We start from the raw sequence: 143,587 nt of genomic DNA, 5'->3' as shown, positions 1-143,587 counted from the left end.
TATCACAGCTTCCAAGGCTCAGAGTCCATTGCGGAAGAGGTGGCAGAAAGAATGTAAGAGCCAAAGGAAGGGTAGGACTTCTTACAATGTGCTCCTCCAGACACAAAATGGCCTGGATATCCATGACCTCACAGTGCCTGACACTACCTGCACAAGACCATCATAATAGGAGGAAAAGATGATGACATCAAAATAAAAGAGAGACTGATTGAGAGGGGGAGGGGATATGATGGAGAGTGGAGTTTCAAAGGGGAAAGTGGGGGGAGGGAGGGAATTACCATGGGATATTGTTTACAAATATAGAAATTGTCAATAAAAATATTTTAAAACACAGCTTTAAAAACCTATCCAGAACAAGTGAAAAATGTGAACATAAATGTCATATGACACACATCGCGGACCTGCCCAGTCTCTGCGGTGTTAACAGCACTGTGGTAAGCAGGAGGACGCCCAGTTAGGAGCTGCTTGCTGCAACTGACTTTCAAAGGGTTTGGCAAAAAGGATGCAGCTACAGTGGGCACACCTATACTTTTACACCCGTGTGCATATATACATAAAACCACATGTATATACAAGCACATCTCTATATATAGATCTACACATGTACATGTGCATGCCTATCCACACACGTCTGCATAAATATACATATACATAACATATATATAATATATACACCCACACAAACACACATGCATATACATTCCTATATACACAGATACGTATACATCTGTCCACAGCTACATGTATGTACATACACATAGATACATCCATATGTATGCAAATGCCTACATGCACATATCCATACAAACACACATAATCTACCCTTCTATATATATAAGCATATGAACACATCTGCATTCACACCTACAGACATACAAGACTATATACGTATAAACACACACCGGGGTGGCTAATTTTGGTTGCCAGCTTGATGGAATTGAGAGACGTCTCGGAGGTTGGGAAAGCACACTCTTGGGAGTACTTTCAGACACAGAGCTGAGGGGAAGATCCCCATGCATGTGGGTAACTCCTCCCGTAGGCTGGGAGGTGGGATGGAACACACGTGGGAGGAATCCTGAAGGGCAGTCTCTCCCTCTCTCTCTCTCTCTCTCTCTCTCTGGTTTTTCAAAGCAGGATCTTGCTTTATCCCAGGCTGACCTGGAATCAGTCTCAGGCTGTCCTCGAACTCACAGCGATCCTCCTACCTCTTAAGTTCTGGGATTAAAGGTGTGCACCACCATACCTAACTCTCTTTCTCTTTCTCTCCCTCTCTCTCTCTCTCTCAGGTCCTACCCCTGTCTGTTCTGTAATGGGATCCACTGCACACCAGAGCCTATTTCTGGACCAAGACTACCATCCTTGGGTTGGTGGAGTTCCCACCAGGGCCATGGAAAGGGGGTGCTGGGGAAGACAAATGACCCAATTTACTTGAGACAGAAAGGGTCTTAAATCAATACTGGGGGAGCAAGGTCAGAGTGGAATGTGGGAAAGATAGGGGAGGCCAGAGCCCCTGGACTAGGACAGGAAACATTTAAAACAAAGCTCTACTTTTTACACCTAAAAGGATAAAGCTGTCAATTTTCATTAAGGATGAAGCAAATGAAATCTGGATGGTGCCAAATAATTAATGACTTTTAATAACCCTAATAAATTTGGATTTCAACAAAACCACGTTACCTATCGTCAGACGGCTAGCATGGTGGGGGAATGGGGAGGGGGTAGACACCTGTGTAAAACTGGATGCAGCTGACATCTTTCCCAGGTACATCAGTCATCATTAAAGGGCAATAAGAATGCCAGAATGGACTGCTTTAGCACTCTGATGCAGAGGCCTTGCATTTAAGATTAAACCCATTAATTGTAACTACTGTACTTTCGTGATCCCACAGGTAGCGCACACAAACTAATCATGACTTTGGCAATCACAGGTCTTTGTTCATTAAAGACCCTGATTTATTTCATGTGGAGAAGCAGCATGGTGTGCCCAAAGTCCCACTGGTAAAGGGTCATTTGATCATCTTGCCCTAAACAGAAGTGTGTAGAAATGTACCTCTCTGGTGGGGGCAGATGGAGACAGGCCACAGGGCTGGGTGCCTCTGGCCACCCAGCCTCAGGATCCCAAGGGGCCTGGCCTCTCCTGATTGCATGGTGAAATTGACTTTAAAATAAAAGATTTTTAAATTGCATTTCACATTTTTATGACTATTCCAGGTAGCAGCCATTTGAACTTATCAGCTTTGACACAGGCCTCGGCACAAGCAGGAGAGACAAAGGCAGTAGCTGTCTCACGGTTTCTGGGTGCTGGCCCTCAGAGAGATCAGGAAGACATATTGTGGGGAAGCAGGGCTCCCTGACTGGCCAGCCTGTCTCTGCCCTCCTTTGAGAACCAGATGTCAAGGGACCTTCAAGGGGTGGCAGGCAGGGCTCTGGACCTCATGCTGAAAACAGTTTTCTGGGAACAATATGGGCCTCAGGACTAAGCCAGAGGTGGGGAGCCCACCTGGACGCTGCTGATCACGGGAAGGGAACAGAAGCAAGGATGGAGAAGGGCAGAGGAGAGCTGCTATCCCAGAGAGGGGCTGAGAGCCACACCCTGAGCTCAGAGGGCAGTCTAGATAGTAAGAGGCTGTCCGAAGGCAAAACGCTATGGTGTTGGGTCTGCACTGTGGTGCGATGTCAGAGCTCCAGGCATGGGGCAGTGTGACTCTCCCAGGGGAGAACACAGGCAGTTTGCAGGGGCCGGTAGAGTGTGTGTACGAGGGTAGGATCTGTGTAAGCGTGTGCTGAATCCCAAGAGGGTCGAGGAGGAGAGCGTCCCAAGGGAAAGAAGGCTGTGAGCAGACCTGCCTCACGGGCGGTCCTGTCTCGTTTGGCCCCTAAAGGTGCTCCGTAAGTGCCCGTTTCACGGGGGAGGAGAAGTCAGCAAGAAGTAAGCACTTGCTATTGTCACAACAGTCAATGCAGGGCAGCAGAGATGGCGTGCAGTTAACGTGCTTGTCTGCGAAACCTAAGGACCCAGGTTCTATTCCCCAGAACCCATGTAGGCCACATGCACAAGGTAGCACATGCGTCTGGAGTTCATTTGCAGCTGCTAGAGGCCCTGGCGTGCCCATTTTCTCTCTTTCTCTCTCTCTCCCTCTCAAATAAATGATTTTTTTTTTTAAAGCCAATACAAGGCTGGAGAGATGTTAGCAGTTACAGGCATTTGCCTGTGAAGTCTAAGGACCCAAGTTCAATTCTCATGACCCATGTAAGCCAGATGCACAAAATGGCACATGCATCTGGAGTTCATATGTAGTGGCTAAAGGTCCTTCTGTGCCCATTCTCATTCTCTCCCTTCCCCTTTTCCTGCTCTGTCTAATAAATTAAAAAAAAAAAAAAACTTTACAAAAGCCAACACACTGGGCATGGTGGCGCACACCTTTAATCCCAGCACTTGGGAGGCAGAGGTGGGAGGATTGCCGTGCATTCGAGACCACCCTGAGACTACATAGTGAATTCCAAGTCAGCGTGGCCAAGAGTGGGACCCGACCTTGAAAAACCAAAAAAAGAAGAAAAAAAAAAAGCCAACGCAATGTGGTACAGGGAGAGAGAGAGAATAAAAGAAGAAACCCTTCATTCGCCACACTTCCCAGAGAAACTGGCAAGTACCCTTTGTGTATTTCCAGACCTATCCTGTGTATTTACCCTCTGTATCAGTTACTTTTTGTTTGTTTGTTTTTTTTAAGGTAGGGTCTTGCTCTAGCCCAGGAGACCTGGAATCTACTATGTAGTCTCAGGGTGGCCTTGAACTCACAGCAATCCACCTACCTCTGCCTCCCAAGTGCTGGGATTAAAGGTGTGCAACACCATACCTGGCTTCAGTTACCTTTGTCATTGCTGTGACCAAATATCTGAGAAAAAGCAACTCAAGGGAGGAAGTTCAGCTCACAGTTCCAAGACGTGGTCTGCCACGGCAGCGGAGGCGTGGCGGTGGATGCAAGCAACAGCTCATCGCCTTGCATCCGGTCAGGAGGCAGAGTGGGGAGTGTTGGCACTCTGTTCACTTTCTCCTTCTTACTGAGTCTGGGACCCTATTCCATGGAATGGTGCTGTCACATTCAGGATGGGTCTTCCCTCTTTAGTTCAACCTCTCTGGATATACTCTTACAGACAAAGTACTCAGTGGTGAGTGCATGTGTGTGCATGTGTGCATGTGTGTGTGCATCATTTCTACATGGTGTGTATGCATATGTGTCTCCATACCTTTAAATCAGTTCTCTAATGGCAGGTAGCTAGGCTGCTCCTAGGTTTTTATTTTATTTATTTATTTGAGAGACAGAAAGAGACAGATAGAGAGAATGGGTGCACCAAGGTCTCTAGCCACCGCAAATGAACTACAGATGCATGTACCCCCTTGTGCATCTGGCTTTACGTGGGTCCTGGGGAATTGAACCTGGGTCCTTTGGCCTTGCGAGCAAGTGCCTTAACCACTGAGCTATCTCTCCCGCCCTGTTCCTGGTGTTTGACTCCCAGGAGAGGCTGTGAGTGTCCTGCCATGTGTCCCTGGGCACTGCATGGAACCCAGCCCAATGCTTACCCTTCCATGTGCCAGGCCCTGTCCCTCCTCCCTGGGTGCTGACTGCCCCTGTGTGGCTGTTCCCACGCTCCCAGCTCTGCCCTTTCTGTTCTGACCTCTTGGGCGGGGCAGGAGCCATTTTGCCACGCTCCATGCTCTGTTCCCGAAAACGCTCCTGGTGTGTTTCTTCTGGACAGGGCCTGGGCCGCAGCACACAGTGAGCGCTCAGAACTTCGCTGCTCAGTGCATTGAACTGAACGGCTGGGCTCTTGCTCTCAAGCTCCTGTGGAATTTGTTGACATTTCTGAGACAATTTGCAGGTCGATGGAACTAACTCTTCATCGTCCTTCCTAGGTTGCTGTTCCCAACATTGTGCTGTCCTTAAATGGTGCCACCACTGGTCACTCTGCTCAGGTAATACTCAGTGGTACCTTCTGGCTTCCCCCAAACTTGTCCCCTCTTCCATTTGACAATCTCTCAAATGTTTTATATCAAACATAACACTTGTATAACATATTCTAATCTCTAGAACCCGTGACTATCATCTTCCATGGTGAAAGAGACTCAGCACAGTCTAGGTATTTTTAATTTTTTTAAAAATATCTTATTTTATTTCTTTATTTGCAAGTATGCTTTTCAGAGAGAGAGAGAGAGAGGATAGCTGGGCATGGTGGCGCACGCCTTTAATCCCAGCACTTGGGAGGCAGAGGTAGGAGGATTGCTGTGAGTTCGAGGCCACCCTGAGACTACATAGTGAATTCCAGGTCAGCCTGAGCTAGAATGAGACCCTACCTCAAAAGAGAGAGAGAGAGAAACAGAGAGAGAGAGAGAGAGAGAGAGGGAGAGGGAGAGAGGGAGGGAGAGGGAGGGAGAATGGGTGTGCCAGGGACTCCAGCCACTGTAAACAAATTCTAAACACTTGTGCCCCCTTGTGCATCTGGTTTATGTGGGGCCTGGGAAATCAAACCTGGGTCCTTAGGCTTTGTAGGCAAATGCCTTGACTGCTAAGCCATCACCCCATCCCTATCTTTGTTTTTGTGTTTTTTCCGAGGTAGGGTCTCACTCTAGCCCAGGCTGACCTGGAACTCACTATGTAGTCTCTGGATGGCCTCAGATTCACAGCGATCCTCCTATTTCTGCCTCCTGAGTGCTGCGATTAAAGGTGTGTGCCACCATGCACTGCTGAAAGTTTATTTTAATTCTGAAAATTGTTCAACCACTGCTTAAGGCTGGTGTTCCCCAAAAGATTTGAGGGTCTCCCCCACTCTGCTTGGGCCCTGTCAGGTACAGCAGATAACCTGCTGTGGTCCAGGCCTCTGACACAGGACTCATTCGATGGGAAACCAAAGGCCACACCAGTGTCAGCATTGGGCTGAGTCTGAACAATTGCCTGCAGCTTCAGTCAGGCTCAAGAGGCAGGTGCTCCACGTGTGCAAGGATGCGCATGGCCCAGACGCCACAGGAGCCAGGTGGCGAGACGGACACCCGCGCAGGCTGCTCTCCGCTTGGAGAGCTTCTTCTCTGGGCGCAGGCACCCTGCCCTGTAGTGGCCTGCACCCGCTGGGCTCAGAGCTGAGCTGCAGATTGAACGTGGCCTGATTTCGTCTCATCTCATCTCCTCTCATGGGCAGTGTTTTATGGGTCTTTGTGAAAGGAGTGATTTATATGTCAAGACTCCTGCAAAAGCTCGTGCTTTTAAAAATAATTTCTGAAAATGAATTTCTTTTTAGGGTCAGTGACATTATCTCAAGCTCAGGAGGACTTAAGCCCCGCCAATGACCATCTTAGGGTTTTTTTTTTTTCAAAATTCATTTGTTCTTTACAATCTTTAATAGATATATATCTTTTAAGTATTTTTTAAAATTTATTTATTTGAGAGAGAAAGAAAGAAAGAGAAAGAGAGAGAGACAAGACACCCTGCAGGTGCAGGCGCCCCTGTGTGTGGGCTTTACGCGGGTCCTGGGGAACCGCACCTGAGCCCTTCAGCTTTGCACCCCAGCTTAGTGCCTTACCCACTAAGTTCCTCTCCAGCCCACTACATATTCTATTGATGTAAAAGTATGTGCCTCAGGCTGGAAAGGTTGCTTAGTGATTAGGGTGCTTGCTCTAATGCCTAACAACCCTGGTGTGATTCCCCAGGACCCACATCAAGCCAGATGTTATATGAATCTGGAGTTTTCTTGCAGTGTTCATTTTTATTTATTATTTGAGAGTGACAGAGAGAGAGAAGGTGGCAGATAAAGAGAGAGAGAGAGAATGGGTGCGCCAGGGCTTCCAGCCACTGCAAATGAACTCCAGATGCGTGCGCCCCCTTGTGCATCTAGCTAACCTGGGTCCTGGGGAAATGAGCCTTGAACTGGGGTCCTTAGGCTTCACAGGCAAGCACTTAACTGCTAAGCCATCTCTCCAGCCCAAAATAAAATACTTTTTAAAAGTCATCCAATCAAAAGCCGGGCAGGTGGCTCACACCTTTAATCCCAGCACTCAGAAGCAGAGGTAGGAGGATCGTCATGAGTTTGAGGCCACCCTGCATAGTGAATTCCAGATCAGCCTGGCCTAGAGTGAGACCCTACCTTGAAACCAAAAAACAAAAAAAGTCATCCACTCAATAAATTAGCTCATGAACTAATAGATAGTTTTCAAAAGAAGAACTAGAGTTGGGATGATTGCTCAGTGGTTAAAGGTGCTTGCTTGAAAAGCCTTCAATTCCCTGGGTCCCACATAAAGCCAGACTTGCAAAGTGGTGTATTTGTCTGGAGTTTGTTTGCAGCCCTGGCATGCCTAATATTCTCTCTCTTCTCTCTCTCTGTAAATAAATAAAATATTTTTAATATTTAATGTATATATTTGAATAAGGACTCAGGTTTGAGTCCCCAGTACCCATAAAAACTAGATGCACAAAGTGGCACCATGCATGTGGAGTTTATTTGCAGCGGCTAGAGGCCCTGGCTCATCCACCCTCTCCCACCATTTACTGTGGGTGGGAGTGTGAACTGGTGCAGCCACTATGAACATCAGTGTGGAAGTTCCTCAATAAACTAAAAAGTCACACTCCCATAGCCATGGTCTACTGCCCCCCCCAACCAACTTCAGCAGCTAAGGCTAGGGGTCTGGAGATCCAGGCAGGTGCCCTTGACAGAGGAGACCCAGGCAGTTCCCAGGACTCAGGGCTGTAGCAGAGGGTCCTGCAAAGGAGGTGAGAGTCCTGTCAGTGGAGTATGGGGTGACAAAGGCAGGATGCTGGGTGAATTTCCAATCTGGGAACAGTCAGGGGAAAGGCTATCTGAGACACAAGGAGGTGATTTTAGGAGCATAAACCAGGCATCAGGCGATTAACGTGAGAGGGAGGCCTGACAATGGCAGCCACTTGGATAATTTTCTCTGCTTCTCAGAGATCCAATGTTCTCATCTGTAAAGTGAGGGCTGGATAAGACCTGTAGCCATCAATCTTTGTTCCACTCAACACCGATCTATTTAATATCTGTGTGTCAGTCTTTGTACCTGAAAAATACACAAAGCAGTTTAAAGTAATCACATTTCATTGGGAAAAATATAATCACAAACCTACTGACCAAAGATAATTGGAAGGACGAGCCACAGATGGGGGAGGAGGCGGCTTACTTCTGATGAGCTATGTGACAACTGGGCAGATGCTATGAATCTGCATTTGGTTTATTGCACTGTTTTCTATGTAGATGTGACTGTACAGCCCAGTTTCCTGACTATAACTGGATTGAAACAGGGTGTGGTGGCATGTGCCTGTCATCCTGGGTAGGTGGAGGCAAGATCAGGAGCTGAAGGTCATTCTTGGTTACAAAGAAAGTTCAAGGCCAACCTGGGCTACATGAGAGCCTGTCATAAAAATATTTTAAATAATATATGCATTTTACATGAATTTACTTTGACAATATTTTCTTATCAAGTCAGGACTTCTTAGACAGAGTGTAGAGCTATCAATCAGTCTCCAGGTTCAAGAGGAAATATCCACACGAGGAAGCTACTGTAGTTTGGCTTTGGGCAGTTCCATGCATAAAGCCCAAGATTCCAGGGTGGTGCCATTGTGAGGTGATGGAGCCATGGGAGATGGGAGACTAGCGAAAAGAAAGGAGGTCATGGGGTGTGCCCATAAAGTGGATTGTCTGACCCTAGCCCCCACCCCCTCTTTTCTCTCTCTCTCTGTCTCTTTGCTTCCTGGCTTGAGAGAAAAGGATTTCCTCTGACACATCTTCCCACCATTGCCACCCATGGCTCTCATCATAGGTCTGCTTTTGAGCTCTGAGCCTCCAAACTGAAAGCTAAACACTTTTCTTTTTAAAAATTTTTATTTATTTATTTATTTGAGAGAGAGAGAGAATGGGCGTACCAGCGCTTCCGGCCACTGCAAAGGAACTCCAGATGCATGCACCCCCTTGTGCATCTGGCTAATATGGGTCCTGGGGAATCCAGCCTCAAACGAGGGTCCTTAGGCTTTACAGGCAAGCGCTTAACTGCTAAGCCATTTCTCCAGCCCTAAACACTTTTTCTTTAAAAAAAAAAAAACTATTTTATGTATTTTATTTTATTTACAGGCAGAGAGAGACAGAAAGAAGAGATACAGAGAGTGTGGGGGGTGGGGAGAGAATGGCTCTCTAGTCACTGTAAATGCCACTTTGTGCATCTGGCTTTATGTGGTTACTGGGGAATTGAACCCAGGTCATTAGGCTTTATAGGCAAGCGCCTTAACAGCTGAGCCATCTCTCCAGTCCCACTTTTTCTTTATAGTTAATTAATTGCCTAAGATATTTTGTTGTACCAATGGGAAGCTGACTAGTATGGGAACTTGTATTGTTCTCTACTGAGCCACTGTTCTTACAATGTTCTTATTATTTTAAAAACACTTTACTTTTATTTATTTGAGAGAGAGAGAATGGGCATGCCATGGTCTCTAGCTACTGCAAATGAACTCCAGATGCATGTGCTCCTTGTGTCTCTGGCTTTACATGGGTACTGGGGAATTGAACCTGGGTCCTTAGGTTTTGCAGGCAAACATCTTAACCACTAAGCCACATCTCTCTGGCCCCTTATTATTTTAAAATATTTTATTTATTTGTTTGAGAGAGAGCGAGAGAATGGGAGTGCCAGGGCCTTCATCCTCTGCAAATAAACTCCAGACACATGTGTCACCTTGTGCATCTGGCTTACGTGGGTACTGGAGAACAGAACCTGGGTCCTTAGGCTTCACAGGCAAGGGCCTTAACCACTAAACCATCTCTCCAACCCTTATATATATATATTTATTTATTTAATTTACTTATTTGAGAGTGACAGAGAGAGAGGGAGAGAGAGACAGAATGGGCGCGCCAGGGCTTCCAGCCACTGCAAAAGAACTCCAGACACATGCGCCCCCTGGTGCATCTGGCTAACGTGGGTCCTGGGGAATCGAGCCTTGAACCGGGGTTCTTAGCTTTCACAGGCAAGCGCTTAACCGCTAAGCCATCTCTCCAGCCCTAACCCTTATATTTTGATTGAGACATGGGCTCACATACCCCAGGCTGGCCTTGAACCTGTCATGTAGCTAAGGATGAGCTTGATTTTTAGTTTGGTGTTTATATACGAAGCATGTGTGTGGTGAGCACATGTGTGTGAAGATGTATTCTGTGTATACAAACATGCAGAGGCCATAGGAGAACATCGGTGTCCTCCTCAACCGCCGTTCTGCCTTATTTCCTTGAGATGGAGTTTCTCAGTGAACCTAGTGCTTATGTTCTTTGGTTAGACTGGCTGGTCAGGGAGCCCAGCAATTCTCATATTTCTTTTAAAAAAATATATTTTATTTATTTATTTATTTGAGAGCAAAAGAGAGAGGGAGAGAGAATGGGTCCACCAGGGCCTCCTGCTACTACAAATGAACTCCAGATGCATGCGACCAAGGTGCACCCGGCTTACATGGGTGGTGGAGAATCAAACTGGGATCCTTTGGTTTTGCAGGCAAGTTACCTATTCATTAAGGCATCTCTCCAGCTCCTTTTTTTTTTTTTTTTAAAAAAATACGTTTTAATTATTTGAGAGAAAGAACTCTCATACTTCTGAACCCACCTCAGGCCGGGGGTTGCAGGCCTGTGTAGCCATCCCAGACTTTTCCTCGGGTGTTGGTAATCATTCCCAGGTCCTCATGTTTGCACAACAAACATGCTTACCTCTGAGTCACCTCCCCAGTGACCCCAAAGATGACCTTGAGCCCTTGATTCTCCTACTTCCACTTCCCAACTGCTGAGATTATAGGTGTGTGCCACCATGACTGGCATCTTTTTTAAAATTATTGTCATTAGTTTTTGGTTGTGGTTATTCTTTTAAAAATTTTCAGCCAGGCGTGGTGGCACACTCCTGTAATCCCAGCACTCAGGAGGCAGAGGTAGGAGGATCGCCATGGGTTTGAGGCCACCCTGAGACTACACAGTAAAGTCCAGGTCAGACTGGGCTACAGTGAGACACTACATTGAAAAAACAAATGGGGGGGGGCAGGCTAGGGGGAGACCTAAACAAGACCACAAGGTGACAGTTATTTCTTTTTGCTAACAACATGACCTTAACTATATAAAAACCACCAAAGCCTCCACTAAAATATTGTTAGAATTGTGGGGCATGGTGGCTTATGCCTTTAATCCAAGCACTCAGGAGGCAGAGGTAGGAGGACTGCCATGAGTTCGAGGCCACCCTGAGACTACATAGTAAACTCCAGGTCAGCATGGGCCAGAGTGAGACCCTACCACTAAAAACCAAAATAACAGCAACAAAAAAAATTCACTCTTGGGCTGGAGAGATGGCTTAGCGGTTAAGGCTTGCCTGTGAAGCCTAAGGACCCCGGTTCGAGGCTCAACTTCCCAGGACCCACGTAAGCCAGATGTACAAGGGGGCGCACACGTCTGGAGTTCGTTTGCAGTGGCTGGAGGCCCTGGCGCACCCATTCTCTATCTATTTGCCTCTTTCTCTCTCTGTCTATTGCTCTCAAACAAATACATAAAAATAAAACGAAAATGTATTTAAAAAATTCACTCTTGGAGCAAGTGAATCTGGCAGGAATATGAGGCTGGCTGGCTGGATTACCAGGTTCCCATCACTGAGCCATGCAAGGGGAGGGGATCCCAGCACAAGAGTACATCTCAACTCAGCCGCTCACACTCTGCGTTGTGGTGTCATATCACTTTAAATACTCCAACAACGTTTTGTGCTCTCAGGTTTAGATTTTATACGATTTATTTCTGGGTATCATGCTCTTAAAACCATTTTGCTCAGGCTGAGTCTTCTGTATTATGGCCTTCTGTTAGCAAGAAACAGAATAAGCTACTGAACTATGAATTACCTACCTTCCTTTGGGGGCCATAAATGCCGAGAAAGAAACAAAGGCAACAGTAATTCCAAGAGGCATGTGGGCATGAGCGCCCCAACAGCACAGCCTTGGCCAGGTCTGACATTCTTGTCTCTGGTCCCCTGTGGGGTCAATCGAGCCCTAAATTAAGAGTCTCTGAGTGAGACCCTGGAGAAGAGCAGGGGTGATTGAGGACCATTGAAAAGAGACCTGTCTTGGGCTGGAGAGATGGCTTAGCACTTAAGGGACTTGCCAGTACAGCCTAAGGACCCAGGTTCAATTCCCCAGGACCTACATAAGCCAGATGCACATGGTGTTCCAAGTGTCTGGAGTTCATTTGCAGTGGCTAGAAGCCCTGGTGTTCTCTCTCTCTCTCATAAGTAAATTAATTAATTAAAATAAAATAATTTTAAAAAGAAAGAGATCTGTCTTAAGTTTGGATGTGTCACCTTACCATCTAGGACAGCCAGAATGCCATTCAGTCTCTGTAGGCCATGGATGATGGACCCACTCAGCCTTGCCATCCTTGAGGATCCTGTGAGCCTCTTACAGATGCATCCACGAGGAAGAGTCACAGTCATCCTATGTGGAAAGTCATGGGGCCTCATTCCACTTCTCTGGGCTTCATTTTTATTTTCCCAGGATACATCCAGTTCTCTAGGCTGTTCATGGAGGAACTGGTGCATTAGCCACTTCCAGTTTCACAGGAAACATTGTACTTAAGGCTGGAGGGATGGCTTAGCAGTTGAGGTGTTTGCCTGCAAAGCCAAAGGACCCAGGTTCTATTCCCCAGGACCCACGTTAGCCAGATGCACAAGGTGGCACATGTGTCTGGAATTCGTTTGCAGTGGCTGGAGGCCCTGGAGCACCCATTCTCTCTGCCTCTCTTTCTCTCTGTCAAATAAATAAATAAAATAAAATAAAGAAAAAGCACTTAGCCATTCAAAAATTAAGGGGAAGGGCTGGAGAGATGACTTAGCAGTTAAGGTGCTGGCCTGCAAAGCCAAAGGACCCGGGTTTGATTCTCCCGGACCCATGTAAGCCACATGCACAAGGGGCTGCATGCATCTGTTCATCTGCAGCAGCTGAAGGGCCTAGTTCGCCCATTCTCTCTCTCTCTCTCTCTCTCTCCCTCCCTCTTTCTGTCTTGCACATGTAAATAAATAAAACAAATTAATTAATTCAGGGGAAGCCTGAAGTGGAAGATAAAGCAGTGATCGAGGCTGAGCCTGAAAGCTGCCTGCTGGTAGGTGGCATGGTACTGTCACCTCGGGTTAGCCAAATGAGCACATTAATAGTATTAATCTGACTTGTAATGGTTTGGTAATTTTTGGGTTATTTTCAATATGTAAATTACTTTACTTTTATGGTTGAAAGATAGCTTTAAGAGTTTATAAGACGTCTTATATTTATGTAAAACTGCACTTAAAGTAACAAATCCATAGTGAGAGTTCACGAGGAATTTTTCCTTTCAATGTGATCTCTCATCCCTCCTTCATTGAAAAGAGGGAGATGGGAGGGAACCAAGCCCATCACCTTTGCAAGGATCGCCTAGTTTCAGTTGTATTTTTTTGGCTTTTCCAGCCAGGGTCTCACTCTAGCCCTGCTGACCTGGAATTCACTATGTAGTCTCAGGCTGGCCTTGACCTCACTGCTATCATTCTACCTCTGGTTCCGGAGTGCTGGGATTAAAGGTGTGGGCCACCACACCCAGCTTTTTGTTTGTTTGTTTTGTTTGTTTGTTTGAGATAAAGTCTTGCTCTAGCCCAGGCTGAACTGGAATTCACTATGTAGTCTCAGGCTGGCCTCAAACTCATGGTGATCATTGTACATCTGCCTCCTCAGTTCCAGGATTAAAGGCAGGTGCACAACACCCAGAGAATCCCCTAGTTGCTTTCTTTCTTTCTTTCTCTTTAAAATTTTTTATTTATTTTATTTAATTTTTTGAAGTAGGGTCTCACTCTAGCCCAGGCTGATTTGGAAATCACTAGGTAGTCTCAGGGTGGCCTCGAACTCACGGTGATCCTCCTACCTCTGCCTCCTGAGTGCTGAGATCAAAGGTGTGTGCCACCACACCCAGCAAAAAATTTTTATTTATTTTATTTGAGAGAGAGAGAGGGAGAGAGAGAATGGCACTCCAGGGCCTCCAGCCACTGCAAACAAACTCCAGACGCATGTGCCACCTTGTGCATCTGGCTTACATGGGTTCTAGGGAATTGAACCTGGATCTTTTCGCTTTGCAGGCAAGCACCTTATCCACTAAGCCATCTCTCCAGTCCCACCCCCTTCCCCGCCCTAGTTTCTTATGATTGGTTAAGCCCTAGCCAATCAGAATGTGGCACTTTCCTAATTAATGGGATAGTTTGCCATGGGCACATGTCCTCTTGAGAGAACAGAGGAGTGTGTGACTGTGTCTCCTTTCCTGTAGAGTTTGCTAAGGACAGCCCGACAACTTAGTGGCATAAAGTAAGAAGCACAAAGTGTTTGTTTTTGACCCAGAATCTACCATCTGGGCAGGGTGACTGGACTGGGTGGTCTCTACCTCGTCAGCGTCCTCCAGCTGGGCCCCTCAGAGCCATGTGCAGGACTCAGCAGCAAGGCCATCCCCACATGCTGTGCAGTTGCTGTGAGTAACTGGGATTTCTCACACCTGGATTGGGTTCCCAGGAGACAGCCGCAGAGGAAGCCAGGTGGTAGTCTGATGGCTGTCTACCACCTGACCTGGAGATGTCCTTGGAAGTGCCCCCTCCCACTTCCCCTGAGTCCTGTCCACAGAGGGTCAAGTGGTGAACTTAAGAGTGCCATCCACTTTTCAGTGGGAGCAAGGAGGTATGGAAATTGATAACTATCTTAGGTAGGATCACAGAATCTGTTAGGAGGAAAAATAAAAGCACCATTTGAGGATAAAACACATAGTCCACCACATGGGCCAAAGGTTGGAAAGATGCGTGGTGGAGTAGTGAGGGTGGGAAAACCTTGTTATGCAGCGTGGCCCCTTTGTCTCTGCGTGAGCACTTCACAGATCACTGTAGGGATCAAATGAGAAGCCAGGAGGGAAAGCATTTTGGAGACTGTAAAGCTGTGTAGAAATGTGGATGGTTGTTCTAATTCAGGATACGAAAGTCTGAAACCAAATTGGGACTGCTTTCTTTTTTTTTTTTTTTTTTTTTTAGTTTTTTTGAGGTAGGGTCTCACTCTAGCTCAGGCTGACCTGGAATTCATGATGTAGTCTCAGGGTGGCTTCGAACTCACAGTGATACTCCCACCTTTGCCTCCCAAGTGGTGGAATTAAAGGCGTGCACCACCACGCCCTGCTGTTTCCAAGTTGGGACTGCTAATGCTCCAAATCCAGTTGGCTTCACTGCCTCTGCAGGGGAGAGGCTGATGCGTGCAGGAAAGGCCATGTCTTATTTTCAAATTGGATAATGGGTACATTGGAACTTGATATTTTATCTTTTTAATCATTTTGTATGTCTGAAATATTTCATCATAAATTTGAAAAAAATCAATCCCTTTCCTGGCTTTCCAATTAGTTTATAATAGCATTTGGCAGCAAGAGCTCTGGTAGAATCCTTCCCATTAGCTGAGAAGTTTCTAGAGCATTTGCTTGGTAGGTAGGTTGATCTTCCCTGGCCCATCAGCCAGTGAGCATATGCAAAGCCTGTCTGAGTCGCATAAGAAAAGATGACCCTATTTCCTATCTCCTGGCATGTGGGTGACTTTAGGCACTGTGTGACAAGCTTTGGCCATGGGGCCACCAGCAGAAGCAGTTTTCTGTTTGTAGCTAAGTCATCTGGCAGCAGCCCAGAGACCTCAGTTGGTGTCCTTATCCCTGTGGGAACATGGTAGACCTCAGAGTTAGGCAGCTGGAATCACAATGCATGTCGTATTGCTGGCCCAGAGAGTCAACCAGACACAGGGTAGGCTCTGTGAGTGAACCACCTGAGGAGCTGAGGCTTGCAGGTTGCCGACATCACAACCTGACTTACTGGGCCTGACGGTTTTCTGTCTTGCACTTCCTGTCAGGGGCCACCTACGTCCTCGTCAGGAGGCATTGCTTTTCTCTAGGGCAAGGGACCTAGCAAAGAAGCAGACAGATCCTGTGACATGTATGACCTTGTGATGGGGACTGTCACATCCACAGTTCTGTAGAAATAGGCCCCTAAGCAGGGTGTAGTGGTATATGCCTTTAGTCCTAGAACTGGAGAAGGGAAGGCAGGAGGATTACTGTGAATTTGAGGCCAGCCTGGGGATGTAGAATGAGACCCACCTTGAAAAAAAAAAACCCAAACTCATACCAACAATAAGGCATTGAGGGATGGCTTAATGGTTTAGGTGTTTGTCTGAGAAGCCTAAGGACCCAGGTTTGATTCCCCAGTATCCACACAGATGCACAAGGGGGCACATGCACCTGGAGTTTGTTTGCAGTGGCTGGAGGCTCTGGTGTGTCCATTCTTTCTATCTGCTTTTCTCTATCTCTCAAAATGAATAATTAAGTAAAAACTAAAAACCACAACAGAAACAAAAATAAACATCCTTGGTGGTGTAGAACACCCTATTGTATGGACATATTGAGTTGACTGCCAGATTCACATAATAGCTTGGCTGTGAAATGCCAGTCACTAAGCTGGATTTCTGAGCAAATGAAGAGCAGGTATTATCATCTTGGGTTATGTCCTTTGGAGCTGCATTAACCACATTCTTTCTTTTCTAGATCTGTGGCTGGAGTGGGGAGGGGAGAGGGGCTATGATGGCCCAGCCGCTCCCATGCTTAGCCATTTCCAGACTGACCTGCTCCCCACAGCCCGATGCAAGCCCACCAGGCCAGATCCCTCTGAGGGTTTTCAACTTTGAGGCTACTCACTATCGACCTGCTCAGCCTTAGGGCAGCCCGAGTCCCCAGTGCCTTGATGTGTTGAAACTGGCCAGCACCACCTGCTCACTGTGCCTCACATTTCTTCCCAAGAAACCACAGTGAGAAACTGTGAAGCCAGCTGGGCCTGGTGGCGCATGCCTGTAATCCTAGCACTTGGGGGCAGAGGTAGGAGGATTTTTGTGAGTTCAAGGCCAGCCTAGGACTATAGAGTGAGTTCCAGGTCAGCCTGGGCTAGAGTGAGACTCTGCTTAAAAAGAAAGAAAGAAAGAAAGAAAGAAAGAAAGAAAGAAAGAAAGAAAGAAAGAAAGAGAGAGAGAAAGAAAGAGAGAGAGAAAGAGAGAGAGAAAGAAGGAAAGAAAAGGGGACTTTGAAGTCCTCCCTCTGCCTACTGACACACTTCCTCACATGGTCTTGAGAACAGTGAGCAAAACCTTCCTCACTGGTAGTGGCCACTTGATCCCTGATTCCCTGGTCATCTTGCGCTTGAGCCACAAGTCCTGTATGAAGCAGCCCAATTCTGTCTGCCTCTCACATCCACTGCCAGGGCCTGTGAGGCTGGAGTCACTGCGATCTCGTTCACTTACCACTGACCCACCTTGCGGCCTGTCCAGACACAAAGTGTCCCAGCTGAGGTTTTGGATGTTCTCGGCTTCTGTCGCTGGTGACTATTTTAGCCCCGCTGCTGCTTCTAGCCTTGGCTCTCAAATGAACTCCTTGTATCCGAAGAGATTTACTGCCCTAACGGTTCTGTATCTCAATTTAATGAAAATGTTAAGGATACTTTGATGGTCTTGCGCCAGTGTAATTTTAAATCAAATGTCCTCATTCTCTGGCAGACGCTGCCGCCCGATGTTTAACTATCAGAAAGTACTTAAATAGAGTGCTCTTTGCAATATTGTCTTTACATCAGCATGTTTTACCATTTTTTCCAGAGTAAACGAAACAAAACAACAACAACAAAAGCTTTATGAGAATCTCTGAGGCAAAGTCTCCCTGATGCTAAAAGTTAGACCTGAGCTGCCTGCAGATTTTGCAGAGCTGGCTTTGAGTCCTAGCTACTTCCATTCTCCAGCTGGGAAACTCCTCGATAATGCTTCCTGAGCTCTGGTGCCGTGTTTGGAAAATGTGGACAGTTATGTCTATGTCCCAGGGCTGCTGGAGTGAGAGACGATATGTTGATTGTAGAACCTTTGGTGGGATGCAAGGACCAGTCCCCATGGCTGTTTACATAACCCAACAGCCAGTTACTTTTAGATGATTGAGAAAAAGTGTGTTTGTCATCTCAAAAGCCCAGCCTGTGCTGATGTTTTAAAGCTGGGGCCAAGCCTTTTGAGGAAGGGTGCTCCTTGCTGGTCCTGCAGCCTGAAGTGGGCCAGGCCATGTGGCATACTTGCAACCTGGAAGTCTGTTGCCATGCATGAAATGACTCCAAGCACTCTGAGTTGCCTGTACAACCTCATTAAATGATTAAAATGATGGTGATGATGATACTGCACAAAACTAGTGTAGGATGTTAACAATGAACCATCAATGCCTGGGCACATGAATGCTTATCAATTATTTTTGGTCTAAGAACTTAGCAACAGCGCTTTTGAGTACAGATGTTTGGTGTTAATAGCTATAGCCAACCAGCCGGGCTTCCTCAAATGCTTGCATCTCCGAGCTGAAGCTCCTTAGAGCACACCCAGGCCAGACTTCTGTCTTCAGCTGAGAAGGGTGGGCTCATGTCTCATGTGGCAGATCTGCCTGCTGAAGACAGAGACTTCCACTCAATGTCACATAGATGGAAGGGGCAGAAAAGGGTTGGGACCTACCCTTCTCCCTGCTTCTGAACAGTATTTTACTCTGAGAAAGCATCTTAAATATGATTTTTCCTTTGAAAATAGAAGTATGCATAGATATGTGAATATTGCTTAATGTTTAATGCTAGCATGAATAAAGTTTTACTAAAGAATAAGTCTTATTCACTGCAAGCCTTATAATTAGCCAGCCAGCCCAAATGAGCCAACGGGTGCAATAGTGGCACGTCTGTCATGGTGGAAACCAACTGCCCTCCAATTGGACTGGAGGCCTGCTCCATGGGGGAAACACATCCCTGATACTGAAAACTTAAAACAGGAGTAGTCATGAGCCCTCGGTGTGTAACATCTGCTGATGTCTGGAAAAATGTATATACTATGCTTATCAAACTGCTCAGTAAGCACTTCTCTTAATATTTATACCCTTATACTAATGCTATTCTCACTTTGGGTAGAGAATCTTCTCTTTTCAGATGGCAGTGACTTTGGGATGACTCAGAAGGTATCATGGTGCTGGAAAGAAGTGACTGGAGTACTGAGAAACATCTCAATCACACCATCCAAAGCTCAGGGTCTAATGCAGAAGAGGTGGAGGAAAGAATGTAAGAGCCAAAGGAAGGGTAGGACTCCTTACAATGTGCTCCCTCCAGACATAAAATGGCCTGGATATCCATAACCTCACAGTGCCTGACACTACCTACACAAGACCATCATAAGAGGAGGAAACGACCATGGCATCAAAATAAAAGAGACTGATTGAGATGGGGAGGGGATATGATGGAGAATGGAATTTCAAAGGGGAAAGTAGGAAGGGGAGAGAGGGTATTACCATGGAATATTTTTTATAATCATGGAAAATGTTAATAAAAATTGAGAAAAAAATAAAAAAATAAAAAAGAATAAGTTTTATATATGCCATAAAAGGATGCATTTAAAATTTTTATTTTTAGCCAGACATGGTGGCACATGCCTTTAATCCCAGCACTTTGGGAGGCAGAGGTAGGAGGATCACCATGAGTTCGAGGCCACCCTAAGACTACATAGTAAATTCCAGGTCAGCCTGGGCTAGAGTGAGAACCTACCTCAAAACAAAACAAAACGAACAAATAAAATTTTTACTTTTAATTTCATTTTTAAAACAATGTCTTACTCTGTAGCTCAGCCTAGCCCAGAAGTTACTATATAGCCCAGGCTGGCCTGGAACATGAGGCGATCCTCCTACCTCAGCCTCCCAATTGCTGGAACAAAAGGCATTCACTACTACACCTGTCTCCAAAATTATGGAATTATGATAGTGCAGGCCATTTTATGTCAGACATAGTTCAACTTTTAGCAAAACACTCTCTGTGGGGATTTGATTCAGGTGTCCCCCATAAACTCAGGTGTTCTGAATGGTAGGTTGCCAGATTTAGGAATTAACGCCTCCTGGAGGCAGTGTACTGTTGGAGATGAGCATATGGGTGTTATAGCCAATTTCCCCTTGCCAGTGTTTGGCACACTCTCCTGTTGCTATGGTCCACCTTATGTTGGCCAGGGGGTGATGTCCATCCTCTGCTCATGCCATCGTTTTCCCCTGCCATCAGGGAGCTTCCCCTCATGCCTGTAAGCCAAAATAACCCCTTTTTTCCCCCACAAGCTGCCCTTGGTCAGGTGATTTCTACCAGCAGTGCAAATCTGACTGCAACATTCTCTGGGCCTTACCGAGATGCAGGAGGAAAAGAAGGGGGTGCACAGATCAAATGACTGCCTGGTGTCTGGGGCAGGGGGCAGACCCCTGTCACAGCCGTGGCGTCTTCTCTCAGTGGGAAGCCAGGCTGCCGTACCTTTCCACCTCACTGTCCCTGTGGGCACTGCTCAACCAGAATTCCTCTGTGCTCGAGTCCACTTCTCGCTCTCCACACTTAGGTCACAAATTCTCTTCAGAAACAGGAGCCTGACACCCAGACCTGTGGGAGCAATCTTACTCCTAGGCAACGTGCCACAGCCAGCAGCCCTGGCCCCTGGCTTCGGGTTCCAGAGCTCTGAGCGGGCACAGGCTCCACCGGGGACCTCGAATGGAAGCCCGGACCGCTTCTGCGTAGTCAATTCAAGGTCGGACACAGTAGCTGAGAAGGCAGAACCTGGGATTCTCCTTGCAGTACCTACCAGAGACTGGTCCTGTAAGGAACCACCACTCCACGTCCCCATGGGTGTCTGCTGAATGCGACGTGGGGTGAGAGATAAGGGTTTCTATAACACATCCTCGGGCCTCTGCGGTGCCACAGGAAATGGCCAGGACAACGTGGGGAGAGAATTGGTGATAGGGCCTCAGCCACAATTGAACAACAGACGCTTCTGCCACCTCGTGAGCATGTGTGACCTTGCTCTTGCCTCACCTTTGTGCTTCTGGCTTACATGGGATCTGGAGATTTCTTCCAACATGGGTCCCTAGGCTTCACAGGTAAGTGCCTTAACTGCTAAGCCAGCTCTCCAGCCCTAATTAACTTTTTTTGAAGCAGGGCCTCACTCTAGCCTGGGCTGACCTGGAACTCAGTGTAACTCCAGGCTGGCCTCGAATTCACAGCAATCCTTCTACCTCAACCTCCTGAATGTCCAGTTCCCCTTTTCTTTTCTCTTGGACACACTAGCTACTGAGGAGTATGTGAGTTATTATTATTATTATTATTTTATTATTTTTATTTTTTGGTTTTTCAAGGTAGGGTCTCACTCTGGCCCAGGCTGACCTAGAATTCAATATGTAGTTTCAGGGAGGCTTCGAACTCATGGTGATCCTCCTACCTCTGCCTCCCAAGTGCTAGGATTAGAGGGGTGTGCCACCACGTTGGCAAGTATGATTTAATTCCCACATATGTGTACTTCTTGACATCATTCTCTATTCATCCCATGGTGACTGGAGACGTGTTTTGCCTTACTTTCAGACTGTCTTTGTTACAACCATGTCTGTCCCATGCCCTCTGGTTCCGGGTTATGCTAATGTCTAGGTTAGAACATTTTTATCTTTGTGGATCATCGTCTACCTAATGTGGGGTGTTTAAGTCCACAATTACTGCTAACTTGTCCAGCTCCTCTTCATTTCTGAATATTTTTGCATATCTCCATTTTTTAAGATTTTAATGCTTTGTGACTTTAATTTTGAAAATGATTTAGGTTTTTTTTTTTTTCTTTTTTGGCATGGGTATGTGTGTGTAGGGTGTGTGAGTGTGTGTTCAGATGTGTGTGGGCACGTGTGTTCTCAGGTGCTGATGTACATTTGTGCCTGTTGAGGCCAGAGGTTCATCTCAGTTGTCTTCTTCAGTTGCTCTCCACCTTACTTATTTATTTATTTATTTTGGTTTTCCAGGTAGGGTCTCACTCTAGCCCCGCCTGGCCTGCAATTCACTATGTAGTCTCTGGGCAGCCATGAACGAACTCATAGTAGTCCTTTTACCTCTGCCTTCTGAGTGCTGGGATTCAAGGCATACACCACCACACCTGGCTTCCACCTTGTGGCAGTCTGGTTCGCATTGCTGGTAGAAAACACCTGACCAAGAGCAGTTTGTGGGTGGAAAAAGAAGATTTATTTTGGCTTATAGATTCAAGGGAAGCTCCATGATGGCAAGGGAAAATGACGGCATGAGCAGTGGGTGGACATCACCTCCTGGCCAATAATGGATAGACAAAAACAGCAGGAGAGTGTGCCAAACACTGGCAGGAGGAAACTGGCTATAACACCCATAAGCCCACCCCCAACATTACTGCCTCCAGGGGGCTTCAGTTTCCAAATTGCCATCAGCTGGGGACCTAGCATTCAAAATGCCTGTTTATGGAGTACACCTGAATCAAACCACCACACACCATATTTTCTTAAAAATATTTTTATAGGGCTGGAGAGATGGCTTAGCGGTTAAGCGCTTGCCTGTGAAGCCTAAGGACCCCAGTTCGAGGCTCATTTCCCAGGTCCCATGTTAGCCAGATGCACAAGGGGGTGCATGCATCTGGAGTTTGTTTGCAGTGGCTGGAAGCCCTGGCGTGCCCATTCTCTCTCTCTCCCTCTGTCTATCTTTCTCTCTGTGTCTGTCGCTCTCAAAATAAATAAATTAAAAAAATTTTTTTGTAGCTAGGCATGGTGGCGCACACCTTTAATCCCAGCACTTGGGAGGCAGAGGTAGGAGGATTGCCATGAGTTCGAGGCCCCCCTAAGACTCCATAGTGAATTCCAGGTCAGCTTGAGCTAGAGTGAGAGACCCTACCTCGAAAAAACCAAAACCAAGTAAATATATTTTTATTTATTTGATAGAGGAAGAAAGAGGGAGAGAAAGAATGGGCATGCCAGGGCCTCTAGCCACTGCAAATGAACTCCAGATGCATGCGCCACCTTTTGCATCTGGCTTACGTGGATACTGGGGAACTGAGCCTTGGTTCTTAGGCTTCAAAGGCAAGTAAGTGCCTTAACCACTAAGCTGTCTCTCCAGTCCCCACCTTATTTTTTGGTACAGGGTCTCTCAATAGACCTAGAGCTCAGTAACTATTGCAATTACCTTCATGTCGCTGGTACAAACACCCCACCAGAAGCAGCTGATGGGAGGAAAGGATTTTTTTTTATTTTATTTATTTATCTGAGAGCGACAGACACAGAGAGAAAGACAGATAGAGGGAGAGAGAGAGAATGGGCGCACCAGGGCTTCCAGCCTCTGCAAACAAACTCCAGACGCATGCGCCCCCTTGTGCATCTTTGCCTCACACTCTTGAGGGAAGTTCCATGGTGGCAGGAGACAACACGGCATAAGCAGAGGCTGGACATCACCTCTGCCACAGCAGATGGAAAACTGCAGCCTAAGAGTGAGCCAAACTCTGGCTCTAAGACCCCTAAGCCTACATCCAATAACACACCTCCTCCAGCAAGGTTCCACTTCTCAAAGTGCCACCAGCTGGGAACCAAGCGTCTAAAATACATGACTTGGGCTGGAGAGATGGCTTAGTGGTTAAGGTGTTTGCCTGCAAAGCCAAAGGATCCCAGTTCGATTCTCCAGGACCCACGTAAGCCAGAATGCACAAGTGGGCGCAAACATCTGGAGTTCATTTGCAGTGGCTAGATGCCCTGGCATGCCCATTCTCTCCCTGTTTCTCTTTCTCTGCCTCTTTCTCTTTCTGAAATTAATTAATTAATTAAAAAAACACATGAGTTTATAGGGGACACCTCATACAAACCACCACAGCGACTTTGCAAATCCACACTGTGTCCAGCCACCTTGTTCACTGATGCTCATGAGTTATACCTTGTGGTTAGCAATCACAGGAGGGTCTCCAACAATAAAATGAAAATGAAATACTCTTGTGTGTTTGCGTCTTCCAGGTTAAAGCTCCTGAGGGGGAGCCAAGATTCACAAGACTCAGGAAGGTCCCAAAACCTGAATGCCCAGAAGCTGTACACATGGTAAACACTTGCTGGCAGAGATGAAACCCTTCTGGGGAGATGCCTGCAAGTGATGCAGCTTTTGTGAGTTGTCACCTACACTAGCATGCACTCTTGGTGAGGAGCTGCCTTTGAGTCACCCATGTTCCTGCATGTTTGTAACCCTAATAAACACACTGGTTCAATGCCAAACTTAGGTGGATTCATTTCTTTGGTCTATTGTAGGTGTTCTTTCTGGGCTCTGTGTGTGCTCATATCGCCATTGAAAAAGTCAGATAACACATTTCAATAAGTAAAGCCACTGAGATAGAAATGTGGCAAAGCAGTCAGAGATCCCGCAGAGTGGGATCCGAGGCAGGGCCAAAGTCATTTCTAAAAGTGTGTGCTCCTGGGCTGGAGAGATGGCTTAGTGGTTAAGCGCTTGCCTGTGAAGCCTAAGGACCCCGGTTCGAGGCTCGGTTCCCCAGGTCCCACGTTAGCCAGATGCACAAGGGGGCGCACGCGTCTGGAGTTCATTTGCAGAGGTTGGAAGCCCTGGCGCGCTCATTCTCTCTCCCCCTCTACCTGTCTTTCTCTCTGTGTCTGTCGCTCTCAAATAAATAAATTAATTAATTAAAAAAAAAAGTGTGCGTTCCCGCGGAGCCTAGTGGTGCTCACTTTTAGTCCCAGCACTTGGGAGGCTGAGGTAGGAGGATAACCATGAGTTCAAGGCCAGCCTGGGGCTAGAGTGAGTTCCAGGTTAGCCTGGGCTAGACTGAGACCCTGTCTTGAAAAAGCAAACAAACAAAAAAGTCAAAATGTTCATTTCTGAAGATTTTTGCTTCAATATTACTTTTTTTGTTTTGTTTTTCAAGGTAGGGTCTAAGTTTTGTGCAGGCTGACCTGGAATTCTATATCCTTTAGGCTGGCCTTGAACTTACAGCCATCTTCCTACCGCTGCCTCCCGAGGGCTGGGATTAAAGGCGTGCACTACCACACCTACCCCAGTCTTACTTTTAAGTTGCAGATAATGTTTAATATACTTTATGTGCAGTAAGTTTAATGATAATAAATTTATTTCTTTTTTTTTTTCGGGGGGGGTGTCTCAAGGCAGGGTCTCGCTCTAGCCCAGGCTGACCTGGAATTCAATATATAATCTCAGGCTGGCCTCAAACTCACAGCAATCCACCTACCTCTGCCTCCTGAGTGCTGGGATTAAAGGCATGCACCACCATGCCCAGCTTTAGAAAAATAAACTTTATTAATAAGACGCCAGCACTAAGATGCTCTAAGTTTGAATATGTAGCCCTTATTCATTATCATGTCCCAGGGACTGAAATACAAAAACAAAAAAACAATAACAAAAAACCTTAAATCATGGAGCTGGGGAGGTGGCTCAGTAGGTAGTGTTTCCCACCCAAGCATGAGGACCTGAGCTCAGATGCCCAGCACCTGATGCAGCCCTGACGGCACAGTGAACAGAGCTGCCTTCCAGATCCTCGGCGCCCACGTAAAATGCCAGGTGCCATGGCGTGCATCCATAATCCCAGAGCTGTGAAGACAGAAACACAAGGATCCCTGGGACTCACCAGCTAGCTAGTCCAGTTGAATCAAGAAATCCCAGGTTCACTGAGACACCCTTGTCTCAAGAAAGTAGGGTGGAGGGCAACTGAGGAAGAAACCCATGTCGACCTCTGGTCTTCACGTGCACACGCACACACGTAAAACACATGAATCCTTAACATAAAAGCACAACCACTGGCTGTGAAATGTTTGACTTGAGGGAACTAAGTAAGGGGAGTCAACGGAGTGAGGTCACGCGTAGGGCCTTTTTCTCACTCTGGGAAACTTGCAGGTGTGGCTGCATCTGTGCCAGGCCAAGTTTTTCCAGAGAACACAATCAGTGAATGTCAAATGTTCACATACAGATAGAGATTTATTTAGAGGGACTGGATAGTGTGGCTCTGGAGAGTGGAAGGTTTCTCCTCTGCTGTTTGAAACCTGGAGACCCAGGGGAGCAGGTGGTGTAATCCAGCTGGGGCAGAGGCTGGAGAACAGGGTTAGGGGCTGATGCTGCCCCCGGGAGCCGCAAGAACCCGCAGCATCAGAGTGTGCGGCAGAAGGAAGGGTGGCCTAGCTTCAGAGAAGACAGGATTTGCCCTCCTTTGCCCTTTCTTTCTTTGCAGGCCCTAGTGGGTTGGAGGATTCCCGCCCACAACAGTGAGCTGGTCTTCTCTAATCAGTCTGATTCAAATGTTAATCTCGTCTGGAACCGCCCTCGCAGACACACTCAGAAATAATGTTTAATCGGCCATCTGGACATGCCTTAGCCACTTGACACATAAAATTAGCCATCACAATGGCCTGTTTTCCCCCACACCCTTGCTATTCAGGACCTTTAACATTACTTTAGACTACACTTAAAATTTGTTGAGATAGTTACAGGTGCGCAGCAAGTTGCCAGCGTAGTCACCTGGACCTGCTGTGAAAGCATATCCTCGTATGATGGTCCTTTTCTAAAGCAGTTTTATTGAGGAGCAATTGATGTGCAAAGGAGTGCGGAATTGCACGTGTAGTGGTCCCTGCTTTCACAAGGGTGAGGTTACATCCTCAGCAACTCTGGGGAACTCTGGAGGTGTGAACAGCACTCCACCTTGACTTCCCCTTGACAGAAGCACGGGCAGCTTCTCTGGCACATGTGAATTGCCAGCATCCCTGCTCTTGTCCTACTAGCAACTAAAACGAGGGCCTTGAGGGCACACGAGCACCCAGACAGACAGCTGGCCTGGTCACCACAGTGGTTACTGACTACTGGGAGGGCAGTACTTATGGTGTGGGACACACTAGAAGAAGGAATCATTTGGGTCCTAAAAGAAACAGTGATAGTTCATCCTATTACTTAAAGTAGTGCATATTTTAAAACTTATGAGTTGTTTCTGGAATTTTCCACGTAATGTTTTTTTTGGACCATGATTGACTGTAGGTAACTGCAATGATGAAGGGATGACTACTGTGTTTCATGTGTTCAACTTGATTAGTCTGAACACCAATACCATCACAGTCAAGGTGGCAACACTCCCACTGCTTCCCAGAGGAGTTGTACCACCCTGTGTGACCCTGGCACAGACGTACTTTTGTGCATCCACCATGATCAGGAGGCTCTCTCCCTGCAGCCTCACTGGAGTCCTGCTCCAACCTGCCCCTCACTTCACAGCTCTCTTCTCCACCCATACAATTTTGTCAGACAAGTGGAACTTCAGCAGTCACGTGACTTTGGGGGACTGGTGTTCTTGGGCCAGTCATCCCCACTCTCTTCAGTGCTGAGGAGGAGCTACAGCATTGGTGGACTAACTTGCTAATGGTATTCTGGCTGCTTACAGATTTCAGTGAAGAAGGATGGCGAGGATGCTTGCACATTGCTGCCATATAAACAAGAGCAACAAGTGCGCCCATCACTCCAGGGCAAGCACACAGAACAGCAATGGCTGAACACTGCTTAACTTTTTATCAAAGATTGACTGACATACCATTTTCCAGACTGGCTGTATCATTTGTTCTGCCTTCTCATGAGTCACTTGAGATGTGGTTTTGCAGCCTCCTTGCCAGCATGTGGTGGTGGTGGTGGTGTCTATATTCTTTACTTTAGCTGCTAATACATACATGGTAGCTATAGGATTTTCTTTTCTTTTTCTGAGGTAGGGCCTCACTCTAGCCCAGGCTGACCCAGAACTCACTCTGTAGTCCCAGGCTGGCCTCAAACTCTGCTTCCCTAGTGCTGAGATTAAGTGTGCACTACATGCCCAGTTTAAGGAAGTATTTTTTAAATCCCAGCTGCCGTGGAATAAATACTGTCATTTAAAAAGAAGACAGTTGCAGTGTGGTGACACATCTCTGTAATCCCAGAACTCTGGCAGCAGAGAATCTGTAAGTGTTCAAGGTGAGTCTGGGCTACTTCCTGAGTTCCAGACTAGCCTGGGCTACATGTGACCCTGTCTCAAGAAATCAAAAACAAAGCAAGACAAAAAAATCCCTTTAAAAATGTATCCTCGCCGGGTGTGGTGGCGCAGGCCTTTGATCCTAGCTCTTGGAAGGCAAAGGTAGTGGGATCCCTTTGAGTTCAAGGCCACCTGAGACTACATAGTCAATTCCAGGTCACCTCTGGGCTACAGCGAGACCCTACCTCGAAAAACCAACATACATACATGTATGTATGCATATATTCACAGTCTTATTCATATTATATTTACATATTTTTATTTATTTGAGAGAGAGGAGAGGCAGATAGAGGGAGAGAATGGGCGCACCAGGGCCTCTAGCCACAGCAAATGAACTTCAGATCCATGGGCCACCATGGGCCACCTTGTGCATCTGGCTTACTTGGTACTGGGGAATCGAACCTGGGTCTTCCGACTTCGCAAACAAGTCCCTTAGCCGCCAAGCCACCTCTCCAGCCCCACGATCCAGATTGTTTGGGGTGTGTTTATACCACGTGCCCATGCACGGAGCGCGGCTCGTCTCTACGCGCTCGTTGCGGAGGGGTGCTGTGCACGTGCACCTAGCCACCACGCGACGCGCGCTCGTGACGCCCGCCGCGTGCGCACGCCTCGCTCCCCCGGGAGGTGGCGCCCGGGACACTGAGGCTGTGGGGAACAGCTACTCCACCCCCAGTAGCCTCTCGGCACTGCGAACACCTCCGGGGAGCCCGTCTCGCATCAGGACCAGGAGGGCGGGCGGGAGCAGGGGGAGACGGCGCACCTCGCGGGGCCGCGCACGCAGGCGGGCGCGGGGGCTGCCGGGAGGAAGGCTGCGCCCTCGATGATTGGCGCGTTCGCTCGCGCTCGCGGGGACTGCCGGGAGGAGCGCCGCGCCGTCCTCGGCGGACGCGCGCACGCTCGCGGGGCCGCGCACGTAGCGCGGCTGGCCGCCATCTTCCGTGCGGGCGGCGGCCGCGGTGCAGGCGCGGGGTCGGCGGCGGCGGCGGCGCGCCGCGGATGAGGCAGCGTCGCCGCGCTCGCGCCCGCGGGCAGGGCGGGGAGCGCTAGCCGCAGGCCGAGGGGCGGCGCGGGAGACCTGGGCGGCGACCCTGGCGGGCCGCGCAGATGGGATAGGCGGCGAAGATGTTCAGCTTCGAAGGGGATTTCAAGACGCGGCCCAAGGTGTCCCTCGGCGGCGCGAGCCGGAAGGTAAGCGCGGCGCCTTTGGAAGTTTAACCGAATCCACTCGGCGACTTCCCGAACGTTCTGTGGAACGCTGCTCGCCCTTGCCGCCGCCGTGCGAGCGGGCCGCGCCGAGCGGCGCACCTGGGCGGGAGCCGGGACGCGGGCGCCCCGCGGAGCGGCTGCAGGTCGCTGCGAGCCCGGGGCTGAGCACGTCCGCGCGGCCGGGCCGGGGCCCCAGGGGCCCGCGGCAGTGACAGCTCCGGCAGACCCGAGCGCTCTGCACCCGGAGGCTCCGGCTGTCCGGCTGGTCGGTCTCGTAGCGCGAGGGCGGAGCACGGGAGACCCGGCACATTTGCCCGGGGCCGGGCCTGCCTCGCAGTCCCCTCCGTTCGGCGGCTGGGTTTTCACCGAGAGATACACGTAAGGCTGGGGAGGTGGCTCAGTGGATCGAGCGCATGCCGTGCGAGCACGAATACCGAGTTCACGTCCCCGGGCCCGCGCGTAAAACCTGGAAGCTGTCGGAGCCCACCTAGTGGAGAAGGGAGGCAGAGACAGGCGAATCTCCGGGAAGCAGTCCAGCCACTCACCCTGCTCAAGGCAGCTGTGAACTAAAGACACTGGGAGGCGAGGACAGACACTCGGAATCGACCTCTGACCTCTACACACGTGTCATGGCACACATGTTGGCCTTCACATACATCATACACACACCGCCCCCACCCACCCGCCGGGCGTGGTGGCGCACGCCTTTAATCCCAGCACTTGGGAGGCAGAGGTAAGGAGGATCACTGTGAGTTCGAGGCCATCCTGAGAATACATAGTGAATTCCAGGTCAGCCTGAGCTAGAGTGAAACCCTACCTTGAAAAAACAAACAAAAACTCAAGCACATACCTACAGGGACGAAGTAGTGACCTCTTGATCAGAATCTCGGGGTGGGGAACATATTTTGCTCTTTTAACTGCAAAAGAGCTCCTCTCCCGTTGTAAATAAGAAAAATTCTAATGGGGTATAAGCTTAACATACATGCAAGTTCATGGACTCTTCTGCCAGGTCCTGTCCACTCAAAATGTCCTGGAGAAGTCCCTTGTGCCTGTGAATGAAGGGTGGGGCCATGTAGGGCTGGGTCTTCCCAGCCATGATCCAGCTCTAGCCAGTTCCACCAAGAGTATTCCAGAATTGTGTCTTCTTGGGGAATGGGGACCGTAAGAACCCTTGAGTGAAGTTGGCCACAGCCCCCCCTGAGGGCAGCTGGGATGATACCCTACCCTGGGTCAGGAATCCAGGCTGGAGCCTAGGGTGTTCGCTTAAGCATTTATCCATGGGCCCACCCACATGTAAGTGATGGCCCCGCAGGTCAGTAAGAACGTTCCTACCTCATGCTGACGGCTCTTCTGACCTCTGTTAGCAGCAGTGAACTTAGTGGAGTTCCTGTGCCCCCTGTCCCTTTGTGCCTGGCGTCCACAGCTAGGCACTGTTTCTGGGGTTTGGTTTTGTTTGTTTCTAGGTAGGGTCTCGCTCTAATAGGCATTGTTTCTGACATAGATCCACCCCCCCACTGCCTCATCCATCCTGGTCTTCACGGATGCATGCTGCCACCTGTGGCTCATGCCGAACACAGGTTGCACGTGGACAGCACTCGCTGCTGCCTTGCCGTTGTGCTCACCACCCTGCAGCCAGCAGCCGTGTCTGAGGTTAGCAGTAACCTGCATCCTCGCCAACACTTAGTATTGTGAGCCCTTTTAGCTTTTGTCATTCTGGTGTGTGGAGTTTCCTTGTTTTACCTTCTCCCGACAGCTAATGATGCCTCCTACCTGTACTGGTTTTCCTTTGTTCTCTGTGGCTCCACATCAGTCCTTTTCTACACTGAAAAAACAAAAGCCTAAAGTGACCCATTTTTCATGTCTTAGATTATTTAAAATTTTCTTCTTAAATTCAGTATAAAATTTATTTATTTTTATTTTTTTTCAAGGTACGGTCTCACGGTAGTCCAGGTTGACCTGGAATTCACTATGTAGTTTCAGGGTGGCCTTGAACTCATAGCCATCCTTCTATTTCTGCCTCCCAAGTGCTTGGATTAAAGGCATGTGCCACCATGCCCTGCTTTAAAATTGAATTTTTTAATTTTATTATTTATTTGAGAGCGACAGGCAAGGAGAGGGAGTGGGAGAGGGAGAGAATGGGCGTGCCAGGGCCTCCAGCCACTGCAAACAAACTCCAGATGCGTGCACCCCCTTGTGCATCTGGCTAACGTAGGTCCTGGGGAATTGAGCCTCGAACCGGGGTCCTTAGGCTTCACAGGCAAGCACTTAACCGCTAAGCCATCTCTCCAGCCCCTAAAATTGAATTTTTGATTAAATGCATCTTTTCCCTTTTTCAAGTTCAATAAATATTTTTAGTGTTTATTAATCTGTAAAGATCTGTGTCAGAGAGCCAGGTGTGGTGGTGCATGCCTTTAAAATCCCAGCACTTGGGAGGCAGAGGTAGGAGGATCACCTTGAGTTCAAGGCCACCCTGAGACTATATAGTGAATTCCAGGTCAGCCTGGGCTGGAATGAGACCCTACCTCCAAAATAAAATAAAAAAAAAAAAAAGAGGGAGATTCTGTGTTGAAAAGCTGAGGTCTTGATGAGTTCGTTGTTTATTGTTGGGGAAATAAGACTTAAACTATTAAAGCTAAATAATAGGAGGGTAAAGCGTGGCTTCAGATTCCTCTCAGGGCTGACCTAGGAATGTGAAGTTGGTTGACTTGGTTCTGAAGGGGGAGTATGAAATAAGAGTGTGGGAGATTTCCACCATAGGTGTGTTCTGGGCTCAGCTGCTTCAGTCCTACCCGATTTCACTTGTTTTTACTTATTTTTTCATTTTAATTTTGTTTTTTATTTTGAGAAAGGATCTCGTTAGCCCAGGCTAGCCTGGGGAATCCTCCCGTCTCTGCCTTCTGCTGGAATTCTAGGTGTGCACTTGTCAATGTGTTAGTATTTCAAAATCAAGGTACATCTTAGGCTGGTTAAAGATGCTAACTCCATAAGTCTACAAACATGAGTTTGAGGCTGGGTGTGGTGACACACGCTTTTAATCCCAGCACTCCGGAGGCAGAGGTAGGAGGATCTCTGTGGGTTTGAGGCCAGTCAGAGCTAGAAAAAACAAAAGGAAAGGGCTGGAGTTGGCTTAGCGGTTAAGGCGCTTGTTTGCAAAGCCAAAGGATCCATGTTCTATTCCCTAGTACCCACATAAGCCAGATGCACAAGGTGGTGTGTGTTTCTGGAGTTGGTTTGCTGTAGCCAAAGGTCCTGGCATGCCTATTCTCTCTCTGTTTCTCTTTCTCTCAAATAATTAAAAATAGCAAAAAAGATTTTAAAAAAAGGATATCTTAGTGGTCATTTGATTACAAGTACAAAAGTCCACTGAACTGAACTTGGTTAAGTAGGCAAAAACCCAAATAACATGTCTGGGAGCAGCATAATGGTGCCTCACCAAATAATACTCAGACACTGCTTCGTTAGTGCCAAGGCAGTCATACACTGTCTGTCTCCTTCAGCTTCGTTCTTGGCTTTCCAGGCTAGCTCTCTCCATGTCCCTGCCACAGGACAGTGGCCATGTGTTATTTCCTGGTACCTTCATCTCCATGCTAGGTGCTCTGGAGAGACTGCTGGCTGTGTGGTGGTGGTCCACCTGTAAACTGTGTCTGAGCGTCTGAGGAGCCTGCAGTCTTCGGGTACAGAGCAGTTCAGATGTAAGTGTTTGTGGTGTGTGTGACCCAGGAATCTAGTACACAGGCAGGTATGGGGGCTTAGAGCATTGGTTCAGTTTGGGACAGAGAAGGGTTACAGTGGAACCTGGACCCGTGGAGCGTGCTGTGAGCTTCCGAGAGTGCAACACCACTGAGCAGGTGGAGAGGACCGGACGGGAGAGCAGGAAGAGTGGTGGACCTGTGTTGAGAAGGGCCAGAAGATTGGCTTAAGGAAGGCTTTGGGTGATGGGACAGTTTATGCAAGGTTGTAAAGTAGAACTGTCATGAATAGAAGAGGGAAGGATTAAGACTGCAGGAAAGAGCATGGAATAGTCCAGTATGACAGGAAGGGAAATATTTTCAAATTGATAGTGGGAATAAGTATCAATGTAGAAAAGTTTATAGAAGAAAGTTCTTCAATAGTTTCCTTGCTAAGTTTCTGTAGATTAAAATTAAGCCAACAATTTCATGTGACTGAGATCACTTCATTATGTGTTCACTGTCTCAGGCTAACCTCGAACTCACAGTGATTCTCCTGCCTCTGCCTCCTGAGTGCTGGAATTAAAGGCTTGTGCCACCACACCCCACCATTGTTTTTTTTAATTGACTCTTCCTTTTTTAAAAAAATGTTTATTTTTTTATTTATTTGAGAGAGAGAATGGGCACACCAGGTCCTCTAGCCAGTGCAAACTCCAGACACATGTGCCATCTTGTGCATCTGGCTTATGTGGGTCCTCAGGAATCGAACCTGGGTTCTTAGGTTTCACAAGCAAGCATTTTTAACTGTTAAGCCATCTCTCCAACCCTAAACTTTTTTTGACACCTTCCGTAATTATAGACAATAAACCATGATAATTCCCTCCCCTACTTTCCCCTTCACAAATCCATTGTCCCATCATATCCCCTCCCCCTCTCAATTAGGCTCTCGTATTTTGATGTCATCATCTTTCCATCATCATCTTTATAGCAGCTTTAAGCTTACCAACGTTGGAGCGGGTGGTAGAGTGCCTTATGCCCGATCTTCAGTAGCTCTTGCTAGCGCACGCTCGCGTCTTCAGTGCGTTATTCTCAGCAGAAGTCCATGGGGTAATGAAGATGTGCTTTGCGCTGTCATGTTTAATGACCCTGGCATGCCCAATGTCCCTCTTTCTCATAAATAAATAAAAGTAAACATATTAAAATATTTCCAGGGCTGGGGATGTAGCTCATTTGGTAGAGTGCTGCCTAACATGCATGAGGCCCTTTGTTCTATCCCTAGAACACACAAACCAAGTGTGGTGGTACACACTTACAATTCCAGCACCCAGGAGGTGGAGCAGAAGGATCAGAAGTTCAAGGCCATCCTTGGCTAGAGTTTGAGACTAGCCTGCAATACATGAGACCCCATCTCAAAACCATTGTTTCTTAGTTCCTCTTGGTTGCCTGTAGATGTGCTCTTTCATACAGTCCACAGCAAAAGAAAGCAGGGAGGGAGGTCTGCAGACACATCATTATGTGTCACATTCCTAGCAGGCTCTTACTGCTTGGGAGCCAGAAAGCATGGCAGGGACACATGGGAGCTGGTTATTGTGTTTACATCAGAAATGGACTAATCCAGACAGAACAAAGGCTAATTGTAGTTGATTGTGGTCAGTTTGTAATCTTCCTGCTGAAAAGTTTTCTAATAAATGACTCATCTGAGCATTTGTTTGTCTTGTTTTGCTCATACAACACAACACCACAAGGACCATCCTGTGGGTTAAGTTCTTAGAAGTTGAGCGGGTTGGTCCATGCTGAGCACCATTTGCAAGTTGCTCTGAAGAAGCTGTCCAGCGTGTGTTTGTGGCCCCATCTGCCCTCACCTGCCTTTGCTAATGTTTCCCAAAAGCCTTAGTTTCATTACAATTTTAATTCCATTTCTGTTTTTTTCAAAGATTTTGTTCATTTTTATTTATTTATTTGAAAGTGTCCAACAGAAAGAGAAAGAGATAGAGAGACAGAGAGAGAGAGAATGGGCGTGCCAGGGCCTCCAGCCGCTGCATACGAACTCCAGACACATGCGCCTCCTTGTGCATCTAGCTAACGTGGGTCCAGGGGAATTGAGCCTCAAACCGGGGTCCTTAGGCTTCACAGGCAAGCGTTTAGCCACCAAGCCATCTCTCCAGCCCTTAATTACATTTCTTTTTTTCATGTTTTTAATATTTTTATTTATTTATGAGAGAGAGAGGGAGGGAGGGACAGAGGGAGGAAGGGAATTGGTGCACCAGGGCCTCCAGCTGCTGCAAATGAATTCCAGACATGTGTCTCCTTGTGCATCTGACTAATATGGGTCCTGGGGAATCGAACCTGGGTTCTTTGGCTTTTTAGGCAAATGCCTTAACTGCTAAGCCATCCCTCTGGCCCTTAATTATATTTCTTTTTTTTTTTTAATTTTTTTTTGTTGTTCATTTTTTATTTATTTGAGAGCGACAGACAAAGGGAGAAAGACAGATAGAGGGAGAGAGATAGAATGGGCGTTCCACGACTTCCAGCCTCTGCAAACGAACTCCAGACGCGTGCGCCCCCTTGTGCATCTGGCTAATGTGGGACCTGGGGAACCGAGCCTCGAACTGGGGTCCTTAGGCTTCACAGGCAAATGCTTAACCGCTAAGCCATCTCTCCAGCCCTAATTATATTTCTTAAAGTAAGTAAAATAGAGGTTCTTGTGTTGAGAAGATTGACTTATTTCTAGTATTTGTACTTTTGCTAATTTTCCTATTGGGTTGTTGATTTTTTTCCTATTAATGAGTGCTATTACAAGTAGTTATTTGTGATGTCTCATAGTTTTTGACTTTCACTCGTCTTTAACCTTGGTTATATTTTTCTGTGTAGAAAATTTGAGTTCATGTTGGGCATGGTGGCTCACACCTTTAATCCCAGCACTTAGGAGACAGAGGTAGGAGTATCGCTGTGAGTTCAAGGTTACCCTGAGACTACAGAGTGAATTCCAGGTCAGTGTGGGCTAGTGGGAGACCCTACTTTGGTGGGGGGGGGGGGGATTTGAGTTCTTGGGCCTGGAGCGATGGCTTAGGAGTTAAGGCGTTTGCGGTGGCTAGAGGCCTTGGCACACCCGTATTCTCTCTTGCTGTCTCAAATAAGTATTTTTTTTTTCGAGGTAGGGTCTTGTAAACTTGTTAGCTGCATAGAAAACACAAGCCATCAAGTAGATCAAGGGTTTTGAGATGAGTGGTTTTTAAAACTTTTTAAAAAGTATTTTATTTTTATTCATTTGTTTATTTGACAGAGAAAGAGGGAGAGAGGGTGAGAGAGAAAATGGGTGTGCCAGGGCCTCCAGCCACTGCAAACGAACTCCAGACATGTGTACCCCCTTGTGCATTTGGCTAACGTGGGTCCTGGGGAAATGAAACTTAGTCCATTGGCTTTGCAGGCAAATAGCTTAACCATTAAGCTATTCCTACAGCCCAAGATTAGTGTTTTTATGCTCTTGTTGAGAGCATCCCTGTCCCATAAAGTGCCCCACTTCTAAGTGAGACCACCCATGCATGCAGGTGCTAGCTTTATTTTAGTCATCCCAAGACTGCTGTTAGGTGCTGTGAACATCCCTAGTGCTCTCAGTGTCGGGAGCTTGGGCAGTCATGTGGGGCTGCAAGGTTAGGCTAATGAGTCAAATGGGAAGCCTGTTGCCAAAATTATAATAAAAAAGTGATGATTAGAGACAAAGCACATAAATCAATTGATAAGATCCTTTTGTGTAATGATTTAGTTCATGATCTGTTTGTAGACAGGGCCAGGTATTAGACCAGCTACCCTCTGAGGCAGACTTGAGTTGGTCTGTTCTCTGGATAGGAACAGCGCATGATGTGTCTAATCAGTGACTCCTTTGCTAAATAAAAAGTCTATGAATTTTTTTTCTAACTCCTAAATTGGACTTTACAGTCTGTGACTTCATGACCTAAGCAGGGCGTGATGAAGAGATGGGTGATGTGTTGGTTAAATAGGAGTTTTTCTAGCACCAAAAACTTGACCAGAATTAAACTGCTTTCTACTTATTGCTTGAGTCCATGAATATGCAAGATATCCCTACAGTGTCATATGACCACTCTTACTAAAGGCAGGACAACTCCAGCCCTGTGAAAGTGGGTGCCTGCTCCTCCCTCAGCTGCAAGGGAAGGCCTCTTGAGTCTGGGAGAATGTATGGTGTCTGGAGTGTCAACCACCAGGGTGGGGCAAACCTTTGACCATGGGATGCATATCTTCATTTAGGGCAAGGTAGTGTGAACAATATAGAAACAGATTTCAAATGTCACATTTACGAAGTTAAGAGCAAAGGTGTCTGAGTGTCATCCCAACCCTCTGGTGCTTCTCTGTGGATACCATTGTGTAAGAGCACAGCCAGAAGACTTCCCTACGAGGTTTGTCAGATCAAAATGTTGTTGTTCACAATTCTGTTCTGTCAGAGAAGGTGATTCAGTGTTATTTGTGTGACCCAATGAAAAACATAGGAGTTAGAGCCCGGTGTGGTGGCTCATGCCTGTAACCTTAGCATGGTTTTGGGGAACCAAGCAAGGAGGATGGCCTCAATTAAGTTCCAGGTCAGCCTGGGCTACAGTGTGAGACTGTCTCAGCAGTTAAACGCTTGCCTGCAAAACCCAATGACCCAGGTTCAATTCTCCCATACCCATGTCAAGCCAGATGCACAAAGTAAGTGGTTTGTGCATGTAGAGTTTGTTTGCAGTGGCTAGAGATCCTGGAGCATCCATATCCCACCCCCTTGCAAATACACACACACATACACACTCACTCTGCAGGGGTAGGAGGCTCACTGTAGTCAGCCTGGACTAGAATGAGACCCTACCTTGAAAAAAAGTAAGAAAGTAGGGGCCAGCCGGGCATGGTGGCACATGCCTCTAATCCCAGCACTCAGGAGGCAGGGTTAGAAGAATCACTGTGAGTTTGAGGCCAGCCTGAGAATACAGATTGAATTCCAGGTCAGCCTGGACTAGAGTAAAACCTTAACTTGAAAAACAAATAAATAAAATAGGGGCTGGAGAGATGGCTTAGTGGTTAAGCGCTTGCCTGCAAAGCCATAGTACCCAGGTTTGATTCCCCAGGACCCACATAAAGCCAGATGCACAAGGTGGCGCATGTATATGGAGTTCATTTGTAGTGTGCCAGAGGCTCTGGCATGCTCACTCTTCTTCACATACACACACACACACACACACACACGCCTCTCTCTCTCTCTCTCAAATAAGTTATTTTGAAAAATAAAATAATTAGGGCTGGAGGGATAGCTTAGCGTTTAAGGCATTTGTCTGCAAAGCCGAAGGACCCAGGTTCTATTCACCAGGATCCACATTAGCCAGATGTACAAGGGGCACAAGCGTCTGGAGTTCATTTGCAGTGGCTGGAAACCCTGGCGCACCCATTCTCATTCTGTCTCTTTCTCCCTCTCCCTCTTTCTGTCAAATAAATAAATAAATAAAAATTAAAATAAATAAAATAATTAAATTTTAAGGATTAGAAAAGTAGCTCAGAGGTAGTGTTTGCTCAGCATGCACAAGGATCTGGTTTCAGTCCCTTGTACTATATAAATTATAAAACACTATACTATATAAAAACTATATTAAATTTTTATTAACATTTTCCATGATTATAAAAATAATAAAAAAAATTTTAAAAACTATATTAAAATTATGAAGAACCAGATGTGATTCACTATGTAGTCTCAGGGTGGTCTCAAACTCACAGTGATCCTCCTACTTTAGCCTCCCAAGTGTTGGGATTAAAGGCTTGTGCCACCATGCCCAGCTTTATTTTTGTTTCAAATTTTTATTAATAACTTCCATGATTATAAAAAAAATACCCTGGTCACTTCTGGCCAAGATGGCGACCGCCTAGCTGCTCTGCAAATCCCGGGGAAAGAAAGATAGATGCAGATCCTAAGGAGAGAGCTACCCGATCATACCTCAAAAGGGCCCCAGCTGAAACTAAGGAAAATTGGCGAAGCAAGCAAGGGTGCTGTTTTCCTGATGAACCAGATACCAGCGCAAGGGGGAAGGAGACCAACACAGAGAAAAATCAATGCCTTCAAAATTAGAGAGCCAGAGCCTCAGAGGAACCCAACACCTCATCACTGAAGCACACCAAAAATGAACCCAACATGGCTCAGGGAAATTTTGTGGAAGAGGGGGCAGAAAGAATGTCAGAGCCACATGTTGGGTCAAGATATGCAGAGGCGCCGGGCGTGGTGGCGCACGCCTATAATCCCAGCACTCAGGAGGCAGAGGTAGGAGGATCGCCATGAGTTCAAGGCCACCCTGAGATGACAGTGAATTCCAGGTCAGCCTGGATCAAAGTGAGACCCTACCTCAAAAAAAAAAAAAAAGATATGCAGAGACATTTATCGTACTAATAACTGGGCTAACTCCACAATGCATGACCCATATACCTCAACAAGGAGGGGCCAATGAGGAGGGGGTAGGTCACGGATGAGCCTAATAATGGTACCAAACTGCCTGTATTTGCTGAATACAAAACTAATTTTAAAAAAAGACTAAAATAAAAATAAATCCCATGGTAATACCCCCCCTCCCCCCACTTTCCCCTTTGAAACTCCATTCTCCATCTTATCCCCTCCCCATCTCAATCAGTCTCTTTTATTTTGATGTCATGATCTTTTCCTTTTATGATGGTCTTGTGTAGGTAGTGTCAGGCACTGTGAGGTCATGGATATCCAGGCCATTTTGTGTCTGGGGGAGCACATTGTAAGGAGTCCTACCCTTCCTTAGGCTCTTACATTCTTTCCACCACCTCTTCTGCATTAGACCCTGAGCCTTGGAAGGTGTGATCAAGATATTACAGTACTGAGCACTCGGTGACTTCTTTCCAGCACCATGATGCCTTCTGAGTCTTCCCAAGGTCACTGCCATCTGAAAAGAGAAGATTCTTTACCAAAAGTGAGAGTAGCAATCAGCTCAGTTCCTGCAGGATTTTTCAGTGGCCTTGCAACCCAAGTATGTGGAGTCTTCAGCAGTTCTATTCCTGGTGGGAAACCAAGGGCCATACTTTATTTTTTAAATGTTTTTATTTATTTATTTGAGAGAAAGAGAGAAAATGAGAATAAGGGTGCACTAGGGCCCCCAGCCACTGTAAATGAACTGCAGATGCATACATCACCTTGTGTACCTGGCTTTATGTGGGTCCTGGGAAATCAAACCTGGTGCCTTTGTCTTTGCAGGCAAGTGCCTTAACCACTAAGTCATCTCTCCAGCTCTTATTTAATTTTTTAAATTATTATTTTGTGCTGGTTATTGAACCTAGGGCTCCACATTTGCTAGATAGGCCCTAAGCTGTATTACTTTTTTCATTTTTTTTAATGTTGAGACAGAGTCTTGGCTAAATTTGGTGTTGAACTTTGAGTCCTGCCTCCTCCTCCTGAGCAGCTAGAATTTTGCCTGTGTTATCAGACCCAGTCTAATAATTTAATTTTAAATTTAATGTTTTTGTTTTTATTGAGTTTAGGATAGGTAATACTGGTTTTCTTTAGTGGAGATACAAGGCTTCCTCTGGAAATGAATGCAGTTCAGTTTAAGAGTGACAGTTTTATTAAAAGAGTGGTTAGTAAAACTGCCAAAATAGTCATGTTGTATCCTTTGTATTAGTAACAGTTTATACTCCCTGAGGTTTAAATTTTTTTTTTTATTTTAGAGGGACAGAGAATTGGCACGCCAGAACCTCAGCCACTGTAATTGAACTCCAGACACTTGTGCCACCTAGTAGGCACGTGTGACCTTGCACTTGCCTCACCTTTGTGTGTCTTTCTTACCAGGGACCTGGAGAGTCAAACATGGGTCCTTAGGCTTCACATGCAAGCACCTTAACCACTAAGCCTCCAGCTATCCCTAAGGTTTTCTTTTCTTTTCTTTTTTTTTTTTTTTTTGAAAATACGTTTCATTTTATTTATTTTTTTTTGAGAGAGAGAGAGAAAGAGAATGGGCATGTCAGGGCCTCCAGCCACTGCAAATGAACTCCAAATACATGTGCCCCTCTGTGCATCTGGCTTACATGGGTCCTGGGGAATTGCACCATAGTCTTTTGGCTTTGCAGGCAAATGCCTTAACTGCTAAGCCATCTCTCCAGCTCCTCCCTGAGGTTTTGCTTTAGTAATGTGGCTGGTATCAGTAGGGTTTACCCGGTGTGAATTTGCTTTCTTTTCCTTGGTAACTGACAAATACCTTGAGGAAAATTCTTTGAGCAGTGAATCCTGTTTCTTGAACCTGCTAATTTAACATGCGTCAGTGGGTCCCATCTGAAGCACTTATTACTTGATGCCTGGTGACTTTATTTCCATTGGCTGCATTCAGTTAGAAAGATTTTTCTTTTCATTTATTTATTAAGTTATTTATATATGTGTGGAGGCACAAAAGTAGATACAGTCCTATTTATTTATTTACGTGTACATGAAAGAGAGGGGAGGAGGTAGAGAATGGGCATACCAGGCCTCTAGCTGCTGCAAATGAACTCTAGACACCTGCTCCATCTTGGCTTACCTAGGTCCTAGGGAATCAAACCTGGGTCCTTGGGCTTTGCAGGCAAGCATTTTAACTGCTTAGCCATCTATCTCTCCAGCCCAGTCCTATGTTTTAAAGTGTAATGTTATCATTTTTAAATAATGCCATTCTAATGTTGGGAAAAACCAAGTTGAAAGACTAGGGTCAGGACTTTTGGAAGAACAGTGGCAGATGGGACAAGGAGCAATCAAATACCATTTGGGTGATGGCTGGACTCACAGAGCAGAGAAAGACCACTGGTAGAACACTTGGTAACTTTCAGATGACGGTGTCGTAAACAATAAAAGGAAGGGAGGAGGATACTTAATAGGTTGATATTGTATATATGTAACAATATTGTTCCAGTGTTGGTTTCCTGATGCTAATAGTGTTTGGTTTTCTAGGAGAAGTGTGCAAGGCATGTGGGGGAAACTCAGTTTGAAAAAAATGCAGTTATCTGGTAGCAATACCATTTTGCAGCTTTCCTTTGTCTAAAAGTTTAAACTCAGTTTCAAGCTTCATGAGTAATATTTAGGCCAGGTGTGGTGGTACACACTTTCAGTGTCAGTATTTGGGAAGCTGAGTTGGGTCAACTGCATTGAGTTCAAGGCTAGCCTGGGGCTACAGAGATGTTTCCATGTCAGCCTGGACTAGTATGAGACCCTGGGGTCTGGTCTATGCATGGGGGAAGTACAGTATTTAGTAATAATGGAATCGTTTCAATTTTAAAACAATTTTTTGGCCTTTGTACATGTTGTTTTGAGGCAGGGTCTTATTTTACCCCACCCTGGCCTTGAATTTACAGTGATCCTCCTGCCTCAGACTCTGGAGTGCTGGGTTTATGGGTGTGAGCTAGCACTTAGCTCAGAGGAAAACTTTTTTTTTTTTGAGCCATGGTCCCATTGTAGCCCAGGCTGACCTAGAATTCACTATGCATTCTCAGGGTGGCCTCAAGCATACAGTGATCCTCCTACCTCTGCCTCTCAAGTGCTGGGATTAAAGGTGTGCCTGGCTGAGAAAAGCTTTTTCTTATAATGAGATCACCTGATTCTCTTTTCTGGAATATTACATGTTGACAGAAAAACTTCTGGTTCTGTATATCATGTGTGCTGGTTTTACTTAGACTCACTTGTATTTGTGTCTCAGAAAGCACAAATGCTAACTTTACTCAGACCAGCTGCCTCCAAAATCACTTCACCTTATGGGTGAAAGCATTCTGTCATTCTTTATGAGAATGTTTTCAAATTTGGAAGTGTAGCCTTTCTTACCTTCTTGTCTCTTTGTTTTAGGAAGAAAAGGCTTCTCTTTTACATCGTACTCAGGAAGAAAGAAGGAAAAGAGAGGTAACGTTCACTTTGTGATTGCTCTTCATAGATGACTGCCATGTGCTTGTATGTGGCATCTTACTGTGTGTGCTTAGTTTTTGCAACAGGTAATGGGTGCATTGGATTTTGTAGCCAACTATTCTGGAACCACTGTAGGAAAAGATGAGCTTTAAAATAGTTGAGTTGCCTGGGGAGGAATGTGGACTTTTGGTTTTCTTATAGGATGGTGTCCAAAAGATCTATAATGGCTTTGTGCATGGTTCATGTTTCATCCACTAAAGAAGAAAATTCAAATTGTAGGCATGTTTCTTAGCTGTTTCTGAACCTAAAGGAGTTGATGCTGTCCTGGTTTCTTTTGCCTCCCTTCCACCTTTCCTGACAGCCTTGTTGTATCTCCCAGTCCTGCTTCAAGCTCATTCCTTTAGTCTCTGAGTGCTAAAATTACAAGTATGTGCCACTGTGCATGGCTTTGACCTAACTTCTTCCTGGGAGTCATTACTACAGATAGCTTCACTGCTTAATCAGAACTTACATCGTAGGGCCTGCTTTTCTAGGTGTAGTTTTTGTTGTCTTCTTGTGTCTCATTTCTGCATTTAACAGGTATCTGTGGGCTAGTGTGTGTTAGGTCCTGCCCTGTGGTAGACACTCAGGGATCTGGTGCTATAAACTATGACTATAGGAGAGTCACTCTAGTAGCAGGGAAGGCTGAGCTAGACAGGGGCTTGGCGGAAGGCCCTTGGGAAGAGAGAGTGGATGATTCTGAGGGACCAAGCAGCAGTTTCTATGGCAAGGACTTAGTGTGGTAAGGACTACCCTGGCCTCCACTCACTAGATGCCATCAGCATTTCTTCCTTTCAGCAGAGACAGCCAAAGTGACAAATCGCCGGCTGTCTGCCACATGTGAAGGTGCTCTCAGGTTAGGCTTCTCAACCAGGAAAGGGTCTAGTTATCAAGGTTCTCCAGCTGTTTGGGGAAGTTCTTGGCCTTTGTCTCTTTTGTAGTAGTATTTTGGGCTTACACTAAAACCTTTGGGATGTGTCCTGTGTTGGCAGTGGTGAGAGGGTAAGGGATGACCACTGATGGGTTAGGGTTTCTCTGGGGGCTAGTAAGCGTGTTCTGAAATTAGGTAGTAGTCATGGCTGCATAACTCCTAATACATTCAAAAATTGTTCATTGAATGGTAACTTGAAAGAACAGCACTCGGGAAGCAGAGGTAGGAGAATCATCGTGAATTCAAAGCCACCCTGAGGCTACATAGTGAATTCAAGGCCAGCCTGGGCTAGAGTGAGACCCTACCTTGAATAACAGATAAAGAACAAATCTTTATGGTCTCTGCATGTCATTGCAAATTACAAAATTAAAAACTGTCATTTGACTGATTTTTGACCAACTGCTACTTGTCTCCTTACTCCATTATTCAGGAAGAAAGACGAAGATTGAAAAATGCAATAATTATCCAGTCATTTATTCGAGGCTACAGGGACAGAAAACAGCAAGTAAGTTTATTTATTTTTAAGTTGAGAAGGAGTTAGAATGCCATGTGAGTATGGCATTGTTTGTATAAGTAGCATCTGTCTTACATATATTTTGTATACCTGCTTAATGAAAGTTAATACACTATTTTTTTCTGGGCTGGAGAAATGGCTCAGCAGTTAGGACCAATTGCTACTAAGCATGTGAAGTTCTAATAACTGTATTAGTTATATTTTACTTAAAGATGTATACCTAGGTGAGGTTTCAGATCAATGTTAAGTATTACAAACATGGGCCAAACCACAACTGGTGACTGAAATAGAAAAAAGGGGTGAAAGATTCTGATGGTGTCCACTGAAGAACTTCTTTATATCTCAATTTGGGGTTATTGTTTGTTGGTAAATCCAGAAAGGGTTCCTTAGTAAAACACATAGTGTGTGTTGACCATGAGAACCATGTCCAAGCAGCATGATGAGGTGTCCCTTCCTTCCTGTGCCTCCAGTACTCCATCCAAAGAAGCGCGTTTGACCACTGTGCTGACTCAGCACAGCACGGCGGTACCTTCTCCCTTGCCGACGGCCCGAACCTTACCCTCCTGGTAAGGCAGCTTCTGTTTTTTTACAAACAAAGTGAAGACTCTAAACGTTTGGTGAGTGTCTGTTACATTTGCACTTGTCTTTTTACCGACTACGTCTTTTTTTATTTGTTTATGCGCGCACACATGCAAGAGAATTTGCACACCAGGGCCTCCCACCACTGTAATTGAACTCCAGACGCGTGCACCATCTTGTGCACATGTGCAGCTTTGCACACTTGTGTTACCTTTTGCATGTGGCTTAAATGGTATCTAAAGAGTCGAACATGGGTCCTTAGGCTTTGCAGGCAAGTGCCTTAAGTGCTAAACCATCTCCCCAGCCCTATTTCATCTTTTAAGTGGAAGTGGGAAGTGTGTGACTGGAAAGCAGCTCTAACTGCTGTGGGCTTTGCCTTTTCCTAGGCCAGCTGTGGCAGGTCACCTCCGCCCTGATGTCTTTTCTTTTAAAATTCCGTGGCAAGCCCAACAGACTGGCCTTTTTTTTTTTTTTTTTTTTTTTTAATGCAAGAGAGAGAGAGAATTTGTGCACCAGGGCCTCCCATCCCTGAAATTGAATTCCAGACATGCACTCCCTTGTGCACATGTGAAATCTTGCACTCTTGCATCACTCTGTGTGTCTGGCTTACATGGGGTCTGGAGAGTTGATCATGAGTACTTAGGCTTTGCAGGCAAGCACCTTAACTGCTAAGTCATCTCTCCGGCCCTCAGTTCATTTTTTTGTTTGTTTGTTTGTTTGTTTTTGTGTTTTTGAGGTAGCATCTCACTCTAGCTCAGGCTGACCTGGAATTCACCATGTAGTCTAAGGGTGGTCTCAAACTCATGGTGATCCTCCTACCTCTGCTTCCCAAGTGCTGGGATTCAAGACGTGCACTACCATACCCAGCTTCAGTTTACATTTTTAATAGGCTTCCTCATATCTTGATTATCAAAAGTTTTATATGTTCAGCAGGTATGTTGACACTTCATTGGTGGTGTCCTGCCTTAGCAGTTTTGTGGACTTTGACTCTAGGGCACAGGCAGATTCAAAGCAAGTTGCTCACATGCAAATTCCGAATGACTGAGTAGAACAGCATGTCATCAGGCCTGCTTCATATAAGAAAAGTGAGACGAGACTAAGCTGCGTGTGGTGGCACGCACCTGCAATCCCAGCACCCTGGAGGCTGAAACGAGGATTGTGATAATCAGAGGCCACCTTGGGATATATAGTGAGCATCAGGACCAGCCGGGCTGTTAGGTGAGACCTTGTCTGAGAGAAAATTGGGAAGGGGAGGTGGGTGAGCTTGAGTGTCGGCATTTCTGTTTGCTGACGAAAATAAATGCAAGACTAGTTTCCAGTGAGAAAAAGGTCTGCTCAGCTTCAGGTTCTCTACTTCCCACTCAGAACAAGCAGGGCATGGAGCTCAGGAAGAGAAGTGGGAGAAAAGGGTGTGGGGGATACCTGGCCACGTGTGCGTGCGTACACACACACGTGCGCACACACACGGAAGGAGGCTGGGATCCTGGAAGTCAGTGCTACATCTTTTTGTGGTGACTCATTTCCTTTTGCATATGATCTGTTCTTGATCCAGGGCAACATAAACTTTATGTGTACTTTGTGTCATGACCAATGTACTTTAGCTTCACATCCATGTGTAAAGGTGGGAAATTCAAATATTGCTGTGAAAATCCTGACTTAATACCTGCATAAAGGTATATGCACAAGGTGGCACATGTATCTCGAGTTCCTTTGCAGTTCTAGAGGCCCTGGAGCACCCATTCTGTCTCTCTGTCACTCACTCACTCGCTCAAATAAATAAAAGAAAATCCTCACTTAAAACCTTAATTCGGGCTGGAGAGATGGCTCAGTTGCTTGCCTGCTAAGCTTAAGGACCCAGGTTCAATTCTCTAGTACCCATGTAAGCCAGATGCACAACTTGGTGCATGCATCTGGAGTTTCTTTGCAGTGACTAGAGACCCTAGCATGCCCATTCCTTTTTTAAAATTAAAAACAAAACAAACATTTAAAGAAAACTTATTCTTGGGGTGAGGAGATAACCAGCAGTTTAAAAAGTACTTGTTTGCTGGGTTTGAATATCCAGTACCCACATGAAGACAGATACACAAAGTGGTGCATGCACCTGCAGTTCACCCTGGCATGCCCATACTTTCTCTTTTAAATGAATAAATAAAATATTTTTAAAAGCATTACTCTTGGGCTGGAGAGATGGCTTGGTAGTTAAGGCTCTTGCCTGCAAAGCCTAAGGACCCATGTTTGACTCTCCAGATCCTACATAAGCCAGACACACAAAGGTGAAGCAATCGCAAGGTCTGCATGCCCACTAGGTGGCTCAGGCATCCGGAGTTTAATTGCAGTGACTAAGGCCCTGGTGCGCTAATTCATATTCTCTTTCTCTTTCAGTGTGTGTGTTTCTCTGAAATAAAGATTAAAAAGCCTTACTCTTTTCAAAGTTTGATTAGATTTAGGAATGGATATTACTTAAGGAAATTGTTATTATCTATGTTAATAAATGAATATTTACATATTGTTCTTGCAGATATGGCTATATCAGAACTTAATTAAGCACAGCTCTCTCTTTGTTAAGCAGTTGGATGGATCAGAGCGACTGACATGCTTATTTCAAATAAAGAGGCTGATGAGCCTCTGCTGCAGGTAAATTTTGTCATAATTGAAAATTTAGAGAGCATGGTGATGATTTGAATGCCTAGGGAAGCAAGTGGTTTTGTTTTGTCTTGTATTGTTTTGGTGGTGGTAGCAGTGGGGGAGAGTCTCTTGCTGTTTAGGCCTGGCCTGGTACATGCTGTGTAGCCCAGGCTGACCTTGAGCTTGTGGAAATTCTCCTGCCTTGTCGTCCCAAGTGCTGGGGTTATAAGTGTGCATCATCATGCCCAACAGGAAGAAGTTTTTGAAGTTCATTTTCTGAAACAGTGCCTTTTCCAGTTCCGGCTCAAAGGATCATGGAATAGTCTGTGTAGCATAATTTTTCTCTAGATGGTTCTGGTCTTTATGACACAGAAATGAAAACACAGACAAAAGTATCTTTCCAGAAATACTTTCTCACAAGAATGCTGTGGGATCACCTTAGGAGCAATTCGGTGTCCTAGTCACCAGTGTGAATTAACTGCCCACTGGAGAGGGTGCTGGTATGAGCGTGACAGCTTTAGAAGCTGCTGCTTCGGAACTGTCTTTGCCAGGCCTCTACTTAGGAGAAAACAAGGAAGGCCACTGTCATGACTTTGTAAAGTCTGGCTCTGGGAGGTACCTGACGGGGTGTGCCTTCACCTGGACAGTGAGCTGTGTGGACGTTTTGCTGAACCATTGCAGCTGCTGTCGTCACCGTCAGCTCTACTTGCCAGATACTCCTACGTAGTTTGGATACACTGCATCACGACCAGCCTGTGAAAATGACTCAAGCATGACGTCTGAGAGTAAAAGGCTAGGTGCTCAAGCTGAGTGCCCAGTGCAGCAGCCCTTTACTCAGGAGTGGCTTGGGCTCCAGGCATCTGTTGGGTCCAGAACATCCTACTGAAAGCTGAGCGGCCCACTCAGTAGCATGCTTGGAGTCTGCTTCAGTATACCCTCACAGCATCCTGGCCTGGTGGAGCAGTGTCCAGCAGTTTGGGTTTAGGCACCTGAGAGCATTAGAGTGGCAAAGCACTGCCACAGAGAAGTGGAGATGGGGGCAGAGTGGTGAGCCCAGGCAAATAGTACCTAGCCAGGCGTAGTGGTGCATGCCTCTAATTCCAGTACTCGGGAGGCAGAGGCAGGAGGATCACTGAGTTGGAGGTCACTCTGAGACTAGGGTATTCCAGGTGAGCCTGGGTATATATAGCAAGATCCTCCCTAGAAACAAACAAACAAATAAAAAGATAAAAGCTGTAGATATTCTATAGTTGAAAGAGTTTATTGAGAAGAAGCCTTGATGGTGCATAAAGCAGACTTGCTAACCTAAGGAGAAAGAGCTGTAGCTCCAGGGTTACGAGAAGGGGAAAGAACAGCTTATGCGTATGACAAGAGGCAAACCACTCAGTGAAAAAGGTGGGCAATGGATTTGAGCCCCCCCTTGAAAAATGAGACATCAGAATTGCAGCACATACTTGGACATGCTGTCGTTAGTAGTCAGAGCAGTAGACATTCAGTCATGGTGGCACACACCTGCTGCATTCTACAGCCCCTCCTGAGTACTGAGGTGTAGCGTAACAGCTGGTGTGTATGGTGTTTTTGTTTGTTTTATTTTTATTTATTTGAGAGTGACAGAGACAGAGAGAGAGGCAGATAGAGAATGAGCACACCAGGGCCTCCAGCCACTGCAAACAAACTCCAGATGCATGTGCCCCTTTGTGCATCTGGCTTACGGGGGACCTGAGGAATTGAGCCTTGAACTGGGGTCCTTAGGCTTCACAGGCAAGCTTTTTTTTTTTTTTTAAACTTTTTTATTTATTTATTTGAGAGTGACAGACACAGAGAGAAAGACAGGTAGAGGGAGAGAGAGAGAATGGGTGCGCCAGGGCTTCCAGCCACTGCAAACGAACTCCAGACGCGTGCGCCCCCTTGTGCATCTGGCTAACGTGGGACCTGGGGAACCGAGCCTCGAACCAGGGTCCTTAGGCTTCACAGACAAGCGCTTAACCGCTAAGCCATCTCTCCAACCCTATATGGTAGTTTTCATAAGTGTTTAGGCTTACTGTGGGTGCCAGTGATTCCACGCACAAGAATTTTCCAAGAGAGATGAGGCGCAATGCACATTGTGGCTTATCCTTGAACATTCACTCCAGCCTCCCTCTGAGACACGGCAGTCTCCCCTAATGCAAGGCCCCCAGCGTGCCATTTCCACACAGACCACTGATTAGTAAGTGCAAGGACTGAGGTTTGGAGACACAGTGTGAACCTCAGAGGGACACTTGAGTTGTGGACTGATAACTGAGTATGTGTAGCTTCTTCCTTGCCAAAGAGCAGGGGGAGCACCTCACCCAGACACCAGGGGAGCCCCTCAGGGATGGCTTTCCTCAGAGTCGTGTGTGTTCCGTCAGCCGTAGGATACAGAACAGTTACTATAACTGTTTCTATAGTCAGTACCAACCAAAGGCCTTGAGGGCTGGAAAGATGGTTCTGGTTAAGTGTGCTTCCTGGGCAAGCGTGAGGATCTGAGGGCACCTGAGACCTCAAGTTTGCTTGCCCAGCACACACATAAATAGCTGCAGGTGACCATACATGTCTGTAGCCCCACTCTGGCGAGGAACCTGATACTGGAGAAGCACTGGAGCTCTTAAGCAGCAAACTCTGAAATCAATAAGTGACTTCATTGCAAGGAAAAAACTAGATGGGTTGGATGGAACACTTGGTATTCTCCAGCCATCGCAGGTGAGCACATGTCAGCATATACATGTGCATACACTAGGCACACACACAAAAGAAAAGGCATCGAGTCTGTTTTAAGTTAGGCTAAACTTTGTGGCAGCTAAGCCTCCTGCTAGGGAGCGAACGTCAGTCAAGATGTTACAGGACCAGAACATGCTATGATCTGTGCTCCTGGGCTTGGACACGTTAGCCCCTTGCAGGTAATATTCACAGAAAGCCTGACCCAGTTAGCAGATGTACTTTCTCTCATGACCCATAGATGATGATTCTTCTCTCCCTGGTTGCCACCTTTGACTTTCCTTGTCTGTCCTTACTGCCTGACTACTTAGACAATGAGCAGGACTCTCAGTGGGTCTGAATGGCTTGTTTGATCACAGTGGCTGAGTCAGGCTGAGTGCACCATTTTGTCAGTGGGGTGGGGTGGCTCAGATTTACTACAGCGACTGGAGTGATCTGGGACATTGCAGCCTTGGCCATCAGTAAACATATAAACTTTGGTTTTACAGGTTGCTGCAAAGCTGTAATGATGACAGTTTGAATGTTGCACTTCCCATGCGGATGCTGGAGGTGTTTTCATCTGAGAATACCTACTTGCCTGTTTTACAAGACGCTAGCTATGTGGTGTCAGTGATTGAACAGGTTTTGCACTACATGATTCACAATGGTAAGCAGTGACCAGGACAAGCCTGGAGCAGGCATCACTTTGCAGGTTGCATGGACTTGTATGCTTTGTAGGGTTGGTAAAGCTCCTGTGAGCAGCACACTGACCTTCAGAGCAGAGGCTGTTTACCTACTGCGTGAATGTGCAGAGCCATCACTGGTCCATTGCTAGTCCTTGGCTCTAGCACTCTGAAACTGGGAGCATGTTGACTGTCTTTAATTATTCTTTGTCTTGGAAAAAATTAATTTAAAATATATTTGATAAGTCATTAAAGGAGCTAGCTGTTGGTAGTATTGAGTCAGGGGCTCTTCTTAGCCTGGAGCTCACCAGTTAGGCTACAGTTACTGGCCAGTGAGCCCAAGGGTCTACTTGTCCCCACTTCTGCAGCACCGGGGTTATCGGCACGCGCCTCCATGTGTGTGCCTTCCACAGGCTCTGGGAATCACACTTAGGTCCTCAATGCACTTTATCACCTGAGCCGTCTTCCTCCTTCCCAAAAGCACTGAACTTTAAACACACATTTCCCTTTCTCTTAGGCTATTATAGGTCTCTCTACTTGTTGATTAACAGCAAGCTTCCGTCAAGTGTTGAGTATTCTGATGTTTCTCGAGTTCCTATAGCAAAAATTTTGCTGGAGAATGTCCTCAAACCATTGCACTTTACATACAGCTCCTGTCCAGAAGGTTCCAGGTGAGTGAGATGAGTGAGTGACATCACAGTTAGCATGGCATGCTTCACAGGAAGAAATGTTACCCTATCCGGCCTGTGTTTAGTATAAATTCTAATTCTGATCTGGGATTTTCTGCTTTATAGTAGTAGTGTCTAAAGAAGATTTATCAAATTCTAGCCTGTATTAAATGATTAATGTGATTTATTATATATTTAGAAGGTATTTGCTTTTACTCTCTAAGAGCTTCCCTTTTCCTTTCCAGGCAGCAAGTTTTTTCAGCCTTCACAGAGGAGTTTCTGGCAGTACCTTTCACTGATCAGATTTTTCATTTTGTCATTCCGGCATTGGCTGATGCCCACGCTGTGTTCCCTTATGAGCCCTTTCTGAATGCACTATTGTTACCGGAGAGTCGAGGTTCAAAGCAGAATGGTGGGGCACCATGGCTCTTCTATTTTGTTCTAACTGTTGGCGAGAACTATTTGGGTATGAAGCACAAAATGCACCTTATATGACTCTTGTAGGTAGAAGAGCTGAGCGAGGGCTGTGCGGTGGCAAAAGTCCTGTGGTAAAGGCTCCAGGGTGGGCCTCAGAAGGGGGCCAGATTCCTACAGCCCTTCCTTGGGCCTGTATACTTGGTGGGCTGGCATACCCCACTCTGGGGGAACACATTGACCACCTTATTATAAAGGCTATAGTTTATAGTTGAGAGCTGGTTGTGGAGGTTAGTAGGGCAAGGTTTGTGGGAGGGCATGGAGCTTGCTCCCTCTGGCATCTTCAGAGGTTCAGGAACTCCAATGTCTATAACTCTTCTCTGCCTGCTTCTCCCTGGAGTCTGAGGATGGGGCTAAAAATTCTAGCCTGCCTGTCACTTCCTATCTCTAGAAAATAGCCCTATTCTGAAGCTGTCTAGAACTCCAGTTATCTCAGCAAAACTTCAGTGGGGGTGGTAAAAGGGACTTACTAGGGTGATTCCAGACCCTGATGGTGCTCAAGTTATAGGTGCTTTGTAATATGCCCCAGGACAAGACCAAATATTTTATGTTGTACAGCATGCCACAGTTAGAATTATTAAAGCATTAATTGCTATTCAGAAGAGCCTCTGCATGAGGAACATGTGAGGCCCAGGTTTCCAAGGTAGCTTCTGATAACTCACGTGCTGTTGTCCCACACAGGTGCCCTCTCTGAGGATGGCCTGCTGCTGTATCTGCGAGTGCTCCAGACCTTCCTCTCTCAGCTTCCTGCCTCGCCCGCTGGGGCTGGCCGCCCTGATTCCTCCAGTGACTCGGAGGAGGAGAGTGAGGAGGCTGACCAGCCCACCGGCCCTGTAAGCAGTTTCACAGGACAGAAGTTCCATCTCTGTCCCCTCCTTCACTCCTGATAGACCCATTTTATATTTGCTTTTTATTATTATTATTATTATTATTATTTTTTTGAGATAGGGTCTCACTGTAGCCCAAGCTGTCATGTAACTCTGTAGTTCCAGGGTGGCTTTGAGCTCACAGTGATCCTCCTACCTGTGCCGCTTGAGTGCTGGGATTAAAGGTGTGCGCCAACATACATAGCTGGGCTGAATGTTTTTCTAAACAATTAAATATGTTTTGTTGGCTGTAAAGAATTATCCATGTAATTCTCATACCTGGGAGGCTTTGGCAGAGAAATCTTGAGTTTAAGGCTAATCTGAGCTACATAGCAAGACCTTGTCTCATATCCCCCCCAAAAAAAAAAAAGTTCATCCTATAAAGTCATTTGTCCCTTGGATTTCTGTGTAATCTGTTAGTGGCCTTTAACTAAAGGTTCCAGATTGACAGGTGGAATTTAGCAGTCTTACTCTAAAGTAGTGTTGGACTTGGTAAATTACTTTTTTGATATATTTTATTTATTTATTGGATTCAGAGAGAGAGAGAGAATATGGGCACGTCAGGGCCTCCAGCCACTGCAAAGGAACTGCAGATGCATGCGCCCCTTAGTGCTTCTGGCTATCGTAGGTCCTAGAGAATTGAACTGGGGTCCTTTGGCTTTGCAGACAAATGCCTTAGCCACTAAGCTATCTCTCCAGCCCTGGACTTGGGAAATTATTATAAGTTATATGTCTCAAGTTTTCAGATATTGCAGTCAGAAATGTTCAGGTGTGCATATTCTATTTTTAGATCTTTTTGTTTGTTTGTTTTGAGGTAAAGTCTCACTCTAGCTCAGGCTGACCTGGAATTCACTATGCACTCTCAGGGTGGCCCTGAACTCATGGCATTCCTCCTACTTCTGCCTCCAAAGTGCTGGGATTAAAAGTGTGAGCCACCAGGCCCAGCTAAATCCCTTTTTTTAAAAAAAAAAAATTTATTGGAGAAAGAGGCCAACAGAGAGAATGGGCATGCCAGGGCCTCCAGCCAGTGCAGACGACTCCAGATATATGCTCCACCTTGTATATCTGGCTTTACATTGGTAGTGAGAAGTTGAGCCTGAGTCCTTTGGCTTTGTAGGTAAGCACCTTAACCACTAAATCTCTCCAGCCCCCAAGGGTGTATATTCTTTCTTATGTATATCTGGGTTCACATGGTATGTTAGCTTACATTTTATTCAGAGTCAAATATCAAGAAATTAAGACATCAAATGCCAGATTTATTAAGTATTATACAGATCATTTAATAAAAAAGTTAAGGGCTGGAGAGATGGCTTGGTTAAGGGTCTTGCCTGTGAAGCTTAAGGACCTATGTTTGATCTCTCCAGATCCCACGAAAGCCAGTTGCACAAAGGTGATGCATGTGCAAGGTCTCACAGTGGACTAGATTGTGCATGTGTCTAGAGTCCAATTACAGTGGCTAAGGCTCTGGCATGCCAATTCTCTCTGTCTCAAAAAAAATAAATAAAATTTGTGACCTTTAATAATTTAAAGTGGTAGTACATGCCATTAATCCCAGCACTAAGGAGGCAGAGGTAGAATTGCTGAGAGTTCAAGGCCAGCCTGGGACTACATAATGAAACTCCAGGTTAGCCTGAGCTAGAGTGAGACCCTACCTCTAAAAACCAAAAAATAAAAGTAAATAATTTAAAGTGGAAATGCCGTCAGGTGATAATAGTTTCAGTGAATTTGCTAAGTGTAGCATGGGAAGTGAGTTTTTCCTCAAGTGTAAATGCTGAGAATATGTTCGCGAGGTAGGTAAAGCCTAAGTGTCCGCAGCTTCTGTGCTCCTTGCTGGGCAGAGTTGGGGCCTGATGGCAGCTGTGTCTCTGGTCACCTTCGTGGGTGTGTTAGGAGTGGGCCTAACTGTGATGTCGGTAGCTTTCAGATAAGCCCATATGTTTGCTACATAGGCAAGTCGTAACAGCTTCACCGGCCCACTCAGATGTTTTCCGGGTGTGTTTCAGGAAGATGGCAGGTTCTCAACCCCGTACATAACCGAGGAGTGTCTGAGGAAGCTGGACACAAAGCAGCAGACCAATACCCTGTTGAACCTGGTGTGGAGAGACTCGGCCAGTGAGGAGGTCTTCACCAGGATGGCGTCCATCTGCCACACACTGATGGTGCAGCACCGCATGATGGTGCCCAGAGTCAGGCAGGTCTCGGGCTGGTGTGCACAGGCTGCAGGGTGGGCACTCATGGGTGTGCACTGGGAATCAGCCTATCTGCTGGTCATTTTGTTTGTTTGTTTTCATTTTTTTTTTGAGAGACCAGGATATTGAACTTTCAAGCACTTCATAAAAATGGGATTCTGGGTCAGAGAGAAAGTTCACTGGGTTAGAGTGCTAGCCATGTAAGCATGAGGGCCTGACCTTGAACCCCAGCATCCATGTAAAAAGCCATGCATACCTGTAACCCCATCCATGATTAAAGGAGCAGAGACAGGAGGTTCACTGGGACTCCTGGGTCAGTGTAGTTCTGTGTTCAGTGGGAGACTCTGACCATCTCAGGATGGCAAGGTAGAGGAATGATAGAGGAGGACACTCAGCGTCTTCCTCTGGCCTCCACGTGTGTACACGGGGCATGTGTACCTGCATGCTTATGTGCGTACACTGCATACTTAACACACAATTTACAACACTACAAACACCCAAAAACCGGAATCCCATTTTCCTTTTCTGAAGCAACAAATAGTTTTGGTATCTTTCCCACCCTGAGTGTGATAGGTTAGCAAATCAAGGCAGTTACCTTCTCTTTCTGTAGTGTCTGCGTTTGAGTTTTAGGACTCAAAACCTACTTTAAAAGTTGGGCTCAGGCCAGGCATGGTGTCGCACACCTTTAATCCCAGCACTCGGGAGGCAGAGGTATGAGGATTGCCATGAGTTTGAGGCCACCCTGAGACTACATAGTGAATTCCAGGTCAGCCTGAGCTAGATTGAGACCCCACCTCGAAAAAACAAAGCAAAGCAAAACAACAACAACCAAAAAAGGTAGACTCATACCTATATAATAGAGCTAGTGTATTACATGTATTACATATCTAAAGGTTTTCTTCTTAGCACCATTTTGATCATGTTGCTTGTGGCAAGTTACTTTTTAAGTTTCTTCATTTTTATTTTACACACACTCACACACATACAGTTTGTTTTGTTTTTGGAGGTAGGGTCTCTCTCTAGCTCAGACTAACCTGGAATTCACTATGTAGTCTCAGGCTGGCCTGGAACACGGTGATCCTCTTACGTGCTGGGATTAAAGGCTTGTGCCACCACATCTGCCTTGTAATATTTATTTTATGAGACAGAGAGAGAGAGAGAGAGACAATTGGTGCACCAGGCCCTTCAGCCATTGTAATCAAACTCTAGACACGTGTGCCACCTATGGCCATGTGCAACCTTAGGTGCTTGGGTCACCTTGAGCATCTGGTTTAAGTGGGATCTGGAGAGCCAAACATGGGTCCATAGGCTTTGCAGGTAAGCACCTTAACTGCTAAGCCATCTCTCCAGCCTGCTTTTTTTTTTTTTTTTTTTTTTGGTTTTTCGAGGTAGGGTCTCAGTCCAGGCTGACCTGGAATTCACTATGTAGTCTCAGAGTGGCCTCCAATTCATGGCGATCCTCCTACCTCTGCCTTCTGAGTACTGGGACTAAAGGCGTGCGCCACCACACCCAGCCCCCTTTTGCTTTTTAAAAACAAACTTTCAGTTAGGATTAAACAAAATGATTAATTTTGGCTAATTTGGATGTCATCCTCAACTGGAAGTGGAAAGGGATACCACGTGTATCTGCGTTACCCACAGAATCTTCTGGGTCCTTGCAGTGTCATCCCCGCCGCTTGGACAGAAAGGCATACTCTGAGATGAGTGAAAATAAGGCGCTGGGGTTGGCTGCGATTGCCTTGTAAACACCGATGTCGCCACTGCTCTAGCCACCCCGGGCTTTCTGCTGTCCCCTGGGTGGGAGGGAATAAGGTGTGCTAAGCAGCTGGGATGACCTGTTCGCTCAGACACGCGCGAGACCTGAGGGTTCTGCGCCTCGGCCAGGACGTTTGCTCTGTGGCAGGGCAGGGTCCTTACTTTGAACCATAGTAAAGATTAGCTTGTCCTCTTTCTCTCTTACTCTCACTCACGCAAATAAATAAAACATTTTAAGAATGGGCTGGTGAAATGGCTCAGCAGTTAAAGGTACTTGCTTGCAATGTCTGAAGGCCTGGGTTTTGTTTTTATTTTTTCATTTAAAAAATTTCATTTATTTGAGAGAGAGAGAATGGGCATGCCAGGACCTTTAGCCGCTGCAGGCGAACTCTACACACGTTCCACCTTGTGCATCTGCCTTACGTGGCTCCTGGGTCCTTTCTAGGCAAGCACCTTGTCTGTTAAGCCATTTCTCCAGCCCAGTTTCTTTCTTTTTTTTTAATTAATTTTTTTGTTTATATTTATTTATTTGAGAGTGACAGAGAGAGGGGTAGAGAGAGAGAGAATGGGCATGCTAGGGCTTCCAGCCACTGCAAATGAACTCAGACACATGTGCACCCTCGTGTATCTGGCTAATGTGGGTCCTGGGGAACCGAGCCTTGAACCGGGGTCCTTAGGCTTCACAGGCAAGCGCTTAACCGCTAAGCCATCTCTCCAGCCCCCTTTTTTTTTTCTTTTTTGAGGTAGGGTCTCTCTCTAGCCGAGGCTGACCTGGAATTCACTATGTAGTCTCAGACTGGCCTCTAACTCACAGCCATCCTCCTGTCTCTGCCTCCTGAGTGCTGGGATTAAAGGTGTGTGCCACTGTGCCTGACTTTTATCTGTTTATTGTTTTATTTTGTTTTCTTTTATTTATTTATTTGAGAGAGAGGCAGATAGAGAAGGAGATTGGGCGCACTAGGGCCTCCAGCCACTGCAAACGAACTCCAGATGCATGTGCCCCCTTGTGCATCTGGCTTACGTTCGGTCCTGGGGAATTGAACCAAGGTCTTTTGGCTTTGCAGGCCAGCGCCTTAACTGTGAAGCCATCTCCCCAGCCGTGTTTAGTGTTTTAGCTTTTTTTTTTTTTTTGGTTTTTTTAGGTAGGGTCTCACTCTGGTCCAGGCTGACCTTGAATTAACTATGTAGTCTCGGGGTGGCCTTGAACTCTCAGCAATCCTCCTACCTCTGCCTCCAGAGGGCTGGGATTAAAGGCGTGAGCCACCACACCCGGCTCTTAGCTCTTTTTGCTCTGGGACTTGGAATGACCTTTCTTTTGTACAAGTAGCTGTAGCTACTTTCTGATGAGCCTATATTGCTGAGTTTTTGTGCTCTTATTGACCTGTAAGAGAAATGTCACCCAAGACCTGTCCTCGGCTCCAACATGCTATTGAGGAGAAATACTGTACCTCTCCAGGAGCTTCCTCCTGCCCCACCTGGAGAATGGGTCCATTCTTCACTTAAGGGTCTGTGCCCCAACACTGAGCTACACTGCCCTGCATGGCCAGCTAAGTCCCTAGACAAGCTCAGTTCCTCAGTGACACTAGCCACATGTTGCTGGGATTTGCTGAATAGACAGGAAGTTAGAACAAGCCCATCTTCCCAAAGAGGAAGCCATTGACTTGCACTGTGCTAGGGTGCAGTCATCTCCACATACATTCATCACTGGAATGTGTCAGAACTGGGTTCTGCAGGTTGTGCTTGGCCAGGTGAATTGTTGAAAATGCAAGCTAGATCTATATAGCTATAACACCCATAAACCTGCCCCCAACAATACTCTGCCTTAAGTTTATTACTTGTATTTGTTTGATAGAGAGAAAGAGGCAGAAAGAGAATGGATGCGCTAGGGTCTCCAGACACATCTGCCACCTTGTGCATATGGATTACATGGGCACTGGGGAATCCAACCTGGGTTTTTAGGCTTTGCTGGCCAGCCCTTAACCATTAAGCCATCTCTCTGGCCCAATTTTATAAATTTTATTAATCATCTTTATTCTTTTTATATTTTATTTTTATTATTTAATTGAGAGAAAGAAGCAGGCAGAGGGAGGGACGGAGAGAGAATGGGTGCACCAGGGGCTCTAGCCACTATAAACGAATTCCAGACACATGTGCCATCTTGTGCATCTGGGTCCTGGGGAATTGAACCTGGGTTCTTTGGCCTTGCAGACAAGGGCCTTAACTGTTAGCCATCAGTTTAACAGCTGTGTTTTAAGATTCTTCTTGTCTCAGCTCCTAGTTGTTGGCTACATCTGTGTGTGCGTGCGTGTATATATAGAGAGGGGGGGGGAGGGAGAGAGAGAGAAATTATATGTATTATTTACTTGAGAGAGCAAGAAAATGGATGTGCCAAGGTCTCTAGCCACTGCAAAGGAACTCCAGATGCATGTGCCACCTTGTGCATCTGGCTCTACAGTGGATACTGGGGAATCAAACCTGGGTCCTTTGGCTTTGTAGGCAAGTGCCTTAATCACTAAGCCATCTCTTCAGCCCTGAACTACATCCAAGTACATGCTAAGTATTACTGAGGAAAATTAGAATTTATTTAGATCTTGCATTGTCTCAGGGGTGAATTGTTAAGTATATTAGTTCACCATCCCTTTACCAGTAGTGATATGTCAGCAGAAAACCATGAAGTGTCACGTTATCTCCAGTGTTGGGAGGATTGTTGGTGTCTTGCTAGGCTGCTGACAGGCCCAGGCTGACTGTGTGTGAGCTGCTGTCTTCATTGTCTCCATCCTTCTTCCCTTCCGTGTCCTTGTGGGGAGCTGGTTTACATTGAACTTGTTGCTCTCTACAAATTAACTGACAGGCTGTGAACAGCTGAATAAAGTTTGTAATGGGTAGTTTTTAATCTATCTCCACACATGGGAAGAATAAGTCACTTCTTTGCCTCCTGGAAATAAAGCCACAATCCATATCACCTTTAGTAATTTAATTAAAACTTTAATAACTTGTTTTATTATTGACTATTGAACAAATTTAAGTATTTAAAAATTAGTTTCAAAGAAGCAGGGCGTGGTGGCACACGCCATTAATCCTAGCACTCGGGAGTCAGAAGTAGGATTGCTGTGAGTTCTGGGCCGCCCTGAGACTACATAATGACTATTCCAGGTTAGCCTGGGCTAGAGTGAGACCCTACCTCGAAAAACCAAAAAGAAAAAAAATAAAGTTTCAAATATTTAACAGCTATGTAGCCATTACAATAGTGTTTCAAAAAGATATATTAAGAGATGTTAATCTTAGTAAAATAAAACAAAACTTACAAGATGATATATAGGTAAACTTATTTTTTTAAAAAAATTATTTTTTTTATTTATTTGAGAGAGAATGGCCATGCCAGAGCCTCTAGCAGCTGCAGATGAACTTCAGATGCATGTGTGTGTCCCCTCTCCCCTGTGCATCTGGCTTACATGGGTCCTGGGAAATCGAACCTGGGTCCTTTGGTTTTGCAGGCAAGTACCTTAACCACTAAGCCATTTCTTCAGCCTGGAAAACTCATTTTTTATGTATTCATACACAAAGTATTTGGAAGAGTTTATAACTAAATAATTCCTCTCGTAATTGGTGTGTGAGCTAAAATACTGGTAGCTTATTTCCTTGTTTCCAGTTTTTCAGAAAAAAGGGTAAGAAAAATATTTGTCTTAAAACATGTAAAATAATTATACATGATATATTTTATTTTATTTATTTGAGAGGGAGAGAAATACAGTAATAGGCAAGTAGACAGAGAGAGAGAGAGGAGAGAGAATGGGCGCACCAGGGCCTCTAGCCACTGCAAAAGAACTCCAGATGCATGCACCCTCTTTTCCATCTGGCTTACGTGGGTCCTGGGGAGTCGAACCTGGATCCTTGTACTTTGCAGACAAGTGCCTTATCAGCTAAGCCATCTCTCCAGTCCCATAATATATTTTTAAAAGCAAACTCACTTCTTGGCTGACAGATACAATGATCAAATTTATTACTTGATAGAATTCTTACATTTAGGAACATTGTGTTTCTTATGTCTTTTTATTTTTCTTACTTGATTTTTCCACATGACTGTTTATATACCTATGAGCAAGTAAAACTCCTCAAAGGCAAGAAAAACCGATTGCTTTGTTTATCTCCCTATGTAAACCAGGCTGGCCTTAAGCTCATAATCTTGCTGTCTCAGCCTCTAGAGTGCTGGGGTTATAGGCATGTATCGTACCAGTGGAGTTAGTGAAGTGTTGGTACCACACTGTTGTGGAATGTACCTTTGACAAACATTTTTGTGACTTAATTTTGTTTTTGTTGACCCAACGAGTTTATTGGGGCTTCTTACTGAGCAGGGTGAGAGATTGCTTACTGAAGCAATCGATGACTCAGACACGGCCTTACCAGGAGAAGTCTCACCCATCCTGGGTGACAGCCTTCTCATAGGTGCTTCAGCTCAAAGGCAGCTGCGTCATCACCAGAAAGCCCACCTGGCCTAGGTGACAGCTCATGGAATCTGCATCTCTGGCAAGCCTTTTTTGTGAAGTCTTAACACTTGAGGTGGAAAGATTTCATTTCTGATGTAAGCATTGCTTTTTGCCTGCTTCATATATGAAGGGTAGGTGAGCCAAGTGATCTAGTAGAACCTTTTAAGTTAAAGAGTTGATGATTTTTTGGGGTGTGGGGCACATGCCTATGATTCCAGTACTCAGGAGGCGGAGGCAGGAGGATTGTGAATTCTGAGCCAGTCTGGGCTACGAAGGCCCTGTTTCAAGAAAAGAAAATAGAAAAAAGATTTTGTGCTTCTATGAATATTCCACATCCTTTCCTGGTTTCACTGCCATCATTACATTGTTAGTGTGTGTACATGCATGTGCACAGATGTGTGTCCCCCTGTGCACATGTGAAGAAGCCAGGTAATGGCTTCTTCCATCTTATTTTCCTGAGACAGTCTCACTGGACCTGGAGCTTCCCGTTGCTGGGTTGGGTGGGCTGAGCCGAGGTCTGCCTGTCTCTTGGGTGGGGGGGCGACTTGGCTGCTTGTGCTTGTGCAGCAGGCGCTCTTAGCACCGAGCGCTCTCCCAGCCTCTGTGCGTGTGTTTCCTGATCGTTCAGTCTCTAAGTGTGCCACAGAGCGCCTTCGGGCCGGAATTTCCATCCACCCCCAGTGACACTTCCTCTGTCTAGATGGCTGGAGATCCAAGGTATAAGCTTTAATAAAACATCTGGGTCTATGGGACATAAATTGAAACTACCACATAATCCTCATTGTGTCCTCAGAAAATGCTGATCCTGAACAGCGCTCTTGCAGTTTTGGGTGAAATGCAGCAAGTTAGCCAATCTGCTTTGAGATCCTAGTATTAGAAAATAACTTCCTCATGTAAGCTTTCTTATTTTATCTTCTGCTACGGTCATTCAACACTCTTCTTGTGAAATTTAGTCTTAAAATATCTTAGTCCAGCCAGCTGTGGTGGCACACTCCGTTTCCCCCCCTCCTTCCTAGGTAGAGTGTCACTCTAGTCCAGGCTGACCTGCAACTCACTATGTAGTCTCAGGGTGGCCTTGAACTCACCACTCAGCACAGTCTTTTAATCCCAGCATTTGGGAGGCAGAGGTAGGAGGATCACAATGAGTTTGAGGCCACCCTGAGATTTGAATTCCAGGTCAGCCTGAGCTAGGGTGACACCCTACCTTGAAACAACAAAACACACACACACACACACATCTTAGACCAGTAAGTGGTCTGTGCATAGGAAACATGTTAATGAATATTTCCTTACTCTAACCCGTTTTTTGTTTTTTTTTTCCAGGCTTCTCTACAGTTTAGCCTTTAATGCCAGGTTTTTGAGGCACCTTTGGTTTCTCATCTCTTCCATGACAACACGGATGATCACAGGGTACGTGCTACACAGACTTAAATATTGAGCTAAAGGGCATGGAAAGTGACCACCTAGTAGAAAATGTTGTAAGCAGCATTTTAACTGCTATTCATTATGTCATGTTGAAAGGTTCTATTCAGTGGGCTGAAGAGATGGCATAATGGTAAGGCGCTTGCCTGCAAAAGCGAAGGACCCCGGTTCGATTCTCCAGTACCCCTATAAAGCCAGATGCAAAAGGTGGCACATGTATCTGGAGTTCATTTGCAGTGGCTAGAGGCCCTGTCTTGCCCAGTCTCTCCTCCCTCAACTAAATAAATATTTTTTAAAAAGAAAAGTACTGCTATAAATGGTCTTAATTTTTCATACACAAAAAGAAAAATTAGGGGCTGTAGGGATGGTATAGCGGTTAAGGCGTTTGCCTACAAAGCCAAAGGTCCAAGGTTCAATTCCCCAGGGCCTACGTTAGTCAGATGCACAAGGGGTGCATGCATCTGGAATTTGTCTGCTGTGGCTGGAGGACCTGGCACGCCCATTCTCTCTCTCTCTCTCTCTCTCTCTCTCTCTCTCTTTTTCTGTGTAAAATAAATATTTTTTTTTTAAAAAGTAAACTTAGTTTCTTATTTCTTTATTTTCAGCTTTTTCAAGGTAAGGTCTCAATCTAGCCCCAGGCTAACCTGAAATGCACTCTGTGGCCTCAAACTCACAGTGATACTCCTGCCTCTACCTCCTAGAGGGAGAGGGAGAGGGAGAGAATGAGCTCACCAGGACCTCTAGCCACTGCAAATGAACTCCAGATGCATGTGCCACCATGTACCTCTGGCTTACATGGGATCTGGACAATCAAACCAGGGTCCTTATGCTTAACTGCTAAGCCATCTCTCCAGCCCTGTTTTGAGGTTTTGGGGATAGGCTCTCACTTTAGCCCAAGTTAGACTAGAACTCCCTCTTATCTCAGCCTCTGGGTGACTGAGATTAAAGGCATACAGTAGTTTTAATTACCTTTCTATAAACATTAAGAATATGACTTCATCCGAGGAAAAGTTATTTTTATTTTTTATTTTTATTTTTTTGGTATTTCAAGGTAGGGTCTCACTCTAGCTCAGGCTGGCCTGGAAGTCAATATGTAGTCTCAGGGTGGCCTCAAACTCTTGGCGATCCTCCTTCCTCTGCCTCCCGAGTGCTGGGATTAAAGGTGTGCGCCATCACGCCTGGCATCTCAGTGATTCTTTTTTTTTTTTAAATATTTTTTTTTATTTTTTATTTATTTATTTGAGAGCGACAGACACAGAGAGAAAGACAGATAGAGGGAGAGAGAGAGAATGGGCGCGCCAGGGCTTCCAGCCTCTGCAAACGAACTCCAGACGCGTGCGCCCCCTTGTGCATCTGGCTAACGTGGGACCTGGGGAACCGAGCCTTGAACCGGGGTCCTTAGGCTTCACAGGCAAGCGCTTAACCGCTAAGCCATCTCTCCAGCCTATCAGTGATTCTTAAGTAAGGAAGCTTTTCACAGGTTGTCATGTCTGGTGCTGTTCATAAACATTGAATGCTTGCTCTTGAATCCAGCATTGAGTGCTTTACAGACCTCTTGATTAATATTTAGAAGGATTTGGGTTGTTTTATTATGCTCTGATTTTGGTGTATGTCATCCCTTCTGACTTGAGCTCGGGTTTCGTGAGTTACGGGTTTACTTAGGGCAAAAGGAGGTTCAGGATCATTTGGACAGGAAATTACCATTTATCTGTGAGGACCCCAGCTTAGCAACAGAGATACTGCCTTGGTCTGCCTGATAATTGCTTGTTTGTTTATGACATTTGTCTCTTGGTGAGGAAATGGAGTCATGATGTGTGAAAGAAAAATGATATTGTGAATCATATTAAATTATTGATATTATTTTACAAGGGGATAAAGTTATATAGGTTTTGGAAAATATTATCTTTAAAAGGCAGTGACAGGGCTGGAGAGATGGCTTAGCGGTTAAGCGCTTGCCTGTGAAGCCTAAGGACCCCGGTTCGAGGCTCGGTTCCCCAGGTCCCATGTTAGCCAGATGCACAAGGGGGCGCACGTGTCTGGAGTTTGTTTGCAGAGGCTGGAAGCCCTGGCGTGCCCATTCTCTCTCTCTCTCCCTCTATCTGTCTTTCTCTCTGTGTCCGTCGCTCTCAAATAAATTTAAAAAAAAATTAAAAAAAAAAAAGGCAGTGACAATTTGTTACTTTCTAGTTGTTTAATTTATTAAAATCTTTTCAGAAACCTGAACAGTGTATTTACTCATTCTTAAGTTCAAGTTTCATCATATTACCATTGGGAATAAATTTAAAATACCCAACTTTCTGAAAACGACAGTGAATTTAAATTGAAAATAATTTCATAACAACACCTCCATTGCTAGTAGCTCTAATGAGCAGAAGGTACATGATGGGGACTCATTAAAAATGCAGATTTCGAGCCACGCATGGTGGCACACACCTTTAATCCCAATACTCAGGAGGCAGAGGTAGGAGGATTGCCATGAGTTTGAGGCCACCCTGAGACTACATAGTGAATTCCAAGGTCAGCTTGGGCTAGAGTGAGATCCTATCTCTGAAAAAAAACAAAACAAACAAAAAATATCAGGATTGGGGCTGGAGAGATGGCTCAGCACTTACAGGGAGAGACTTGATTGCAAAGCCTGATGGCCTGCGTTCAGTACTCCAGTACCCACGTATAGCCAGATGTGCAAAGTGCATGTGTCTGCCGTTCTTTGCAGCGGGAACTGGCACACCCATTCTCTCTCTCTGCTATGTGTCACAAGCGTGGGGGCTGGAGAGATGGCTCAGTGGTTAAAGGTGCTTGCTTGCAAAGCCTGATGGACTGAGTTTGATTCCCCAGGACCCATGTAAAACCAGAAAGTGGCGCCTGCATCTGGAGTTTGTTTGTGGTGGCAGGAGGCCCTGGTGCGCCCATGTTCATTCAGAGGGCTTTTAAAATGCAGGTTCCTTGGTCCTGCCTGAAACGTGGGGCAGAGCCCAAGGGCTTGTGACTTCCTAGTTTCATAAAGCAGCCAAATGCAGGTAGTTTCAGGCTCACTTGAGGCTCAGCTTGTTACTCGGCCCCAGCATGCAAGGTATGGGCAATTGTTAAAAGTACAGCAGACATTTGCAAGCAGTGTTTTCACATTTGCTGTTGGAATTGTACAGCTCATTGTCCCACTGCCAGCTGGCACTGCTTTCTGACAGACATCCCTTCACCAGTAGCAGCACCAGCACATGGCTACTCTGTCACAGTGGAGCTCTTGTAGTTTCTTTGAGTGGAATCTATTTAATGAGGTGGGATTCCCCACAGACACAGAGAGCAAGGATTTGTCCAAGGTCCTGTTGATGATCAGTGATCGACCAACTTTCTTGAGTGACAAATCACTGTCTTTTCCATTTCAGTAAATTGCAGACTGTTGCTCACAGGTCTGAGATGGAAGTGCTTGACTCTGTTTATAGCAGGAATGGGGCCAGGTGTGGTGGTGTACGCCTTTTATCCCAGCACTCAGGAGGCAGAGGTAGGAGGGTTTCTGTGAGTTCGAGGCTAACATGAGACTACATAGTGAATTCCAGATCAGCCTGGGCTAGAGTGAGACCCTACCTCAAAAAAACAATAACAAAAATAAATAAATAAAATATTAGCAGGAAAGGTGACCAGCAAGAACCCAGAGCCCTGGAGTTTGTTGTTGTTGTTGGTGGTGGTTGGTTGGTTGGTTGGTTGGTTGGTTTGCTTGCTTGCTTGCTTGCTTGCTTGCTTTGTTTTAATTTTCTGCCCCAGCTGCAGCGCCCACTGGAACATGTCTGACTCTTCTCTCCCATCCCTGTTTAATTTCCTTTGCTTGCCTCAAGGAATTAAAGAGAACAAATACATAGATGTCCTGTGTAGTGGCATATGCCTGTGTAACTGATAAGTTGAAGCATTCCTGTTCCCAACAGTAATAACTTCGTGCTGGCTCAGCTCTGCGTGCAAGTGACGCTGGCAGCTCAGCAACTGACTGATTCTTGCCTGGGCCTTGTTTCCTTAAACAGTATGTGCTCATTGGTATGATGTGATTTGTTTTTGTTTTGTTTTGTTTTGTTTTTTGGTGGTTCTACATTCAGAGTCCTGACCATTATTTTTACCAATATCAACAAAATTCACAGCATTAAATTATTATTGTACATGTCAGCATAATTTTTACTGAATGCCACTTAATGGGTAGCTTAATACCTGTATGATGGGGAAATCACTCAGGGAATGGGAAGAGTGGCTCCTTTTTTCACAGGCTGGGCAGGGGGAAAAGCCACTGTTAATCATAGAGCTAAATCAGCCCTCAGTCTTCCTGATCTTGGTGATAGGTGAAGCAGCTGCACTTTGTTTCTTGAGTGTCCTTACTGTATATCATTCAGAGTGGGTGGCTTTTGTTCATTAATTCATGCATGTGTATGTTTGGCACAGGCTAAATGGAAGGCTCCTCAACTTCAGATATGATTCAGACACTTTGGGGTTGATCTCTCTCCCTTGTGGGCAGAGTTGAGGTGCACAAGAGTCTCATTCCATCGTTGCTAGCAGTGTTGTCCCTGCGGCAGGTACCATAGAGACTCATTGTTCCATAACTTTGTGGATGCCATTGCTCAGGGAGCTAAAAGAGTGGTGCTTCCCATGCAGTGCTGTGCCAGCAGGGATGGGAAGCTTCCTGGTTTGGAAGGAGCCCATAGGTGGATGCTGTTACCTGAGTGTCCTAGAAGGCAGGATATCACGAGACAGAGAGGGAAGAGCCTCAGGAAACAGTCTTTGGGATGGAGATAGAACAGATGACAGCTTGCCATCTTGACAGAGGCCCAAAACTTCCTGTGCACTCACCCTCTTGGCAGGCTAGATGCTCACTGCCTCAGGACAACCAGGAGCAGGCTTAAGGGCCACTTCAGTGTGACCAGAAACAAGGCCCAGCGAGGAGAAGCTTTATTCTTGAAGGCTCTAATGCCCCTGCCCTGACCCCATTCCACTGAGGGCCGTCCTCAGTGGGGTTGTTGGTATTCACTGTGGGGTCCTGAATGTACCAGTCCGTCTCTTGGAGAGTGGGAGATACACAGTGCTTCAGGATTCTCCTTTCCACCCTGTGGCTCTTAAAATCTTTCTGTGCCCTCTTTAGCAATGTTCCCTGAGCTTTGGAGGAGTGTTACCAGTGTTTAGTTTTGGGTCTCGTCAGTGTCTATTACTGTCTCCCTGAGGGAAGTACTCCGGCTAGTGGTGAGAACAGCTCTCCCTTTTAATCTGCCACTTCTTCTGTAATGTCTTCCTGGGCTCTGGAAGGTGTGATAGAGATGACTTATCTTGTGCTGGACAGTTGCCTTTCTTGTCATACTGATGGATCTTGTGTCTCCTTGATATTCACTGCCATCTGTAAAAAGCAGATTCTCTAACCAAAAGTGAGGGCAGCATGTATCAAAGGATATAGTACACAATACCCTCTCATTGAGCCGTAAAATAATGGGACCTTCCTCTAGAGTCTGTGACCTAGCCGGGCATGGTGCCGCACAGCTTTAATCCCAGCACTTGGGAGGCAAAGGTGGGAGGATCGCCATGAGTTCGAGGCCACCCTGAGATGACATAGTGAATTCCAGGTCAGCCTGAGCTAGAGTGAGACCCTACCTTGAAAAAATAAAACAACTAAATAAATAAAAAATAGAGTCTACGACCTTCCAAGCCACAAGTTTATCAAATAAGAGAGCTGTTGATTACCCCGATACCTGTGTGCCACTGTTGCACAGTTGTGTACATCTTGCCCGGCTGGTTGATTTTTGTAGCCGGCAGGATCCCTGCTTAGTCATGCTCTTGGTAACTGTTGACCCCTAGCAGCTCACGCAGCACTTTCTAGCACCAAGAGTGCAGGCCAGCAGGGAGCTGGCTTCCCAAAGGCTCTAATTTGACAGTGATTAGAGCTGTTTGGTTGTGGTGGTGGTTTTTGGCATGTGTATGTGTTATAAAGTATGTGTGGTATATGATGTGATACTTGTGTGATGTATGTACATATGTGTGCATGTGCAGAGGCCAGAGAACATCGGAATCCTCTCTGCTCATCCATCTTCATCCTTCCATTGGTTTCCTGAAGATAGGATCGCCCACTCAACCCAGTGTCCAGCTTTCCCCACCCTCCACCCCTGTCCGTCCGTATTACAGAGGTGTGGGGCCACACCCAGCGCTTTCTGTGGGCTGTCTTGGGCCCTCGTGGTTGTGCGGCAGCTGCTTTTAGTGAGCCGTGTTCCCAGCTTCTGAAACTGCTTTAATCCTCCTAAAAGGGAGAGGGTACGTAAAATGTGTACTGCTGCCACCCAGTTGAGCTTTCTTACATGGAAGCCAACGGAGAAGTGGTTTTCCACATAGGACCAGAGTCAGTGACATCATTTACTAAGCCTGTTCAAGGACTTTAGCTTGGAACTCTGGCCACCCTCTGTAGCTCCCTGTCTTGTGGGTGGGTGGAGGCAGACACAAAGGAACCAATGGGTAGTTACTGCCTGGGTCATCACAGGGACTTTTCCTTTCAAGTGGTTTGCTCATGTACATGTTGTTTTCCTGAATGTGCTCATCTAATACCTTATCTTACCAGGTCCCACGCTAAAACTGATCTTAATAATTGTTTTGCTTTTCCCACTCCCCCACTCTAGGTCTATGGTGCCGTTGCTTCAGGTGATATCGAGGGGCTCACCCATGTCTTTTGAAGATTCTAGCCGGATCATCCCGCTCTTTTACCTCTTCAGCTCCTTGTTCAGTCATTCGCTGATTTCCATACATGACAATGAATTTTTTGGTGACCCCATAGAAGGTGAGAATTTTAAGGAATGAGTTTGCTACTGGCCTGCCCGTTTTCATAGACACCTGAAACAGTTCTAAGAACCTTTTTGGTTTCCCCATGTGTGCTGACACACTGAAGACACAGTGATGGGAGTTGTGCTTCTAGTTGTAGGTCAGAGACAATCATCCATGATGCCTTTCACCCTGGAGGAGCTGGTTGTGCTGTCCCGCTGCCTGCGTGACGCCTGCTTGGGGATCATCAAGCTGGCGTATCCAGAAACAAAGCCAGAAGTGCGAGAGGAGTACGTGACCGCCTTCCAGAGCATTGGGGTTACTACAAGCTCCGAGATGCAGCAGTGCATACAGATGGAGCAGAAGCGGTGGATTCAGCTTTTCAAGGTAAGAGCTGGGGCTCAACTCCTTCCGGAGCATGGGAAGATGCAGGCTTGTTTCTGGCATAGTCCCTGCTTGCAGAACTGTGTAAGAGAAGCTTTCTCTGCTTTTTAAAGCTTCTTGTCACATTTGTTTAACAGTCCTTTGTAAATGCTATCAACACTTCTATGACAAGATGTATAAATAAAACTTTTTGTTTTCATTTTTCCATAGGTTAGATCTTTCATAGCTTTAGGGTGGGTTTTTTTTTTTTTTTTTTTTTTTGACCTAGCATTTCATTCTGGCCCAAACTGACCTGGGCTTCACTATGTAGTCTCAGGGTGACCTCAAATTTATGGTGATCCTCCTACCTCTGCCTCCCAAGTGCTGGGATTAAAGGCGTGCACCACCACGCCTGGCTATCTCTATAGGGTTTTTTTTTTTTTTTTTTGAAGATTAAGAATAATAAAGGTAGAGTTGGTCATCAGTTGTTGATGCAGGTTGTGCATGAATTATTGTAGAATATGGTCATCTGCAGAAGGTGGATGTGGGAGTTACTTTGAATGGAGTGCTGGCAGGAGACCACCACTGAGAATGTGACCAGGGGTTAAAACAAGATAGAAAGAAGGTGGTACTTGACTTCCCGTGAAATTTCTGCTGCAGACACATCTAGTCAGCTAAAATTGCTCATTAAAGGAGCGAGAGCAGGAGAAACGCATTTTCCAAATTGAATGCTAGATTTACAGTCCGTCTAGCACAAGTGACCTCTCGAGAGCTCGCTAATGCTCCGCACGAGTCATCAGCTGTCCCTTCAGGTCTTCTATCACCGCTTTTGTCAAGCTATCTATTTAATTGAAAGAAGTTAATTGAATGAAAATGATCAACTAAGCTTGTATTAATATTGCTAATGGAACTTTCTTCTTGGCCATGTTTGGAGAAAGATGTCAAGCTAGACTTTAGGAAAGGCCCATTAATGCTTGCACTTAACCTGATGGGCTAATTAAGGAATGCTTATTCATCCTACAAGTCCACAAGAGTCTCTCTGCAGCCCATTCTGCCTGATTTTACAACACATTTCACTTAGGAGCATGGGCATTAGCAGCAGTGAAAGTAACTGATAATATTTTGATTGCATGAATACAGGACTAATGCATCATTGAATTCATAATTTGTGCAGATTGATGTAATACATGTTTGCGCAATTTGTTTTAATTACCTATCTCCTAAGTAAGCATTAAAAGTCTTGTGCTGACTCTTTTCTTGAAGATTAGAGATTTGTAATTTTTCTGTTACAAATAAGCTATCACAACTACTTTAAGACTTGTAATTCTTGTGGAAGCTTTCCCCAGATAAGACCTTAAAGTAGTGTGCGTTTTCTTCTTCAGTGTGTAATTAAATTCTGAGATCTTGCTGGGTATGATAACACACACCTTTAATCCCAGAACTCAGGAGGCAGAGGAAGGAGGATTTCTGTGAGCTTGCCAGCCTGGGATTACAGAGTTCCAAATCAGCTTGGGGTGAGAACCTAACACACACACACACACACACACACACACACACACACACACACAATTTTAAAAATGCTGGGATCTTGGCTAATAATACTTGCCTCTGTAGACACCAAGTTCTATGTACACTGCCAAATAAGTTCCCTGCTCCATAGTACCTTCTGAGGGTTTCTTTAAAATTTAAGAATATCTGAATTTAATAATGTTACATAAAGCCAGGTGTGGTGGTGCATGCCTTTAATCCCAGCACTGGGGAGGCAGAGATAGGAGGATCACTGTGAGTTTGAGGCTACCCTGAGACTTCATAGTGAGTTCCAGGTTAGCTTGGGCTAGACCAAGACCCTACCTCATAAAACCTAAATAAATAAATTAATTAAAAGCCAAACAAATAATGTTACATGGATTTTTCTTTTTTTCCTTAGCCCTATTTTGTTTTGCTTAAACATTAAATAAGTTGTTTGGTTTGGTTTGGTTGGTTTTTTAAGGTAGGGTTTCACTCTAGCCCAGGCTGACCTGGAATTCCCTGTGTAGTCTCAGGGCGGCCTCGAACTCATGGGGATCCTCCTACCGCTGCCTCCCAAGTGCTGGGATTAAAGGCATGCACCACCATACCTGGCAAGTTTTTTTAATTTTATTTTATTTTTTAAATTTCTATTTATTAGACAGGGAGAGAAAGAGAGAAAAAGAGTGGGCATGCCAGGACCTCTAGCCATTGCAAACAAACTCAGGTGCATGCACCACCATGTGAAACTGGCTTACATGAACCTGGGTCCTTAGGCTTCACAGGCAAGCACCTTAACTGCTAAGCCATCTGTCCAGCCCTAAATGAAAGTTTCGTAAGTCAAGCATAGTGGCACATGCCTTTAATCCCTGCCCTTGAGGGGCAAAGGTAGGAGGATTGCTGTGAGTTTGAGGCTGCCCTACTACTATATAGTGAATTCCAGGTCAGCCTGGGCTAGAGTCAGACCCTACATTGTAGAAAGGAAAAAATAGTTTTGTAGAGGTTAATGCTCCACAAAGGATAGGATTCCTATTGTTTGACTAGTAGGAATGGTTATGTCAATAATCCCAGCATTCAGAGGCTAAGGTGGAAGAATTTCAAGTTCAAGTTTAGAGACTGAGTTTAAGGACATCCTGAGCAAGGCCCTATCTTAACAACAACAAAAATAATTTGTGTGTGTTGTGTGTTTGATCTTGAACCCAGGGTTTATGCATGCTAGGCAAGCAACTACTTTTATCACTGAGTTGCACCCCAAACCGTCACAGTTTCCCTTCGTTACTTTTTTTTTTTTTTTTTTTTTTTTTTTGGAGTGGGTGGGTTTCAAGGTAGGGTCTCGCTCTGGCCCAGGCTAACCTTGAATTCGCTATGTAGTCTCAGGGTGGCCTCAAACTCATGGCAGTCCTCCTACTTGTGCCTCCTGAGTGCTGTGATACTTTTATTTTTAATTAAGTACAAGCTTAATGGACACACACATGTTGGTGCCATCATTTCTCTCCCTACCCTCATTCCGTGGAGGTCCCTCCTCAGTGGGATTGCTGGCATTCACTATGGGGTTCTGGATTATGAGTTGTGAGAGCAGCAGTCAGTCATTGGCGGTAGGGGGGAATGCCTTTGGATATTCCCTCCCACTATGTGGTTCATAGAATTTTTCATCACCTTAACCACAGACTTCCCTGAGCCATGGTGGGTGAGTTTTAAGTCTACTTAAGTGTTGCGCTCTCAGCAGCTTCTGGATCTCTGCTTTGGTGGGTTTTGCATGTCCTCAGGGTCTGTCTCCATGACCCTGGCCCAGGTTGTCAGGTTCATCGTGGGAGCAACTGCTCTTGCTCATCTCGCCACTGCCTCTGTGGTTTCACGTGGGCCCTGCCTGGTGTGTGAAGGGTGGTTTATCTCCTGTTCTCATTGCCTTTTGAAAAAGATTTTCCAGTGGAGATTGAGGTTGGTGTAGGTTAACTGGGGTAAGTATTGTTAATTCAGAGAGATTTTGATAGGTGTAGCCTCTCTTTTGGCCAAAGACTAGTGGGAGCTTCTTGTTGGAGTCCATGATCTTGGTCTCCATAGAATTCTGACTCAGGTCCCAGTTCCAGCTATGAGTTCCTTTCCAGTGAGCAGATCTCGTAACTAATCAGAGAGCCACTGGTTACTCATCTTGTCTGGGTGGTCTGGGTGGTTGCTTTCATGTAGCCCTGTCCCCGCCAGCTCCCATCTTGTCTGGGTGGTCTGGGTGGTTGCTTTCATGTAGCCCTGTCCCCGCCAGCTCCCATCTTGTCTGGGTGGTCTGGGTGGTCGCTTTCATGTAGCACTGTCCCCCGCCAGCTCCCATCTTGTCTGGGTGGTTGCTTTCATGTAGCACTGTCCCCCGCCAGCTCCCATCTTGTCTGGTGGTCTGGGTGGTTGCTTTCATGTAGCACTGTCCCCGCCAGCTCCCATCTTGTCTGGGTGGTCTGGGTGGTTGCTTTCATGTAGCCCTGTCCCCGCCAGCTCCCATCTTGTCTGGTGGTCTGGGTGGTCGCTTTCATGTAGCACTGTCCCCGCCAGCTCCCATCTTGTCTGGGTGGTCTGGGTGGTTGCTTTCATGTAGCACTGTCCCCGCCAGCTCCCATCTTGTCTGGTGGTCTGGATGGTTGCTTTCATGTAGCACTGTCCCCGCCAGCTCCCATCTTGTCTGGTGGTCTGGATGGTTGCTTTCATGTAGCCCTGTCCCCGCCAGCTCCCATCTTGTCTGGTGGTCTGGATGGTTGCTTTCATGTAGCACTGTCCCCGCCAGCTCCCATCTTGTCTGGGTGGTCTGGGTGGTCGCTTTCATGTAGCACTGTCCCCGCCAGCTCCCATCTTGTCTGGTGGTCTGGGTGGTTGCTTTCATGTAGCCCTGTCCCTGCCAGCTCCCATCTTGTCTGGGTGGTCTGGGTGGTTGCTTTCATGTAGCCCTGTCCCCGCCAGCTCCCATCTTGTCTGGTGGTCTGGGTGGTTGCTTTCATGTAGCACTGTCCCCGCCAGCTCCCATCTTGTCTGGGTGGTCTGGGTGGTTGCTTTCATGTAGCACTGTCCCCGCCAGCTCCCATCTTGTCTGGTGGTCTGGATGGTTGCTTTCATGTAGCACTGTCCCCGCCAGCTCCCATCTTGTCTGGTGGTCTGGGTGGTTGCTTTCATGTAGCACTGTCCCCGCCAGCTCCCATCTTGTCTGGTGGTCTGGGTGGTCGCTTTCATGTAGCACTGTCCCCGCCAGCTCCCATCTTGTCTGGTGGTCTGGGTGGTCGCTTTCATGTAGCACTGTCCCCGCCAGCTCCCATCTTGTCTGGTGGTCTGGATGGTTGCTTTCATGTAGCACTGTCCCCGCCAGCTCCCATCTTGTCTGGGTGGTCTGGGTGGTCGCTTTCATGTAGCACTGTCCCCGCCAGCTCCCATCTTGTCTGGGTGGTCTGGGTGGTTGCTTTCATGTAGCACTGTCCCCGCCAGCTCCCATCTTGTCTGGTGGTCTGGGTGGTTGCTTTCATGTAGCCCTGTCCCCGCCAGCTCCCATCTTGTCTGGTGGTCTGGGTGGTTGCTTTCATGTAGCCCTGTCCCCGCCAGCTCCCATCTTGTCTGGGTGGTCTGGGTGGTCGCTTTCATGTAGCCCTGTCCCCGCCAGCTCCCATCTTGTCTGGGTGGTTGCTTTCATGTAGCACTGTCCCCGCCAGCTCCCATGTTGTCTGGGTGGTCTGGGTGGTCGCTTTCATGTAGCCCTGTCCCCGCCAGCTCCCATCTTGTCTGGTGGTCTGGATGGTCGCTTTCATGTAGCACTGTCCCCGCCAGCTCCCATCTTGTCTGGGTGGTCTGGGTGGTCGCTTTCATGTAGCACTGTCCCCGCCAGCTCCCATCTTGTCTGGGTGGTCTGGGTGGTCGCTTTCATGTAGCACTGTCCCCGCCAGCTCCCATCTTGTCTGGGTGGTCTGGGTGGTCGCTTTCATGTAGCACTGTCCCCGCCAGCTCCCATCTTGTCTGGGTGGTCTGGGTGGTCGCTTTCATGTAGCCCTGTCCCCGCCAGCTCCCATCTTGTCTGGGTGGTCTGGGTGGTCGCTTTCATGTAGCACTGTCCCCGCCAGCTCCCATCTTGTCTGGGTGGTCTGGGTGGTCGCTTTCATGTAGCACTGTCCCCGCCAGCTCCCATCTTGTCTGGTGGTCGCTTGCATGTAGCACTGTCCCCTGCTAGCACACAGTGTTATTATAGGCCATTTCCCCCAGCAGCTCATATAGCACTTTTTAGCACTATTGGGCTAACCATCTGGGAACTGGCTTTGTTCAAGATAATCTTTTAAAAATTTATATTCAAATGTTAAATTTAAGTTTTTTTAGTTAATTAATTAATTTGAGAGGGAAAGAGGCAGAAAGAGAGACAGGACATACCAGGGCCTCTAGCCACTGCAAACCAGCTCCAGACACATGCGCCCCCTTGTGTATCTGGCTTACGTGGGTCCTGGGGAATTGAACCAGGGTCTTTAATTGATATTTATGCTTGGAATGGTGGCCCAGCACTTGGGAGATGGAGGTAGGACTGCCATGAGTTTGAGGCCACCCTGAGACTACATAGTGAATTCCAGGTCAGTCTAGGCTAAAGAGAGACCCTACCTTGAAACCCCCTCCCAAACTTTTTTTTTTTTTTTTTTTTTTTTTTTTAGTTTATTTGTGTGGGGTGGGTGGAGAAGCCGGAGGATAACTTTCTGGTCCATCCTCACACTCCAGCTCTTTTTTTTTTTAATTTTGTTTATTTTTATTTATTTACTTGAGAGTAATAGAGAGAGAAAGAAGCAGAGAGAGAAAGAGCACTGCAAATGAACTCCAGACGCATGTTCCCCCTTGTGCATCTGGCTAACGTGGGTCCTGGGGAATCGAGCCTCGAACTGGGGTCCTTAGGCTTCTCAGGCAAGGGCTTAACCGCTAAGCCATCTTTCCAGCCCAGACTCCAGCTCTTTGAGGAATGGTTTCTGCTGTTTTTGCTATACTTAACAAGAGCTTCTGGGAAATTCTTCTGTCTTAACCTCCCATCTTGCTGCTATTGTGCTGTGACTACAGAAGCCCAACACAGCTTCCAGCTTTTTATGGGGGTGAACTTGAGTACTCGGGCAGCAACCACTTTATTTCCCCAGCCCCAGTTTATTTATTTTTTTTCTTTAATAAGGGATTGGTTTAGGTTGGGAATTGGGTTTACAAAGACTTCTGAGCTTAGAAATAGAACTGTTTGTCTGGAGATAGGGCCCAATAATTAAAGGTGCTTGTTTGCAAAGTCTGGCAGCCTGGCTTGCTTCCCCATATCCACATAAAGTCAGGTTTATGGTGGCGCATGATTTGGAGTTTGTTTGCAGTAGCAGAAGGCCCTGGCATGCCCATTTGCTCTCTCCTCCTCCTCCTCTTCCTTGCTCTGTGTGTCTCTCTCTCCCTCTCTTGCTGTCTTTGGCTCCCAAACAAAATTCTTTTAGTTTTTCGAGGTTGGTTCTCACTCTAGCCCAGGCTGACATGGAACTTACTCTGTAGTCTCAGGGTGGCCTTGAACTCACAGCCATTCTCTATCCTCTTTACCTCTTGAGTGCTAGGAGCCACCATGCCCGGCCACCTTTAATCCCAGCACTCAGGAGCCTGAGGTAAGGGGATGGCTGTGAGTTCCAGGCCACCCAGGGACTACAGAGTAAGGTCCATGTCGGCCTCAGCTAGAGTGAGACCCTGCCTAGAAGAAACAAAGCAACAACAAAAAATTGTCTAAAGGGTTTCTGTTGTTTGACTAAAGAACTCTATCCCACACCATTTTATACTACCTGCTACTGAGTTGAGCCCTAAAAATAATAGACTAAGGTTTCATCCATGATTAAATCTCTTGAAGAGAAAATTACTCTATAGTGAAATACAATAAGTTCATACAGAGTTTTCACTGTTTCCAACAGTGTCTTAGGATGAGTGTTGTCTCTTGTCAGTTGATGAGGTAAAGGAATTCTGTGTGGGAGATAGGGAGCTGTCCTTGGAGCTGTGATGGGTACAGCCAGCTACATTCCCCGTCTGGAAAGTTGTAGACTACAATTTCAGCAGCATTTTTCTGCATTACAGTGCCAAATTCGAGTTGAAGCATTCAAGACAGACCCAACCAAAGAAGGTGAGAAGAATTTGCCAGTGATTTCCGGCCTTCCATTGAGTCGGACGGAATTGCAAATGATGAGACTGAGCTCCTTCAGCACTGACCATTTTCATTTTTCAGTCGATGATGGTCCCCCAAAACTAATTTGTGTGAGAGGCTCTGTTGGCTGATCACAGAACGTAGGATTTTAAGTGGATGGAGTCATCTTTCCTTGTCACTGAGAACTGAGGTCGGTTCCTAAGCCCTGCGGCGACACAGCTAGAACAGCCCCTCCGTTCGTCAGCTTATAGACTCTGCGTGAAATGCGATTTATGACTGTGATCGCTGTAGCTCGGGGAGCAGGCAGGAAGCTGCCCTTTAACATTACATCTTGCTGTCTGGCACTTAGTAGGGGCTCTCAAGGCAGTGTGCTGGGAGAGTCAGGCTTCCGTGCCTCCCCTCCCTGCATCCCCATGTAGAGAGCACTGTGAGGAGGATTTTTGTTGTCTTGGTTGTTGATGTATATGTCATCATTTGGAAGAAAACTTGCTGGACATGGTGGTAAAGTGGGCAAATCTCAGTACTCAAGAGGTTGAGGCAGGGTTGTGAGTTCCAACCCATCCTGGGTATATGGAAAAACCTTGTCTTAAAAAACAAAGGCAATAGCTGGAGAGATGGCTTACTGGTTAAGGCACATGCCTGTGAAGCCTAAGGAGCCAGGTTCAATTCTCCAGGTCCCACATAAGCCAGATGATGCACATGGTGGCACATGCACCTGGAATTCATTTGCACTGGCTAGAGGCCCTGGCATGCCCATTTTCATTCTTTCTCCCAACCCCCTTCTCCCCCGTATCTCTAATAAATAAATTAAAATTATTAAAAAAAAAAAAGGGCAAACTGTACGTGATGGCACATGCCTTTAATCCCAGCACTCTGAAGGCAGAGGTAGGAGGATTGATGTGAGTTCAAGGCCACCCTGAGACTACATAGTGAATTCCAGGTCAGCCTGGGCTAGAACAAGTCCCTACCTCGAAGAAGGGGGGGGAAAAAAGCCAAAGGCTTGGGGCTGTAGAGATAACCTAGCAGTTAAGGTGCTTGCCTGCAAAGGCAAAGGACCCAGTTTCGATTCTCCAGGACCCACATAAGCCAGATGCACAAGGTAGCACACGCATCTGGAGTTCGTTTGCACTGGCTAGAGGCCCTGGCCCACCCATTCTATCTGTGTCTTTCTCCCCCCACCTCTCTCTCTCTCTCTCTCAAATCAATAAATAATTTTTTTTTTTTAAAGGCTTTGAAAAAGTCTAGGGCTGGAGAGATGGCTTAGCAGTTAAGCACTTGCCTGCGAAGCCTAAGAATACATGTTTGACTCTTCAGGTCCCACATAGCCAGATACACAGTGACACAGGCACGCAATGTCATACATGTGGCACATGTGTCTGCAGTTCATTCACAGTGGCTGAGGGGCCCTGGCATGCCCCTTCTCTCTATCTTCCCCACCCCTCCCTTCTCTGACCCTCCCTCAAAAATAACCTAGAACTACAAAGCTGGCTCAGCGCTTGAGGTGCTTGCTTGCAAAAATCTAACAATCCAAAGAGCAGACCAGCGGCGAAGCGGACGGTTGCTTGCATCTTCAGTCCTCCTGATCCCTCAAAGGTTAAGTGTTCAAATCTGCATAGAGACAGAGCGATGCTCTGAAGGGCCCTGTGCACACACCTCCACAGATTGTTACAGCAAGACAAGTGCCTCCACCAGAAGTATGCGAATCCCTGAGCACGCACTGGCTTCTACTGGCTTCAGGGTGGGTGAGGATGACCTCGAGGGGACTGAGCTGGGAGTATGTTTCTAGCCCTGCGGAAGCAGCTAAACCCATGCATATTCATTCGTCTGTCGTTTGTGCGACGGACGCACATCTGCTGGATACGCAAGATGCCCAGTAACTAAATTGTGGTGACATTTAGTCACCACTTTAAAACGAAGTTACCACTTTAAAAAGAAGAGGAAGGGCTGGGAGGATGGTTCAGTAGTAAGAAACCCTTGCTTGCATAGCCCAAAGACCCTAGTTGAAATCCCCACTGTGCATCTAAGCTGGATACAAAGTGCATCTTGAATTCGTTTGCCAACATAGAGGCTCACATACGCAAAAATAAATAATAAATATAAATAAAATACTTTAAATAAATGAGGGGGTAGCACAGGTTGTGGTGGTGCACAACTTTAATCCCAACACTGGAGATGTGGCAGTAGGAGGATCACCATGAGTTCAAGGCTAACCAGAGACTACAGAGTGAATTCTAGGTCAGCCTGGGGTAAGGGGGTGCTAGGGATCCAGGAAAGTCCTTGGCCCCCAAACCTTAGGTTTCATTTCTAATTGTAATCAAAAAAATGAATAAAAAAGAATACTGACAGTGTATTGTAGGGAGCTCAGATGCCAGATATGTCTAGAAACTATCCCCATGCCCTCTTAAGTCTTTCATTTCATGTCTATTTTTAAATATCTTTGTGTACCAAGGATGCCCAAAATTAACTATGGTGGCTTCAATGAAATGTTCCCTATAGTGTCATGTGTTTTGAATACTTTTTCGCCAGCTGGTATTAATTTGACAAGGTTGGGGGTCCTTTGGGAAGTGGATGTTTGCTGAAGGAAGTATGTTACTTGGGGTGGGCCTTGGGATTGTATAATTTAACCCCCTTGCCTGTGCTAGATAAGCACAATTTTGCTACATCCTTTGAGCTGGTGTAACAAGATGTGTTTCCTTGTTATCTGTTCTTGTCATGTTTTCCCCACCATAATGAAACTTCCCCTCAAAACTGTAAGCCAAAATAAAAACCACTCCTTCCATAAGATAAAAAAAAAAAAATCTAACAATCCAAGTTTGATTCCCCAGTATCCAAGTAAAGCCAAATGCATAAAGTGGTGTGTGCATCTAGAGTCCATTTGCAGCAGCTAGAAGCCCTGGTGCACCCATCCTCTCTCTAGCTTAGCATGGTGGTGCACACTTTTAATCCCAGCACTTGGGGAGCAGAGGTAGAAGGATCACTATGAGTCTGAGGCCACCCTGAGGCTACATAGTGAATTCCAGATGAGCCTGGAGTGGAGTGAGACTCTGCCTCAATAAACCAAAAAAGGCCACGGGTGTGGTAGAACGTTTGGCTAGCATAGAAAAGTCCTTGGCTTTGTTCCCAGTGCTGCAGAAAGAAGACAATAGCAACAAAAACAAGAATTAGGACTCTGAAACTAGATTGGCAGTTAAAAGCACTTGTTTGCAAAGTCTCTCAGCTAGGACTTGATCCCCCAACACCCATGTAAAGCCAAATGCAAAGAGTGGCCCATGTATCTGAAGTTCATGTGCAGTGGCAAGAGGCCCAGATGTACCCCACCCCCCACACACATACACGCATGCACACATACCCCACCACTGCCTGTAGCAGCAGTGCATTCCTGGTTTTCTGTGCCTTTTTTGGGTCGGGGCCATCACCTTGGTTGCTTAAGCATCTGTATGCTTATCATGCTCTGTGCCAGCGAATCCCACCGTGTCAGTGAGTAGTGGAGAAGACAACTCAGGCTGAGGCCTGAAGCAGGATCCTTATATGGGAGGGACACTGCCCCAGCCCATGAGATGCTGCCCTCACTGCTATGGGTCACCAGTGTTCACACTTCGTTTTAGTGTTTTCTTCATTTCAAAATCAAATGCTTAAAACTTTTCATGCATTCATCACAGCATGCACAGTATGCCTTCAGTTCCCATAGATTTGATGCTGCTGAGTTGCTTTAGAGCCTTATAAAGAGTTTAGCCAAGTTGGGTGGCACTGACCTCTGAAGTTCAGGTACTTAGCCTGAAGCAGGAAGATTGCAAGTTCAGGGCTGCCTGGGCAACTTAGTGAAACCTTGTCTTAAAGTGAAAAGTGCTGTTTGCAATGGGAAGAGGTCCTGGCACATCTGTGTTCTCTCAATTTCAAATAAGTGAAACTTGGGGGCCAGGGTTGATACGGATCTCACTCTAACCCAGGCTGAACCTGGAATTCACCATGTAGTCTTAAGATGACCTCAGACTCACGGTGATTCTCCTACCTCTACCTCCTGAGTGCTGGGATTAAAGGTGTGTGTCACTACACTCAGCAAATTTTATTCACTCTATTTATTTGAGAAAGAGATAGAGTGGGCACGCCAGGTCCTTCAGCCACTGTAAACGAATTCCGCATGCATTTGCTACCTGGCTTAACATGGGTCGTTTGGCTTTACAGGCAAATGCCTTAACTGCTAAGCCATCTCTCCAGTTTAGCTAGGTATTTTTGTTAATAGTTTATTGACTTCATTGTGGCAGGCTGAGCAGAAAGTAGCATGTCAGCCAACTTACTTTTTTTAGTTATTTATTTGAGAGGGAGAAAATGGGCATGCTGGGACCTCTGTTTACTGCAGACGAACTCCATGTGCATGGGCCACCATGTGCATCTGGCCTAGGTGGGTTCTGGAGAATCAAACCTAGGTCCTTAGGCTTCACAGGCAAGCACCTTAGCCATTAAACCATCTCTCTAGTCCTTAATGTAATTTTTTAATGGTTACTTATGCAGACTTTCTTTTTGTGCCAAATATTTGTAGAATGATTGAGATTTCAACCCTCTCTCAAATGAAATACATAAATAAAAAATAAATCAAAGTGTATGGGAAAGTGATCCAGACCTAGTTATGCCATATAATGAGATAAAGCGGTAGGTCACCCTGTGATTTCAAGTAAACCACAAATATTTATTTATTTTGGTTTTTCAAGGTAGGGTTTCACTGTAGCCCATGCTGACCTGGAATTCACTATGTAATCTCAGGGTGCCTTGGAACTCATAGCGATTGAATCCCAGACACTTGTGCCACCTACTGGGTATGTGCAGCCTTGCACTTACCTCACCTTTGTGCACCCGGCTTATGTGGGATCTGGAGAGAGATTGAATATGTATCCTTAGGCTATGCAGGCAAGTGCCTTAACCACTAAGCCATCTCTCCAGCCCATAGATACTTTTTAAAAAGATAATTGTGTCTCATAAAATATTTTGAACATACTTATTCTATATAGGTGTGTGTATATATGTGTATATATATTTTAGTTTTAATTATTTATATATGTTTAATTTGTTTCAGTGCAGGGTCTCACTCTGTAGTCTCAGGCTGTCCTTGAGCTCATGGCCATCCCCTAAGTTAGCTTCCCAGCTGCTGGGACTGCTTGTAGTTTTTAAAAGTTGTTTGGTTTAAGCTGGGCGTGGTGGCGCACGCCTTTAATCCCAGCACTCGGGAAGCAGAGGTAGGCGGATTGCTATGAGTTCTAGGCCACCCTGAGACTCCATAGTGAATTCCAGGTCAGCCTGGGCTAGAGTGAGACCCTACCTCGGGGAAAAAAAAAAAAAAAGTTGTTTGGTGTATATCTGAAATTAGTCCTAGAACACTTCATACCTGCCATGTTATTTATTCTTTTTTCATAGTTGGGTTATGAAAATACATGTAATGAAAAATATGAGGATATGAAATGTTTAAGCATTTACTTTCAGAGTACTTTTTTAAAAAAGTACAAGGCATTGGGGTTTTTGGTACATTTAATAATGCTTTGACCCATAGAAAAATATCCTCACAAGCAGAATTTGAAAAGAGGCATATGAAGAGTTGGGTGAGGCTTTATTTTACTTCCAGAGCTATGTTGACTGCTCTTTCTCACATAGCCCCAGCAGCAGAAAGATCTTGCAGGTGGCAGAACGCCTTCATAGCTGTGTTTATGAACAGGTGAATTCCAGCATTTTGGCTCATTGGTCTGATTTTTGTTTAAGACATCCATGTAATTAGCATGAAATTGTAGACAAGGCTGTGCTTAAAGATGTTTGCTTGCTTGCAAAACAGGACAGCCTTGGTTTGATTCCCTAGAATCTATGTTAAGCCTGACACACAAAGTGGTACATGTGTCTGGAGCTTGTTTCCAGTGGCAGGGTCCCTGATGTTCCTGTCTTCCCTTCCTCCCTCTTCCTTCTCTCTCTCTACGAAATATAAACAAAGTACAGACAAGACATGGCCTTTCAGTCTGTAGAGGTGTAACTTCCCCCTCTGTTTCTGCTGTGTGCACATTGCTGTAATTTGTCCCTTGTAAAGACAGGTGTGTGATGTAGCCCAGCTCACTGAGGTCCAGTCTTTCATCTTTAGCTAGCCTACAGAATAATGCATGGTATCTTCATGCAGATGTGTCATTATACTTTGCTCATTCCAATTCCAGTCTTCCCCCCCCCCCCCCGAAATTGAGTTTCACTCTAGCCTAGGCTGTCTTGGAATTCACTTTGTAGTTTCAGAGTGGCCTCAAACTCATCAATCCTCCTATCTCTGCCTCCCAAGTGTTGGGATTATAGGCATGCACCACCACACTGGGCTTGTAATTTTTTTTCTTGAGGCAAAGTCTCACTCTAGCCCACACTGACCTGAAATATACTCTGTAGCTCCAGGCTGGCCTCAAACTGATAACAGTCCTTCTATCTCAGCCTCTTGAATGTTGGCACTAAATGCATGCACACTACACCAACCTGTCATTCCAGTCTTCACTGTCGAAAGGTTAAAGCTGGATCCTGGCATGGTGGCACATACCTTTAATCCCTGCACTCAGGAGGCAGTATTAGAAGGATCACCATGAGTTCGAGGCCACCCTGAGACTACATAGTGAATTCCAGGTCAGCCTGGGCTAGGGCGAAAGCCTACCTTGGGTGGGGGGATAAAGATGACTGACTTGACTTACAGGGATTAAGAGTATGAGGTCAAGGGTCTTAGTTTGCCTTCACAAGAAAGACCCATACCCTGTGACTCCCCAGCTGCACAAGAACTCAAGTCACCATTGAATACTGACCCCTGCTGGATTTCTTTGCAGTGGCTAGATGCCCTGTGCGCCCATTCTTTCTCTCTCATAAATCAATATTTTTTTTTTTTAAATCATGACTAGCCAATGTGGTACACACCTTTAATCCTAGCACTTTGGAAGCCGAGGTAGGAAGATTGCCCTGAATTAGAGGCTACCCTGAGACTACAAAATTGAATTCCAGGTTATCCTAGACTAGAGTAAGACCCTACCTAAAAAAAAAAAAAAGAAAGAAAATGGGGCGAAGGCTAAGGATGGTACCATCATGGCTGTATACCCACTATGTATATAACTTTTAAAAAAAAACAAACTAGGATGGTTTCTCTGCATGGCTGCAGTGCTGCTTTTGGGAGGTTATTGAGTGGAGTCTGTTACAGACCCTGTGTGATGTTCTTGCGTTCTGGGATTCACACTTTTTGATGTTTTGTTTTGTTCAAGGTAGTGTCTCACTCTAATCCCGGCTGACCTGGAACTCACTAAGCAGTCTCAGGCGGCCTCAAGGTCGCAGCAGTCCTCCTGCCCTCTGTCTCCTGGGTGCTGGCATTGGGTGGAAGAGGCAGCAGGGTCAGGAGAGCAAGGCGAGTCTGCTCTATGTAAGACCTTATCTCAAAAAGGAGGACCAGAGAGGTGATTAAATGCATTTGCTAGCGAAGCCGAAGCCTGGGTTCTGTTTCCCAGTACTCATGTAAAGCCAGTTCACAAGGTGGTGAATGTGTTTGGCGTCTGTTTGCACTAGGGCCTGTTCGCACTAGGCCCTGGTGCATCCATTCTCAGTCTGTTTCGCTCTTGTGTGTACTGTCGGTCTGTCTGTCTCCCTCCCCCTCCCTTCTTGCAAATAAATAAAATTACTTTTTAGTAAAACAGCATTTAGGGCTGGAAAGATGGCTTAGTGATTAAGGTACTTGCTTGTTGAAACCTAAGAACTCATGTTTGAATCTCCAGGTCCCATGTAAGCCAAATGCACAGTGAAGCAAGTGTGCAATTTCACACATGCACAAGGGGGCACATGCATCTGGAGTTCGTTTGCCATGGCTGAAGGCTCTGGCGCACCCATTCTCTTTGCCTCTTTCTCCCTCTTAAAAAAAAAAGAAAAGAAAGCCAGCATTTATATTTCTCTTGTACATCAATGTTGATTTATGCAATTAGAATGCTGAATTTTAAAGTGAAATTTCCAGTTGAGATTGAGTCACCTTGCTAACCCAGTGGCTGTACTTGGAAACTGATCACCTCACTTGCCACCTTCACGGCTGTGATGATCCAAGTCATGTTTTATCAATTGAGGCAGCGTGTCCACATGCTTGGCTGACTGTCATAATCATACTAAGCTCCATGTGGCTATATGCTCCAATCCTGGTCGTAGAGGTTTAAAATTCTCTGAGTTTATAACTTAAATTCATTACAAAGTTTTAAGGTAGTTCAGACAGTACTACCAGATTTCTTTTGTCCTCTATTATTAAATTTGCCAATCATTAATAATCTCAAATCATTGAGAAGTACAAAAGTCCCTCGGTAGGTAGTTGGGTTCTATTCCCAAGGAGCTCAGTGCCTTCCAGAAGAGGACAGTGCTAAGGATATGGCTGTACTGATAACACAAGGTCATGGCCAGCTTGGGATGTTCCACGCAGAGAGAGAAGTGTCGGGCAGGCCTGCTGCAGAGGCAGGGAGAGGTGTGTGGAAAGATCGGAGAGACCAGAGGCTGCTTTTCCTTTCGCCCCTCCTACAGTGTATGTGAGAACTGAAAACGTGCGCGGCTCAGCTCCGCTGATGCACAGCTGCGCTACCCAGCTTGGCTGGCGGAGCAGAGAGAAGGCTGCCGCGTGTCGTGCGCACCTGTGCTCACCTTCTATGCGTGCTGGCAGCTGCTTTGTCCCTTTGGCGCAGTCTAGAGAGTGCAGGATGGCGCTTTTTCTGTCACCTGGTCCAGAGAACTCCTGTGTCGTATTTTCTTTGGTAGCACAGGAAGAAGCACCTGTGTCCTGCATGTTATGGCATCTGGCGCTGCTCTGCACAGTGGCATCACTGAGCTGTTCATATGATGCACTTCTGTTCTTCCTCTTCAGGTTATCACCAACCTAGTGAAGATGCTGAAGTCCAGAGACACAAGGAGAAACTTCTGTCCTCCAAACCACTGGCTGTCTGAACAAGAGGATATTAAAGCAGACAAGGTTAGTGAGAGACCTTCCTAATGTTCTTTTTTTTTTTTTAATAAAAAGATTTATTTTTATATATTTATTAGAGACAGAGAGAAAGAGAGTGAGAATGGGCACGCCAGGGCCTCCAGCCACTGCAAATGGACTCTAGACACATGCACCACCGTGTGCATCTGGCTTACATGGGACCTGGAGAATCAAACCTGGGTCCTTAGGCTATGCAGGCATGTACCTTAACCTAAGCCATCTCTCCAGCCCATTCCTAGTGTTCTTTAAAAGTGTTGCTTAGTTGTTGTCTTTCTGGAGAGAAGCCCTTTAGAATTGTTCAGCTTAATTTTTAACAAAATAGCAGTGGTATGCTTATTACTCTTAGGTCATGTGGCATTATGTATAGCAACATCATTGACTTACACAGCTCCCAAAGAATTCATTAATCCTGATTGTCCTTTGGTTTGGCCTTAAAGGTATATTGGCTGTTCATTAGAGTTAAAAAGATTTCTCTTTTAGTGTTGTTAGTCAATATGTGCTCAGTGCTTACAAGAGAGAGCCCTTACCCTTAACGGAAGGAACCGGCAGAATTGATTCTTGCTAAGACCTAGACCCAAAGTCAACAGTCTTACAGCCTCTCTGAAAGAGTGCAGTAGTGACAGGACATCCTGTCTTTCTAGGACAAGTCACTGCTGCAGGCATTTCAGTCTTGAGGGTAAAAGGTGGGAGGGACATAGAAGAAAGTGTTAGAGACAGGATAAAGCAGAACAGGGGTGTGGTAGGGCAGTGAAGTGTGACTGGGTTCTCTTGAGACAAGCCATCTTCACGTTGAGCCTGGGACCTCTAGCTCTGCTCACAGACAGTCTGGAAATGGGCAGATCCTCCAAAATGAACAGCTGCAGGGCCCAGGTGGGGACTCTAATGCACGTTCCCCACCAACACCCCGCCCTTAGTTCAGTGGTGGGTACTAGGTGTGGGGGGGTGGAATCTCTCTCACCAGAGAGGTCGCTGGGATTGTGCGAAAGTGTCAGAGATCCTTGCTAGCTCTAAATGTCACTGAAAGGAGCTACCACAAACTGATACCAAGAGTGCTGATTCCATAAGTTCACAATGAGACTAGGAAAAGAAAATAAAGAACTTGGTCCATCAGTTTTATAGGGTACCAGTAAGCCACCTCATCATTTTGAAGACTTCGCATTTGACCTGCCATTCAGAGACTCCAGGTAGTGGTGGTGCTGCCCTTGTGGTTTGTCCTGTTGTGAGGACGCCCGGGAAGGGTGTGCCCTCCACACTGGGTCTGCTGGCCTGGTCCTCTGCAAATCATCACTTTTTCTTACTCCCAGAAAAATTGGCACAGAACATAGTCAAGTGAATCCAGCAGTGCTTAGTGACACGGTGGGTTTATGCTTCATTGGGACCCCCTGTGACACAGTGCACATGCCTTCCCAGTGTGTGACCTCAGCAGTAAGCAGACCCAGGTGCCTTGTGCTAAAAAAGCAAGCCACCCCTTTGGGGACTGCAGGGCTAAAGAAAGGTGAGGGACAACCATGAGGATATAATAGGTATAGTCAGACCACAGGAAGTGTCTAGAACAAAATCTTGTTCCTTCATAAATAATTATAAGGGGGCCAGTTGTGGTGGTATACTCCTTCAATCCCAGCACTCGGGAGGCAGCAGTGGTAGGATCGTCATGAGTTTGAAGCCATCCTGAGAGTACAGAGTGAATTCCAGGTCAGCCTGGGCTAGAAGTCGACCCTTCCTTGGGGGGGGGAGGTGGCGGGATTACAAGGGTGCTGGAGAAAAGGCTTAGCTTATAAGGTACTTACGTGCAAAGCCAAAGGACACACATGAGCCAGATGTATACAAGGTGGTGCTTGTGTCTGGAGTCTGTTTGTGGGACTGGAGGCCCTGGCACACCCGTTCTCTATCTGCTTTTTTCTCTCTCACTCTTTCTCTCAAATAAATAAAATAAAGTAAATATTAATGAGCTCCCTAAAAAATTTTACCAGGGCCAAGAATAAGGAATGAAAATTGACAGGTTGAAAAACAACTGAAATTAAAGACGTTTAAAGAAATTTAAAGAGAAATTAAAGACATTTATGAGGAAGTACATGTGTGTAATTAGCCCATTGTTAATTGTGTAAGTGTGGTATGTTTTGTTCCTTAAGGGCAATTATGTTATTACCATAGTTTACTACGACTTGTTACTCTCATTAAATAAAGCAGTCAGCAATTCACATTAAAAGACCCATGATCAGGAGGAAGAGGTAGGAGGACCTCCATGAGTCCGAGGTCACACTGAGATTAGGTAGTGAATTCCAGGTCAGCCTCAGCTAGAGCAACACTCTACCTCAAAAGAAAAAGGCCAGCGAGCATAGAAGGGAGGATGTGGAAAGGCAAACTGGGCAGCACGTGGAAGGCCTGCTCATCTGGCTTTTTCAAGTGAAGGAACTGTTGACCATGGTTGTGTCCCACAGGTCACCCAGCTGTATGTGCCTGCGTCCAGACACGTGTGGAGGTTCCGGAGAATGGGGAGGATCGGCCCACTGCAATCCACTCTGGAGGGTGAGTTCTCCTCAGCTGGCGCTTCAGCAGGGAGATCATGTCCTCCCTGCAGTGTTTACTCCTGTTAGTGGCAGCCCTGTGACTGCTGAACAGTGTGATCTTGTGATACCAATAGAATCAATCACACAAAATAGTTTGACCATCCAAATAAATCACCTGTGTCCCCTGATTGCTTACACCTTCCTACCCCAGGGCCTGGCAGAAAGTGATTGATGGCTTGGCTTTTTCAGCACCTCCTTAGATGGAGTCACAGGCATGTAGTCTAAGAGTTAGGTTCCCTTCATGTTGTCTAGGTAGTGCTTAACCTGAGTGAGCTGTGCATGCACTCTGCTCTCCGTAGATACAGTTGCTGGTAGAGACATTGAAAAGGAAGGTAGGGCTCATAGGTACTGAGTGAGTTTACTGCATATTATTGAGCTAAGTAGGCAGTGAGTTCAAAAATGCCTTTTATATTTTAGTTTTCCCTTGTATGTGGAGTACAAAAAGGAATCCCAGTTACTTAATAAACTGTGGCTTCATCGAGGTTTTATCTCTCCTTTGAAATGTATTTGAGCCATGGTTCTGTGGGGTTCCACTCTACCTCTTGAGGAGTAGGGCACATGTCTACTAGTGATGTAGTGGTTCAGGACTGCTGTACACACAGCCCTTTCCTAAGCACATGCTCTGGAGGAAAGGAGCAGACTGGACAGGCACATTCCAACAGCTATGTTCCTGAGCTTGAGCAAATAGCTGAAAAGGTAACTCATCACTGGATGAGTATGGTAAAGGCCTCTGAAGATGGCTTACCTGTCGCTGCTCACCTAGTTAGACTGGACCCAGAAGGTATGTTCTTAGAACTACAAGTAGATTCATGAATCCATACATGACTTTAGATTCTTAGGGATGAGTTTGGTATACTGGCAGTGAGTGGGAAGTACAGATGAGCTACTAAGTTTTACCTTGTGTTTCAGTGGGTCTGGAGTCCCCACCACTGTCTGTGTCTGAGGAGCGGCAGCTGGCCATCCTGACAGAACTGCCCTTCGTAGTTCCATTTGAGGAGCGAGTGAAGGTATGTCACTAACACCAAGGGATGGTAGTTTAGCACGGTAGTGTTAAAAAATTTGCTGGGTGCTGTCCGTGGTAGCACACACCTATAATCCCAGCACGTGGGAGGCAGAGGTAGGAGGATCACCTTGACTTTGACGTCAGCCTGAGACTACATAGTGGATTCCAGGTTAGCCTGAGCTAGATCAAGACCCCACCTCAAAAAAAAAAAACAAAAAAACAAACAAAAAAAAAAACCATAAAACAAAAAAAACTTTGCTGTATGTTTGCTCATGCGTTTAATTCCAGCACATGGGAGGCTGATGTAAGAGGATCAGGATTGCTATGATTTCCTAGAGTGAGTCCCTGCCTTAGAAGAAAACAAAAACAAAAAGTTAATATATGAAAAAAAAGTGCAGGTTCATATTTTTATTTATATTTATTTGAGAGAGAGAAAGAATGAGCACATCAAGCCTCCAGTCAGTGCAAATAAATTCCAGACGCATGAGCCACCTTGTGCATCTGGCTTAGGGAGGTCCTGGCTGATCGAACCTGGGTCCTTTGACTTTCAAGGCAATCACCTTAACTGCTAAGCCATACCTCCAACCCAGGTTCATCATTTAAAAAACCCAACCAGATACCTCTGTATGCAGACTAAAACCATGTTTCCTTCTGCCTAGTTGAATGGCCCTTGTCACTAGCGATTTCTGGTTGGAAATCTATAACTGAAAATGCCATTTTTAAAAAGAATGCTGTGTATACTCAATGGTAATTACTTAACATGATTGCTGCTTTATTAAAACAAAACAAAAAAGTTGGACATAGTAGTACACACCTTTAATTCCAGCACTTGGGAGGCAAAGGTAGAAGGATTGCCATGAGTTCGAGACCAGTTTGGGATTACATGTTGAATTCTAGGTTAGGCTGGGCTACAGACTTCCTGGGCATGGAGGGAAGGGATTTCTTAACTCCTTGCCTGATGATTTTGAGGGATGCATAAAAGTTTGCTTGTATCTTATTCCCAATTTAATGTAGGATGTTTTGTGTATATTCTCCAGCTATATGTAGAAAATTTCCCAGGTACTGGCCTCAAAGATGTCCTTCAAGCTTTCACTTTGCCCAGGGCCAGTGAAACAGATTGCTCTGGAGTCCCTGGTTTTTATTAAAAACACTAGCTCATGAGGTAATGCCTGGCTCTTGAGCTCCCTCTACTGGATTACAACTTCACAAACACTGGAATTTTATCATGGAGGGCATAGCTCTAAGATTAGTATCTGGCTTGAAGAGCTGTTCTTCATGCTGGCATTTTTAGGAGGAATTTATCAATGAAAATATTCTGTAGTATAGGAATTTCTAAATTTATTATAAAATTATGGAAAGCAACTTTAGCAATTACTAAATATGTTTTCTTTTTTTTTTAACTTTCTTTGTAAAATCATTATAAAAATTGATCCCAGGCTGGGCGTGGTGGTGCACGCCTTTAATCCCAGCACTCGGGAGGCAGAGGTAGGAGAATCGCTGTGAGTTTGAGGCCACCCTGAGACTCCATAGTGAATTCCAGGTCAGCCTGGGCTAGAGCGAAATCCTACCTGGAACAATAATTGATCCCAGAATATAAGGAAATACAAAGTTAAATTTAGCAGTTTTTTTTTTTTTCTTTAGGTTGCTTGTGCTTATAACCAAGTCTGTTGTTTCTAATAACGTTATAACTTTCCCTATTTGTTAGATCTTTCAAAGGTTGATTTATGCAGATAAGCAAGAGGTTCAAGGAGATGGTCCATTTCTGGATGGAATTAATGTCACAATAAGAAGAAATTATATTTATGAAGATGCTTATGACAAACTTTCTCCAGAAAATGGTATATATAATTTTTACTTTTTGTCCATGTTTTGAGGCTGGGGAAATATTGTAGGAAGTACTGAGCCTTTAAAAACTTTTATCATTTTGTTCTTTTTAAATACACATACATACGCACACACACAATGATCCTATAAAAAGTCAGTCATTTTGTATGTATATGTGTATATATGTGAGAGAGAGAGACGGGCATGATAGCACACATGTTTAATCCTAGCACTGGGGAGGCAGAGGTAGGAGGATTGCTGTGAGTTCATTGAGGCTAGCCTGGAACTACAGAGCTAGAGTGAGACCCTACCACTTTATTTGAACTGAAGAGTTAAGTATGAAAACGTCAGGGCTTCTATCATTACTCCACACAAACTACAGACACACTACTCTGCATCTGGCTTTGTGTGAGTGCTGGGGAATTGAGCCCAGGCATCCTGCTCTACAAGCAAGCATCTCTAACCACTGAGCACCTCTAGCCCTGTTCTCTCCGTACTGAGAAGTCATCAAAATGAGTGCTCTGTACCTGAGCTGCACTTCCAGTCCTCTATGACTTGTGCAATCTAAACTGCAGTGCCTTGGGCTGGAGGGGTAGCTTAGCATGTAGGCGCTTGCCTGTGAAGCCTAAGGACCCTGGTCTGAGGCTCGGTTCCCCAGGAGCCATGTTAGCACAAGGGGGCGCACGTGTCTAGTTCGTTTGCAGTGGCTGGAGGCCCTACTGTGTCCATTCATGTTCCCTCCCTCCCTCCCTCCCTGCCTTTCTCTGTCAAATAAACAAATAAGTAAAAATATTTAAAATGCAGTAACTCAAATTATCAAATAGTGTTCCTAAAATTGGCTCTTATCACAACAGGCATTTTATTTATTTATTTGCATGTGTGTCATGGGATGGTAATTCTGGGCCCTCTTGCTCCTGCACATTTCAGGTGCATGTGCCACTTACATGTCTGGTTGTACAGGGCACTAGGGAATTGAAACTGGGCCAGCAGGCTTTGCAAGCAAGTGCCTTTTAATGGCTAAGCCAACTTCCCAACTCCCCCCCCCAACACCATGGTCTGTCTCAAATTCAGTTTGCTCTTATAATTTCAAAACAACTGATAGCACCCATTTTATTTGTTGTTCACAAGACAGGATCCCCCTGTGTAGACCAGGCAGACCTGGAGTTCACGTTCTTCTGCCTTAGTCTCTTGAATGCTGGGTTTCAGGACTATGACTGTGAGGCTGGTTTCATTCTATATTTTACTCTTTTTTTTTTTTTTCAAGATAAGAGTCTCGCTCTAGCCCAGGCTGATGTAGAACTCATTTTGTAGTCCCAGGTTGGCCTCAAACTCATGGCAATCCTCCTACCATAGCATCCCAAGTCCTGGGATCAAAAGCATGTACCACCATGTGCCCGACTCACTAGCTGTGACCTTCTAGATGCAAATAACTCTCCTAAGAGTCTGGGACTATAGACATATTATGATACTACACCTGGCTTCTTTGTTCTTTTGAGGTAGGGTCTTGCTTGAGCCCAGGCTGACCTGGAATTCACTATGTTGTCTCAAGGTGGCCTTGAACGCAAGGCAATCCTCCTAGCTCTGCCTCCCAAGTGCTGGGATTAAAGGCTTGTGCTCTGATGCCCGGCTATTTTTTATTAAGTTTGCTAAGTAGTTGGTTGTCTTATGGCTTTTTAATATCCTAAGTTTTGTTTATCCTTCCTCCCACTCTCAACACATCTTCCTGCCCTCATTCCTGTTTAACCCTTTCCAAGGTATCCTCACCCCTCCCCAAACAGAAAATACACAGAACACAACTTAGTCCTTTTCTAACTTGCTGAGCTCTACAAGCACTCCCAAGTTGAACTCACAGGTCTGGAGATTTGAAGCTAGGATCCAGGTAGGGTGGGTGTGTGTGTGTGTGTGTGTGTGTGTGTGTGTGTGTGTGTGAGACAGAGAGAGAGAATTGCACGCCAGGGCCTCAGCCACTGCAGTCGAACTCCAGATACTTTCACTACCTGTTGGCATGGGTGACCTTGTGCTTGCCTCATTTTTGTGTGTCTGGTTTACATGGGCTCTAGAGAGTCGAACATGGGTTCATAGGCTTGACAGGCAAGCACCTTAACTGTTAAGCCATCTCCAGCCCATGTGTGTATCTTTCTGAACCTGGGTTAACTAAATACCATTTCCACTTCCATTCACGTTCCTGTATGTTTCATAATTTGTTTTTGCTTTATAGCTGATTAAAATTCCATTGTCTATATGTACCACATTATCTTTATCCAGTCACCAGTTGATAAATGTAGGCTGGTTCCATTTCCTAGCTTTAGTGAACAAAGCAGCAACGAACATGAATGTGAGTATTTCAGCTGTAGGCTGTGGAGTTCTTTGCACATAGGGTTTCTTTGGGGTTTGCCAGGAGTGGTATAGCTGAGTCATAGAGTAGTTCTGTTTTTAGCTTCTTTATTTTCTTTTGAACTTCTGATACCTCTGCCTCCACCTTCTGAATGCTAGAATTGTACCTGTAGCTTGATGTTCAGTTTACGCATGCTAGGCAAGCACTGTACCAACTGAGCCACATCCTCAGCCCATCTTGTTAACTTTACAATATTAGGACATATTTAGGACAGAAGCATTCTTGGAGAATATCTAGTTTACTATGATTGACTGTCTCTTTTGGGGTGGGTTCGAGGTGGGGTCTCACTGTAGCCCAGGCTGACACGGAACTCATTCTGTAGCTCCAGTTCACAGTGATCCTCCTACCACAGCCTCTGGAATGCTGGGATTAAAGGTGTGCTCATCACACCTAACTGTTTAATAAGCAAATTCTAAGTGTCCTTAGAATATGTAACAGTCGAGACAGGAGTTGCATGAATTCTAAGTTTTTAGACAACATTCGTCTGTGGTCATTTAAGATAGCCAACTACTTTCCAGGTGTGGTGGCGCATGCCTTTAATCCCAGCACTCCAGAGGCTTGAGGTAGGAAGATCACTGTGAGTTCAAGGCTAGCACAAGACTACATAGTGAATTCCAGGTCAGTATAGCTGATAATGCTGAGTTTACCTAGCTCATTAACCCTATTTACCTGTTTGTTCTTTAGAATAGTCAGAGACCAGACAGAAGGAACAGACTGGTTTGCAGTGCATTAGCTTACATGGACCCTTAAACTCAACAAGTAGTTCAAGCATGGTCACACAAAGTTGAGCAGTTAAAGGCTCAAATATGAAATATGTCTACGTATCAACACATTGCTGTACAAAATTATTTTTGATTACATAGGATTTCCATGGAAGTTAATGAACTTTTAGGAAGTATCAAAGGTATCAGTAGTTTGTTTTATCAGTGCTTTTCTAGCTTGTTTGAATTCGTAACAAAGCTTTTACTCAAGAAAACTTCCTTGGGTCCTTTAAAAACAAAGTGGGCTGGACAGGTTGCTCAGTGGTTAAAGGCACTTGCTTGCAAAGCCTGGTGGCCCTGGTTTGATTACCGGTCACCCACATAAAGCCAGGCACATAAAGTGTACCTTTGTAGTGGCAGGAAGCCCTAGTGTATCCATCTAAAACAGAAGTAAGAAAAGAATCTTCAGCTTGTACTGGACTGGGATAACAGGTCTTAATGACACTACTCTGTTGGTATTATGGTAGCTCCAAACCCATATCTCGTATTGCAGTTCTTTAGGAAAGTCACTTTGTTCTTGTCCTTTTTGGGCACCTCCTCCAAGTTCTTCAGTCCTCAGTGGTGGAGTGTTCCCATCTTCTCTATCCTTCTGGTCTACCACCCTCCCGTCTCCACGTCATAATTGATAGAAAGGCTTTCCATGTAAGCTCTGGGGAAATCCTGTTGTATTGGTTGCTACTGTTGCTTAAATGATAGCTGTTACATAGAAGTTTATTTCTAGATTGTTTTATTTACTTATTTGCGTTTTAAGTAAATTTAATGTCACTGTCCCTAAAAATTATTGCTTTGTTGAGTCATATATTAAAATGTCCTAATTTTCTCACTGCCCTTGCCTAAGACCATTTATATGTCATCACTCTTTTGAACAGAACCTGACTTGAAAAAGCGGATCCGTGTGCACTTGCTTAATGCCCATGGCCTGGATGAAGCTGGCATCGATGGCGGCGGCATTTTCAGAGAGTTTTTAAACGAACTACTGAAGTCGGGATTTAATCCCAACCAGGGGTTCTTTAAGACTACTAATGAAGGGCTTCTGTACCCCAACCCAGCTGCTCAGATGCTTGTGGGAGATTCTTTTGCTAGACATTACTACTTCCTGGGCCGAATGCTTGGAAAGGTAAAGTAATCTATACACAAGCAGCTCAACCTGAAAGGTGCTGTCAGTCAGCGTTTCTTTGTAGTGGTAGTCTACATTATTTGATGATCTTTGTTCAGAACCACTCACATAGTTTTGGTGAGCCCTAAGTAGTACTTCTTTACATGTCAGCTGCTCACTGCTTGTACGCATGTAACTACCGCCCCACAAAGAAGGGCTACTCTGATTCGGAAAACACCGTGAACTCCTGACGAGCTCAGCAGTAGCTCCTGCTGGCACAGCTATGTCTGCCATGCTGGTGATTGTCTTCTTACAGCCACTTTATTGATAATGTGAAAAGCGCAGGTTTTGTGCTTCTGTTTTTTTCTTTTTTTATATTTTATTTATTTGAGAGAGAGACAGATAAAACGGGCCACTGGGGCCTTCAGCCGCCACAAATGAATTCCAGACACATGCGCCATCTTGTGCATCTGGCTTTCGTGGGTCCTGGTAAATTGAACCTGGGTCCTTTGTCTTCACAGGCAAATACCTTAAATGCTAAGCCATCCCTCCAGCTATCTTTCTGCTTTTTGAGACAGCCTAGTGACCCACCCAGGCTGTCCTTAAACTCTGTATTGGCCTTGGGTTCCTGTTCCTCCTGCCTCCACCTCTCAGGTGCTGGAATTACAAGTGTACAAGTATATGCCATCATGTCCATCAGAAGTCACTATTTTAAAAGTTTTTTGTTTATTTTTATTTATTTATTTGAGAGCAACAGACAGAGAGAGATAGAGAATGGGCGCACCAGGGTCTCCAGCCACTGCAAACGAACTCCAGATCCATGCATTACCTTGTGCATCTGGTTTATGTGGGTCCTGGGGAATAGAGCCTCGAACTGGGGCCCTTGGGCTTTACAGGCAAGTGCTTAACCACTAAGTCATCTGTCCAGCCTAGAAGCCGCTATTTTAAAGAGCTATGAGATGGAAGGCCACATAGTTGTTCAGTATGGTTTAAATGATGTGGAAGTGTACATAGTGCTCCCCCAACTAATTCAAGTCAGAAATAAGGGGCCCGGTGTGGTGGCACACATCTTTACTCCCAGCACCCAGGAGGCAGGGGTATAAGGACCATTGTGAGTTCGAGGCCATCCTGAGACTACAGAAACGAGACACAAGTGTGCTGGGCCTGTCCTAGTCCGGGGTTGCTCCCCAGGGAACCGGCTTCTATTCCATCTGTTCCATAAGTCAGTGCTGGGCGTGGTGGCGCATGCCTTTAATCCCAGCACTTGGGAAGCTGAGGTAGGAGGGTTGCCATTCGCTTGAGGCCATCCTGAGACTACAGAGTGAATTCCAGCTCAGCCTGGACTAGAGTGAGACCCTATATCAACCCCATGCACCCCTCCCCAAAATAACAAGAAATAATCCAACAAAACATCACAATTTTTACTGGTTACTACTATCTGCAGTAAGATTTTACATAGGGGATGGAGAGATGGCTTAGCGGTTAAGCACTTGCCTGTGAAGCCTAAGGACCCCGGTTCGAGGCTCGGTTCCCCAGGTCCCACGTTAGCCAGATGCACAAGGGGGCGCACGCGTCTGGAGTTCGTTTGCAGAGGCTGGAAGCCCTGGCGCGCTCATTCTCTCTCTCTCCCTCTATCTGTCTTTCTCTCTGTGTCTGTCGCTCTCAAATAAATAAATAAAATTTTTAAAAAAAGATTTTACATAGAAGATCCTGTATCTAGGTTGTATTTTTTGTTTGTTTTTCAAGGTAAGATTTCACTCTAGACCAGGCCGACCTGGAATTCACTAGTAGTCTTAGGCTGGCCTCAAACTCACGGCAATGCTCGTACCTCTGCCACCAAGTGCTGGGATTAAAGGCATGCGCCACAATGCCTGGCTGGGTTGTATTTTTTGTTTTTCTAGATAGGGTCTCACTCTAGCCCAGGCTGACCTGGAATTCACTATGGAGTCTCAGTGGGTTGTATTTATTTTGATTGCTTATTTGCATTTTAAGTAAAAAAAAAAAAAAAGTTATACTTTCTAATTGTAGAAAAGCAAGACAAGCAATTGCAATAAAATCAGGAGCTGAAATTCAAGTCTGGATAATGTCCAAAATGAGGGAAAAGCCTATAATCTAGTCCTATGGGGCAGCTGCACTGTATGACAGCATGGTGCACCTCAGGGTGTGATCAGGAAAGACCTCACTCCAGGGCTGGAGAGATGGCTTAGCGGTTAAGCACTTGCCTGTGAAGCCAAGGACCCCGGTTCGAGGCTCAATTCCCCAGGACCCACGTTAGCCAGATGCACAAAGGGGCGCACGTGTCTGGAGTTTGTCTGCAGTGGCTGGAGGCCCTGGCGCGCCCATTCTCTCCCCCTCCCTCCCTCTCTCCCTCCTTCCCTCTCTCTCTCTCTCTCTCTCTCTCTGTCTCTGCCTCTTTCTCTGTCTGTTGCTCTCAAATAAATAGATACAAATTAAAAAAAAAAAAAAAAGACCTCACTCCAGGCTTCCTCAGAAACCATTGTGAGCTACCACGGTTTGAGGACCTGGAATGCACTAGCCATGACAGCTGGCCGAGGAGGTGACTGGCCTGTGAGGCCAACACTGAGGAAGCTGAGGCAGAAGGATCAGAAGTTTCAGGCCAGCCTGGGCTACATCTCAAGACCTGTCCAAAAACACCACCGTGAAAACCAAATGTTATGAATGATCTAATTATGTTTTATTATAATTGGCTGAATTGAACACTATAGTTAAAGCTTATTGTCCAAAGCTTCCATCAACTATGTCATCATCCTTGAGTAAATAGGACTTCAGAACCAGGGGTGGTGTCCATGCCAGTAATTCCAGGTGCAAGAAGTGCACGCTCACCCTCAGCTACATAGAGAGTTCAGGGCCATTCTGGGCTGAGAGAGAACCTGTCTTTGTAAGCAGCTCATGTTGAGCAACCTCAGAGGTCCGAGCCTGGAGCAGGTGGTTTAGTCAGTCAACGCCACTGAGGAAGTTGAAACAGTGGGGTTGTGAATTAGGGGCAATGTCTGGGCTAGGCGTGACGTGGGTGTGGAGCAGTTCCTGACCTGCCTTCCTTGCTCCAAAATCTGTGCTTGCAAAACTCCTGTGACCATATCTGAACAAAAAGCAACTCTGAGCCAGGCCTGGTGGAAGTAGGCAGAAGTAGGAGGATCTCTGTGAGTTCAAGGCCACCCTGACACTACAAGTGAATTCCAGCTCAGCCTGGGGTACCTGGCCTGCCTCAAAAAACAAAAAAACAAGAAGAAAAAAAAGCAACTCTGTCCATAGTAGTGCTCCTCAGAGATACAAAGGAGTTATTTACAAGAGTACTTCTTGTTGGCTGTCCTGTCCTTTTTATGACAGCCCTGTAGGTGTGTGGGCTTCTCAGCAAAGAAGGCTAACTGCCTCTTCATGTATTTTATAGAGCTGTCTGCTCAGACCTATCACCCATGCTCTCTAACTAGGCCGTTGATCTTTACTAAGTGCTTTGTCTAGTTTAGATGCAGGCCCCTCCTCAGGTGCACGTGTACAATGCCTGGCTGCAGATCCTCCCACACTGGCTTTGTTTGGAGAACCTGGTTTACCTCTTTTTCCTTTTGTGCCTGTTCTGTCCTTGTCTAAGGTAACGAAGACATGCCCTGTGTGTTCTCGTGTGTAGTTTTAGCGTACAGATGTGTCTTTGGTCCATTTTGAGTTCACTTTTCTAGGTTTGTGAAGTGGCCCTGATGAGCCCATGAATGAAGTAATTCTGCTAAGTCTTGCCTTAAGCCACAGCTGCACTACTTGGTTGCTGTGGATTTGAGTAAGGTGTGCAGAGCAGAGGAAGAGCCAGGCATGGTGCACAGGCCATTAATGCCAGCAGACACGGGGATCGCCAGAACTTCACAGCTAGCTTGGGCTGCATAGCAAGGCCCTGTCTTCAGCAAAGAGGGGTGCAGAGCACTGATAGAAGAGAATCTATCTACTCTTGTAAATAACTCCTTTGTATCTCTGAGCAGCACTGTTATGGGTAGAGTTTCTTGTTTTTTGTTTTGTTTTGTGGGGTTTTTTGTTTGTTTGTTTTTGGTTTTGGTTTTCCAAGGCAGGCCAGGTAGACCATGCTGGCCAGGAATTCACTTGTAGTGTCAGAGTGGCTTTGAACTCAGAGATCCTCTTACTTCTGCCTCTGGGCTGTGATTAAAGGCGTGAGCCACTAGTCCGCCCTGGCTTAGAGTTGCTTTTTGTTCAGATTCCACATGTTATTGCTTTGATAGTACAGATTCTTCAAGCTTAATTAGTGGCTCCAGCTTGGCCTCATGATTGACACCACAACAGTGTGTATGTTTGTTTAGGCGCACTTTATTGCAGTGACAAACCACAGACATTGATCTGATGCATAGATTTCATAAATAACATTTTAGCTGGGCATGATGGTGTACGCCTTTAATCCCAGCACTTGGGAGGCAGAGGAGGGAATATCAAGTTCGAGGCCACCCTGAGACTCCATAGTGAGTTCCAGGTCAGCCTGGACTAGAAGTTCCCCCCCCTCATATATATATATATATATATATATGTATATGTATGTGTATGTATGTATGTATGGTATATGTATATGAAACATTTTCCCTTATGTGTTAGTGCTCCTTTTGTTGTTACAAGGTGATATCTGAGGCAGGTTACTTAACAAAGAGAAGATAATTAATTTGGCTTATTGGGTTTTGGATGCTCAGGGGCATGGTTTTGGCATCAGCTTGATTTTGGTGAAGATGTCATGCAGGGTGGAGAGGCAGGATAGGAAGCCAGAGGAAAGGGTGCAGTGACAGGGGTCACAAGAGCACTTTGTTAATTCCTGCCAAAGGCAGCCTCCTGAAAATGCAACCAGCTCCCAACCTGCCATACCGAGGAGAAACCGCTTCCAAACCTTGGCCGGGTGCCACTTCTCTCTGGTGGGGCAGCTTATCCTTTGCTGGTGGCAAGGCTTCTTTGAAGCACAGTTCCAGCTTTCTTTGGAAGATGTCATTCATACAGCTCATTTCACAAGAATCTGTAAAACAGTGCCTTGTGATTGTTTGAGCTAAGGTGAGCACAGTATCTTTCTAGATGAGTGAATAAGAAACAGCCGGGCATAGTGGTGCATGCCTTTAATTCCTGCATTTGCAAGGCAAAGGTAGGAGGGTCACTGTGAGTTTGAGGCCACTCTGAGACTACATAGTGAATTTCAGGTCAGCTTGGGCTAGAACAAGAGCAAACCAAATAAATAGTAACAAACAGAATCAAAGTTGAACCCTAAATCTACTGTTATGCATAAGACAAACTCTTTAGAAGCCGACCGTTGGTGGCACACGCCTTTAATCCCAGCACTCAGAAGGCAGAGATAGAAGGATCACCAGGAGTTTGAGGACACCCAGGTGCTACATAGTGAATTCCAGGTCAGGCTAGGCTAGAGTAAGACCCTACCTCAAATAACAAACAAACAAAATAATAATAAAATAATAGCTAATTTATCTCCACATGGTTTTCTGCATGGAAACTCCAAAGGGCAGGTTCCAAAATACATATATGATCACCATCTGATTATGAAGCACTGCCTGTGTGCCAACATATCCAGACTAAGTAAGTGTAACAGTGCAACAGAGACTGCGTGGTACCTGGACAGTACATTTGCAAGAGGAGAAAAGTATGTATTGATTGATTGTGGTATTTATTGGGTCATAATATATTTAAATTTTCTTTAATGCATATGTTAGTGATTGTTTACTGTGATAGAGTGCAATGAGGTCTTGAGAGCAGTCTACATAGGAAGAATTACCTCCCGTCACTGGTCACTTCTCTGTTAAAAGTTCCATTAGCAGATGGTTCCTGCCTGTGCTATGGGTCGTGGCTGCACTTTGTCGCCAGTAAATCAGGCTCCAGACAGGGAATAAGTAAACAGCTCAGGATGTGGGCATGTCAGGTTGGACTTTTTTTACATTCAGAAGCACCTGGGTCCATTTAAGCCAATTAAGTTCAGAATATTTATTGAAACAAGTCTGTTATTATATTTGAATTCTCTTTGAAAGTGACACTTTCTTTCCTGGCTTTAGAATATTGATTTAATTAGAATAGAATGTCTATAAATCAAATTATTTGATAATATCTTGGTCATATATTTGAATAGATTGTGTAACTTGACCACGCTTTATAATTGTATATTCCGGTAGAATTAAGTGTGCAGTTAATGCATCATCAAGTATGATGTTGACAGTTAACAGCTGATCTTGACCTTTGTGAAAGCTGGGAGACGTTATTCTTCTGTGTCATTAGCATCCCTTTAGAAAATGGTCTGGGTTTGCTGAGGGTCACACCTGTGAAGCTTGAGGCTCACCTGGCACCCCTGCCTGCCTCCTTGGCCTGATGTGCTGCTTCTCTGCTAGGAGTTCTGGCTGCTCCTCGACCTTAGCACGGTGTCCTGCCTTCACCACTGTTGTCAGATGAAGGCTCTGCTGGGTCTTCGCCTGGGTTTTGAGTGTAGGGTTGCACCAGCACGGGCGCCTCCCTCCTTTCCTTCCTTCCTTTTGTTTTTAATTGAGGCAAACTAACCTGGGACTCATTGTATAGCCCAGGCTGGCCTCGAATATACAGAGCTACCTCGGCCTCTAAGTACTGGGATTGAAGGCATAGCTAGCACACCTGGCTTATTTCAGGTTTTTGTGTTTTTAAATATTTAGTTTGAGAAAGAAAGAGGTAGATAGAGACAGTGGGCCCGTCAGGGCCTCTAAACGCTACAAATGAACGCCAGATGCTTGTGCCACCTTGTGCATCTGGCTTACATGGATACTGGGGAATCAAAACTAGGTCCTTAGGCTTCATAGGAAAATGCCTTAACCACTATGTCATCTCTCTACCCCTTGTTTCAGTTTGTTTGTTTTGTTTTGTTTTTTTGAGGTAGAGTCTTGCTCTAACCTAGGCTGACCTAGAATTCACTATGTAGTCTTGGGGTGGCATGCGCCACCACATCGAGCCATACTTCAGTTTTTTGAGAACAGTCTCATGTAGCCTGGGCTGGCCTGAAATTTGCATCCGTCCTCTTTTTTGTTTTTTTCCAGGTACTGTCTCGCCGTAGCCCAGGCTGATGGGGAAATAGTCCCAACTGGCCTTGAACTCTCAGCTACCCACCTACCTCAGCCTCCCGAGTGCTGAGATTAAAAGCATGCACTATCATACCCAGATCGCCAAAGTGGCCACTCGCCATTGGAAAGCAAGAATGGGTGGGCGGGTCAGGCATGATGACACATACCTGCGATCTCGGCAATCAGAAGGTCGAGGTAGAAGGATCAAGGGTTCAAAGCCAGCCTGGGCTACATGTAATCTTGTCTCAAAGAAAAAAAAAAAACAAGGATGGGCATGGTGGCACACACCTTTACTCCCAGCACCCAAGAAGTTGAGGTGGAAGGATTGACATGAGCCCAAGGCCATCCCAAGACTACATAGTGAATACTAGGTTAGCCTGGGCTACCCTACCTCAAAAAAAAAAAAAAAAAAGGAAAGAAAGAAAGAAAGAAACATTAAAAAGTGGTGTTAGCTGGGCATGGTGCCATGTGCTTTTAATCCCAGCACTTGGGAGGCAGAGGTAGGAGGATCGCCATGAGTTCGAGGCCACCCTGAGACTACATAGTGAAATCCAGGTCAGCTCTACCTCAAAAACAAAGGTGTTGCAGTCAGGTTTGCATTGCTGGCAGAAACCACTTGATCAAGAACAGCTTCTTTTGGTGGGGGGGGGGGGATTTATTATGGCTTACAGACTGTAGGGGAAGCTCCATGGGGAAAAGATGGCATGAGCAGAGAGTGGACATCATCCCCTGATCAACATGTGGTGGACAATAGCAGTGGGAGAGTGTTCCAAACACTGGCAAAGGGGAACTGGCTGTAACACCCATAAGCCCGCCCCCGACAATATACTGCCTCCTGGAGGTGTTAATTCCCAAATCTCCATCAGCTGGGAACCTAGCATTCAGAACCCCTAAGTTTTGGGGGTACACCTAAATCAAACCACTACATTCTGCCTCTGGCCCCCATAAGCTGACAACCATACATGATGTAAAATGTAATGTATAATGTATTCATCTAACTTTAAAAGTCCCCATAGTTTTTTTGTTGTTTTGTTTTTCAAAGTAGGGTCTCACTGTAGCCCAAGCTGACCTGAAATTCACTATGTAGTCCCAGACTGGCCTCAGACTCAGAGGTTCTCCTACCTCTGCCTCCAAAGTGAGTGCTGGGATTAAAGGCATACACCATCACATCTGTAGTCTCAGGGTGGTGTCAAACTCACAGCGATCCTTCTACCTCTACCTCCCGAGTGCCGGGATTAAAGGCATGCACCACCACACCTGGCAAAAGTCCCTATAGTTTTTATCAATTCCAGTGATGTTCATATATCCCCATAACCCAAAGTGGGGTTTGGTTTGGTTTTTGATTTTTTGAGTTAGGGTTTCATTCTGGCCAGGCAGACCTAGAATTTACTATGTAGTCTCAGGGTGGCCTCTAACACATGTGATCTTTCTACCTCTGCCTCCCAAGTGCTGGGATTAAAAACTTGTGCCACCATACCCAGCTTAATCCAAGGTCTTTTAACTGAGCCATAATGCCAAAAAAAAAAAAAAAAAATCCCCCCAAAGCCCATAATGGGATACAATAAACATTCACACTGCAAAAGATTGCATTGGATATAGCAAGGCCAGAGGGATTGCTTAGTGGTTAAGACGTTTGCCTGCAAAGCCAAAGGACCCAGGTTTGATTTCTCCAGGACCCACGTTAACCAGATGCACAAGGGGTCACATACATCTGGAGTTAGTTTGCAGTGGCTGGAGGCCCTGGCGCATCCACTTATTCTTTCTCTTCCTCTTTCTCTGTCAAACTAATTAATAAAAATAAAATAAAAAGAAATACTCCATCAATACAAGATTTAAATAGGGCAAACATCAAACTCTTTAGCTCCGAGTCCAACAACTCTAGTCAGTGACAAGTCTTCAAGTCTGACAATTCTAAACAGCAACATGTCTCAGGAGTTCCAGTTCTGCCCCTCCAGCTAGGCTACTCACAGTCCTGAGAAACTTCATCTAGAGCTGGCATTTGTTTTTAGCTGCCATCTCGTGGTCCCAGCATCTCCACTGCAATCCATGGTTCATCCTGGCATCCAGCAAGCCTGTTTCACATTGCCCGTTGCCCAAGACCATGTTGAAAACTCAATGACCCTCTCTTTCCTGTATTTCTTATACTCCATAATACCAGGTGGGGTGCCAGTTTGTTAATCCAGGGGGAATAAAGCTGACTTTGAAGAACAGAACACTCCTTCAGCATTCAGACCTCTTCAAAAACTGCATTCTTTCTGTTGTTTGAATGTAGTTCAGCTGGTCAAATCTCAATGGTAGTAATCTCTCATACAGTTGCAGCTGAACAGGCAGCAGTTTTGGCCCAAAGATTTTTTTTCTGTGCCATATCCCTCTGCACACACCAGTCCATTTCTACACATTGAAACCCTGCATAAGTTTTCAGGGCTTGGGCATAACAGTAAGTCTATCACACAAACTGCTTCTAGCCCAGTCCAGACAAAGCTCCTTTTCACCCTCATAAGCCAAACCTCACAGTCCATAGTTCTTACTGCTTTTAGGTCTTGCAACTGTGACTAAAATAATCCATCAAGCTGCACTTAGAGCATTGCAAGGTGTCTCTTAGGCCAAGCTTTCAAATTCATCTATATTCCTCTTGAAAAAAGGCTCCAAAAGGCCAAAGCGACACAGTCAGGTGTCTAGCAGCAAATGACCCCACTCACAGTAACAACATTACTGTTGCAGTCAGGTTTGCATTGCTGGCAGGAATCACCCAACCAAGTGCTCCATGATGACAAGGAAAGCAATGACATGAGCAGAGGGTGGACATCACCCAACATCAAGTGACAACAGCAACAGGAGAATGTGCCGAACACTGGCAAGGGGACACTGGCTTTAATACCCATAAGCCCACCCCCCCAACAATACACTGTCTCCAGCAGGGGTTAACTCCCAAATCTTCATCAGCTGGGAACCTAGCATTCAGAACAGCTAAGTTTATGGCGGACACCTAAATCAAACCACCACAAATGGGTTTAGAGGCTAGAGAAATAGCTCAACATTTAAGGTGCTTGCCTGCAAAGCCTAATGACCCCGGTTCAGTTCCCTAGTACCTATGTAAAGACAAATGTGCAAAGTGGCACATGCATCAGGAGTATTGTCTCCTTTCCTTACCCCCTCTCTTGTCTTTTCCCCTCGCCGCCCTTTCCATTTTTTAAGTGGGGGTAGTGAACTGGGTACAGGCAAGCTGAGGGTACTGGGATTACCACAGAAGTCCACCCTGAAGCCTGGGCTGCTTAGTGAAGAGAGTTCTTGAGTGCAGACCTGAGAGAAAGAGCCAGCCAGAAGGGAGAAAGGCGAAAAGAGACAGTGGCGCTTCCAGGCTCAAATATTAGTCAGGAGAGGGCTAACGAACAACAGGCCAGGTGGGTGAAATTGAAGTGAGTCTTGATGGTAGGTATAATTGTATGTACCAGGAAGGGTAAGTAAAGAACAGATGACTAGCAAGAGATACATTGATGCAGAATCCCACTGTGTAAAATGGTGCTTGGCATACAGTCACCACTTAATAAATATTTATTAAATGGATAGTACCGTTGTTTGTGTGTGAACTCCTGCCTGTGTCAAAATATGTCCTACCAAGCAGGATCTTGGGGTGCCAGACCCTCACTGACCAGTCCAGTGGCTTGTTCTTGTTAGAGTATGTTACTCTGAATAGAAACTCTTATCTCACCGATTTCTTTTTTGTTTCCAAACTGTGGTTACTGTGATAGGAAATAATTAAAGTTATCTGCTTGTTCAATTAGTATGGCTTTAAAGCAAGACATCATCCCCTATAGTTTTTAGATTAAGTTATAAATGTTCACTTTAGAACTACCTGAAGATTGATAGAGATGCATTTGAAAAGCATTATTTTTTTTATTGATTCTTAATGTAGTAAATTACTGAAGTTATTTGGCAGCAAACAGAAGTGGCCGGTGCTGTGGCTCACATTTATTCTCCTGATAGAGCCACATTTGCATTAATTACATTGCGACTGCACTCACTTATATTAAAAGGCTTCTACTATAATTAATCCTTTTTATTTCACATCATTTTGGCACAATTTCTAGCTATAAACACTCACAAAGGACAGGCAGCTGGAAAACACGACAGGCTTTTCCACACACCTCTTGCGGCTTTTCTCTGACAGGTAGTTATTGATACGCTTCTAGGAACAAGTATGGGGCAGCAGGCTGGAAAATGCTAAGTGGATTATTTTTGCATAAAAAATAGGCAGTTTTAAAGTTGTATAATTAACCTGTGTTTAGAAAATAGTTTGATTTATGCTTACATTTGTCTCAGTTGCATACATTATGGAAATTTAATTTATAATCCATTTAGCTGATGCAGTCATAGTTTTTAGTGCTATCATTTATTAGTGCTTGTATATTAAATGCTCTAAAGGTTTAAACCTGCCTTGTGTAAAAAATTATACCTATGCATTTACATTTTATGAGTCACAGTGGGATTTCTGCTTAAAATTCAGGTAGCCTTGATCTACGTATTTCTGTGGTTCATTGTTACTGATGCAGAAATGGCAAACAGTGACCTTCCCTATCGAGCACTGGATGATTTATACTTCAGCTGATGTTAAAGTCCACTGTACAAATGAGGCATTTCCTCAACACCTGGGATCCGTCATGGGCTTTATGCAAAATGCTCCCCTGGCTTTGAACTCCTCTTTCATGGTGTAGTAGTGGTGGTGGTGTCTGTATGCATTGCTTGTACCTTGAAGCCTGCTCTGGCTTTCTGGAGTACCTCCTCGTGTATGCCACCAGTTGATGCTCAGTGGGCATCACAGTGTATCACTCTCTCGTTACGAACGTCTGTGCTGGGCTGGACGGATAGCTTAGTGGTTACGGTGTTTGCCTGCAAAGCAAAATGACCCAGGTTCAATTCCCCAGGACCCATGTTAGCCGGATATACAAGGAGGTACATGCATCTGGAGATCGTTTGCAGTGACTGAAGGCCCTGGTGTGCCCTTTCTCTCCCCCCCCCCACCCCCCGTCAAATAAATGAATAAAAATAATTTAAAAAGAACGTCTATGTTGCCGGACGTAGTGGTGCACACCTTTAATCCCAGCACTTGGGAGGCAGAGGTAGGAGGATTGCTATGAGTTCAGGGCCACCCTGAGACTACATAATGAATTGAATTCCAGATCATCCTGAACTAGAGTGAGACCCTACCTCAGAAAATCAAAAAAAAAGTCTGTTGGGCTGGAGAGATGGCTCAGCATAAAAAGCACTTACCTACGAAGCCTAAGAACCATGGTTCTGTTCCCCAGTATCCATGTAAGCAAGATGCACAAGATGGTGCATGCACCTGAAAAATGGGAGAAAAAAAAGTCTGTGTTGCCAGATGTGATGGTGCATGCCTTTAATCCCAGCACTCACTTTGGAGGCAGAGGTAGGAGAGCCTCTGAGTTTGAGGCCAGTCTGGAACTACAAAGTGAGTTTCAAGTCGGCCTGGGCTGGAGTGAGACTCTACCTCAAAAAAGTTTTTGAAAAAATTTTAAAAAGGTTTGTGTTACCATATTTCCAGAATGAATTGGGAAATCTCATATTCTTCCAATCTGGTATAAAATACAGGGATGTCCCCCTCCTCCCCAGGACTTCCTAGAGGGCAGCCTTGGCCAAGAGAAAGATGCCACTGACTTGAAAACTGTTTAGCTTCGAGGAAATGTTCCCACTCACTTTGTAGTATCTTCATTCTTCTCAGCTGGGGTCTGTAAATTGCACACCTGGGATATCTGAGCACACTCCGTGTGTAGGTTCGTAGTGTGTACTTGAAGGAGAGAGACTTCATGGCATGCAGTGTGAAGCAGATGACTTGTGTGTTGTGGCTGTGCAGGGACCATGCTCAGGGAAGGACCTGCTCCCGCAGGAGCAGAGGGCCTCCTTTCTCTGTCAGTCCACACAGGCCTGTGTATTTGGACTCTCGGGTCTCACCTGAGTGTGAGGGATACGGTCTCAGTCAGAAGAGAGGTTGCTGACGTGCAAGCCCACAGAGGAAGTTGTGGTGTTTGGGCATTGCCGGAGGGGCAGCAGTGCTTGGGCCTCTAAGCTGTGGGGTATAGGAGAGCCATGTGGGCCCACGGTTAACGCCCAGCACAGATGCAGCTGAGCACAGCAATGGATAAGGTGGCGTTGGTGCCGCCTTGGGCAAGGGTCCCAGTGCTACCTCCATCATGAGAAAGGCCATGACTTCTCTGCTACGGGATTCCTTACTGTCAACCAGGCCCAGGCTTCCCGAAGACCTGGGAGATAGGAGGGCAATACGGCAGATCAGGTAAGACACATTCTAATAGAAGCATTTCTGGAGGGATTCAGACTTCTGTGCCTGCCTAGGAATCACTCAGTAAGGGAGCAGGATGTCCACCCAGGTGCAGGGACACGAGTGAAGGACGCCTGCTCCACACCGCGCCTGTGCCCGCCGAGCGTCGGGCGGCAGTGAGGCTGCTTGCAAACCTGACCGAGATTAAAAGGTTTACTGCCAGCGAAACACAAGAGGCTTTTGAAAATGTCACAGCACATTTCTGTGACATTTCTTATTCCTTATTTCACTTACAGCTGTGGTTCACTGGACTGTTTACCATGTGATGTGAACCTTTGGCCTGAGGTTGGAGACCTTACGTAATTTTACTTCCCACCTCAGCTGGGGAATCTCTGGACCTGTTGCACCAATTCTGTCTGTCTCTCTCTCTCTCTCGCTCTCTCTCTCTCTCTCTCTCTCACACACACACACACACATAAACACAAAGATACAAAAATAAATAAATAACCTTGAAACATAAGTAGTATTTTTTATTTATTTATTTTGGTTTTTCTGGTTAGAGTCTCGCTGTAGCCCAGGCTGAACTGGAATTAATTGTGTAGATACTATGGTGGCCTCAAACACTCAGCAATCCTCCTACTTCTATTTTACTTATTTATTTATGAGAGAAACAGAAAGAGAATGGGTACACCAGGGCCTCTAGTCACTACAGACAAACTCCAGGTGCATGTGCCATCATATGCATCTGGCTTACGTGGGTTCTAGGGATCAAATCTTGGTCCTAGCCAGATGTGGAGGCACACGCCTTTAATCCCACTCTCTGTTTCCCCCCTCCCTCCCTCCCTGTCAAATAAATGAATAAAAATAATTTAATAAGAACATCTTTGTTGCACTCGGGAGGCAGAGCTAGGAGGATTTCTGTGAGTTCAAGGCCACCCTGAGACAACATAATTCCAGGTCAGCATGGACCAGAGTGAGACCCTACCTCAAAAAATAAACCTTGGTCCCTAGGCTTTGCAGGCAAGTGCCTTAACTGCTAAGCCATCTCTCCAATCCTTTTTATTTATTTATCAGTAGTATTAACTTTTTTATTGACAACTTCCATAATTATAGACAATAAATAAACCATGATAATTCCCTCCCCTTCCCAAATCTACTCTCCACCATATCTTCTCCTCCCCCCCACTTAGTCTCTAATTTTTATTTTATTTATTTATTTGAGAGCGATAGGCCAAGAAGCAGAAAGAGAGAAAATGGGCATTCCAGGGCCTCCAGCCACTGTGAACGAACTCCAGATGCTTGCACCCCCTTGTGCATCTGGTTTACGTGGGTCCTAGGGAATCGAAACTTGAACCAGGGTCTTTCACAGGAAAGTGCTTAACCGCAAAGCCATCTCTTCAGCCCAATTATTCTCTATTTTGATGTTATGTATTTTTCTACTGTTATGAGGGTCTTGTATAAGTAGTACCCGGCATTGAGAGGTCATGGATATCCAGGCCATTTTGTGTCTGGAAGATTGCATTGTAAGCAGTCCTACCCTTCCTTTGGCTCTTATATTCTTTCTGCCATCTCTTCTGCAATAAACCCTGAGCCTTGGAAGATGTGATAGAGATGTTTCAGTGCTGAGCGCTCCTCTGTCACCTGTCACTTCTTAGCACTGTAGTGTCTTTTGAATCATCCCAGAGGCCACTGCCATTTGAAAAGTTTCTCTTACAAAAGTGAGAGTAGCATTAATACCTGGGTATGAATGCTAAGAAAAGTGCTTACCAGACAGTTGGGTTGGCATAATATACACACTTAGCCAGACACTAGCAGGCATGCACCCCTAGGACTCATGACCTCCCACATCATAAGCTTTTGACTAGGTTTTCAGTACCAGGCATATCTTCCCTCCTCTGAAGAGGGCCTCCAGTCCAACTAATGAGCTATTGGTTTCCCCCATAACAGACATGCCACTATTGTACCCATTTGCTCCTTTGGCACAGCTGGCCAGACTTGAAGCTTGCAATGTCCACTGTTGTTTATCTCCACTAATGACTTCTCTCTCCCATAGGGCTACATGCAGTGTACCTTTTCCAGTTTGATTTCTTAGTGACTTTGTAGCCCAAGCATGTGGGGTTTTCAGCAATATATCAGTATTTTTTAAGAAAATAGTTTCAGTTATTCACAGACTTTTTCTTTGTGAATAAATTTCTTTGCCACTACAAACTAATTGCATATACTTTACATGGGTACTGGGGTATCAAACCTGGGCCTTGAGGCTTTATAAGCAAGCACTTAAAACCACTGAGTCGGGGCTAGAGAGATGGTTTAGCAGTTAAGCGCTTGCCTGTGAAGCCTAAGGACCCCAGTTCGAGGCTCAATTCCCCAGGACCCGCGTTAGCTAGATGCACAAGGAGGCGCACGCATCTGGAGTTCGTTTGCAGGGGCTGGAGGCCCTGGTGTGCCCATTCTCTCTCTCTCATCTGTCTCTTTCTCTCTCTGTCTGTTGCTCTCAAATAAATAAAAAAAATAAATAAATAAAAAATAAAAAAAAAAACACTGAGTCATCTCTCCACCACAGTATTGTGTGTGTGTGTTTATTTGAGAGAAAGGGAGAAAATGGGTGCACCAGAGCCTCAAGCTGTTGCAAACGAACTCCAGATGCATGAGCTACCATATGCATCTGGCTTACATTGGTCCTAGGGAAGCAAACCTGCATCCTTGGGCTTCGCAGGCTAACTCCTTAACTGATACGCCATCCCTCCAGTCCCCCCCCACACACCCCCGAGTATATTTCTTTTTATTCTTTGTTTTTTCGAAGTAGGGTCTCACTCTAGCCCAGGCTGACGTGGAATTTACTATGGAGTCGCAGGGTGGCCTTGAACTCATGGCGATCCTCCTACCTCTGCCTCCCAAGTGCTGGGATTAAAGGCATGCGCCACCACCAGTATATTTTTTAAGTAGAGGTTTCGTGTATAAAGCAAGACCAGGGGTTAGAAAGATGATTCAGTGGGTAGAACATTAGTTTGCAAGACCTGATGGGCCAGGTTAATTCCCTATTACCATGTAAAGCCAGATGCATAAAGTGATGCATATGTCTGCAGTTTGTTTGCCCTGGTATGCTGACTCATTCTCATTCCCTCTCTCCCTCTCCCGCCCCCGCCCCCTTGCAAATAAGTAAAAGGCTTTAACTTTAAACTTTATTTACCTCAATCTTTAACTTGTTTTCCTCCTACCCCAGTCTCCCATTACCCCAGTCTCCCAAGTGCTGAGAATAGAATCTTTAGCTTGTGAAAAGGACATGGATACCTCATTTGGACTCAGCCATCCTCATCCGTGCACTATAGAAGCCTTGACAGAGGTGGCATGACTTTCAACCTCCAGAGAGCTCTGCCTAGGTCATGGTACCACTTACCTAGGAACATAGCCTCATTTGGAAATGTTTTATGAAGTCAAGTCGAAATGAGTTCATGAGATTAGAAGAGCTCCCAAGACCTAGTGCTTAGTGTCACTGACAGCAAGGGTTCCAGGAGCTGGGGAGGCAGGGAGGTTGTCTCTGCCAGCACACTGATCTAAGCTGCCACCCTGAGAGCTGTGCTTCACTTCTATGGTGTGGTTTAAGTCTAACATGACCATGTTGTGGAGCCGCAGGAACCTGGTGTACTTGGGAATCCTAAAGCACTTAAGACTGGCTCTGTGGAAAATGCTTGCCAACTTCTTCTGGAGCATGAAGCTTGGTCTTCAAAACTCCCTTTGTGTATTGACATCTGCAGTGTTGGCATTGGCCTGGCATGTGACAAGTCCACATTACTTGTCACTGTCTGCTTCTTAGGCTAACTGTTAGATCCAGCCTGTGTGTTGGTTTTGTAGGAAGTAGGAGGGAAACCATAACTGTTAACCGCTGTCATCCTCTGTCTCTCTGAAGGCCCTGTATGAAAACATGTTGGTGGAGCTGCCCTTCGCAGGCTTTTTCCTGTCCAAGTTGCTGGGAACTAGTGCAGATGTGGACATCCACCACCTGGCCTCCCTGGACCCTGAGGTCTACAGGAATCTGTTGTTCCTCAAGAGCTATGAGGAGGACGTGGAGGAGCTGGGGCTGAACTTCACCGTGGTGAACAATGACCTGGGTGAGGCCCAGGTGAGCCACCTGTTGTCATCACTGTGGCACTGGGTCCATTTTACATTGTCTGAGGTTTGTACATCACACGTAGAGAAATCCCATGCTGGGAGCTAGCAGCCGTAGCCCAGGCTGCACTTGTGCGGTGATGGCTCAGCAGCCCTTCCCTGTGGGGACTACCCTTCAGCTGTGCTGAAGCCAGCTGGGGCTTGTCTTACTCTTGCTGTGGAGAGTGACTGCCATCCCTTCCTGCCAGTGGCCAGTTCTCCATTTACAGGTATCTCTGTGGTCATCACCTTTCAGTGAAAGTTCACCTATGGCCCCTATGTTCTTTGTTAAGAAGGGCTTGTGTTAAAGAGTCAAGCTGCTAGCCGCCTCATCGGTGGACTTCGTTAAGCATGAAGTCTGCCCTCCTGGAGTCAGTGTATTCATAGAGTTGTGTAGCTATCCCACTGTACAATACTATCTTCAGCCTAGAAAGAAACATGGTCACTTTCTGCTTCCCCTATGTACTACTGCATTTTGATCTGTTTGCTGCACTGTATGTTTAGGTGGTCCCAGAATTTATAAAGCTGTTTAAATAATGCACAGTGTGAGTGACTGTAATCCCAGCACTCCAGAGGCTGACAGAGGTTGGTTGATGGTTTGTTTTTTGTTTTTTGTTTTTTTTTTTTTTTTTTTGAGTTAAGGTCTCACTTTAGCCCAGGCTAGCCTGGAACTCACTATGTGGTCCCAAGCTGGGCTCAAACTCATAGTGATCTTCCTGCCCCTGCCTCCCAAATGTTGGGATTAAAGGCATGCACCACCACACCCAGGTCATTCAAAGAGGTGGGTTTTGTTTTTGGTTTTGTTTGTTTGTTTGTTTGTTTGTTTGTTTTTTTAAGGTAGGGTCTCACTCTAGCCCAGGCTGACCTGGAATTCACTATGGAATCTCAGGGTGGCCTCGAACTCACGGCAATCGTCCTACCTCTGCCTCCTGAGTGCTGGGATTAAAGGCGTGCGCCACCATGCCCGGCTGTTTTTAGATTTTTTAAAATTTTGATTTAATACCAAGAAGAGAATGGGCATGCCAGGGCTTCTAACCACTGCAAATGAACTCTAGATGTATATACCATTTTGTGCATTGCCTTATGTAGGTCCTGGAAAATCGAACCTGGGTCCTTTGGCTTTGCAGGCAAGTGCCTTAACCACTAAGCCATCTCTTCAGCCCAAGAAACTTTCTGTTCTTATTTTTTTGAATGTTTTGTTTATTTTTATTTATTTGAAAGTGACAGAGAAAGAGGCAGACCGCACCAGGGCCTCCAGCCACTGCAAACGAACTCCAGACATGTGTGCCCCCTTGTGCATCTGGCTAATGTGGGTCCTGGGGAATTGAGCCTCAAACTGGGCTCTTTAGGCTTCACAGGAAAGTGCTTATCTGTTAAGCCATCTCTCCAGCCCTGTTCTTATTGTTTTAAGAAAACTAACTACTTTAGTATGTTTTATTTATTTGAGAGAGAGAATGGCACGCCAGGGCCTCCAGCCTCTGCAAACGAACTCCAGATGTATGTGCCACCTTGTGCATCTGGCTGTCTGGGTCCTGGAGAATGGAACAGGGGTCCTTTGGCTTTGCAGGCAAATTCCTTAACTACTGAGCCATTTCTCCAGCCCTCAAGAAGTTTTTTAATATAGCTTAATTCCATGTTATCTGTAATACTATGTGCTAGAGACCATATCTAGGACCTTGCACTTGCTGGGTAAGTGTACCTGTAAATTCAGTCCTAAGCTTACCCTGCTTATCTTTAAAAAAAAATATATATATATATATTTTATTAGCTGGGCATGGTGGCACACACCTTTAATCCCAGCCCTCAGGAGGTAGGATTACTGTGAGTTTGAGGACACCCTGAGACCCCCATAGTGAATTCCTCAAAAAACAAAATATATATATTATTTAGAGTGAGAAAGAGGTAGATAGAATAGGCATGCCAGGGCCTCTAGCCACTGCAAACATACTCCAGATACATGCTCTTCTTGTACATCTGGCTTATGTAGGTAACGGGGAGTTGGACCTGGGCACTTAGGCTTCACAGGCAAGCACCGTAATGGCTAAGCCATCTCTACAGCCCCCCTGCTTATCTTGATGTAACCCAGTAATCATTTCTGATTCCAGTAGTTGGATTCCTACTACAAAAATACCTTTGTCTTTAAACTTTGTTTTTCTAAATTTCTATTACTAGTTTCTAACTTAGGCTTTCAAAGGTTACCAATGTAGCCTGACTTAAAAGTTAACAGCATTAACCAGGTGTGAGAATTTCTGGTGTGCTTTCACACAGTAGGGCAGTGGTAGAAAATAACTATATTTCAAGTGTAGGAGGGTTTTTGGGGGGGGGGTTGCTTTGAAATGATAAATACTGGCAGAGATTAGAATAACTTAAATATAATGGAGTATATTTCACAGCATTGCATAGGACCCCAAAAATATGTGGGTGCTTTTATTTTGAGATAGGGTCTTACTCTAGCCCAGGCTGATATAGAATTCACTATGTAGTCTCAGGGTGGCCTCAAACGTATCCTGTCTTCCTACCTCTGCCTCACAAGTTAGAGATGTAGTTCATTTGGAAGGTTTCTTGCCTAGCATGCACAAAGCTATGATTCCATCTCTACTGGAGTGAGCAGGGCTAGAGAGGTGGCTTAGCAGTTAAGGTGCTTGCCTGCAAAGCCTAAGGGCCCAGGTTTGATTCTCCAGGTCCCACGTAAGCCAGATGCACAAGGTGGTACATGTGTCTGGAGTTTGTTTGCAGTGGCTAGAGTCCCTGGAATGCCTGTTCATTCTCATTCTCTCCCTCCCTCTTTCTGTCTCTAATAAATAAAAATAAAATCTTTTTAAAAAAGCCAGGTGTGGTGGCACATGCCTTTAATCCCAGCACTCAGGATGCATGGGTAGGAGGAGAATCCCCATGAGTTCCAGGCCACCCTGAGACTACCTAGTGAATTCCAGGTCAGTCTGAGCTAGAGTGAGACCCTACCTCTGTCAGTACATTCCAAAAAGTTGTCCTTGATCAACTAACTGGTGGTCACGTGTATGTAGTCAGGTGGGTGATAATGGCTGTTGAGAGGCTAAAGCTAGCCTAGGGTAAAGAGGCTTTGGTCTTGTAACATTCCATATCTCTGACCACTGTAGCTTTATGAGTCCATTCTGCCTTGCTGGAACTAGGTGTAGCAGATTCAGAGCTTTTCTGGGAACTTTAGTTCACACTTAGCTGTACCACTCCTGGGCATATACACAAAGGAATCTATGTCCTATAATATGGATACTTCCAGCATTTGGGAGGCAGAGGTAGGAGGATCGCTGTGAGTTTGAGGTCACCCTGATATCACATAGTGAATTCCAGGTCAGACTGGACTAGAATGAAACACTTCCTCGTAAAACCATTTTATAAAAATAAAAAAAAGGCCGGGCGTGTTGGTGCACGCCTTTAATCCCAGCACTTGGGAGGCAGAGGTAGGAGGATCGCCCCATGAGTTCAAGGCCACCCTGAGACTACATAGTGAATTCAAGGTCAGCCTGGGCTAGAGTGAGACCCTACCTCAAAAAGCAAAAATTTAAAAAATTTAAAAACCAACATGGAAACTTGCATATACATATTTATTCCTTCTCTAGTCAATACAGCAAGGAAATTAAATTAGCCTAGATGTTTATCCACAGAGGAAGGGTAACTAAAAATATGATATATATGCACAAGAGATATTGCTATGAAAGGGAATTACAGGGGAGGTGTTTGAAGGGAAGGGGAAAAGGAGAGATGGAACTTGGGGAGATGAGGAATTAGAGTAAACTAACACAAATGGTATTTGAAAATTTCAGGAGAATTGATACCTAAATCACTGTATGCTAACTAAAAACTTGAAATTTATAAAAGAAGTAAGGAAAACAAAAAAGTGTTAGATAATCACAATATTTGGCTACATCTTTGACAATAAGTACTACTAGATAAGTAGAAAGTTGTGGGCTTTTTGTTTGTTTGTTTGTCCTTGATTTTTCGAGGTAGGCTGAACTGGAATTCACTACGTAGTCTCAGGGTAGCCTCGAACTCACATCAGTCCCCCTACCTCTGCTGGGATTAAAGGTGTGCGCCACCACGCCTGGCTTCCCTTACGATTATTTACTTACTGCACTGCTAAAGATGGAACCCAGGGCTTCATGCATGCTATCAACCCCTCCACTGAGCAGTGTATACCACCCTCTAGTTCAATATTTAAAGGTGAATCTGAACTGCCCTTCAAACCTGGAATTGTAGCACATGTTTGAGTGACTTTTAAATATACATAAATGTTTAGCTTGAGAGGATTTTTTAAAAAATGGGTGGTGGGTGAGGTAGGATGTCACTCTAGGCCAGACTGACCTGTAACTCACTATGTAGTTCAAGACTGGTCTTGAGCTCACAGTGATCGTCTACGTCAGGCTCACGTGTACTAGTTTCTGATCTTTTTTACCTCCACTTTCTGAATGCTAGAATTACACCTGTACCATGTCACGCAATTTGTGCATGCTAGAAATGTGGTCTAGAGCTTTATGCATGTTAAGCACTGTGCCAACTGAGCCATATCCTCAGCCCATCTTGTTCTCTCTCTCTCTCTCTCTCTCTCTCTCTCTTTTTTGGGGGGGGAAAGAGAGAGAATGGGCACTCCAGGTCCTCCAGCCACTGCAACTGAATTCCGGACACATGTGCCACCTTGTTCATCTCACTTATGTGGGTCCTGGAGAACCGAACCTTAGGTTCTTTGCCTTTGCAAGCAAGTGCCTTAACCTCTAAACCATCTCTCTAGCACCTTTGTTCTCTTTCGATATCTTAGGACAGAAACATTCTTAGAGGATGTCTAGTGTTCTACAATAGTTGACTATCTTTTGGGAGGGGTGTTTTTTTGAGGTAGGATCTTATTCTAGCCCAGGTTGACCTGAAATTGACCTCAGATGGTCTGACTTCTTATCTCGTCTAGTTTCCTAGACCTGTTTTTTGGTTTTTGTTTTTTGTTTTTTTTTTTCCACAACCAGGACCCTTCCTGGGTTTGAGATCCTTTATAGGATTTACACATTGTGTTTGGTCAAGTTCTGCCCCGGGAACTTGGTCCCAAGGCTTACCTCTTCCTGAGACAGCTCCTAGCCCTAACCAATCACCTGTCTCTGTGGCTTACCTGAGCTGGAAGACAACCCACCACCATAAGGTTATAAATACCTTTGCAAGGGGAGGGCAGGCTCTCTGACTAGGAGGGAACTTCCAGCTGTAGGTGAGTTTTTCCCTCAGCTGGGCCTGGGATGGTTCCAGCCAGAAGGGCCCCTAGCCCTTAGTCTTCACATGGGCTCCTATATTCCCTCCAGCTCCCCACATGGGATCTCTAGCCTCGTGGGTACCTTTCCAATTATCCTTCTCAGACTTCTTTTTTACTCAGTTCTTTGATTAAATTTTTTTTTTAAAAAAAAGAAACAACCCAGGGTTTGAAATTCAAGGACTTTCCTGAACCCCTAACACTATGTTACACTAGCCTAGCATTCACTATGTATTCTCAGGCAGGCCTCAAGTTCACAGAGATCCACCTGTCTCTTCCTCCTGAGTGCTGGGAGACAGAGCATTTTTGATTGGAAGATAGTATAAGGTTTTTCTTAAAGTTACTAGAAATGCCACTTTTGTCTGATTAGGCAGGATAATTACTGGCCTTGGAAGTTCCCTTAACTGAAAACTTGGCTGCTCCTTTATCTTCAAATGACACAGCACACCATCATCTGTCACCTGCCTTCATCCACTTAAAGGAGGGGCTGTTGCTTTCTATATGGCAGTGTGATAGCCAGCCTCAAGAGGCCTGGCTAACGGATGGACTGTCAGCTGGGTACAAGCAGAGGAATTAAGGTAATGAACAGTCCTCACTCAGCCCAAAGACATGGTTTGAAAGCCCATTGTGTGATTTGATGGTTCCCAAATTGAGAAAGTGAATTAGCAAGAAAGATTGAGTCACTTAAAATGTGAAGTGCTGAAAGAGGTGAATCAGACAAGTACAGCCCTCAAGTTTAAAGCTCCATAACTATGAGAGCCTGCAGGAGGGGTTTCCCTGTGTCCACTAGGCGTGGGTGATTTAAGTAAAGCCCCTCGGCTCACACAGAAATACTGTTGATGTAAAATAGTGAAACACTGGGCATAAGTGTACTGCACAGTGGCATAGTACTCTCTGAGTAGGATGGTGACATAAAAATTTAGGACTAAAGGCTTTGAAAAGAAAGTAGATGATAGTAAATTCCAGGTCAGCCTGGGCTAGAGTGAGACCCTACCTCGAAAAACCAAAAAAAAAAGAAAGAAAGAAAGTAGACGGGCCAGGCGTGGTGGTGCATGCCTTTAATAATTCCAGCATTCACCCAGAGACAGAGGTAGGAGGATCGCTGAGTTCGAGGCCATTCGGAGACTACAGAGTGAATGCCAGGTCACCCTGGGCTAGAGCAAGACCCTTAAATAGAAAGTAGATGGGCCGCGCATGGTGGCGCAGGCCTTTAATCCCAGCACTCTCAGAGGCAGAGGTAGGAGGATCGCAGTGAGTTCAAGGCCACCCTGAGACTCCATAGTGAATCCTAGGTAAGCCTGGGCTAGAGTGAAACCCTACCTTGAAAAACCAAAAAAAAAAAAAAAAAAAGTAGACAGGATGAAGACATGGCTGTGTAGGTAAAAGCACTTGCCGAGCAGAGTGTGACAACCTGAGTTCAGAGCCCCAGAATGCCGGTAAAGCCTGGGGTCTCATGCCAGGGTGCCTATGGCGAGATGGGAGGCAGAGAAATGAGAGTCCCTGGAAGCTTCCAGGCTTATATGCCTTATGTCCTCAGCTATTAGCAAGAGACCCTGTCTTAGTCAATGTGGTCAGTGATGACCTCCACACGTGCTCTGGCACATAGGCCCCTGGACACACATGTTGCAGTCAGCTCTCCACTTCTGGAACATCCAACCAAATACGGCTTATGGGAAGAAGGGGTTTACCCCCCATAGACCCAAGCAGAGAGAAACAACTACAGCAAGCAAACAGGCTTCAGGGCTTGAAGTGCTCTGAACATGCCTAGTAGGGCTAGACTCAGATCTCCCCCCAGTGCTCCTCTTCCCCAGTAAGGCTCCGTCCACTGGAGCCTCAAATTTCAAGCCTGAGTCTGGGGCCATCCATTTCAACTCCTATCACATACATGTACAAAATAAAATTTAGTAGGAAAGTGGTAATGTTATCTTAAGTATAAACATTTCTATAGCCAAAGCTCACCTGCTTCCCAAGCGCACAGAGCCCATTGCAGACTCTCACTTGGTGTCCATAAGTGTCTGTGGTAATGGAAGTACCAAAAATAATGTTGACTTGTTTATCGTGGGTCTCCCTCTTCATCTTCCCCCAGACACTGCTCACTATATAGTCTGCTCTCGCCCTGAACTCATGATCTTCCTGCCTCCAGGATTATAGATGTATAGCCCCATACATTTTTATTTTATTTTATTTTATTTTTATATTTATCCTCATCTAACCCAGGGTTGCAAAGGTTTTTGTTTTTTAAGGACTACAGAGCAAGGAATTTACAAGTACTCCCCTAAGAGTGCTTCCCATCTACAGTGACTGTTGCTATGTACATATGAGTCACGTGGTCACAGAGTCAACACTGCAAGGTGGATGGAGCAAATGCCCCGATCTGCTGTTGGAAGTGAGAACTACATTTTGATTGCAGTACTTTTGACAGTGATGCTCACAGAACATTTTCCCATATTAGTTCTAGACTTACAAGCTGTGAGTGCTGCTGTGTTCTGAAAGAAAAACCTTTTTCTTAAGGCAGGAACTCTGTGTAGACCAGGCTTCTTCTTTGCTGTAGCCTTTCGAGAGCGGAGACTGTAGGCATGCCAGTATGCCTAGAAAAACACAGGGGAGGGCTCTCCATGTTCGCTTTGCTTGTACCTTTGACAGAACGGCTGATCATTTACCTCTCATACCCCACTGTCCTTGCATCACAATCTCAGGGAAGTGTGAGGTAAGAGCATCATTTTCCTGCAGTCTGAGGTTTTATGTTCTCCAGAATGAGTCCCTTCGTTCTCCTGGATCAAAATGGTCTTTTGAGCCAGGCGTGGTGGTGCACGCTTTTAATCCCAGCACTCGGGAGTCAGAGGTGGGAGGATCTCTGTACGTTCAAGGCCACCTTGAGACTCCATAGTAAATTCCAGGTCAGCCTGGGCTTGAATGAGACCCTACCTCGAAAAACCAAAAGAAAAAAAGGTCTTTTGGCCTTAAGACTCCTAATCTTTTAAGATGAAGTTGCCACAGCTGTGTCATGGCGGAGCCCTGAGCCCCGTGGACAAGGCAGGGTGGTGAATGAGCTTAAGGCAGAAGCAGGTGCCGTCTTCCCTCTGAGGCTCACCTGCAGCCTGCGGGTTGATGTGCGCCCTGGTGGTGCTGCTGTGATTCTTTATGGTCACGGGTGGCACACCTTCAGAATCCTGTGCTGTATGTTTACAGGTAGTTGAACTGAAGTTTGGAGGGAAAGACATCCCTGTCACCGGGGCCAACCGCATCGCCTACATCCACTTGGTAGCTGACTACCGGCTGAACAAGCAGATCCGCCCTCACTGTCTGGCTTTTCGACAGGGCCTTGCCAACGTCGTCAGCCTGGAGTGGCTCCGAATGTTTGACCAGCAAGAGATTCAGGTGCCCTGCCTGCTGACTCTTGGGAATACAGTTCTTAGGAAATAAGATGCTTTCTTAAACTCTCTCTCAAATTTTACAATCCAAACTTTTTTTTAGGTACTAATTTCTGGTGCACAAGTTCCCATAAGTCTGGAGGACCTAAAGTCCTTTACAAACTACTCAGGTATGTCAAGCCGTGTTTGGGCATGTTCTCCCAAGAAGTCATCAGTGGCTGGAGTGCTATAGAAGGGCCCTACCAGGGAACGTCTTTCATCTGCCATTCCTGCTCCCCCCCACCCACCCCCACACACACACACACTGTCCTCAGTCACTGGGAGGGTCATCATCAGACACGAGCAGAAGCCCCTGCCCCGTTTCCACAGACTTCTGCATCTGCATCTCCATGGCGCCCTGTCTTCTTCAGTCTACTGCGATCCTTTGGTTGCTTCCAGTCTTGTGCTTTTTAAAGCCGTGGTAGGCAGCAGTGCCACTCTGCAGTAAAAGAGTGCACTAGCAAGTGTAAGGTCCTGGGTTTCTTCTCCAGTAAATACAGTGCAGTACAGTACAGTCTGAGCCACTTCACCCCCAAGAGAAAAACTAACCAAAGGCTGGGCTGGGGCCATAGCTCCATGGTTAACACTTGCTGCACAAACCTGGCGACCAGAGTTCAGTGCCTCAGAACTCACCAGATGCTTGTAACTTCAGCATCTGTAACCCCAGTGTGCTTGTGGTAAGAAGGAAGACAGACAGGAGAATCCCGGAAGCTTACAGGCTACCAAGGCCCTGCCTTAAACAAGGTGAGAATAAGGGTCAGTACCTGAAGCCGTCCTCTGACCTCCACACACACATATAAACATGCTCACACATACACACCACTAGGAAAAAAAGAGAGCTGGGCGTGGTGGCACATGCCTTTAATCCAAGCTCTCAGGAGGCAGGGGTAGGAGGATCACCATGAGTTCAAGGCCACCCAGAGACTACATAGTGAATTCCTGGTCAGCCTGAGATAGAGTGAGACCCTATCTTGAAAAAACAAAAATAAATAAAGAGGTCAGGCATGGTGGCACACACTTTTAATTCTAGCACTTGGGGGCTGCAGAGATGGCTTATCAGTTAAGTGCTTGCCTGTGAAGCCTAAGGACCCCAGTTCACGGTTCGATTCCCCAGGACCCATGTAACCAGATGCACAAGGGGGCACAAGCATCTAGAGTTCATTTGCAGTGGCTGGAGGCCCTGGTGCACCCATATTCTCTTTCTCTCTCTCTCTCCCTCCCTCCCTCTCTTTCCCTCCCCCTCCCCCCCCCCGTCACTCTCAAATAAGTAAATAAAAATAAACAAAAAAATGTATAATCCTAGCACTTGGGAGGCTGAAGTTGGAGGATAGCTGAGAGTTCGATGGTACCCTGAGACAACATAGTGAATTTCAGGTCAGCTTATGCTAGAGCAAGACTCTACCTTGGGGGAGGGGGGGGATGCATAAAAGGGCTAGAGAGATGGCTCGGCAGGTAAGGTGCTTGCCTACAAAGCCAAAGGACCCAGGTTCAGTTCCCCAGTACTCATGTAAAGCCAAGATGCACAATATGACACGTGTTTGTTCTCACAAGCTACAGGGCCTGCCATTCCCATTTTCCAACCCCTTCTTTCCTACAAAATAAATATTTTGTTGTTGTTGTTTTAAAGCATAAGAAAAGCCATAGTAATTTGCATAGTGTGCAGTGGCACAGGGATGGACGGGTTCACAAACAAATCTGGTGTTCATGGTCAGAGGTGTCCCAGCAAGGTCCCAGACATTGAGGTGGCGCTAGAACAATATCCATTGAGGGTGAATAAAACCTCATGCCCTGTCTCTGTTCACTCCAAATGGAACAAGCCTGCTGCTGAAACTCCTAAACAAAACATGCTGGAGAAAGCCTTGGTGAGCCAGGTATGGTGGCTCACACCCGTAATCCAGCACTTGTGGGGATGAGGTAGGAGGATTGTTGTGAGTTCAAAGCCTTGCTGGGCTACAGAGGGAGTTCTCGGTAGGCCCGGGCTAGAATGAGACCCTGCCTCAAAAGAAAAGAAATCCAGCTGGACATGATGGCTCACACCTGTAATCCGAGCACTCGGGAGGCTGAGCCAGCAGGTGAATCGCCATGAGTTCAAGGCCTGCCTGGTCTGAGTCCAGGATAGCCTGAGCTACAAAGTGAACCCTTGTCTTAAAAAGGGAGGGTTTAGCTGGACATGATGGTGCACACCTTTAATCCCAGCACTTGGGAGGCAAAGGGAGATAGATCACCATGAGTGCACGGCTGTCCTGAGACTACATAGTGAATTCTAGGTCAACCTGGGCTAGAGAGGAAACCCTATATCGAAAAACCAAAGAGAGAGAGAGACTGATTTAATGTATTTGTGTTAGATAATAAAAACAAAAGTGTGGCTCCCAAAATAAAAACTGATAATTTGGACTTCTCAAAATAAAAATTGTGTTTCAAAAGATCCACTGTTAGGAAAATGAAGTAGGGTGCTGGAGAGATGCCTTGTTGGTTAAAAGTATTTGTTTGCAAAGCCTGCTGACCTAGGTTCAATTCCCTAGTACCCACAAAGTAACACATGTCTAGAATTCTTTTGCAGTAGCAAGAGACCCTTTTGTGCCCATTTTACCCCTCTCTCCCTCCCTCGTTCCCTCCCTCTCTCCTTCCTTCTCAAATTAATAAATAATAAATTTTAAAAATTAAAGTAGCCATGGATGCTGACCTGTGCCTGCAATCCCTGCATTTTGGAGGTAGAAAAGTAAAAACACACTGAGATCACTTCACACTCACTGGGATGACAGTTAACTAAGCAAAATTAGAGGACCACGGATGTTGAGAGTCGAGTATATTGAAGGCCCAAGTCTTTGCTATGTGAAATGAGACAGTCACTACTAGAAAATGGTTTTGTGGTTTCTAAGAGCTGAGTGTGGGCTCGGTGCGGATTAATGAGTCACACGGTGGGTTCCTCCCTGCCTCAGCAAAACCTACAGCACAAGTAAAAGCATTGAACAGAATTGCCATGGAGTTGAACCGTTCTGTCCCTAGGTATGTCACAGGAAGTGAAAGCAGGCATTTAAACAGCTGCTTGGTGCCCAGGTGCATAGTAGCATTAGTCGTAGTAGCCAAGAGATGGCAGGGGTCCAGTGGTTCAGCCAGTGACAGGCAGGCAGATGTGTGTGAATGCATATTACTGAGTCTTAAAAGGGAGTCAAGTGTACATACCCCAACATAGATGAAAAGCTTTATTGTGCTTACATGAAAGAAGCCACAGTACCGGTACTAGATGGTTCTGTTTATAAGAGGCATGAAAGGCCTCGGGCTCATAAAGTAGATTTAGGTGAGGAGTGTTGCTGTTGGAGTTGAGAATGATGGTTGCCTACTGAGGTGGACATGACCTCATTACTGTGTTGCCACTTAATGCTAGTTTACATGGTGGGTTTTGTTTATGTTGTGTATTTTACCATGATAAAAAGACGGGGCTGGAGAGGCGGTGCTGCTGTTGAGGACTGCAAAGCCTGGCCCGCGCATCAGGGTCCAGTTGCAGTGGCGTGCTCCCTTTTTCTCATTACGTTTCTCTCTTTTTTTTATTTATTTTATTTATTTTAAGTTAAACGTGGTGGCACACACCTTTAATCCTAGCAGTCAAGAGGCAGAGGTAGGAGGATTGCTGGCAGTTGAAGGCCACTCTGAGACTACATAGTGAATTCCAGGTCAGGTCAGCCTGGATCACCATGAGTTCGAGGCCACCCTGAAAGTGCATAGTGAAACCCTACCCGAAGCCCCTGCCCCCTCCAAAAAAAAGATCTAAAACCTGGCATGGTAGTGCACACCTTTAATCGGGAGGCAGAGCTAGGAGGCTCACAGTGAGTTCAAGGCTACCCTGAGACTACGTAGTGAATTCCAGGTCAGCCTGGGCCAGAGTGAGACCCTCCCTCGAAAACAAAAACAAAGTCCACTCTGGGTTCCTGTGCTCTGCTGGTTTGTTCCATTGCTGGGGTCTTTGGGGCCTGCTGGGTGTTTTTGTGAGGGGTGCGAATATCCTCAAGTTGAATTGTGTGGATGGCTTTAAAACTCAGAATTGTCTAAAAGCCACATGTTTACACTCATATATATTTATTTGTATGATGACATCTCCCCTGTAATTAGTGTTGTTCTAACCTTGAACTCTTGTCTAGTCTCATGTAAAGGCAAGTACTGTGTAAGGTCATGTCCCCACTCTGGAGTCATAAGTTTAAAAAAACACCATCATTCTGACCTTTCCTTTGCCAAGAAGTTGTCCTGGGTTGTTTGCCTCACCCTGTCTTCACAGAAAGCTTATACCTTTAATGAACCCAGCTCTTCCAGTAAATAGGTTTAAAATATTACCACGGTCATTTTGGTGCCGATTAATGCACTTAAGATATCTTATTGATGTTATTTCTGTAGTGTATTAACAATGAGGGACCAATATATAGCAATTATTTCAGGCTTTAGGAAGCACTTAATGAGATTAAAAGCTGTAAGTACCAGATAGTACATTTTAGAATAGTGTCTAATCACACACGGGGCTGGTTGTCTTCTATGGTCTATACCTTATCATCAGAGGAAAAGGCAGTAAAATTAACACAGACACGAAGATCACTTTGGCCAGATGCCTAACTATCCTAGAAATAAAAATCTCAGTGCCTTCTAGCTTTCAGAATAGACCACTTACCACCCCTGTTGGTTAGGTCTGCTCATGCAGTGTTGGTTTCTGAGGAGTGTGAGACCTGGCTGTGGCTATCATCCACACCCTCGGCATGCCTGCACCACCTGTTACCCACCCAGAGCCAGTTTGGCTCTCACTGAGCTCCTCTCCTCACCGTGACAGGCATCATGAAATGTGGGCATGGCTTTGACAAGTCTGTCATTCCTGTTTTTGTCTTTTTCTAAACATTTAAAAAATATATATTTATTTGAGAGAGAGAGAATGGGTGTGTAAGGGCCTCCAGCCACTGTAAACACACTCCAGATACATGTGCCACCTTGTGCATCTGGCTTACCTGGGTCCTGGGGAATCGAACCTGGGTCCTTTGTCTTTGCAGGAAAGCACCTTCACTGCTAAGCCATCCCTCCTCTCCTTTGTCTCTATTTTAATGCTACGTTTGTTTACTTTGCTGTAGGGGGCTATTCTGCAGATCATCCTGTCATTAAAATCTTCTGGAGAGTTGTAGAAGGGTTCACAGATGAAGAAAAGCGCAAGTTGCTCAAGTTTGTTACAAGCTGCTCTCGACCCCCTCTCCTGGGGTTCAAGGTACACATCTTTCTTGACATTGACTTTCAAGCTACACTGAGGACCAGCTGCTGCCAGCTGTCTGTATTGCCTTCTTTTGCATTTTTACAGTACTAAGTGTGTCTGGTAGCTTTGCACCATGTGATACGTGTCTGGGTGAGCCTGTGTTCAGACAGGTGTCCAGCCTCTGAACTGAGGAATCATCAGCCCCAGTATGCTGTCTGGCATAGACGAGCCGAAGTCTGCTTTTGTCCTGGTTGTCATTGTGTCGAGCATATGTTGCCTAGCCGTCCTTGATTACTTCTGAGAGTTAATGTTGATTTCATAACTTGACTTACTAATTAAAATAAATGACTTAGACAGTTGATGACAGTTCCTATGTTTATTGTAAAATAATGGAAAGGCATTCATACATAAGAAAATCTCACACGTAGCGGCACCAAATATGGCAGTAGGCCTCCATAAACCCAGCTCTCAGGAGGACAAGACAGGAAGCTGACAGCTCAAGGCCTGCCTGGGCCGTGTGATGAGGGAAACTACGTGCACTGGCATGTACAGCTAGAATAACAGAGGTGATGAGCTCTATGTCACTATGTTCATCATACATTGCTTGTTCCCATTTCCTTCTCTGTCACTTCCATGTGTTTCCATAAAACAGGTCTCTCCCACAACCTGAACTGCTGTTGTTTTCAGTCAACAAGCCCCAGCGATTCTCTATTCTCTGCCCTCCCACCCCCACAGTTACAGATTGTGTGGAGTCTAGGGAAGTGAACTCAAGTGGGCTCAGGCCCTCATGCTTAAGCAGCAAGCACTCTTAACCACTGAGCTGTCTCCCCAACTCTGGCATGTTCTCTTAAGTCACTGCAAAAACATGATCAAAAAATAGAGAAGGTCTGGAGAGATGGCTTACAGGTTAAGATGCTTGTCTGCGAAGCCGAAGGACTCAAGTTCAACTCTCCAGGTCCTACTTGAGCCAGATGCAGCCGCACAAGGTCACCCATGCACACAAGGGGGCACACACATCTGAAGTTCAATTGCAGTGGCTGGATGCTCTTCTAACATGCCAATTCTCTCTTCCTCTCTCGTTCCTGTCTCTCACACACGCATTAAAAAAGAAAGAAAAGGCCAGTTTGTTGGGTTTGCCTCAAAAAAAGAGAAATTTGCCAGGCATTAAAAGGGAGAGAAAGAGAGATTTTTAGCTGGGTGTAGGTGGAGCATCCCATTAACCCTAGCACTTGAGGCAAAGGTCAGAGGATCACCGAGAGTTCAAGGCCAATCTGGAACTACAAAGTGAGTTCCAGAATACCCTGAGCCTAGTGAGACCCTACTTCAAAAAAATAAACAAAAGAAATACTTGAGAGATGGCTTAGCAGTTAACGTGCTTGTCTATAAAGCCAAAGGACCCAGGTTCGATTCCCCAGGACCCACATAAGCCAGATACACAAGGTAGCACACGCATCTGGAGTTCATTTACAGTGGCTGAAGGTTCTGGCATGTCTGTTCTCTCTCTATATATATATATCTATACCCCCCTCAAATAAATAAAAGAAAATTAAAAAGAAAAGAGAAGCTGGATGTGGTGGTGCATGCCTTTAATCCCAGCACTCAGGAAGCAGAGGTAGGAGGATTGCCATGAGTTTGAGGACACCCTGAGACTACAGAGTGAGTTCCAAGTCAGCCTGGACTAGAGTGAGACCCTCGAAAAACCAAAAAAAAAAAAAGAGAGAGAGAGAGAGAGAGAGAAATTTGCTCGTGGCATATTGACACTGTCTAACCCATGGTGTGCCCTGGAGGTCCAGGGTGGCAGCTCTGGTAACACTGAAAGCTGTACAGCCTGCTGCAACAGACTGCGGCTGAAGTGATGCCGTGTGTCTCTAGAATGTGTCTTCCCAGGTGAGGCTCCAGTGCAGGGTTGCACAGGACATGCGATAGGCTATTGTTTACTTTGTTTTTGAGACAGGGTCTTTCTCTTTTGTTCAGGTTAGGCTAGCCCTGTCAGCTGATAATAGATGCCATGTAGTGGAGAGAATCCAGACATTTAAAAAAAGTTGGGCATGGTGGCGCACCTGAGGCTACATAGTGAATTCCAGGTCAGCCTGGGCTAAGGTGAGACCCTACCTCAAAAAAAAAAAAAAAGTGCTATATACTGTGATTCAGAAAGTACCAGCATTGAAAACATCCACCTTGCTAAGGACCTGAATTCAAATCCACTGGTGGCATGTACCTGTAACCTCAGCACTGGGATTTCAGACAGGAAATGCCTGCGGCTTGCTGGCCAGCTAGTCTAGTTTCATTGGTAAGCTCTCGGTCTTATGAGAAGCCCTCAAGGGCTTAAGACATTCAAGGGTTGGGGAAATGACTCACTGCAGGAGAGTGCTTGCTTGAGGGCCCGAGACCACCTGAGTTGATGTCTGTGAACCCATGTAATCAGCTAGATGTGGCCATGCATGCCGGTAGCCTAATAATGTGGGGAGTAGAGACCAGTAAAGCTCGGGGGCTCTAGGGCTCGCACTGTGCAGTGTTCAGAAAGATTCCACCTTAAGGAAATCCCAGATAAACAAGAAAGGACGCCTGACATTCTCTCCTGGCCTCCATGCACCTGCAAGTGCATATGTATGTATCCCAAGCTGCCACCTGGTAGTAGATGCCATAGAGTGTCTTCAACACTGCATGGTATAGAATGCTGCCCCCAACAGTCCTAGATTGTTACAGGAAAATCCAAGTACCAGGGGTAAGATGCCTCCAGTGAGTTGTTGGTCAAGGAGGCTCCTGATGTGCCCCCAAAACTAGTAGGATATTACCAGTGCCCTTGTTTACCCATCAGAACTAGATGGTCAGGCTCTGTTGTTGAAGACAACCATGTAGTGTTGCAAACTACATATGCAACAAGAAAAGACACTCAGTGCCCATTCTCTCTCTGTCTCTCTTTTCTCTGTCTCTCTCGCTCTCTGCTTGCAAATAAATAAAGATTTAAAATTTAGGAAAAAGGTGGGGCTGGAGAGATGGCTTAGCAGTTAAGGCATTTGCCTCTAGAGCCAAAGGACCCAGGTTCGATGCCCAAGGTGGTGCATGCATCTGGAGTTTGTTTGCAGTGGCTGGAGGCCCTGTCATGCCCATTCTCTCTGTCTCTATCTTCCCTCCCCCTTCCTCCCTCTCTCTCTCTCAAATAAATAAAATATTTTTCAAAAAAATTAAGTTAAAGCCGGGCATGGTGGCGCATGCCTTTAATCCCAGCACTCGGGAGGCAGAGGTAGGAGGATTGCAATGAGTTCGAGGCCACCCTGAGACTACATAGTGAATTCCAGGTCAGCCTGGGCTAGAGTGAGACCCTACCTCGAAAAACCAAAAAAAAAAAAAAATTAAATTATTTTTTTAAAAAAGAAAAAGACACTCAGCATCAGCCTCTGGCCTCTTAGTGCCAAAGGAGCCAATGATGTGACAGCCAGAGGAAGGGAAAGGAGCCACAAAATGACCGTAAATTCACTTGTCCACTCTGCTGGGTTTTAGGACCAATGAATGAAAACACGTATGAAACCTATTAACAAATAATCACTTCTGGAGAAACTAGTAGAATTACTCATGTAGACCTTCTAAGTCAGTAGAAGAGAAAAGTAACCACACCAAGCCTCACAACTGGCTATACTTGCCAAGATCGAGAATAAAAGTGATGTCAAGAATCATAGAGAACTCAAAAATGAGACAAACAAGAAGTGTTAGAAGGAACGTTCCAAGGCTCAATGCATGTCGTAAGATAAAGATGTGCCTACAATGCCAGCACATAGGAAGCTGAGGCAGGAAGATCAGGACAGCCTGGACTGTATATACTAAGACCCTGTGCCCAGAATAAAAAGGTCTCCATCATACGGAGTTGATGCAGCTTCTATGCTAGACATCAGGTTGAGAGAACCATCTTGACCTTGTGGCTTCTCAGTCTGGAATCCATGGAATGCCTGCCTCAGTGCCAAACTATCTGAGAAGAATAGCATCTGCTTAAGCTAATTAAAGTGTAATAAATGTATGTTGCTACAGACCAAAAAAAATCATTAAAGTGCTATGAAACACCTATCTCTCTTTCTCTCTCTCCATTACCATTGGGCCACACAGTAATTGATGATTTCTCTGTGAATTAACACGAATGCCCATTGTACTGTATTTGATTACGCAAAAATAATTGTGCCTTTGACTTAGATTTCAATAGAGAACTTCATTTTTTTCACCTTTGAAGTAAGGTCTTATTCTCAGCCAGGCTGGCTACCCTGCCTGGCTCCATCCACTTTTTTTTTTTTTTTTTTTTTTTTCCCTAGACATGGGATCTTGCTACATATAGGGCCCAAGCTGGACTCAAAATCGTAACCCTTCTACCTCAGCCTCCAAGGGCCTTGACCTCTGAGTGCCCTGATTAGTGGTGTACACCACCATGTCCACCTTGTCTAGTACATTTTGATGTGAGCAAATACAACATGGAGATCAGTCCTCTGTAGTACAGAAGAAAAGCAAAAGTGTTATTTGGGAAAGTGGGTGCAGGAGCCACTGTACCTCACTGGTAGAGTGAGATCTAGCAGTCCTCAGTCCATGGCAAGGCCTCATGTGTCCGCATCCCGTGCCCTGTCTTCCAGGAGCTGTACCCTGCGTTCTGCATCCACAATGGGGGCTCTGACCTCGAGCGGCTCCCCACAGCCAGCACCTGCATGAACCTGCTGAAGCTCCCTGAGTTTTATGATGAGGCCCTGCTGCGAAGCAAGCTGCTCTATGCCATCGAGTGTGCTGCTGGCTTTGAACTGAGCTGAGCCGAGCCGAGCCGAGCCAGCTGGAGCTGGATCTGACCACAGCAGCCAGCACCTGCCAGACCCACAAGAGCGCCCAGGCCTTCTTCCTGCCATTCCTCCCTTCCTGGTTTTTTAGATGATTTTATTATGGCATGGTCACTTATTAGATGGACATGTGGCTGGCTTAGTGATTTTGCCAAGAAGAGAACACAGTTTTTAGACTAGTGGCAACTCAGTGAGATTAACCAAAGATGAAGCTTTGGCCTTGCTGATCCTGTTAGACGCCCTCCTGGGTCGGTGCCCGCATCTACTGGAAAGGGGCAGGGGCTGAGACAGCGCTCCGGGGCCACTGCTTCTCGTGTGGTTGGTTGTTTACAAGCCTGAGTGTTACAACTAAAGGCATTTTCTTTCCTGCTGCCTTTTCCCAAAGTGGTTAAGTTTGGAAAGCAGATAGATAGTATTATCTCATTTGTGCTTTTTAAGCCATTCACTGGGTGGGACTCGCATGCTTGTGTGGAGAATCCACTGACCTGACGGCGTCATGAGGCTTAAACACAACTGTGGGTGTGAAGTGGCCACTTCACTCATGCTCTTTCTGTGTCTGCGTGGTGCCTGGAGCGCTTTCAGGGAGGAGGAGGGTCCCTGCAGTCCCCAAGGCATGTGTCACCTCCAGTGAGGGCGACTGGGGAACATGAGCCCTGTGGCTCCTATTAAAGTCATTTGAACCAAAGTGACCGGCTGCTTCTCTCCATGACCCACGTGCCCTCTGGGCCCAGCTGCACTGTCCATCATCCTGGGCATCTTGGAGGGCCTCAGCACCTCTGCTTCCTACTGCTGCTTTGACACGAACATGGGCTTCCCTGGTGTATGTCCAGAGGGGAAGAGCATTGGGCGAGTCTCACTTAGGCACTTTATCAGGGCCAGACTCGTTGCTGGGTGACCTCAGCCTCTGCAAACAGGAAGCCGAGAACGTCGGAGGGCAGCTGTGGTGAGGACCGGCCTGTGTGGAGCTGGTGAGGACTCCAGACTCTACTTGTGCCACGTCCAGTGTCTGTGGCTGGAGACTCTGCTGTCATGGTTAGGTGACCAGAATTAGCAATATACTTTTAAATGTGGGAAAGCTGAATGACACTTTTAAGACAATGACCATTATCAAAACAAAATGTATAATTTCTTAATTTGAATAATAAATTAAGTGTTTAAATGCTATTTGTAGTCTTGATATCCAGGAAGAAATAGCATTTGTCTCTGATTTTATTTCTTAGGTTGTTTATGTTGAATGTTCTGCATCTTATTAAGTCCTGTATTTTATTAGTATTTTGGGAATGGAGTATAGAGACTAAAGATAAATTGGCAGTTACACTTAATTGTGTATTTTTCTGTCAGCTCTTTTGAGCTTATTTATTTATTTGTACATTCTAATGGATAAATACTTACATTAAAATCTTTTCCCCAAGTTCGTGTTGGAGTCCTGTCCCGAGTGACAGTTGTATTCTATGGTGAGGCCACATGTACAAGTCACACCACAGGTGCACAGTGCACAGCACAGCTGTGCAGTCTGTGTCCCAGTGTTATGCCTGGAATACGCCACAAGCACATCCTAATCTGAGGTGCCATTGACGTGTTGTCCATAAGGTTACGTGAAGATGTCTTTCTAAGGGAAGATCCTCCTTTGTTGTTCTGGGTGCATTTTTCTGTCTGTCCTGTTTTGCTTACTTTTGGTGACTATGCTAGGACCCAAATGTTGGATTGGTAGCTAATTTGTGTGGGTGTGGGTATATACCCTACGTGTGTGTATGTGCATACCAGGCTCTCTTGCCACTACAAACACCAACACTTAGGCCACCGTTTTCATCTGCTTATATGGCTGGCTTGGGAATTGAACTCAGGCTCTCACGTTTGCAAGCAAGTATCTTTAACTGTTGAGCCATCATCTCAGCCTCAGTGGCCAGTTAGTACCTGTGTGTTTTGCAAGTTGTTCCTTGCCCAGAGAGCTTTGCTTTGAGGCCTGTGGGCTCTCCACTGGCCACACAGGTGCTTTGTGCTGTCACAAAGCAGGCACAGCCAGTGTGAGCTGTGTTCCCTACCATGCTGCCATCAAGCCCAAGGGTGTTCATGGTTTGGGGCATAAGATGGGCTGTAGCAGTTAGTCCTTCCGGAAACTTCCTGAAAACAGCATGAACCAAAAAGAGTTTGAGGGCTAGAGAGATGGCTTAGCAGTTAAGGCATTTGCTAGCAAATCCAAAGGACCCCAGTTCCATTCCCCAGGTCCCACATAAGCCAGATGCACAAGTGGTCACACATGTTTGGAGTTCATTTGCAGTGGCTGGAGGAAGAGTTTGGGAGCTAGGCATGGTGGTGCACATCTTTAATCCCTGCAGAGGCAGAGGTAGGAGGATTGCTGTGAGTTTAAGGCAACCCTGAGACCATATAGTGAATTCCAGGTCAGCCTGGACTAGAGTAAGACTCTATCTCGAAAAGTCACAAAAATAAAGGTGGGGTCAAGGCCAGGAAAGATGGCTTAGCAGTTAAGGCACTTGCCTGGGAAGCCTAAGGACCCAGGTTCAATTCCCCAGAACCTACATAAATAAGGCAGATGTGCATGGTAATCCATACATCTGAAATGGTTGCAGTGGCTAGAGACCCTGGCTATTTTTTAAAATTTTAAAGAGTTTGGAGAGATGGCTTAGCAGTTGAGGCACTGGCCTGCAAAGCTTAGGGATCCAGGTTCAGTTGGGCAGTAGTACCCTGTGGAGGGTATATTTTCTGCTCCTAGAAGTCATATTGTTACAGGAAAATTCCAGTGTCAGGGTTGAGATACCTCCCAGAAATTGTTGGTCAAGGGGGCTCCTGATGCCCCACAAACTATATTGGATATTAACCAGTGCTCTTTGTTACCCACCAGAACCAGATGAAGACTGCTGAAGACACCAAATGCTTCAGTTACAGGACACTGAGAATTTAAGTTGGAACTGAGCTGAAAGCTCCTTCCTGCTGGCTACCAGTCATGGTGCTGTGTAGGCTGCTTGGGTAGAAGTCGTCAATAATCTTAGTCAGCAAGGAGCAGCTAGACAAGATACACCACTGGTACAGTGGTGGCATAAATTACAGGGTAACCAGCTGCCGTCTGATTGTATTTGAGGTCTAGTCCATAGGAGGAAGGTCATGCCTAGTACTTATGACCTGGTCAAAATCCTATGGCTGGGAAGGTCATGGCCCTAGAGGTGAAGCTACTGCTGTTTGGCTAAATGAATACATCATGCCTATCAGATTGCCATTTAAATGTTTGTATTTATGCCCATAAATTAGTGTTGCTGTCACCTGTGGTCAAGGAAGCTTCTTTTTGCAAATGGCAATAGCTAAAAACTTACAACACTGGGCATGGTGCATGCCTTTAATCCCAGCATTCGGGAGGCAGAGGTAAGAGGATCGCTATGAGTTCGAGGCCACCACGAGACCAGAGTAAGACCCTACCTCAGGGAAAAAAAAAAAAAAATTATATATATATGTATATATATACACACACACACACACATATACATATATATTTGTATGTATATATGTAATCACTGCTGAGAAGTTACAGTCGGGTACTCAGCACCAGTTGTGACGTCTGTAGTATACCCTCCAAGACTGCCCAAGATAATGTGAGAGGGGACGAATGGTTGGAACACCACATTCTGGACTTGAAGTGGCTTTGCATTTGTGGCCTCACCACAGCTCCCGTTAATCTGCCCAAGACCTGCATGGTATTGGGGCCATCAACTGTCGTCATGGATGATAGAGAGGCTTCCACCCCGCCCCCCCATTTAAAAAAAAGGGACATCAAAGTAGAAGGATGAGACTAGTTTGTCTCCCTCTTTCTGTGTCTGTCTGTCACTCTCAAATAAATAAAATAAAAAACCTTAAAAAGTAAAAAAAAAAAAGGGGGGGGACTGGAGAGATGGTTCAGCATGTAAGGCACTTACCTGCGAAGCCTAAGAACCCAAGTTCAATTCCCCAGAGCCCACAGAAACCAGATGCACAAGATGGCACATGCGTCTGGAGTTTGCAGTGACTGGAAGCCATGGTGCACCCACTCTCCCTTGCCCCCTCTAATAAATTAACTAATTTTAAAAAAGGAAAGCTTTCACTCTCCATGTGTTTATGTAGTGTGCCGCTGCTGACTTCTAATGTACTATGAATACAAACTCATTTAAATATTTTTTTATTTGCAAGCAGAGAGACGGAGAAAGACAGTGGGCATGTCAGGACCTCCAACTACTGTAAACTTCAGATGAATCTGGCATTTTGTTCATCTGGCTTTATAGGGAATCAAACCTGGATTGTTAAGCTTTGCAGGCAAGCGCCCTAACTGCTGAGCCATCTCTCCAGCCCTGTGGCAGTTTGAATAGATGCTCCTAATATATTCAGTGTTTTATTAGCTTGTAGTCTGGACCTGCAGCCACCTGGCTGGAGGAAGTGTCACTGGGCGGATCCTAAGGAGCAGTGGTGGGTTTGAAATTCCACTCTAAAGACACGTGAAGTGTGCCTAGCTGGAGTTCCTGAAGTGTGCTGTGCTGTGTGACTTCTGGCTTGTGCTTCTCTTTGTGTGTTTGGCCCTGTGAAGGCAGGCCAGCTTCTGCCATTGTGGAACTTGATCTGTAAGCTTCCATAACTGACCCTTCCTCCATAACTGTGCTGGTCTGGAAGTCCATCTCAGCGAACCGGAAGCTGTCTGCCACAAGCCCCTATTTCAGTATTTTTATGTTTGCTATGACTTTTTTGTTGCTTTTGTTTTTTGGAAGTAGGGTCTTACTCTAGTCCAAGCTGACCTGGAACTCTGTAGTTCCAAACTGGCCTTGAACTCACAGCAATCCTCCTACCTCTGCCTCCCAAGTGCTGTCCTTAAAGATATGCACCACCATACTTGGCTATGACTTTTTTTATGACAATAAGATGTGCTGTATTTTTAAGAAAGTTCAATGGGCTCTAGGAAGAATGTGTATCCCACAGATGTTGGATAAAATATTCTGCAGCTATCTGTTAGAATCACTTGATCTGTATTACACTTCAAAGTTTGCTGATTTTTTTTTTTTTTTTTTTTTGGTGGGGGGATGTTTGTTTTAAGGCAGGGTCTCACTCTAGCCCATGCTAACCTAGAATTAACCACGAAGCCCAGCCCTTAAAATGATAATCCTCCTACCTCAGCCTTAATGGTGTAAGCCACCACACCTGGCTAAATTTGCATTTGTTTTGTCTGCATGACTTACTAAGAGTAAAATATTAAGGCCATCCACTATTACTGTTTGGACCTATCTGTCCCTTTATGTCCCGTGTTCACTAACATTCGGTGTATTTATGTTACTTCTTTGTGGGTCGTTTCCTTTATAGTATACAGTGGTCTTTCCAGATAGGAGTACAGCTGCTCCTCTGTACAGTGGATCACATTTGTTGGGATTTTGTTGTTGTTTGTTTGGTTTTTGTTTTTCGAAGTAGGGTCTTGCTGTAGCCCAGGCTGACCTGGAATTCACTATGCAGTCTCAGGATGGCCTCGAACTCATAGAAGTTCTACTTTTGCCTCCCAAGTGCTGGGATTAAAAGTGTGTGCCATCACACCTGGCCTGGAATGTCTTTTTCCATCTTTCCACTTTTCAGTCTAGGCATGTCTTTACCAGTGCAGCAAATTTCTTGTAGACAACACACAGCTGGATATTGCTTTCTCTTTTTTTGTTGACTTTGTTTTTCAAGGTAGGGTCTCCCTGTAGCCCAAGCTGACCTGGAATTTACTATATTGTCTCAGGGTGGCCTCGAACTCATGGTGATCCTCCTAACTCTGCCTCCCAAGTGCTGGGGAATCGACCAGGGTGCTTAGATTTCACAGGCAAGCACCTTAACTGCTATACCATCTCTGCAGCCCCCACACAGTTTCTTTTATTATTGTTGTTTTGGTGTTTGAGGCAGAGTCTCAATTTAGCCTTGCTGACCTAGAGCTCATGGTGATCCGCCTACTCCAAGCCTCCTAAGAGCTGAGATTATGGGCCTGCCACCACATCCAGCTAAGTATGTATTTGTGTAAACATTTTAAATGTGCATTGATGTAAATGTTTGACTATTTATTTGAGAGAGGCAAATTATATATAGAGAGAGAAGGGGGAGAAAATAGACACATCAGGGCCTCTACAGCAAACAAACTCTTTTAATTGTTTATTTTGGTTTCTTGAGGTAGGGTTTCACTCTAACCCAGGCTGACCTGAAATCTGTATATAATCACATGGTGGCCTTGAACTCACAGCAGTTCTCCTACCTCTGCCTCCCAAGTGCTGGGATTAAAGGTGTGTGCCGCCATGCCTGTCCTTACTTCCAAATCTTACTGAAGAAATCCATTAGGTTAAGAATGTATTTGATATGAGGAGTGATTCCTCTGGTGGGTCTAGGCAAAGTAAACTGAAAACTTTCTGCAAGCTAGGTATGGTGGCAGAGGCCCATAGAGTCCCAGTACTTGAGGAACAGATGGGCAAGGATAAAGAGTTCAAGGCCAGACCCTCTCAAAAACATGGGGGTTGGAGAAATGGTTTAGCTGTTAAGGCACTTACCTGCAAAGCCCCAGGTTCAATTCCCCAGTACTCACATAAGCCAGATGCACAAAGTGGCTCATGTATCGAGTTTGTAGTGGCTAGAGGCCTTGGTACATCCATTTTCTCTCTCTCCCTCAAATAAAAAACTGAATTGTCTCTTAAAAAGAAAATAAGAGTGTGTGGGGGGAGGGTGGGTTACCATGGGATAATTTTTATAATCATGGAAAATGTTAATAAAAATTGTGAAAAGATTTAAAAAAGCAAAAAAAAAAAAATAATAGGAGGAAAAGATCATGACATCAAAATAAGAGAGAGACTGATTGAGAAGGGGAGGGGGTATGATGGAGAATGGAGTTTCAAAGGGGAAAGTGAGGGGAGGGAGGGTATTACCATGGGACATTTTTTATAATCATGGTAGTTAATAAAAAAAAAATTTGGAAAAAAAAAAGAAAGAAGCAAAAATCTTTTTGAAAGGATTCTAGATGTCCCGAAGCCCATTTCCGGCCTCAGTGAGGGAAGAGTGCTGTTTAGCACGCAGGAGGCCTGCATCCAAACCCCAGTACTGCATAACTGCAGGCACGGCGGCGTGTACCTGTGATCCGAAGTTCAGGGTCATGCTCAGCTACATGATGAAATAGAAGTCAGCCTGGGGCTACATGAGACTGTTTCCCAAAAATGAAGTAAAATGGGGCTTGCAAAACAGTTTAAGGCCCTTGCTTGCAAAGCCTGATGGCCCAGGTTCAATTTCTCAGTTCCCCATGAAGTCCAGTAGACAAAGTGTTGCATACATCTGTGGTTCCTTTGCAGTGACAAGAAGCCCTAGCATGCCCATTCTCTCTCCCTCTCTCTGTCTATACACATTTTAAAAATCCTTTTAAAAAGTAAAATAAAATGAATTTTTTTGGGGGGGTTGAGGTGGGGGTCTTACTCAAGCCCATGCTGACCTGGAATTCACTATGCAATCTCAGGGTGGCCTTTGAACTCACGACGATCCCCCTACCTCTGCCTCCTGAGTGCTGGGATTAAAGGCGTGCGCCACCATGCCCGGCTAAAATGAATATTAAAATATTTTATTATTTGAGGGCTGGAGAAATGGCTTAGCAGTTAAGCGCTTGCCTATGAAGCCTAAGGACCCCGGTTCGAGGCTCGGTTCCCCAGGTCCCACGTTAGCCAGAGGCACGAGGGGGCGCACGCGTCTGGAGTTCGTTTGCAGAGGCTGGAAGCCCTGGCGCGCCCATTCTCTCTCTCTCCCTCTATCTGTCTTTCCCTCTGTGTCCGTCGCTCTCAAATAAATAAATTAATTAATTAATTAAAAAATTTTTTTATTATTTGAGAGAGAAAGAGGCAAATAGGGAGAATGGGCACACCAGGCCCCCTATCCACTGCAAATGAACTCCAGACACATGCGCCACCTTGTGCAGGCATCTGTCTACACGTGTACTGGGGATCAAACAACCCTGGGTCCTTTGGCTTTGTTGGCGAGCACCCTAAGCACTAGGCCATCTCTCTAGCCCAAGGTGACTGGTTTTGAATCTACCAAGATGTTTGCCTCATTGTAGTGCTACTTCTCTGAGCCTTGCCTGTCCTCTGTTCCGGATACCTGCTGTGATGCAGACACTGTAGCCCTCGGATTGCAGCTTGTTGCTGGCCAGTGGAAAGTGAACACACCTTCACCAGCGCATCCCTCCTGCGGCAGAGCTTGTTTCCACTTGTCTGCTCAGGGCTGACAGCACTGGTCACTGAGGTCACGTCTCTCAAGGCCCCAGCTGTCCTCACCAGTGAAAGCACTGTCCCTTGAGGCAGGGTCCCCCTGCCCCTCCCCGGGCAGTCACAGGAGCCAGCTGCTGCCCTTTGGTGGGCATTCTCCCCCCTCCAGCTTGTCACTGCTTTCTTACAGTGCTGAGGGCGGAGCTTGCACGACTTCTACCACTGGGCACACTCCCAGCCCTTCCAGGTTTGAAACTGGGACTTGCTGTGTAACCCAGGCTGGCCCCCAATCACCATCCTCTGCCTGTCTCAGCTTCCCAGGTGCCTGGGGTAGCCCATGACGGAGGGGTGTCCTGTGCCCAGGTCAGAGGACAGCGTCAGGTGTTGGTCCTCACCCTGTCTGCAGGCAGGGTTGCTTGTTTCCCCCGTGTTTACGCTTGCCAGTGAGCCCGTGAACTTCTAGCCCGTGACTTCCCATGTCGCCGTAGTTGCACTGGGATTACTGGTGCCCACTACAGTTTGCAGATACTTGTGGGTCACGGGGACCCAGACCTCAGCTTCCTTGCTGACCACTTTACCCACTTGGCCGTCTCCACAAGCAACGCTTTGTTCTTTAGACACGTTGGCTCTGGCTTCGTGTGTGTCCGGGGGATTCAAACCCCAGCCACAGGCTTTGCAAACAAGTGCCTTTAACCACTGTGCCATCGCCCAGCCAGCATTTTGTTCTTTTTTTTTTTTCAAGGTAGGGTCTCACCCTAGCTCAGGCTGGCTAAACGTTTTGTTCTTGAAGGGACGACCGTGGGCGTGGCGCGGACTGCTGAGCTCCACGCTTCCCGGAGCACGCCTCTTCCCGATGGTGTGGGAGGCAACGCCCGTGAGGATCACCCCTGCTCTGGTCGGCGGTGACGCCGCGCTCCTCGTGGATGCGCCTCCCTGTGTGTGCTCCAGCCGCAGCGCCTCCTCACCTCGCACGGCCTCGCGCTGACTAAGGGCTCCACCGCCTCCTGCCTCTCCTGCTTGCTCCACTCCCTCCCTCTCCAGATTGGCAAACAAAAATGGGCAAACACAGGCTGGAGGGATGGCTTAGCGGGTAAGCCGTTTGCCCGCAAAGCCAAAGGACCAGGTTCGATTCCCCAGGACCCATGTTAGCCAGATATCCAAGGGGCACACGTGTCTGGAGTTCATCTACAATGGCTGGAGGCCCTGGCATGCCCATTCTCTCTCTCCCTCTTTCTCTCTGTCAAATAAATCAAAATAAAATATATATACATATATTAAAAAATGGGCAAACTCACCGGGCGTGGTGGTACACGCCTTTAATCCCAGCACTCAGGAGGCAGGTAGGAGGACCGCACACGTTCGAGGCCACTCTGAGGCTACATAGTGAATTCTAGGTCAGCCTGTGTTAGAGTGAGACCCTACTTCGGTGGGGGGGGGAGACAAACCCAAGGGTTTTTATTTAGTTTTGCTTTGTTGAGACCAAGTCTCACTCTAGCCCAGGAGAGATGGCTCAGCAGTCAAAGGCGCTGGCTTGCAGAACAAGAACAAAAGTCCTGTCACTTGCCAGGTAAAGTGATCATATGTCACTGTAGTCTTTCTGAAACTTTGAATTTTACATGCCGATTGCTCCAGTATTGACTCGGGTAATGAAGTCAATCCCTGTGATTGTTTCTTTCCCTTCTTTTTTTTTTTTTTTAAACTTTTTTTTTGTTTAATTTCAGCAACTTATTTGAGAGCAACAGACAAACAGAGAAAGAGGCAGAGAGAGAGAGAATGGGTACATCAGGGCCTCCAGCCACTGCAACAAACTCCAGATACGTGCACCACCTTGTACATCTGGCTTATGTGGGTCCTGGGGAATCAAGCCTCAAACAGGGGTCCTTAGGCTTCACAGGCAAGCGCTTAACTGCTAAGCCATTTCTCCAGCCCCCTCTTTTTCTTCTTTCTTTTTTTTTTTTTTTCTTTTTTGAGGTGGGGGATATTTCAAGGTAGAGTCTCACTCTAGCCCAGGCTGACCTAGAATTCACTCTGTAATCCCAGGCTGTCCTCGAACTCATATAGATCCTCCTACCTCTGCCTCCCAAGTGCGGGGGTTAAAGGCATACACCAACACGCCCTGCTTGTTTTTTTAAATTTTTTTGTTTTTATTTATTTGAGAGAGACAGGGAAAAAGGCAAAGAATGAGAGAGAATAGGCATGCCAAGTCCTCCAGCTACTGCAAACAAACTCCAGACACATGCACCACCTTGTACATCTGCCTTACGGGGGTACTGGGAAATTGAGCCTGGGTTCTTTGGCTTTGCAGGCAAGTGCTTTAACTGCTAAGCCATCTCTCCGGTCCTTTTTTTCTTTTTTAAATATCTTTATTTGAGAGAGAAGGAGAGAGAGAGAATGGGTACTCCAGGGCCTCCTGCTGCTGCAAGCAAACTCCACACATATGCACCACGTTGTGCATCTAACTTCACAAGGGTTCTAGGTAATCGGAACTGGACAGTCAGGATTTGCAAGCAAGCACCTTAATTGCTGAGCCTTGTCTCCAGCCTCAGTTTGTTTTTTCTAGATAGAATCTCACTTGAATCTAGGCTGACTTGAACTCTGTATGTAGCCTCTGGTTGGCCTCAAAGTCAAGTTGATCCTCCTACCTCTAAAATGCTGGAATTCAAAGTATGTGCCACCACACCTAGCTTGATTTTAACTTTTTTAAACACATTATTTTTTATTTGTATTTGTATGTCTGCAAGTCAGTGCCAGACACATGCCAGCTTTACATGGCTGCTGGGAATTGAGCGCAGGTGATGAAGCTTTGCGGGTACGTGCCGCTAAGTGCTGGGCATCTCCCCGGCCCTCAGTGGGGCCCTTCCGGCATTTTCAGCAGTGCAAGTGCTGCACTGGGCGCTGCGCGGTCAGGGCTGCAGGCAGAGGCCGCACTGTTGATGCGAACGCCAGGCTCCACACTGGGACAACCCAGAAGTGGTGGCGCACGCCTTTAGTCCCAGCACTTGGGAGACAGAGGTAGGAGGATCGTTGTGAGTTTGAGGTCACCCTGAGACTACATATTGAATTCCAGGTCAGCTAGAGTGAAACCCTACTTCAAAAAGCCAAAAT

The 143,587-nt window shown here is 45.8% G+C and overlaps 1 protein-coding gene across 3 annotated transcripts; it reads left to right on the top strand.

Annotated features, from left to right (window-relative positions):
• Nucleotides 1-28,986: 28,986 nt before the first annotated feature.
• On the top strand, nt 28,987-133,427 carry Ube3c (ubiquitin protein ligase E3C). Of its 3 annotated transcripts, XM_045160374.1 has the most exons (23): nt 28,987-29,132; nt 42,660-42,713; nt 44,117-44,191; nt 44,671-44,817; nt 47,298-47,413; nt 50,626-50,783; nt 51,317-51,470; nt 51,713-51,933; nt 52,623-52,774; nt 54,811-54,998; nt 62,559-62,645; nt 69,281-69,438; nt 69,574-69,806; nt 86,297-86,401; nt 88,852-88,939; nt 89,890-89,987; nt 91,689-91,821; nt 95,833-96,080; nt 113,332-113,544; nt 122,020-122,208; nt 122,305-122,371; nt 127,343-127,473; nt 132,069-133,427. In XM_045160374.1, the coding sequence occupies exons 1-23, from the start codon at nt 29,067-29,069 to the stop codon at nt 132,237-132,239; spliced, it is 3,252 nt and encodes a 1,083-aa protein (XP_045016309.1). In that variant the 5' UTR covers nt 28,987-29,066; the 3' UTR covers nt 132,240-133,427. The 3 variants fall into 3 exon arrangements, 2 of the variants coding, with proteins under 2 accessions (XP_045016309.1, XP_045016310.1); XR_006639314.1 differs by lacking the exon at nt 122,305-122,371 and having other exon boundaries at nt 132,069-132,201; XM_045160375.1 differs by lacking the exons at nt 28,987-29,132; nt 42,660-42,713; nt 44,117-44,191; nt 44,671-44,817 and adding an exon at nt 45,878-45,997.
• The last annotated feature ends 10,160 nt before the right edge of the window (nt 133,428-143,587 follow it).

Source organism: Jaculus jaculus, chromosome 10 (genome assembly GCF_020740685.1).
Source record: "Jaculus jaculus isolate mJacJac1 chromosome 10, mJacJac1.mat.Y.cur, whole genome shotgun sequence".
In the NCBI taxonomy this organism is placed as follows: domain Eukaryota; kingdom Metazoa; phylum Chordata; class Mammalia; order Rodentia; family Dipodidae; genus Jaculus; species Jaculus jaculus.
The sequence above is the reverse complement of the archived record's forward strand: the minus strand, read 5'-3'. Positions and strand labels throughout refer to the sequence as shown.

Excerpts from the sequence above, each read along its gene's own strand:
- Ube3c (XM_045160374.1), top strand. The coding sequence starts at position 29,067 with ATGTTCAGCTTCGAAGGGGATTTCAAGACGCGGCCCAAGGTGTCCCTC. Across the intron at positions 44,818-47,297 it reads GTGAAGACTCTAAACGTTTG|ATATGGCTATATCAGAACTT; the intron begins GTGAGTGTCTGT and ends TTGTTCTTGCAG. Across the intron at positions 113,545-122,019 it reads ATGACCTGGGTGAGGCCCAG|GTAGTTGAACTGAAGTTTGG; the intron begins GTGAGCCACCTG and ends GTATGTTTACAG.